The 105,036-nt window shown below is 31.8% G+C and overlaps 2 protein-coding genes across 2 annotated transcripts; both read right to left on the reverse strand.

The window, feature by feature from the left end:
* Nucleotides 1–5,776: 5,776 nt before the first annotated feature.
* Mctp (multiple C2 domain and transmembrane region protein) lies at nt 5,777–86,686 on the reverse strand. Its single transcript, XM_088240063.1, has 17 exons — nt 86,614–86,686; nt 82,928–83,013; nt 80,020–80,134; nt 65,948–66,102; nt 61,262–61,459; nt 20,241–20,392; nt 19,552–19,710; nt 18,637–18,823; nt 17,467–17,675; nt 16,592–16,805; nt 15,631–15,776; nt 14,324–14,469; nt 13,356–13,438; nt 12,084–12,190; nt 8,920–9,029; nt 7,096–7,193; nt 5,777–6,749 (listed from the first exon to the last, which is right to left on the reverse strand). The coding sequence occupies exons 1-17, from the start codon at nt 86,684–86,686 to the stop codon at nt 6,672–6,674; spliced, it is 2,316 nt and encodes a 771-aa protein (XP_088096189.1). The 3' UTR covers nt 5,777–6,671.
* LOC148284439 (uncharacterized) lies at nt 26,373–51,322 on the reverse strand. The gene is made up of 3 exons (XM_088240317.1): nt 51,161–51,322; nt 28,653–29,405; nt 26,373–26,702 (listed from the first exon to the last, which is right to left on the reverse strand). Exons 2-3 carry the CDS (start codon nt 29,249–29,251, stop codon nt 26,468–26,470), a joined length of 834 nt encoding a protein of 277 aa, XP_088096443.1. The 5' UTR covers nt 29,252–29,405; nt 51,161–51,322; the 3' UTR covers nt 26,373–26,467.
* Nucleotides 86,687–105,036: the final 18,350 nt, after the last annotated feature.

Consider the following 105,036-nt stretch of genomic DNA (forward strand, 5'->3'; position numbering starts at 1 on the left):
GTTTATTTCAGTTATTACTGGAGTGGATAACCATCAGGTATCTCCATCCGATATTTCTGCTAGTTAAAAAACCGTTTCGGGTGGATTCCGAAACATCCCGAACCTGAGAGTGATACCGAAGCATCCCAAATAGATAGTTATCGGATATTGACAAATACGCTTCCGGTACAATACAACAGTTGGTATGATAAATTCTCGATTGTTAAGTGCTTTTTATAAAAATTAAATAAACATTGATCGTAAAAAACCATTAGACTAGATTGTCAATATGTTATTTAATTTGAAATGAAAGGAGACTTCTGATTTACCGGAACAAGTAATAAATCAAATTACTTGCGGATGAATATGTAGGTAATACGAGGATAGTTGAGGCAAACACAAAACTAACACAGAAGCATTGATAACAGTGTTTCAAACTTCTGTTTTTATAATATTGAAACTTCACTGTTTTAAATCTATAAAAATAACAAAATAAGTTACTGAATTAAATTAAAGTACGGATCTAAGAATATTCTATTTATTTATTTATTCACACTCTTCATCAAAATACAATTCCATGTTAACTTTTTCTATACATTGTCACTTTAGTTATTTTTTGTAAAACAGACCATTTTTAACAAAATTGAGTTAAGTGTACAGGAGTTATGAGAAAGCCTTTATTTATTATAGGCGGCCTCCGTGGTGTAGTGGTCAAGACGCTTGACTCACGCATGGAAGGTTCCGGGTTCGATTCCCGGTGAGAACACAAAAAAAATAAAATGTGATTTTTCTCAAGCCTGGTTGTTCTGTAATGTAATTCACCACTGTAATTGGGCCTCCTGGCCTGTTGTGGTGCAAAAAAAATGAGATGAAAAAAAAAAAGAAATAAAAATTTCAAATGAAAAAAATGTTTTTTTAAGGAGTTTTTTAACGAATTTTGTCTTAATTCGTGGTCATTATTTATACCTATTTTGTAAAAAAAACTCTAAAGCTCTATTTAAGTAGATTTGTATTTTGGTCTGTTTGACAACGAACTGAAGCGACAACATGTTATGCTGAAATCGTTCCTCGATTATTAGTTGATTCACGGTGAATCCGGTTTATTTAAAGAACACATTTATTGTTCTGCTTTCACTTAAAATATGACTAGGCGTAAACCAAAGAATTATAATTCTACGGCGTAAACTATTTAGATAAAAGTTTATTTTTCTGTGATATGTGGCAACGATGCATACGAATATTGTCGCCATAATTCAATACAGACACATCAATATTTAATATATGTGTTTATTTGCCTTAATTTGCACCACAAAACCTATTATGAATTATAGGATACAATTTTTTTTAAATCTATGATGAGCTTTTCACACACGTGTGTGAAAGGAGTGTCTAAAAGCGCACCTTTTCACAAATTCTTATTTGACAGTTTGTTTGTAAATCAGATATTTAATTTTTATTATCAGAATCAAACCGGTAAATCAAGTCTCCTGTATGTGTGTGAGGTAATTTTAAACTTAATATTATGAACATTACCCATTAGCATACATACATTATTTAAAAGTAACATGATATTTTTACAAATAATTGACAAATTTGCTAATAATATATGTTATGAAAAACATAAAATAATTGAGATTCATAACAATCACTTCAACAAACATTAGAAATAGCAATATTTACATTAAATATTCGATAAAATTCTTTGGAGAAAGAATAATTAACTAGAGAAAATTGACAATTCATAGGCAAAAGGGAAGAAATTTGAATATAAATCTAAGTATAATTTTTTCAATTAATTCTCTATCTACATAAAACTTAAGGTAAATGTATTATAATCTATGACTAAACGCTAATTTGAAGCAACACAACTCGACTTTTTATTGTAAGCATGTAAAGATTTATGTACTTCTTTTACAAATGGAATACATAGCTCCATATATTTGTTTTAATAATACACATATATTAAAATTAAAGCTGGTGAAAAAAATATATTCTAAAAAACATTTTTCAGTAGGAAGAGCTTGAGATGGAGAAAATAAGATCTTAAAGCTAAATGTTGGGAAAAATAAAAATTTATTGCTATTTTAACATATTACACGCATTTATTAATATTGTGATACATGCTTTATATTGTACGAGGTATATCCAAATTTAGGAAAGAAGTTCCGTTTGACACAAGATAAAGAAAACTAGTGCATATTCAGAAAAAGTGAAATTACGAATAAATATATCAATTTCAGTTTTTCTTTTAACATTTTTAAAGTAACAAAGGTAAAAATACTGTCCAGTTAAAAAAAAATGCTAAGCATTAGTAGCATAAAAAATATTTTTAAATTTGTAATTTTGAATTCGAGACCTTCATTGAATTGTCTCACCCATCTCCTTACCATTGAATCACTTATCGATCGAGGACTGTTTTAACAAAGAAAAATATCTACAAAACGTAATATTTTCAGAAGTTTTTTTATAGTAAAAAACTAACTACTGGGATTTTAACAAAAACAAAAGTAGAGTTTTATAGAAATTATACATCCTAACTCATATACTGGAAATCAATATTATAGAAGAAGTGGACCTATTAATTCAAAAGATCCAAACTTTCTGAATTTTAAATTTCACATATTTTGTGATATGAATGCATGGAAATGTTGATTTGTGTTAGGATATACATACAGAGTGACTGGAATTGAACCCGCAATAGCAAATTCGCATATAGAAAAGGTCTTTTTCTAATTATTGGATCTTACTTTTCTTAGCTAAAGTTTCATCGTTTGGGAGATATATAAATTTTTATACTTTATCGAGATTTTTCCAAAATTTGACCTTCAAGCATTCAGAACTTTTTTTTTTCATAATTTTAGTATTTTTTAATTATTTGTTGGTAGCCATAAACATTTGTGATTAAAATACGTCGGAACTTCCCTCAAACTAGGGTTAAAATAGATATTATGTTTTTTTTTTTTAAAAGTTGAGGAACTAGAGAACTAACTTAGAGTAAAATAAATTATTGAAACACCATTTTTCTTTTTTTAATTTCAGGTTGAATTTTATCATAAAGTTTTATTTTTAAATATTTTTTTTAAAAGCGTAATATCTAATTTTTAACCCCAGTTTGAGGAAAGTATCTACGTATTTTAATCAGAAATGTTTATGACTACCAACAAATAATAAAAACATACTAAAATAATGAAAAAACTTTATGTTTTGAATGCTTGAAAGTCAAATTTTGGAAAAATCTCAATAAAGTATAGAAACTGACATATCTCTCAAACTATAAAACTCTAGGGAAAGTGAAATTAGTAAATGACCTCTTCTATGTGCGAATTTGCTATGGCGGGTTCAGTTCCAGTCACCTGTATATAAATTTACTTTTACATGAAATCAAAATTAACTGTTTTTTTGTGATATTTTATAAGCCTACATAGACCTATGAATGGTATACTATTTCTGAAATATTTTCATATTATTTACAATTAAATGTAAATAATATGAAAATATTACTTATCCAACAACAACAACAACAATACTTATCCAAATCGACTTGTTACAACTTTGCACATACATATTTCGTTTTATCCTTCTTTGTATCTTCGTAAATATATAATTTATATATTTACGAAGAAATTTAACCAAGGTAAGAATCATTCGGATCTCTGAATCGAATCTAGATTGTTTGCTAGGTAACATGGTTTGCTGTTTTCTCACACATTTGATGCGCCATTACTAAACTCGAGACAAATATTGTAGATGAATGGAGGTTGATAAAGAGTGTAAATATTATTGAAATACTAATTTGCAAATATAAGATTTCGCATGCACGCTACGCTACAAGGAAGACAATGCAATACATAAGTATGTATTTTAAAAATTAACTAATTATTTTGTGCAAGAATGAAAAATATTGTTGTTAGACACTTAAATTTAAATTTTGGTCGAAGTAAATTAGATCTTCTGACATCAAACTAAACTTGCTTAGAATACCCAAAGTAATAGTTTTTTGTCATGTCATATAATTATATAAGTAAATAGATTATGAGGTTTTCTTGAATTTGTCAAAGTTATTGTTATATTAGGGCAGGCCGATATTTTTTTTACTCCGAATTTTGAAATGAAAGGGGTTCAAAAAGTTGTTCTTTGGATTACTCGGAATGCTAAAAATATTTGATACTTCTTTTGGCCCTCAACCAGAGCTTGAAGTTTTCGAAAAAGTCAATTTTTAATGAGCCATTGTTTTCATCAATATTCGCCAGGCGCTCAACGGAATCAGTTCCGCAGAGTGTAAACTTTTTGCATTTCGGTAGTTTTAAAACGCGTTCGAATTTGTAATGTGATTAAGTTATATCTTTAGCAACAATTTTTTTTATCAATATAGATAATTAACAAAATGTTCAGACAGTTATAAACTTCAAACCTCGGCTGATGGCCAAAAGTAGTATGGAATATTTTTTTAAATATTTTTTACATTCAATGTGATCCAAATTGAAATTTTTCAGACCCCTTTCACTTTGATGTCTAAAAAATAAAAAACTTCACATTTAAAATTTCATTGCTAAGCCGCTTACAACGTAATATTTATTTTTGTAAACATATTTGATTTTTTACATTTTTCCTCTATGGTGAAAAATGTATTTTTTTGTAATTAACATATTTCGTTCCATTATATACTAAGTTAATATTTGAATTGAACTAAACATTGGACTGGATCTATTTTTATCACTCAAAATATACTATATCTAAAACCTCCCGGTTCATTTGACTAATAAATCACTTTTTGCCACTTTACGCTTTTAATTTAATTATCTATGTACTGAAAAATGAATAACAGGGTAACATATTATGCTTATGGTAAACTTTGGTGTAGCGAATACATTGGTAGCCTTAAAAAGTATGTAAAAATACATATTTGATTGGGTAAAAATGCTAATAACATTTGTCGCCTAAGCAATAATTTCATGATTATAAAAGTTGGTTACTATCTCACTCTAAACGGGGAACAAGTTTTGTGGTCCCAGGATAAAAATGACTCTCTTAAGTCTATTTTCTGACTGCTTTTATTTAAATTCATTCGTGTTCTTTGACTCGTTTACTTAAATCGGAAGTGGAATGGGTATATCTGTCCTTTTCTAAACTGTACAGTACAAGTAAATAATTCCTTCTGTGAAATAGCTTAAAGTGTGAAAAGAACAAATGGGAATGAAGTTGTAGAGCAGTGTTTCCGCACCGCGCTTCAGAGATGAGACACGTCGGCGTTCCACATATAAAGGGGAATACTCATTGGTCATGCAAAAAAATGTCGGAGATGTACAAAATTGAAATATACGCCAAATTGTACTTAAAATAGAATGAAACCCGTTACAATTTCAATAATTATCTAAAAACACAGAAACTGTGCAGGATGTAGCTGTAGATGTTGCATTGGTAGGTACCGGTAATTTAAGTTATAATATATGTATTAAAATGGGTTTTATTTAAAAAATTTACCTGCTGTTTAATTAAAAAAGATGCCGGTGGGGCATCTGACTTTTGAAAAGACTACGGTGGGGCATGGCATAAAGAAGGCTGGGAAACACTGCTCTAGAGAGATATATTAAGGTATTAGAAGCAAATTTAGAAATCTCCATTGAAGGAGTTACTGAGATATTTGCGAAGAAACTTTGAAAAGAGATTTGTGAGATTTTAAATTATGCTCCACTAACTCAATGGAGAATGCAAAGTTTGCAGTATCAAGTATAATTGAAATCTGTTTTTGCGAGATTTAGAGACGGTTTTGAATTACGCTATTATTTAGGTTTTCATGTTTTTAGTTTATTTTGGTATCAATAATTAATTTTCCGTTTTTGGTGGAGATTTCAAAGTTTGCTTCTAATACACGCTCAGATTCACGTTCGGAATGAGGAACTTCAGCCCCACGGGAATTTAGATACAAAAATGTTTTTCTTGCGCGTGGTAAAAATTAAAGCATTAAATGGTATGGCAAAGTTTCTTAAAAATGTACGAAAAAAATAATAAAAACGCACTACTTTGATTGACGTCACTGGTTCACATGAACCAACCGATGATGTGACAGCTGTGAAGGATATCCGGTTAGCTTACCGTAAACGAACTAATGGGAAGAACTAATAGTGAACAACCTCTGACGTCACACGCGGGGTTATTTCAGAAATACAAAACTTTAAAAAATCATAGCGCTGATAATACGATATGTAAAAAAATAAATAATTCATTCACCTGTTCATGAGATTTCGATATAAAAAAAATCTTTAGTTGACTCTTGCGAAATTCACTTTATGGCACCTATGGAACATTTGACCTTTTTACCGTTGATATAAAAGATATGAATAGTTACTTTCATCGATTTGGCTGAGACCTTCCAAAGAAGTTTTTACCCTGAAACCACGGACTTGTTAACTTGACATATAAGAATATATTTTAAACTGTCTGTAACAGTATTTTCGGATCACCATGGGAAAATTCATAGATACAACTTTAAACTCCGCATAAACTTAACCAACGCTTATTTTTATATCCTATCTAAACATATAAAATAATTATAGTTCCATCTTTTTGATTCGGCAACGTAATTGATAAATCCTCTTCTTGAACTCCATGCTTCTTCTGCACACGCTGATTTTAGGCCCACGAAATGGGACCCGGGTACTGCTGTGAATATCCCCACCGTCTTCAAGCATTGGCTATGTGACTTTGTGCTTCTTCTTTGGTTCACGTCTCGGCTCGTTGTTGGTATGAGTCTTCAACTCTCGGAAGTCCAGCTGGGGATTAGAAATTAAATTAATTAGCTTTACCAGGCAAGCATATTATTATGCGTTTTCACTCAAAGATCATACAACAAGCTCATTATACAGGGAGTTTGCTAAACCCTGTCACATCCGAAACCGTGACGACCGGTATGGGCAAGAAGTCATATTGGCGTATTAAAAAAAAAAATATGTTCGAAAAAATTTAAAAGTCTATTTTGAAATTTGAAGCCTTTTGTATGTAAAAATCCAAATATAAAACAAGTGTTATTTCGAGTAAAAAAATTAAAGAATGTTAAAAATTAAATTGTGTTAATTTCAGTTTTTTTAAAATTATTTATTGCTTATATAAATATATTACCAATTCTTCATCGTCAGGTACTCTTGAGATAAGATCCAAAATTTCATTATTAGGTATTGTGAGGGGGCGTAAGATTTTACGAGCAAATTTATTGCAACCTGAAAAAATGAACGCACTTTAAAACATGTTTAAATAAATATGAAATAAAAAACCTAGGGAAGCGATCAGCAATCAGCAATCAGTAATTAAACCAATATTTAAAAATATTTCAATTTAGTTCAAGTTTCCAATGAAATTTGTGAGCAAAGAAAAATATCGCAGATTGATATTTTTCTTTTAAGATTTATTTAGATTATTTTTGTAAATTGATGAAGACTTATTTAAACAACTTAAGTAATTATTTGTTTTATTTATAAGAACATATTTTATTTCTCAATAAAAATAATTAACATGTATTTTCCACCCAATGATGGATGACAGTTATATGTATTTCATGATAAATTATTATGAATATTTTTGAATTTTGCCAATCAAAACCCTAGGTTTTAAAATACAAAAACCTGACATAGACCCAAACCCCTTTGTTACAAAGTAAATAAACTAATATTAATCGACAGTAGGGAGTGTAGATCTGATATATGTATGTATTATAAAACCGTTTTCAGAGCCCCTACCACAGGACCTATCACTGATCTAAATAACTCCCTAGGGAGAAAATCAACCCAGTCTGCAAACATTTGGATATACTCAAAACATTGTTGAACAAAAAATAGATTTGAATGCAGTTAAACCTAAATGACAATTTGTGAAAATAAGCTCAATTCTCTGTCATAAATCTGTTGGTTTTATAAACGGCGCGACGTACGAGGAGTTTTAATGTAAATGCCAAAATTTACGCCCGTTATCGATGGGTGTCGGCTCATACGACGCAATTTCAAATTCTGAGAAAAGTGGTATATGTAACTCAATTTCAGCTATAGATGCGGATAAGTCACTCACATTCATAATGATGATTAATTATTTGAAATGGTTTGAAAAGAAAATGTTCCGTTGATGATTTAATTTAATGACATATTTTCATAAGCCTTTTAATGGTTAATAAGGTAGATTATCATCTGTATCTAATAGTGCATAGGGCGCTGCATTGGTACACCGAATTCGGTGTATCTCGAGCATCTGTTTCTGAAAGTAAGATGATCAATCTTACTCTTCAGGTGCCAGTCCAGAGATTATGAAATATTACAATGTAAAAACACCTTAAATAAATATTTTATATCAGCTCTGTCGGGAAACGAACCTAAGATATCTTGAATGGTAGGAAAATCTATGGTGCATAGTTTAAAAAATATATATCCGCAGTACATTATTAAATCTAAAGATGTAAAATTTTAGGAAGGAATATGTATGTGCAACTGTAGACAAAATAGTAAATGTTACACAATGTGTAAAGCGATCAGTCAAACCAGTCTATGACAGGACATAAGCCCTTTAAATACCTAGACTTCAATAACTTCTTCTTAAAAAGGTTCTGCATCTCTATTGAAATTCATAAAAATATATTAATTGTGTATTTATGACGTGGATTTGAAAAATAAAGATTCAGCGTTGATTAAAAGTGCCGTTGTTTAAAAGATGTATTTTTGTTTAAAATTTACTTGTTTGTTTTGAAGAAAAAAATCACTCTGACGTTAGTTACGAGTTAGTTTGTTATATTTTGACACTAAAAAACAAACAAAAAAAAATATTCTAAAACATACCTACAATACCTGCAAAAAATATAAATGGGAAATTAAAATAGTACGAAGATTATACTTCAAATAAAGAAAAGTAATACAGCAAAAGATTAAAAATATATTTATTTGAATAATTTATAATGTAACTTACCCCATAGCATAAGTAGGAATCTTATGGGAATAAGGAAAAGGACAATGCTTCCTGCCAGGAGCAAAAGAATGGCCAGCCAACTGAGGTACGGAACTGTGAAGTTGAATAAGCTGTAAATAAATCAATAAATGTGGTCAAACGTTTTATTAAATGTTAGCGAATAATTCTCGGGCCTTACTTATAACCTGGTATAAAGTCACGCCTAGGGGTAGTGGTGTTATTCTATCTATCTATTCTACCTTATTCTATCACTATAATGAGGATGGTATTCCTTGTTGAGTTGATGATTTGGACGTAGTTATGCAGAAAGCAGTCAGTCCACAATTTCGAAAAATGAATATTGATATTATCGGGTGCAGTAAGATCAAAGTCAAGTTTTGCTAAAAACGGCCAGACCGCTTTCATACTTAAAACTGTATTTCACCTTCTGAAAATGGTTTCGATCACAAAAAATTTCTTAATTTGCAGAAAACACCCACATCACTAGAAAAATCTTTTAATATTTTAAAAGTCATTAAAACTGTTCAAATACACAATTAGATTCTTGTTTTTAATGTATAAAAAAACAATGTATTCATTGTTTGCCATTTCTTAAAGCCAAAACATTTTAACTATTGTGTAGACTTGATTTTTCCACTCTTTTCACAAAAGTGCTATTATCGCAGTTTCACTTTTCTATAGCTGGCTCCTTTCTGCATAACTACGTTCATTTTATGTACAGTCCTTTCATACAAAACCAACCAAACCATCAACATGTTGCAGAATACCAATTTTGAGAGCAAATCTAGGTGTTACACATATTTTTGTTCACCCACTGTTCAATTATTTAATAAAAAATAAAAAAAGGTTTAAGATATAAAATTGATATATAAAAATAATTGTTTGCTTCAAATATATAAAGAAAAAATAAATACTAGTGTTTCTACGTCACAAAACGTAAGTACGCAACCTAGAACAGGCGGTAATATCTTAATTCCCAAATTAACAACAACTACAAAACAACATCATTATACTTACAGAGGAATATTGCAAGAGGTCTCGGGTTCGATTCCCGACATGGTTGATATGAAATATTTATTAAAAAGGGTGTTTTCACACTAAAATATTTCGTAGTCCATGGACTGGTACCTGAAGCGTAAGACTGATCATCTTACCTTCATTTAACAAAAATAATCAAGATACGCTGCGATTGGTGTACCAATGCAGTGCCCTATGCACCATTAGGTGCGGAAAGGGAACGACGATGATTAAAACACCCTTTTTTTTGTAAATGACTAATCAGCAGAGTGAACAAAAAATTGTATTATGATACTACTACTACTACTACCATCACACCATTTCCCCTTAGTGGTAGGTAAAGAGAATAGACCGCCACACACGTCTATCCTGGAATACATTCCCAGCTTAACATTCATAGATTTTGTCATATATGCCCTTTGGTTCTGTCTGCTTTTGACATGACCGGACTTAAAATTTTGGTTTATCTGATCATACCACGTCTTCCTTGGTCGTCCTCTTTTCACCTTGCCGTTCATTTTCGCCATATGGACTTGTTTTACCATTCTTTCGTTGTTCATTTGTTCTACATGACCAAACCATCTCAGAGTTCTTAATCTTATCAATTATACTTGACTTGTATGTATGATAAAATGTATAAATAAATGTTCATTTTTAACGCTTCCCTTAACTAATCCTACCCCAGTGAGCTAAGAATTTATCAAAATTATTGAAATATTTTTCCGCTGAATTCTTTCAATGACAATTCACACAATAATCACATAAAAAAACTGCATTGATAAAATGATATAAAATCCAGTTAGGAGTTCTTACTTTTTGACCTCTTCACCTAATGAGGCCATATATCCTATGGAGTTTTGCACGCTTTGCGTTACTTCTTGTATAGCCTGTAATCTCTCTTTCATTTTTTAAAGCCAAAACATTTTAACTATTGTGTAGACTTGATTTTTCCACTCTTTTCACAAAAGTGCTATTATCGCAGTTTCACTTTTCTATAGCTGGCTCCTTTCTGCATAACTACGTTCATTTTATGTACAGTCCTTTCATACAAAACCAACCAAACCATCAACATGTTGCAGAATACCAATTTTGAGAGCAAATCTAGGTGTTACACATATTTTTGTTCACCCACTGTTCAATTATTTAATAAAAAATAAAAAAAGGTTTAAGATATAAAATTGATATATAAAAATAATTGTTTGCTTCAAATATATAAAGAAAAAATAAATACTAGTGTTTCTACGTCACAAAACGTAAGTACGCAACCTAGAACAGGCGGTAATATCTTAATTCCCAAATTAACAACAACTACAAAACAACATCATTATACTTACAGAGGAATATTGCAAGAGGTCTCGGGTTCGATTCCCGACATGGTTGATATGAAATATTTATTAAAAAGGGTGTTTTCACACTAAAATATTTCGTAGTCCATGGACTGGTACCTGAAGCGTAAGACTGATCATCTTACCTTCATTTAACAAAAATAATCAAGATACGCTGCGATTGGTGTACCAATGCAGTGCCCTATGCACCATTAGGTGCGGAAAGGGAACGACGATGATTAAAACACCCTTTTTTTTGTAAATGACTAATCAGCAGAGTGAACAAAAAATTGTATTATGATACTACTACTACTACTACCATCACACCATTTCCCCTTAGTGGTAGGTAAAGAGAATAGACCGCCACACACGTCTATCCTGGAATACATTCCCAGCTTAACATTCATAGATTTTGTCATATATGCCCTTTGGTTCTGTCTGCTTTTGACATGACCGGACTTAAAATTTTGGTTTATCTGATCATACCACGTCTTCCTTGGTCGTCCTCTTTTCACCTTGCCGTTCATTTTCGCCATATGGACTTGTTTTACCATTCTTTCGTTGTTCATTTGTTCTACATGACCAAACCATCTCAGAGTTCTTAATCTTATCAATTATACTTGACTTGTATGTATGATAAAATGTATAAATAAATGTTCATTTTTAACGCTTCCCTTAACTAATCCTACCCCAGTGAGCTAAGAATTTATCAAAATTATTGAAATATTTTTCCGCTGAATTCTTTCAATGACAATTCACACAATAATCACATAAAAAAACTGCATTGATAAAATGATATAAAATCCAGTTAGGAGTTCTTACTTTTTGACCTCTTCACCTAATGAGGCCATATATCCTATGGAGTTTTGCACGCTTTGCGTTACTTCTTGTATAGCCTGTAATCTCTCTTTCAGTGACTTCTTTTCCTCCTGAAAAAAAAAGAAAATAATTTTGTTATTCTGAAAAAGGGGGTCAGTGCTATATAAGGTCCTAACGTCACCACGACCTATATTGATTGTTGTGACAGGTCCCCGTTAATTAGTTTTCGCCCTCCAAGTCGAGTTTTTGAAGAGCCTGGCTACTATGTGGAGGGCGAGTGTTCTCATATTGCTAAATCTCCACATTGCATCGGAGTATCGGACTATTAAGCTAGGGGGCGAGCTTTCTAACAATCTCAGGGCAGCAATTATGATGGGAAGTTAAGGACATCATACCTTCGCCATGACAGTAAAGTTGAAGATGAATTCTCTCGAGCGATTACGAAGACATACTACCGACCCCCCACCATCAAGTTTTGATGTAAGTACATTGGTTAATACCGACGTGACGGATCTAGTAGTCCTCCATACGAATATCTACGCATTAAAAGTGACAAAACATTCGTTAAACCGAGAAATTTTTCTTTTAATTACGATTAATATCAATTTTGAATCGTTCTGAGGTTGGCACTTTTTTTTTAAAAGCCTATTTTTTAAGCTTATATGAGAGTGAAATTAGTAAATTTTGAAGTCGAATTGAATTCCTTCGATATGTGGGGGTCATAGTCTATTGATCGATGACGCACAGACGTGTTTAATGGGTTCGACTAAAATATAGAGCAACGATTGCAAGAAGCAGCGTTTTCCATCAGATGCAATACCAACGTTATTAGACATAAGACATCTGTTCACATAAGAGCGACGTCCTAGAGTACATTAACTTCGTTCACGCCATAAAGTCATGAAGAACAAAGCAACGCAGCCTATAGACCACAGGGCGTGATAATGCAAGTTAGCCCAATCAAGTCAACGCAATCAGTCAATTCTAACATTTAGTCCAAGTGCAGTTCAACTCATCCTCGCCGCTACGCTTACGATACACAACCATGGGCTGTATATTATTTAACATGTAATAAATACGTACTAAACCTTAACCTCATTTCTCTTGTCAATCTCCAACATAAGGTAAGAGCTCAAACACCCCACAACAATCAAAATCCTACAAATACCAGTATTACAAAATATCTAATATTTTGCTTAATTGATGGAACGTTAAACTGTTCGTAGTGGGAATTTTCAGCACACACTTTTAAGAACTAAGTACAATGTTAAATACCTTGTCTTGTTCTGGATCATCATCATCATCATCCCCCAATAGTTCATCGTCGTCTATGGATTGTTGTAAATGGGGAGTCCCACCTATTAAACAGGTACAATGTTATTTATAAGAACAATAATCTTATCAAATCATTCACTGGCCATTCAAGCACTTCTTTGTTTAATCACACATATTTATCTACTATAGTCCTTAAAATATAGCTTGATTAGAATGACAGCTGTCAAACTGATTTCATTAGTGATGGGAAATTACTGATCACTGATCAAATCGATTTTATCAGTTATTCCATGCAATCGCGAAACTCTGTTTCAGAAAATTGATTTAAAAAACGCAAAAACAAGCCTATTATAGTGTGTTTAACACAATTGAAAAAAAGGAGACGTTTATACCTTTTTCATGAACAACATCAAATGAATTATTTTTTTATTCAATCAATTTGTCCCATCTCTAACGTTTTTGCAAAATGATGTAACCTTGTAAGAACGTCGTTAATAATTAGGTTTACTTTAGTTATTTTATTGTTTTAAAGCTGATTTTATATATTAATGTTGATTTATGTGTCAAGCATTGTATTAAAAAAATAAATTAACACGCCAAATACAAATGATTTTTCGTGTGTCAATATAAATAACTCCTTTGACGTTACTACAAAGTTATGTCGTCACTTTCGCCTTGCGACAAATGCGTCTCTAACGCATTTGTTTACTCACTTGTTCATTCACACACCCATTCTTACTCCCACACATTTATTCCGTCACATTCATTTACCCAAATTACTCACTTGCTTACTTGCTTACTAACCCTTCCACTCATTTTCCTATTTACCCACTTAAAGACTTATTTACATTCCCACTCATCCATCCACTTACATACCTACGAACTCAATAAACCACTTAATCAATGACTCATGCACAAACCGTGAAGGTAATTATACAAATTTCCAGAAACAATACAAGAATACTAACCAGTTAACCACAAGACCAGCCAATTTCTGGCAAACACAAGTAATATGGAAATAGGGGCCATCCACGGCTCGAAGTAATGGCAAATTGCGATCCAACCTAATAAAGCTATAAATGACTGTATTCGTGATTCCCATTCAAAACAAGCTCTGAAAAACAAAAGTCAAAGAACCAAATAAGAATAAGAAAAAAATATTCATTTATTGTCAAAGAGGATTGGCCTACTACTCGGTCAAAGTGTACAATCTACTTCCATTATCCATAAGGACAATTAGTAAGTACTCACAATATAAAATTGCTATTAAGAAATGGATAGTAGAGGTGGGTTGCACATGGATCGATGAGTGGATCAAGCAAAATAGATAAAATGTGTGTACTGTTTATGAAATTTGGTCTACTTGTCTATTTGAATTGGATATGTTTTTTATGATTGTTTTAGTTCATATTGCTTATTATGTTAATGATCATTAGGTTAATTAGATTAATCACGTTTTTGTATTATTATTATGTTAACATTGTTAAATAACTAATTTAAGGCATGTTTCACTTTTTGTAAAATGTTACCCTCGGCACGGGAACTTTATTCTGTATAAAAAAAAGAATACAAAAAATGTAAAAGTATAAATAAATAAATATATTTGTTCTGTTACTTTATATACGAGGTAAGTAAGTACAAGTACCGACTTATTTATCAAGGAAACATTTATTGGGATAAAATTATATGACACTTTAAAAGTAGTCCCCCTGTGCTGATATGCCATATACTTCTCCCAAAGGTTCTGCCACTGCCGGAAGTATTGCTAGAAAGCCTCTTCTGGTATACGCTCAGGTGGTCCGTCACAATCTGCATTATATCTTTCCTGGTTTGAAATCTGATCCCTTTCAAAAGCATTTTCAGCTTGGGGAAAAGCCAGAAGTGGGGAGTGAGGTCAGGAAGTAGGAGGTTGGCGAGCCCAAAGGGTTGGGGTGTTGTGTTTCGCCAAGAAAATCTGTCTGGTTGTCTTACCTTATTTTCTATTCATTCTTCCTTCCCTATTTTTACATCAATTTTTTTTACTTCTGGTAAACTGTATGTTATGTTTTATTATTGTTCAACAACTCGCAATGGGTCTAGTTATTTGTATGTATTAATTAATTTTATGTTAGTGTGTTGGTTTCCAATAAATAAATAAAAATAAAATAAATCAAATGAAATAAAATGAGTTAAATATATATTTTTTTAAATTTATGTTTTTTAATGAACTATAAATTTACGAATCTCAAAAACTAAAAAATCCTAACAAATTTACTAAAAAGGCAAAATAACTTACTGTAATATTTTTCCTATTTCAATAAACCACATGATAATTGACTTCAGTCTTATAACATTTCGGAGAAACACTTGTCTTTTAAATTTAATTTCAGTATGCATGTATTTATTCTCCCTTGGATTTAATGCCCGCACTCCGGCTTTTATCTAAAACAGAAAAAATGATAATCTTTAATTTCTTTTACTGTTTGTGTACGAGCGAATAAGGAATACAAGTTCTCGATCTGAAATAGAACCGGTATTTTTAATTTGATTATTAGTCTCAGGTATAAATCCTGCAAATGAGTGGAGATACATAGTAGCTAATAATTGAGGATACTGAAATATGCTAGATTTCCAAACCGTAATTCAAGGTCATCACGTGTTTGCGATCTTTGACCCCAGGGGTTGTCAACTTGTACCATATTTATTATTTTGATTGTTAAAGCTTCGGCGGTCACCACCGTTCCGCATGGTGCATTAGGCAATGCATCGGTACGCTAATCGCAGATTGTTTTGATATTTTTTGTCATATGAAGGTAAGATGATCAGTCGTATGCTTCAGTTGCCAACCGTGGGAAATATTCTAATGTAAGTACAGTCTTTTTAAATAAATACTTAATGCCAACCATGTCGAGACCTTGCATGGTAGGCAAACGTTTTGACAATGAGGTCAACAACCATTTCTAACGTGTTTTTGTTTAAATGCAGTATTACACAGCATTATTTCAATGCACTTAGACTAGCACCTGAAACGTTTGTCAGTTGAGCTTACGACCATGTTATAGATGATCAAGATACACACAATTTGATGAGCCAGTGGAGTGTCATTTGCACCATCCGATGCGAATAGGGTATGATGATGAAAATGATTACTTTTTGGATTCATGATTTTGGCATTTGTTTCAAGGATGTTTCAGATATAGTTTTATAGTAAAAAAAGAACAGATAAAGAAATTTCTAGAAATAAATTATTTACTTACGGGATTCCAAATAACAGTCATTTCTAATAATATTTGTGGGCAACTTCCTTTCGCCCTGGCCCTCATTTTTTTGTCCTTTAGCGCGTACCATCGCTTGTCACCATTTTTGATATTCAACAAAGGTATGGCAAGCTTCCCCAAGAACTCCACTTTGTGATCATGATCTTCGTCGTATACAGTTATTTCGAGGACCGAAGTTATATCTTTAACATTACTGAAAACAGAAAATGTAAATTTATTTTGATATCGGCGATAATTATAAAAGTCGAAAACGAGGGTTGATTGATATGCAGATGAAGAGGATGAGAAAAATATTTTGTACAACTATTTTTTTACATAGTTCCCTTGGACTTATACGTACTTCTTTAAGCGATGCTCCAACATTTCTATAGATTCCTGGTAGAATATTTGTTCAAACCCTGGCAATCACTCGTCACCACCACTCTCCAGCACACAAAGCGTTAGTGTCAATGGCTGGTATTCATGAAACTGGATTTGAATTAGTTGAGTACCTGATCTCTAGCCCAGTGATTACTGGCTATTTCAAAAACTCAAGGGACATTTACGTGGAAATAAATTTTTGGACAACAATGAGGTCATGTGCTGTGTAGATGAGTGGTTGGCAAGGGTTGGACAAATGTTTTGCCAAGAAGCCATAGAAATGTTGGTGCATTGCTGGAGGAAGTGCACACAAGTCCAATGAGTCTACGTCTATAAATAAGGTACCTACATAAACTTTTTCTTTGCTGAGCATATCAATCAATCCTCGTACTATGCGAAAAATTTTGACTTCAAGGAACATATTGTTGCATAGTAGGGAAAAGAACTAAAACACAACGAGATAATTTGAGTTGACTAATTAACAAAAATCTTACAATGTGAATATTTTCATCCAATTAGGTTGCAGTGTTTTGTATTCTGTGTGTGTTTGCAGCCTCGAGTTAACCAGTTCCAACACGCAAAAGGGGTCTGATTTCCCACCCAGATCTGCAGCGGCCAAACCCTTCGCTCCGAACACTTTTACACAGAGCCAGCCGACTCCACCGGAACCTGCCTCGTTCCAGATGTCAAGACGATTCCACGCCTGTAAAAATAAATAGTACAATTTATTAATACATTTAAGAAACTTACAGTAACACAATAAAGTAAAACTTTGTTTGTTTCGGTAGAGCAAATGAGCTGGGAACAGGGTGCATTAAAATCAACCTTGGTAAATAAATGTTTGTCACAGGAGGCGAAATTATCATAGATAGATTTACCACACTTACCCAAGAGGCGACCAAAAGCAACAACTACTAAATCCTGAAAATGGAAATCTAGTAGGGATAAGTCCACCTTGTGACGTAGTGGCTGGTGTATTGGCTAACCGTGCCATGTCCCGGGTTCGATTCGTTGTATTTCAGAACGAATTAAAATTAATGTTTAATTTAAAATGTCTATCATGGGTATATATATTTATTAGCTGAAGAATGTAGCTACATACGAAATTGGAGAGTGTTGTGCATTGTTAGTATTGACTAAATAGTTGCCAACAGTTTTATTTATCTGATAAATCGATTCTGTCTTTTACGTAAAGATGGTAATACTCGAGAGAGTGAAAGAGAATCAAAACCCTTGACAAGTGCTTTAGACTCAATGGCCGCTCTCAGCTAAAAGTCTTGAAAAAGAAAATTGAACGGAGATAAATTCGCTTCATTTTATAGTAGTTGACGCGTTCGCCTACTATTCTTGAGGTTCTGGGTTCGATTTCTGGCCGGATGGATGTGAAATATTAATTTTAAAGGTTTTTTCTAAGTGCAATATTTCATTGTTTCTGGACTGGCACCTGAAGCGTAAGACTGAAGCTTCACGCAACACATGATCGAACTATGCTGCATTTGGTTTACCAATGCAGTACCCTATGTATCACTGGGGCGGAAAGGGGATGATATTGATGATGAATCCTCAAGAGTTCCCAAGAATCTAGTTCAGAGTATACAATTTATATTTTTAAAAAAGCAGTGAGAAATACGAGAAGAGGAAGAAAATAATATTTAAATTTTTACATATTTGTCTTCGATATTCTTCTTTTCTCTCGGATTATCTTGGTAGTTTGTTAGGTCGGTGATGGTTTCCGAAGATGTAGTTCCACTGATGGTGAGCAGCAGAAACACCTGTCCATTGTTGTCTTCCAAGTCTTGGGTGATGCTGTGAGTCTTTTCTCTTTCCAGCATTGACAGATCTATCACACATCTGCAAAATATAATAAGAATAATCTAGAAATGTATGTCAGGGTGTTCTTCAGAATCTTTTCTACCCTCAGAGAGTCATTTATTTGGTGATTTTTATTTTTTGCATGCGTTTACACTTTGCTTCATATATGGCCACACTAATGATTAAACGTCAAATAAATTTGAACACGCAAAATCAAACATGATGATTTTTTGACAACATTTGAGTTTGTCCAAATGTTTGTAGACAAAGGACTGGATTTCAAATATATAAACAAATTACAACAGGGATGGAGAATACCTTAAAGAAAGAAATATGGAAGTCAAGGCATTTACAGGGCTTATGACCTGTCATTGGCTGGTTTAAGGACCAACAGAAAAAGAAACAGTTTTTTGCATACAGCAATCAATTTTTAAATTCACTTTCTAATGACCAAAAAATATACAAAACATTTACGTAATTAAAAAACACCTAAATGAAACAGTTCTTACAGCCCGTGTGACGAGTGATATGTGATGTTATTTTATCAAATTTTTATTTAAACTATTGTGTTATTATATATAATATCCCCCTTTACCAGCACTTTTGCTGATTAAGAATAATTCGTACAAATAAAATATGTAATCTAATGTAATATGTAAAGTTTAAAAACCTTGTATTTTAAGGAGTTAAATTCGATTAAAATCGCAGTTTATAAAATGTAAAAAAAAGGTTCAATTTGAACATGTAGGAAATTAAAACCAACCAACCGTCCCAAGAAGTCGTCTTTGGATTGTTTATCTCTGTCCCACATGGAGATCTCCAGTAGTTGTTCCTGGTCATCGTAAAGATGAAGGTCGAACTGCTCCAGCCAACAAGGATTTAAGGACCTCCAAACCACTTTGCTTTTGTACTTCTCATTACCTAATCTGAAAACAAATATCTAATTATTTAAAAAAAAATAATATTTGAAGCACTAACCTTGTGGTTATTCATGATATGTCCACAGGCTGATAAAAAAATAAAATAATTACGAACAAAGTAAGAAGCTTACATCAAATTTGAATTAACCTTTTTCAAAGTACTTGGCTAGTGATGCTCTTATCCTTAATTCTATGATTGGAAAAGCTTCTAGAACGTTTTTCTCAAAGTTAATGTCAGAAATGGTGTCAAAGCGATTTCTTTTTAGTATGGCTTTTGTCGTGGCCCATGGCGGTCAGTCCATATCTGGGACTTCGGTCTCTTGTTCAACGTCTCGTGTCGCCCTGGGAAGGAGAGACACACTAGTTGTTACCTGAATTTGCAGTAAGGGTAACTGGACCTCGTGTCGTGGTCCATGGCGGTCAGCCCTTTAGCCTCCACTAGTACGATGGTCACCACGAAGCTTCATATCTGGCACTTCGGTCTCTTGTTCAACGTCTCGTGTCGCCCTGGGAAGGAGAGACACACTAGTTGTTACCTGAATTTGCAGTAAGGGTCACTGGACCTCGTGTCATGGTCCATGGCGGTCAGTCCTTTAGCCTCCACTAGCACAATGGTCACCACGGAGCTCCATATCTGGCACTTCAGTCTCTTGTTCACGTCACATAGCTTCGTGTTGCGTTGGAAATACTGCAAAGAGAATTTAACGTAAGTAAAGTATTATATCTTATTATTTAATAAATAAAATATGCCCCAATACTTTTGGCATGTCTAACTTTTTTAATTAAAAATATTGCGGTTTATTTTAGGGTGTTTCAACAATGTTTTGAGTTTGTCCAAATTTTTGTAGACAAGGACTGGATTCGACTCCTTGGGGAGCTGTGAATATTAACATATTACAACAGAGATGAAGAATGTTTTAGAGAAGGTAATATAAAAGTATAGGCATCTATTTATTTATTTATTTATTTAACTTTTTGTACATAATGTTATTTGTACATTGGCGGGCTTATTGCCAAATGGCAATTTCTTCCAATCTACAGGGCTTACGACCTGTCATTAGCTGGTTTACACACTTTACACACTGTAACATTCACTATTCTGCCCATATTTGAAAATATATATTCCTTCAGTTCTTTTATCTTTCATGTCAGTTAATATTATTTCAGAATTACCAAAAATCCAGTAAAAAGAAAAAATGGGAAGAAATTATAAGGAATGTAAAGAAAGAATCTGATTGGGGTCCATAAAAAGCGAATGTTGTATGTAAACATTCAAAAACAAACTTTTTGTAAACGCAAAAAAACAACATCCTTCCATTTTTTTTTGTATTCGCATTTTCTTCGAATGCAACCCTGGTAAGTCGATGAAAAAAAGATTTATGCTTCTAACTTTTTTTTACATATTCGATTGAAAATTTTAATATCTACGAACACGCGCAGTGCAAAGATCTACATTTCGCTGCAAACCACACGTAAATCGGTTAAGCCGTTTAGGAGTTCAGTGACATCACACGTACAGAAGTATTAGATATATAAAGATAAGCATTTTAACTTCATAAATTTATTCATTTAAAAACAATTGTAAAAAAAGATTCAATACAGTATGTCACAAGTAATATAATGTACAAGTTTGAATAAGGTTTTTGTCTGTTTTCTGCAAAATGCATATTTTAGGTTGTGTGGTCAGTCAGACGAAAAATCACCGAAATTCCTTTAACACATAAATATATATATTTTTTTCAATATAAAATGACATAACATTCATCGGAGTTTTACTAGGGCTGGCTGCATTCTGCAAAATGCACATCTAAGGTTGTGTGGTCAGTCACACTTTAAAAATCATTAAAACGAGTCAAATAAATAAAATAAAAAATTGTGAGTTATAGTATGCTTTTTTATCATTTGTCAAAGTAAAAAATATTCCAACTGTTGTGTAGATTTGATTATTTACTCTTTTCACAAAAGTACTATTATCTCAGTTTCACTTTTCTATGGCCGGCTGCTTTCTGCATTTTTACGTTCAATTATCGTTAGTAATATAGTAAAAAATGGTGAATAAAAACAAACAAAAAAACCATCACGTCATTTCCCCGTAAGGGTATGCAGAGAGGATATAACGCAACATCACTCTATCTTTGAATACATATATTGCTTCCTCTACATTCATACATCTTCTCATACACACGCGCTGATTATTCCAACTTTGGACATGTCCACCTTCAAGTATTTGCTGGATTCGGTCATGTCATGTCTTTGTCGGTCTTCCTCTATTTCTGTATCCATCAACATTCGCATTGTAAATATTCTTAGCCGTTCTATCGCTGTCCATTCGCTCTACATGTCCTAACCAGCGTATAGCTCCTTTCTTGATTTCGTCGATAATGCTCATCCCAGCCTTACATAGTGTACGGATCTCTACATTTGTGCATCTATTGTATATAGTTTTACCACACATTCGCCCGAGAGATCGCATTTCGACAGCATTCAGCCAATTTTTATCTTGGTTTTTCCAAGTCTATACTTTGCTCCCATACGTCAGAGTCGGGACCAGGACATTGTGAACGGCTAATTTTGCCTCTTGCGACAAATGTTTATTTGCTAAGGTTGATTTAAGCGCATCGTTAATAATAATAATAATTATTATGGATAACTTATATAGCGCCATTTTCGTAATATGATACTTCAAGGGCGCTTTACAAATTAATTATATAAAGATATAAATTTAATTTTAACTTTTTAATTTAAGAAAAATAATGTACTTTGTCACCACATGCTAAGTATTTATTCAAATGATTTAGAGAACAAGTGAAGATAGAAACATCACTTCACTCTCACAGTTTCGAACCTCTGCTGGGAGAACATTCCATGCCGTAGGGCCTGCGACCGCAAATGCGCGTTCGCCAAATTTAGTGCGCTGTTTGCGTAGAGGTATAATAACTTTTCTTTTCGACGTTGATGTAGCTGATCTAAGCGTAAGACGTCTGTCACCTAGTTTATTCTGGAGCAGAGTTGTGCAGTGACTTATACATAAGCCAACAGAGTTTGTATTCCACCCTTTGTGGTAAACGTAGCCAGTGTAATTCCCGAAGTAGTGGAGTAATGTGACTGAACTTAGAGATTCCAAAAATAGGTCTCGCTGCGGCATTCAATACAGACTAAGCGAGTCATTTTATTCATTGGTAGACCGTTCACTCTGTTCCCGGCACTCACCCTCCATTCAATATATTTCTGTCATTCCATCCCTAGTAAACATACTTCCTAGATACACAAATTCCTCTACTTATTTTAGTAAGACTCCATTCACAGTGATTTCACATTAAGTCATGCTTTCATTTCTTTCAACAACCATCACATTCGATTTATCGACATTCATCAGCAAATCGCTTCCCTTGCATACATCGTAGACCTTTGTTACCAAGAATTGCAGTTTCTCTTTGTTCTTAGCAAGAAACACGGCATCATCAAAGTCAATTTACATTTAAAATACCCATAAATGCTCCCGTTTTTAAGCCTTTCAGATGTTTCATGCGGTTATCGATATAACAGCAATAGTGACATCATACATCCCTGTTTGACTCCTTTATGAATGTCAAACCACGATGTGTATGATCCATTTACTCTTACACATGCTGTAAATGTAGGGAAAACCGCATTGAAATATTTAATATAGAAGACCTCACATCTTCAGAAAACATTGCGTTATAAAAATGAATCATTACTGAGTGCGTCATAATTCGATAGATATTATTTTATGAATATGTGCACATTGAAATTTAATAAAACGTTTTTAATAGGTGTATGGGAACGTTGTTGGTTCAACATTTTTTTTATTTTATTTATTTATTTATTTTTATTTGGGAAACAGTTTTTACATTGTATTGTATACAGAAAATAAGAATACATATGAACGAAAATTGTGAAAACAGTCAATAAAAATTTACCACAGTGGTGTAAGATATTGATTAAGTACATTATCGGTATCAAAATAAAAGCAATTAATTAATATTATTCAGATCAAATACTGATTTGAGTCAACAAAATTTTTGCTTTGTACAAATGTTTTTACCCCCTAAGGAGTTATTTAGATTAACATGTTTAAACAGATATGGAGAATATTTCGGCGAAGAAAATGTAGAAGTCTTGGCATTTACAGGGAGTACGACCTGCCATTGCCGGTTTATGTGGCACTTTATACACTGTGTAACATTCCCCATTTTACATCCATATTTCTTACTCTAAAATGAGCTCCATCTTTGTTGTAATATTTTGATCTGATTTGAGCATACTCTTTTTTTTTTTTCAAACAAATAATCAATTTTTTCGCTTTATTAGCACTTTAGAAAATATTAAGTAGACTGAAAGTCCTTGTATATAGTTATAAAAGTCAAGGTATGTAAATAGTAATTTAACGCATCATGCTTGGCGTGTACATAGTTTTCAATTATCGGAAAAACCAATAGTTAAGTGTAAGAACACAAGAGTACAATATACCAAAAATGTATGATATGCTCTCATTAAATATAAACAAACAAAAAAAACCTATTGGGCTCAAGAGAAATACGTATGCTGAAAATCTGGCTTTTAGAATGTGGTTTTTTAAATTGTTTTTTTTTTGTTTTTCTTTTTTATTTGGACAAATTATTATTTTTCTACGTGTAACATATTTTGAATGCACATGGGAATAAATATTTTCTTTTTTTTCCAAAGTAATGAGTTTTTAAATGTTATAGAATTGAAGAGATAAGATTACGTATACAGGGTGTTCATTAAACCCTGTCACATCCGAAACCACGATGATCAATATGAGCAAGAAGACATGTGGGCACATTAAAATAATTTTTTAGAACGAATAAAATTTAAAAATATAAAATATCAAAAAAAGCAAATGGTTGCTTACTTCTGCAGGGCAGAAACGAGGAGGGGGAAGGGGGAGTCTGATACTGTGCCGCGCTCCCCTCACTTCTCCCCTGCAGAAGTAAGCAACCATTTGTTTTTTTAATATTTTATTTTTGAAAGATTTCTTTGTCCTAAATATTTTTTTAATACGCTAATATGTCTTCTTGCCCTCACTGATCATTGTGGTTTCGGATGTGACAGGGTTTAAAGAACACCCTGTATATATTAGAACTTAATTATAAGCACCTGCTAACGAACTGCATTTTATGCAGATCAGTAGGACTTGATAATTTGTTTTTTAATTTTTGAAAAAAAAAAAGGTGGTTAAAGTATTTATATTTTTGTGTTTGGAAGAAATTGTTCTAAGACTTATAACTGTACTTAAGGACCTTCAATCTACAATGTCCACATAATCTTCACATTCGTTTGAAACTGCCTTTGTAAGGCGAAACAATGAAATGTTTAGTGCTACGGAAAATTAGATATAAAAAAAGTTTTCTTGCACGCGGTAAAAATGAGAGCATTTAACTGTCCGGCGAAGTATCTCGTAAATGTATAAAAAAAAACAATAAAAATGAACTACTTTGAACTAGGTACGTCACAAGTTCTTCCGAATAATTCGAATCTTTAAAAAAAACACGCACTATCCTGAATTCAAACTAAAAATATTAACTCTTTTTTTCTATGATATATTTTGTTGCCCTTTAATTATAAGGAATATTTTGTTTTTTTTATATTTTTTATTTCCCTTTTCAATTACTATAAAATAAAAAAGTATAAGCATAAAAAGTATATTAAACCTGTCTATTTATTATAGGAGAAAAAATTCATAAACATTTTTTGTATACCCACGAACAGGCCATGCGTTTGAGTGATTTTTTTGTTTACTATTTTTACTGTTAATATGTATTTCATTGCTTTGTAATTATCCTTTATTTTTTTAATACTCCGTTTTACCTCTTATGTATATTGTAAAAAACAAAAAAAATATGTAAAATATACAAAAATAACTCCCAGACTAGAACTTGTGGAGTAATTTAAAAGCTACAAAACTTTAAAAAATCTGGATATGATTTTGTACTTACCGAGTTGTGACATAAAGTGGTAAAAAAAATAATTAAACCGCTCTCATGTAAAGTTGAAGAATATCAAGTGCGTCATTGTTCAACGATCATAACGAGATGTCTTCTATAAAGGGTTTGCTGGGTTAGAAATAATACGAAAATTCCGATAAAGCATTAAAGCTATTTCGCTAGCGAAAATAACGATTAGTGGGAACATTTTTCAGATTTGCGCTGTGCGAATTATTCATAGTAATTTGATCATTCGCGATTTTTTTTATAAGTAATTTTTCCAACAGAGATGAAGCTAAACTTTATTATTATTGTGGATAATTTATAAAGAGCCATTTTTGTAAGAACCACCTCAAGAGCGCTGTACAATGAACGTCCCAACACGTCTTGCAGCTATATTGTGATCCAAGGTTCTCATTTCTAATTATTATTTATTATTATAACTAATGCAAAGTAAAATAGATACTTACTTAAATAGAACAAAATATATATGCTATGAATAAATTAATGTCGATACTAGTCTTCAATTTGTAAAAGGGAATAAAACAAGAAAAAAAAGGAAACGTTTCTTCAGACATGATTTAAGCAAGGATGCTGTCGAAACATATTAAATAGTGGATGCCCATGTCTTTGTCAGAAATTATGGATGGGAATTGAGGGTACTTCGAGAAAGTTCACGAAGAGGTTAGCCATTATCGGATAAGTCTAATAAAACGGTAGAATTATGGAGTAGAGTGAAAGTAAACCATTTGGTATTCAAAAACAAGATATGTAATACAATACTTTAAGTCTTCTTATGTATTACACAAGAAACACATCAGCACTAAACATAATAAAATATAAATAATAAAACTCATTACCCTGTGAACCATATCACTCTTTTCTTTTATCTTTGGGAACCTGTTTCCTAATTTTTCTAGCAGCTCACACGGCAGCGGTAGATGGCCTGTTGTTTGGCACGCAGAAACCAACTCGGAAGAGGAAGGACTTCCAGCAATTATTTCCCCCTTCTCTTGGTGACATTCCGATCTGGCCAACACCAAACTCAAAATTATTCCCAGCGACAAAAGAAATATAGCGTGATCGAGAATTAGATGGTGAATTTCTTGGCAGATCATAAAATTCTTTATTGAATTTGCGGTTGGCTTTTGTAATGATCGTAAAAGAACGGACCAATCCGCGTACAGCTACCACAAAATAATATATTATTTATCGGACATCAGTTTAGCTATTTATTGAATTTAAATGCGTTGTATGTAACGACTTTGGATCGTTTTCAAAATTTTTCCGTAGATCAAATAAAAACAAATAAATGCTAAAGTTCACGATGTGCTTCAAAAATCATGTTTGGCAGCATTTTATATCGAATATATTTGTTCCCTGTCAAATGTCTTTAAAGGGTTTATGATCGTTCAAATTTTAAACAAGTGCCACGACCTAACGTCTTTATAATGCAAAAATTGATAGATCGCGGAGTACGTAAATAATTTCAGGAGGGATTTTTCTCTGAGTCAACACAGTCGAACCTGGATATTAGACCAGGACGTTTTTATATTATAAAGAGATCTCTCTTATATCCATTATTTCTTTTACATAGGTATACAAACATAACCAGGGCTGGTATTCCGAACGCGTTTACAGCGCGCTATAATGCGTATTTAGTACGTAAAAACGCGCTATACCGCGCTATAATTTCGTTTGGAATACCAGCCCAGGGCTGGTATTCCGAATGCGTTTACAGCGCGCTATAATGTGTATTTAGTACGTAAAAACGCGCTATACCGCGCTATAACTTCGTTTGGAATACCAGCCCTGGTTTCCTATACCTATTATGTATGTGCTACTATGTATATATGTACAGGAGGTACAAAAAAACGAAAGTACATGACATACGCCTGTATTAGTGTAAAGTGGTGCATAAAGAGATACACATACATACATCATGTAAATTGTACTTAGGTTCTGTGAATTTGATAAAACAACCTGTCAGAACTTTTCAGTACGTGCACAAGCAGTGACGCTGCGGCTATATTTGCAAACCAAACACTCTTTTATAGTGGTCAGTTCAGATAGAATGACTCTCTTAAACCGTTTTTTTCCGCTCTCTTTTACAGAGGTTTTCGGGGGTAAAATGACGGGACCTTAAGCAAGCTCTCTTTTAAAGAGGTTTTTCTTTTGTTCAGGTCTTTTATATCCAGGTTCGACCGTAATTAAACAACCTCGCTCTATCAAATTACTGTTGACTTAAAAAGGATCTCTCAGCTAGTTATTGATTATCCTACCTCTATGTAATTATTTTAAACAGAAAAAAATGTGAAAAGATAGCAATTTTAAGATAATTATGCGCCAAATTGAAAAAGTACAACAAGAAGCGAGTTATGCAAAGAAAATAAGAGGTATGAACAAGAAAATGAGCAGAATAAGTAATTAAATCGTTTGTTAACAGCCTGATGAGGTCAGATTAGATTAGATGAAAATAACTTAATACCTGTTATTTATAAGCCTAAGTCTTGTCTTCAAATAACATAAATTAAATAAGATACACGGCAATTGGTTTATAAATGTAGTGATCTTATGAATCACATAGGAAAGATGATGAAGTATGGATAAAATATGTTGCTGACTTCCCGTACCTAGATTAAACTGTATTTTTGTTTGAAATCATAGTTAAAAATTTAACTCGAGAATTGCTTCCTAAAAAGTTCGTATGCATTCAAACCACAAATTAAAAGAAAACCAACAATATTTAGTTTATGAAATGTGATTCTGCCGCGGGTTTGCATGCAATTGGTCCAGAAAATATGTTTTTAAGATGGCTTATTAAATTTCAAAAGTTGAAGATGAAAAACAAAGACCTAAAATTTACGCCTACTTATAAATAATGTTTACATTTTGACATTTAGGCCGTGGCACAATCGTCTTAATAACCAGTCACATGTTGATTTAATTAACTTTAAATTAGTAACAAAAACAACTTACAACTTGCTGACTTCAGACGTATCAGAAATAATGGCATCATCTTCAGCTACAGCGCTTTTAGTTTCAAAATCAGAAGGCACCTCAGCTAAAGATTCGTCAGATCCAAACTCTTTACAGATAACATTCAACTTATCTTCTTCGTCTCTTTTCGCGAGTTCATCGTCATTTGAAAACAATTCCTTCTTCAACAGGCTGATCTCACTTTTGGATAACTTCATTACGTTGTCGCTTTCGTCTCCCAAGTGTGTGGGCCTTTTTAACATCTGTTTGAGAATTTTTATCTTGGCCGATAATCTGAGTTTTCTCCACGAGTCTTCGACAGGCAGACTCGGAATATACTCGAGGGAGGAACATCTTTCGACTATGACGTCAGGTTTGGTTGTATCTTTTGGGTGAATGGTTTCGATGCTTCCGGATTTTTTGAGGCTCTCGCTTTTGGTCAGATGTGACACAAATTTGTTGACTTTCGGTGAAGAGATATGTTCCACAGTTTCTTGTAGATCTTCGTAAATATCTTCTACTCTCGCTTGTATTTTGTCGTGGATTCTAGATATCTTGTTTTTGACTCGTTGCATTTTACTTTCGTCATTCTCCGCCATGTTTCGTGTTATGTTTTCTTCCGCTTCCAAGAAGGCGAAGCGTGGGAGGGAACATTCGAACAGCAAACACTACACTTTGCTTACATTTAGTTTGTTTAGGTAATTAGCACTTTGCGGATAACTTTTTTCGGATTAACAGTTCCGATAACAGACGCTATATACGAACAGCGAATAATAATATTATTTTTAAGATTCTTTGAAATGATTGCCTTAAAATTAGCATTAAAAATAATATACACTGGAACCTTGTTTTACACGGTTTCGAAATAACATGGTCCGGAAATTTTATTAAAAAAAAACAAAATTTAGCAATGCGTAATAGTAATATAATTATTATATTATTCGTTATTAGAATGCCCTACATCGATTTTCTACTTACTTGGCGCAGTGCCGTGCAATTCTAAACTGCCGTAACTCGAAAAATCCACTTTCGAGAAAAACGCGAAAAACTTTTCAAACAACTAAATTGCAAAGGTATTGATTAAAACTTTTTTTTTTTTAAATTTATAAGAAAGTTATGGATGATGACGATCAATTGAGAGAAAAAAGGACGTAATATAAGTCATTAAAAAAAAAAGGAACAGTTTTTTTAAATTTGCATCAGTTACTGCAGACAAAAAGTTGCCTAAAACTAGTTGCAATGCAATATTAAAAGTTTATATTGCAAAAAAGAAACAACTTTTGGTGACTTATTATGTTTACCGCTTTAAGTGGAGTATTTTATAAAGTTTACTGCGTTTTAGTTCATTTTTGGAAAAACCTGATAGCAAATACTTCTTCTGAGTATTAGCAGTTTGAATCAAAACTCACATTAAATAAAATAAAACATAGTTTATTTATCAAAATATGATGTAAAAAATATTTTTAAAAAAACACGATTTTTACAAATAAAAATATTTAACGTAATCGAGGTAAAAATATTTCAAAAACGCATTTTAGTTAGTATTTTTATCCAACAATATTTGAGTATGCCCAAATGCTTGCAGACTGGCTGGATTTCCTCCCTAGGGAGTTATTCATATTTAAATTTATTCTTCAGCCGGATGGATTTCACCCGCGTGATGGAGGTTTCAGCTCCTTTACTTCACAAAAGTCAACAGATGGAAGCGTTAAGGAAATGTGGATGTTCAAACAAAAGTTAAGAAAATGATTCAACGTCGAGATATCATGACAATTGATCAAAGAATCAAATTCAATGTTACTAATGAAATAAACAAAATTATTAAAGGAATAGTATCGAGATATTTTCAAAATAAACTAAAAAATAATGAGTTCTTTCATAGAAACTATGCAACAAGAGGTTCTAAAAATTTAAGACTGGAAAAGAAATCAAAAGCAATGTCCCAGAACTGCCTTATGTACAAGGGAATACAATTATTTGAGGAAATGCCAGAAAGCATAAAAAATTAAATAAATGTAAATATATTTAAAATTAAATGTAAAAAGTATATATGTGTAAAATATTAGGTGATATAAAGTGTAAATAGTGAATATAATTAATGAAAATGTACATATGAAACAGTGAATATTATAAATTAGGATATTAAGTGTATAATAGTGTATAATAGCGATAAATAATTTTAGATTAAGTATAGATGTAAATTTTTTGTTGTATATATATATTAGACTATGTTAATTATAGAACTAAATAAATAAAAAAAACATAGGCAGAATGGTATATGTTACACAGTGTGTAAAGTGGCCACTCAAACCAGCCAATGACAGGTCATAAGCGCTGTAAATGCCTAGACTTCCATATTCCCTACTCAAAAATGTTTTCCCTCTCTGTTGAAATAAATTAAAATATTTTTATCGTTTATGGAGTAAAAACTTGATGTTTCCACATGGGTAGGCATTTAATTTACAACCTTCCAGTTGCCGTAGCGAAAAAAGAGTTGTCTATAGTTATAGTAAATTAAATACTTATTACAAATCAATAAATTACTCAATAACCACAAAACATGAATTACGGCGGTTTAGGCTCTGCACGGCAATATATTTTTTAAATAATTTTGTTTTATTTAAATAAATATTTGTGTTCTTATGAGTACCCAAATATTTAGTTTTGAGTGACATTTTCAACGAGTTGTAAATTACTCACTACAAGAAGATGTAATCAAGTTGGGATATAGTGGGATTCGAACCACGGACCTTTGAGCTGTGAGTCCGAGACACTAGCCACGGGACCACAAACAGATATATATTGTAGAATTCAGTAATGAGCAATTTTTAAATTATTGATTCTTTAAATATTTCTTAAGCTAATAAATATGTAGATGCATTTTCTAATACGTTAAACGAGTTTACTAATAGATGGTCTTTCCATTTTAAGTTTTGGTCTATGTATACAACAAGATATTTAAATTTGTTGTATCAAGTACTGAAAATGGTAGATTCCAGTTACTTTTGTAGCATTTGCTTTGGTCGTTCATTATTTTTATTTCTTTATCTAAATATTTTCATTAATAAAAATGAGATACTTATATGTATGATACTCAGTGAATAATCTTTGTTACAATTTTTTTAAATACACCGATAACATGTGATATTCAAGAAAAAAAAAAAGATACAATAAACAGCAAACAATTAATTTATTTTAAATCCCGAATTTATTTTTATCCTAGGAGAAAGCATTGTTCTTTTTTTAGTATATTTTTTTACACGGTACTGTTTGAGGAACACATCCCCTATATTTAAAGTCTATGTTTTTCAGAGGATTTGTTTTTAAAATTCAATTAAATTATTAGGGTGAGTGAACAATAAAATGTTTGGAAAAAAAGTTTGAAATTGAATTAATTTTTACGTTTTGAAGGCCGTGTTTTCTGCGTGACCCGACCATTTTCTACGTGTATTTGTAGGACCGAGCATTGTTCCGAGACATTGTCACGGAGATAGACGGACAGGCTATCTCCACGGAATAATGATTACCCCCGCCATCAAACGCGGCCGCATTGTACGGAACGCACACGAACAGAACATTACGACAATAGCGAATCGTTCGACGTGTACGTATCGCTCCCGCGCATTTTTTCTCCTGAAAATGGCGGCATAAAAACAAGTTATTGAATCCGCCTTTTAACTATTCCAATACATCTTGGTGTAAAATAAATGATATTTTTCGTGAACTCGCTCGTAATAAACGCCGTCGTGTATTCATTTTCGCAGCGCTCACGCGGGAACTGCGACTGAATTTTCATATTGTCCCAGCGTTCAATCCTGCGCGGTCGAGCTATTCACGGAGCTGGGACAAGACAATATTATCATATTTATTGTATTTATTTATTTTAAAGAAACAAACAGTCGACAATGATATAAACTGATTTGGCTTTATTTTATGTTTTTTTTTTAATGTTTTGTATATTTTTTTGTATTGCTGTTGTTTTTCTGAATCAACAAAAAAAAATCATGAATCATATTTTTCTGCATAACAGAATTTATATGAAATAAAAAGCAACAGAATTTTGAGAAAAAAAATAATTGAGTAAGCAAGAAAAATAAACGCATTTAATTGATTTTCCTTGTGAAGATATTTGTGCTGGTTGAGTTAGCCGGCGACATTGTCTAACTAAATTTGAGTTGTATCAAATTCAACACTGTCTTCATCTTCAGATAAAGCATCTATCACATCAGCGGAAGTAGAAAGACTCTTATACCAATGATGGAATTCTTCGGGAATTACTCCTTTTTTGCATAACTTTAACAAGTCAGATATATTTACTTCAATGAAAACTGGCTAAACTCACAAAGTACTTGTTTTTACTTGCAATAAAAACTTTGGATGTGATATTGTTTTAGTAACGAAAACCAGACAAGACACTTAACCGTTTTTCCTTGTATATTCATTATTTAAAACATAAACTTTGATTGAAAAATAATCACTTAAAATCATTTGAGTGATTTCATTTGTAAAGATTTGAGAAGAAATGCTATATATACGTTTTTACTCGCCCTACAATTGTCTGAAACTCAGTTAATGGCGGTAATAGCATTTAATCGATTATACCTATAGATAGAGGATAAAAATTTAAAGTCAATGGTATTCATAACTCAAATATGCCAAAAACGTAGTTAACCGGTTTTCCTTGTATACCCACGATTTAATTTATGAGTTGTAAAACACATATTTCTTATCCTTCTGTTTGGATTTTATATTATTTAATAATATTTTTTAATCCATTTTTTTTTCTTTCTGTTTTTTTTTATGAATTAATAATATTATACAAAAATATCATCAAACTGTAAAATATTATTTGCTTATATTTAAGTACATTTAATTAATTACCATCGAATTTACGCAAGCGTGTGGGTTTTTTTATCAAAGTTATTGTAAGGCTTCGTTTTGTAATATTTGTTTAAATTTTCTTGTTTTGATAAAAATAATATGCTGCTATAGTTGATGTGCGGTTCGATTGTTATGTCTTAAACAATTTTGCATGAATCCACATAAACAAATTTATTTATTTATATATAAGCCCAATGGGAATTTTTTAGGACATACGTATACATAGAAAATGATTATATAAGCAATTAGAAAGACACAATGGTATATGGTAGATTTGGTGGGAGTGGAAGCGGGAGAGAGGTGTTATAATTTAATATGATTTAGTGATCGTTTGAAAGAAGAAAACTTGCCATCAAAGAAATCAAGACTGGTATGTTTGTTGGCAGACCTAAAAATTCTGGGCATAGGGGAATGAAAACTATAGTTAGTTCTATGGTTATCGGTCTGAAAAAGTAAATTTTGTCTGGGGTTTCTAGTTGGGATATTTAATTTGATTAAGTTCAGCAGTTCAGGCGCATCAAAAAGTGAGTTAAGAATTTTAAATAGGACTAGAAGGTAGGATTTATTTCGACGGTCTTCAAGAAAAAATATGCTTTATACAGATGTATTTAATCTAGTTTCTAACTCATTAAACGTATATTGGTTTCTGAATAAGCCCGACCTCCAGCCTATCTTTTTTTTTAAATCGACGTTGAACTCATTCAATATTTTTGATGTAAACATCATAATGTGGAGACCAGATAACATACGAATATTCTAGGTGCAAGCGAAATAGGGAACAGAGGAGAGTTTTAAGGGTATTGATATTTTTGAAGTCAGCTGTGCTTCTGTTAATACATCCAAGGAGTTTTAAGGATTTATTGAAAACATGTTCAATATGAATTGTAAAAGAAAGTTTAGTGTCAAGTATAATACCTAAATCTCGTATAGAAGACACAGATCCTAATATTTCACGTTCAGTGAGTAGTCGTATATGATTGGATTTTTCAGACGAAAAACTCTCATAGACTTGCACTTACTTAGATTGAGATGTAGATTATTGGATGAGCACCAGGTGCTAAAAGACAGTAAATTAGATCGTAATAAATAAAATTTTCTGATTCTTTTTAAAAAAGTTTTTTTTCAAAATTGAAAATATTAACTGTATTAAATTATATCGTTGCGCGGGCCAATATATTGCCATAAAAGTCTAAGGATTTTATGGATAAGAATATTTATAATATTTTTAAATATCCAAAAAATAGTTCAAAATAAAACATTCTATATTTCCCACAATACACGTTTCTAGAGACATACCAATCAGAAGAAGTGTTATGTTTCGTGAACTTAAAGTTTAAAGTATGAGGTTTTAATTTTCAAAGCAAAATTATTTGGCAAAGAAACGCGTAGTAGATACAGAGTATTTCTGACGTGTTTGTGAGATATCGAATTTACTTTGGCGTTACATTTGACGCATATGCCAATAAGTCGTTAAAATTTAATTCTCTAATTTTTGCCGCGCGCAAGAAAACATTTTTTGTATCCAATTTCCCGTAGGGCTGAAGTTCCTCATTCCATGATTTACTTTCATACTTAGGACTAAAACCCCTTTGTGCACTGCCAGTTTTGCTTCTGACATATTTTATCAGCAATTACTACTGTGCTTATTGCGGCGTTCATCTTGTTGCCCGCATTTAATTTCGTTTCAACATCTTTTTCTACTCTTCCATTTCTTGAAAACATACTTCCTAGGTACACAATTTTTTCTGTTTGTTCAAAACGTTCATTGTTCACATTTATTACTCAGTAACCTCACTTCCCCTTTCGAATACCATAACTTTTGACTAACGTTCGTTCATCACCGATTTGCTCTCCAGGCATACATCATACATTCTAGAGACTAATTGTTGCAAATTCCCCTTGCTGCTTGCTAAAAGAACTGTATCTTCAGTGTACAACAAACAGCTTACTGCAATTTTCCCATAAATCCCTACATTTTATCTCTTTCATTATCCATGTACAGATTAAACAACCATGGTGACATTACACATCCCTGTATTACGCCCATTGAGATCGCAATCCGCAAGGTTTTATATGATTTTATTATATTTAATATGCATTCAACAAATAAATAAATTTCAATTAAACAAGTTTTGAATCACTGTAAGTCTGCCGTAATTGCGAGTCAATTAAAATAGTGTTTATTATGTGTTCATATTTTTAGAAATTTATTGCTGATAGACGTATGAGAAATTCGTTTAATTAAACCTTGAAGCAATTCAAAGAATTGCATTGATTATTGAAAAATAAGGTCCTGTTTGTATCGTGAGACACGATAATACATACAAACATACTTGCCTAATTATGAAATAATATAAAAATTCAGCCGAAAGGTCTTTTTCATTGCACAATAAAAATCCACCCGGCACGATAAAAAAATAGATATTTATCGTATCATAATTAATTTATGAAATTATTATTTTTTTAATAGCAAGTAAACACACAAACCAGTACACTATAAAGCCGACTAATCTCCGCTCTTATTCTGTCGAGGTTGAGGAAATGCGGATGTTAATTAGTAAAATTGGAAAATAGGGAAATATATTTCCCTATTTTATTTATTGTTTTTCTAGGATTAGTACAGTTAATCAGGTTTTGAAATCCTCCAATTTATTTATATAAAAGCCCAAAGGGCATTTTGAAGGACATATTTATACATAGAAAATTATTATAGAAGAAAGTAGAAAGACACAATGGTATATTGTAGACTTGGTGGGAGTGGAAGCGGGAAAGAGGTGTTAATAATTGTATTTGATTCAGTGATCGCATGAAAGAAGACAACTTGTTATCAAAGAAATCAAGACTGGTATGTTTGTTGGCAGACCTATGAATTCTGGGCATGGGGGAATGAAAACCATAGTTAGTTCTATGGTTGTCGGTATGAAATAGTAAGTTTTGTCTGAGGTTTCTAGTTGGGATATTGAATTTTATTGAGCTCAGTAGTTCAGGAGCATCAGAGAGTGATTTAAGAATTTGAAATAGGACTAGAAGGTCGGATTTATTTTGACGGTTTTGAAGAGAAGATATATTTAAGCTAGTTTCTAACTTATTACACGTATTTTGGTCTCTGGATAAGCACAACCTCCAGCCTATCTTTCTCAAAAATCGATGTTGAACTGATTCGAAATTCTTTATGTGAACATCATAATACGGAGACCAGATAACAGAGAAATACTCTAGGTGCGGGGAACTCGGGAACAGAAGAAAGTTTTAAGGGTATTGATATTTTTGAAGTCAGTTGTGCTTCTGTCAGTAAATCCAAGGAGTTTTAAGGATTTATTGATAACATGTTCGATATGAATTGTAAAAGAAAGTTTAGTGTCAAGTATAATACCTAAATCTCGTATACTAGACACAGATACTAATATTTCATCGTTTTGTGAGTAGTCTTTTATGATTGGATTTTCCAGACGAAAAAATCTCATAACCTTGCACCAACTTAAGTTGAGATGTAGATTATTGGATGAGCACCAGGTGCTAAAAGACAGTAAATCAGATTGTAATAGTGGACAATCGGAAGGGTTGTCAATCTGTTTGAAAATCTTAGTGTCGCCAGCGAACAGCCAAATTGATGAAGTAAGAAAAACATTTTTTTAGATCATTGATGAATTGATTGAATAGCAAAGGAGCAAGATGAACACCCTGTGGTACACTTGAAGATATATTAATGCTGTTTGAGATGAAATTATTTACCCTTACAAACTGTTTCCTTTCACTGAGATATGACTTACTTGAAGAACGATAAAAATAGATTACGAATTCCAAACGTAGACAGTTTGGTCAACAGTATTTGATGATCGACCTTGTCAAAAGCTTTGGAAAAATTGGTATAAATCACATCAAATTGTTTATTTTTCTCCAGACCCCTTAATTTTTTTTTTTTTTTTTTTTGCACCACAACAGGCCAGGAGGCCTAATTACAGTGGTGAATTACATCACAGAGCACCCAGGCTTGAGAAAAATCACATTTTAATTTTTGTGTTCTCACCGGGAATCGAACCCAGAACCTTCCGGGCGTGAGTCAAGCGTCTTGACCACTACACCACGGAGGCCGCCATGGTATCGGTAAAAGACAAGAGATTTATCGTCATGTAACAAAAAAATGATCAAGATACGCTGCAATTGGTGTACTAATGCAGTGTCCTATGCACTACTAGGTCCGAAAAGGGAATGATGATGATGATGATGATGTATGAACTTTAATTAATTTATGTATATTTTTTGCACTGAATTATAAGGGTTTCTTTAAAATTCCTAAAGTTTCTCTAAATTGTTAATTATTCAACGATTACATTTTAATCTTCAGAAAATTTATGTATCAAGGTAATTTATTTGAAAAAAGCGTTGGATATTTAACCTTGTGTTACTTTTTATCATAGATAACCAACAGTTGTTACCTATGTAGGTAGTTTAGTAAAAATCGATAAACAAAGGTATGTACTAATGTAAACAATCAATTGTAAAAGCAAATTTTACCATCTCGTATGACACATTGTGTATTCTGTGGCATTTTATCTACTAAATGATATACACGAGTAAGGAATAAAGTCCTTCGTGTGAGAAAAAGTATAAAAATTGGAAAATTGTTTTCAGCCGTTGCCTAGTGGGTAAATTGGCGTGTTTTCCCTCTATGTTGCAACAAATTTAGACCATTTCAATGAGTTTATTTGTTAAAATATCACTTCAATTTTTATAGTCCATCGGCCGTCGGAATACATTATCATTATTTTAATTTAGTCCATCGTCCGTCGGCATATATTATTTATTTATACTTTTACATTGTTTGTATTCTTTTTTTGTACAAAAGAATGTTTCCTCACTGGGGTGTCCCGTGCCGAGGAAAACATTTTACAAAATGTAAAACATGCATAAGATTAGCTATTTAACAAAGTTAACATAATAATGACAATACAAAAACGTAATTAATAACCTAATTATCATTAACATAATAAGTAATATAAAACTAAAATAATCATCAAAAACATAACCAATTTATATCCAATTTATATAGACCAATAGAACAAATTTCATAAACAGTACACACATTCCTGTTTGGCTTGATCCACTCATCGATCCGTGCGCAACTCACCTCCACTATCCATTTCTTAATAGCAATTTTATATTGTGAGAACTAACTAATTGTCCTTATGGATAATGGAAGTAGATTGTACACTTTAACCGAGTAGTAGGTTATAATCCTCTTTGACAGAAGGTTGTATTTATTTTTTTGCAGCATCAGGGTGGAGTATCTAGTAACTCTTGTATTTGTAACGGAAGGTAGAGAATAATGTGTACGTGCGTATAGTAACAAAGCTTTTACATAAAATTGTTTTATAGATTTTACATGAAGATTTTCAAATATATCGAGGGAGCTAGTTTTGATTGGGACTCTTAAGATGATTTATTATTAGTCCTTTTAAATTCTACAACAATAGATCGTTTCTTTTATTTTTTATTAGATGATCCTGTTAAGGATTCTTTTGTGATAAAAATAATAGGTCGTGTGACTGTGGTATTTAGGAAGGTTTCAAAATGTGTCTCACTTCAGTCTCAAAACTCTGTATGCTTGTTGACTACTGTCTGGCGGTAGATTCACCGACTTAAAATATTGCAAAATTACTCGCCAATTGTTAGGCAAATATTAGTTATAGATTATGCAGATGCATGTTACCCAGATGCCAATTCTGAACAGCTTGATAAGTTGGAACGATTGAAGAATGTCTTTATACGTTATATCTTTAATCATCGCGAATTTTACCACATACCAAAATTCTCTTGAAAGAGTCCAAAAAAAATTCTTACGGTATATAAATTTTAAACTCACAAAAACTACAAATCAGTCATGAATTTCTAAATTACGATTTTTTACTAAAAACATTAAATTTGTTAAAACTTAACGATAGAAGAAAAATTATAGACCTTTTAAATGTATTCAAAATTGTAAATTGAATATGGAATTGCCCTGAACTATTATCTCTCATCAACTTCAGGGTGCCTGGAAAAACGACTAGACAGGTGCCACCGTTTTGTAGCAACAATTCACGGACAGTGTATACTTGTAATGCCGTATTAAACAGACTTCATGAACTCGGCAATAAATATTCACACGTTTCTGATATATTTTGTTTAGGGTATTGTTCGTATAGAACAAACCTTTTGAACTTTTTCAAAGATGGTGAATGGTAATTATATTTATTTATTCATGTATTTCATAATATATACAGTTTTTTGTTCACTTTGCCCAGCTGTATGAAACAGTACTTATGATTTTCTTGTTGTATTACTGTAAAATGTTTTATTATTTAATTTAGTTTTTTACATTTATTCTTGAATTGTTTAAACTTTCTACTGAATATGCTGTAAATTTTTTAGGTTAATTTTTGAAATATAAATCTTGTATAATTTTTATGTTGAATTTTTTTTTTAAATCTTGGGTATAAGGAAATTTATGTTTTAAAAAAAAAAAAAAAAAATAAGCCAAATATGTTTGTTTTATAAATTTTTCTAAAAGGCAGATTTGCCGTTTATGTTAATAAAATAAAATAACTAAATACCGCATGTAACTACATTTGTTCAGTATCAGGCATAGAAAAAACACTTACATTCTATGACTTCTTCACAGTATTTTTAATAATCCCACTTCACATGTTTATCTGAGAGAAATTTTCCAACCTCTATCACATGGACTATACCTTCGTTTTAATAACGAGAAAACCCTTTGAATACCCATTCGCCACTCTATTTTTTTGCCTCCTCTTTCACAGTAGCAGCTGCGCGATTGTGGAATAATCTAGCTACTAATGACATTTACATTTGAAATGTAACTTTACATTTTTCGTTTCTCCTTTATCTTTCCTTCCCATCACACCCCTCCTTTCTTCATAGTATTGTGTAAATTTTTAATTTGTTTTCGTTTCAAATTTTGTATGAAATTATAAGATTCTGTATTAATACCGAGAATAAATACACATGCTCTTATTTTTTTCCAACTAAATGGTTTGGGTAGGTAGGAAGAAATTGCCATATAGGCAACATTGTCAATAAAGGCGAGGGATGATGTTCCCTTTGCCGTGTGATACTGGACCTTCCTCACGTCACTTGCCACCTCCGTAGACACGGACCCGCGTCTGTCCCCCTCTTAGCCAAGTGGATGTCTTCCCACATATCAAATCTTAGTTTTATTTTTTGCGACGTCTACGTTAGTGCTAGACTTCAAGAACTAAATTCCACTCATCATTATTTTCGCCATTGATCGTGTTTCCAAAAATAATAAAATTGTGTAACACTAATAACAAAGTTTTATTTTTTGTTAATAATTTTATAACTGGTTACACAAATTTTATATTGTTTGTCTTTTTTAGACTTTCTAATTTGCAAATAAATCAACTTGTTTTAAATTCTATACAGGGTGTTCTTTAAACCCTGTCACATCCGAAACCACGATGATCAGTATGAGCAAGAAGACATATTGGCACATTAAAATATTTTTTTAGAACAAATAAAATTAAAAAAAAAAAAATATTAAAAAAAGCAAATGGTTGCTTACTTCTGCAGTTGCGAAACGAGGAGGGGGAAGGGGGGGAGTCAGATACTGCGCCGCGCTCCCCTCACTTCTCCCCTACAGAAGTAAGCAACCATTTGTTTGTTCAAATATTTTATTTTCAAAAATTTTCTTTGATCTATTTTTTTTTTTTTAAATGCTAATATGTCTTCTTGTCCATACTGATCATCGTGGTTTCGGATGTGACAGGGTTTAAAGAACACCCTGTATATTACTTACAATTCTACTAGTATGTATATTTAACTGTATTTTATACTAATATACAAAAGTTTATAAGTGCCGTTTTTAAATAATAGTAAAAAAAAAAAAAAAAGATTTTTAACTTATTTGAATAAGTTTCAGTTAAAACTAAAACTGAACTCAAAATTCAGTTTCCGTTTTCCGACAGTCGGTGACTAATTATTAGTATGGCCCACAATTTGAGAAGCTTTCCCATACAAAGTAAATGAACCTCAGGAGACCTACTTCCAAAAATAGAAAAATATCGAGCGCTTGGAAAATTGTGAATATTTTAAAATAGTTCAATATTCGGGTTATGTTCTAATTAGTTATTTATGCTTAACAAGATTACCTTTTGATTTAATCGGCAATAGATGCAACTCAACTTGGGTACAAAACCATTTTTTTTTATTATTTTTTATTTAACTTTTTTACATAATGTTATTTTACATTGGCGGGCTTATTGCCAAATGGCAATTTCTTCCAACCAACCAATAAAATAAAAGTTTTTTTTTTATAATTCAAGTTACAGAACATATTCAATAGAAAAAAAAGATTAAAAAGTTAAAAATACATAAAAATAGAAATAAACGCATTTGTTTATAAATTACTTTAAATTAAAACTATTACTCAATTCCTTCGCGGATTGAAATAATTTAATCAAATACCTTCCAAAATAAAAAGTAATAAAACTCTAATATAATTCAAAGCAAAAATAAAGGATTATATCGCCTCCTCTGTTAAGGGTGCCATAAGTAAATAAAACGTGTTTTAAAGTAAGCATGACATTTACAGAACACTAGAGTACAATATACCAAAAATGTATAATATGCTTCCATTAAATTTTTAAAAATCAAAAAAACTTATAAGGTTCAAGAGTATGCTGAAAATCTGGATTTTAGAACGTGTTTTTTTATATTGAAATTTTTTGTGTTTTTCTTTTTTATTTTGACAATTTTTTTTTACTTGTAACGTATTTTCGATGCACATGCGAAAACATTTTTTTTTTATAGTAATAAGAGTTTTTATGTGTTATAGAATTTAAGAGATAAGATTATGTATATATATTAGAACTTAACTATAAGCACTTGCTGACGAACTGTATTTTACGCAGTTCAGTAGGACTTGATAATTTGTATTTTAACTTATTTTTGTTTTTGATAAATAAATAAAATAAAATAAACTATGTCTCTTGGGTCTAAAGGGCCAATGCTGGATTTTTTTATTGTAGAGAGTTGATCACATACTACGATTACCGATAAAAATGTTATGTTAGGATTTTGTTATTTACATTGTGTTTTGTAATATAAATAATATAGATGTACATAAATACCTTGTTTTTAAAACTGTCTGAATATTTGTTAATTATGTTTGTTTTTTATGTTAGTCTTCTTTGTTTATTCTCAAATGTAATTTCAAATAACTAAATTGTTAAGTGTCCTCGGCACGGGAAACCCCAGTAAGGTCACATTATTTTTATTATTAATTATAGTTTGTAAGCGAAAAATATGAATTAATAAATAAATAAATAAATGGATTTAGAATTATAAATTGTATTTAAAAAATCCAAATGGATATTGTGGAGAAATGTTTTCATACATAAATATAAAAAAGAAATTCAATAAAAACACGTTCGTAGAAAAACGCGACGTGTTTAGCCTTGGTTGTTGTAACGTCAAGATTCGTGAAATTGTTCTACACAAATTTCAATGGCAGAAACAAATAAACATGAATCGTGACGTATTAGGGGCGTGGCCAATGGAATCACCGTTTTTGCGGCAATTCAAAATTTCAAATTTAAAAGTATTTTTTATGCTACTATTAATTAGCAAAAAAAAAATTTTTTTACTGAACAGTATTTCATAAACCTTTATTACTTTAAAAAGGTTTTTAAAAAAACGTGATATTTCCCTATTAAAAAATACACATGTTTTAAAGATTTGTTATATACACATTAATATGTGTTAGTGTTTTTTTTTATTGAAAATAGTTTTTAGCACCTCGAACAGTTTATTATAACGTCACAAAATAGCTGTAAAATGACAAGTTTTGTGATTTACGACGTTGGCCCTTTTAGACCCAAGGTACATAATTAATGGCTTATATCTAAAAGTGCCAATGTCGTAAATAGCAATATTAAAACAGAGACATTTTACAATCTTGAGTCGTTATAATGAACTTTTGGACGTGTTTGAAATGAGCAATTATAAAAAAAACATTACAACATATAATATGTATGTGTATGTAAAATAGTTATAAACGTATTTGAAAAAAATATTTATTTTTAAAAAATACAAAAAAACTTTGATTGGCTCTTCCGGAAAGTTTTTTTTTTATTTGAAAATTTATTTATAAACCCTTACGGATTATTACATTCATTTTACATAAAATAATATATACATTTTTCATTTATACTCTGTTGTTCAAAATAATATTTTTTACATCTTTTGAAAAGTTTGTCTGAGTCTTTTGTTTAGTTTTGTCCGGTAGTTTATTGTATAATTTCAGTCCCTGGTTCTTTAGTCTTGATTGTCCTAGTCTTGTTTTAGAAAGTTGTATATGGTATTTGTCTGATATTCTCGTATTATGTCCACGTTGACTACAATTTTTTACAAGTTTAAGTTCTTCGTTTACAATTACATTAGTGGCTAATTTATGGATAAATTTTAATGATTCTAGTTGAAAGAGTTCAGTTATATTTAATTGCTTAGTTTGTTTAAAAAGTTCTCTAGTTGCAGTTAAATAGGGAAGGTCATATACTAACTTTAATATTTTATTTTGTTGTATTTGTAGTCTGTTTATATCATTTTGATATACTGCTCCCCATAGTAGTTGCGTATAACATATTTGAGTTTTTACATAGGCTTCATACATTAGATTTTTTTCCGTTTTTGGAATAAAATTTTTGATTAAAAAAAAAGACTCGATAATGTCGCCACTTTGCTAATTAAATTGTTGATATGAATTGTCCATGTTAATTGTCTGTCTATTGTTAGTCCTAAGTATTTAACATGTTCAATTCCAGTAAGTCGTTCATTATTTATGTAAGCATCTACTTAATGACTTTTTTTTCTAGTTTCAAAATGGATAATATTGCATTTTTTTTCATTAAGTGTAAGTAAGTTTGTGTTTGTCCATTTAGTTAACATAGTTAGGTCTTTGTTTATGTCATTGTTTGTTAATACGTCGTTGTTACATGTCGCTTGATAACTTTCCTTTCCACCGTCGATATATTTATTAGTTTTACAAGTACAGATGGATTTTTTTTAAGCTGGCGCGTTCGCAATACTTACACAAACGCATTGTGTAGTATCTGTGAATAAGCTCATGGTATTACATCGCCCGGCATACGCATAATGAAAATAATCTCTGTCTCTCTCGCGCTCAGACGCGCTTATGAGCGCGACATAGAAACAACATTTTTTTAACATATAAAGACCAATTAAGTTTTCATAAATTAAAAAGATATAAACATTAAATGTGACAAAAAAATAAAAAATCAATAAGAATTTTAAGTGAGAAAAGAATAATTGTTGACATTTGCGTTTTCCACGGAGGTAATAAATTGAAATAAATAAAAATACCGAATGTACACGAATGTAGTTGCTAATGATTAGGTAATAAAATATATTTGTTTTGTTTATTTAACTTTTTGTACATAATGTTATTTGTACATTGGCGGGCTTATTGCCAGGTGCCAATTTCTTCCAACCAACCAATAAAATAAAAGTTTTATTCAATATTCGATAGAAAAAAAATAAATTAAAAAGCTAAAAATATATAAAAATAAACGTATTTTTTTATAAATTACCTTAAATCAAAACTATTACTCAATGGGAAAAAGGAAAAAAGAGGAAAGGGGAAAAAAGAAAGGAGGAGAGATTAAGGAAGAGAAAGGAGATGTTTCTTCAGACGTGATTTAAACAGAGATAATGTAGTAACATATTTGATGGTGGATGGAAGATGATTCCACAGTCGAGCCGCCTAGACACTATACGAGTTAGAGAAGAAAGAGGAATTGTGGGTGGGTATTAAGAGAGTGCCTTGAGAATTAGAACGAAGAGGTAAACCATGAACTGATAAGCGTTGAAATTTTTCACGCAGGTATATAGGAGCGTTAGGACTATGAAGTACATTCAACAGAAGTGAGAGGGAGTGGTAGTCTCTCCGCTGTTTAATTTTGAGCCATTTCAGTTGCCTACGATAATCAGAAATGTGGTCATATTTCCTATGACCAAAAATGTACCTTATGCATGTATTCTGAAGTCGTTCAAGTTTATCGAGTTGCTCACAGTTTAAATCAGTCATGGAAACATCAGCGTAATCTAGAATGGGTAGTTGTAATGCTTGTACGAGGGTGCATTTAGTATTAATGGGTAAGAATTTTTGCAACCTTCTAAGTGAGTGTAGACTGAAAAATATTTTGCGGCTTAATTCATTAGTATGATCTCGCCAGCAGAGATGTTCATCCATTTGTACTCCTAGATTTTTTACGAATTTCCTGTATTGAATATTGGTACCATTGACAATAAGAGGATTAAGTGAAGATACGTCTAGCTTACTAAGCAATCTTTGACTACCCGCAAACATAATTATATACAGAGGATGCTTCTGCGTTCGTCTGAATTTCACTGCGATTCTTAATAGTAAAAGTAAAATTGTATGTATTCGATGTATGTGTATTCATTGATGGATTAAAAACATTAGTTTATAAATACATATTTTCATTTAATCTAATCATGTATAGGTCGATTATCTAATGCTGGCGCTATCGCAAAACTTACACAAAAACCTTTTTAATCTACCGAATGTTGATTTTTAAAATCTTGATATTATTTGAAATGTTTTCAAACATATTTTTCGGATTAGAGCGAAAAAAACAATCACTTAAGAAACCGTCATATATTTATTTATTTTTAAACAAGCATGTTTTTAATTTAATATTTTTTGTCATTATAATAGTAATTAATACAGTGTAATAAAAATACACAGTAAAAATTACTTTGAATAAAATATGTACTCAAACTTATTGATAAACAATAAAGATAACGCAATTGGTTAAAATTTAATATAACCTTCTTTAAATCAACATTCTGTAGATTTAAAATGCGTTTGTGTGAGTTTTGCGAACGCGCCAGCTTTAGTTAAATAACCAGTCGGTAGGTACTGCTTATCGTCCAAATTCACACGGTACGGTAAAATTAGGGCAGATAGACATTACTTATTATTTACATTTATTTTTATTTATTCATATAAAGACGCATATTACATAAAAATAATAACGTATCTCTAACTATATGAGGCCAAGAGGCCGGTGTTGAGTTGGGATACAACAAAATAGAAAGTGAAAGCATGCATATTTTGAATTACATATACACACACCCTCACACAATATATATATATATATATTTATATATATATATATATATATATATATATATATATATACTAACCCTTGCTAACATGCACATTAAGAAAACTGATTCACTAAAGCAAGTAATTAGCATAAATATTATTATGTTACAATAAAAGTTATCATCAAATTGTATCGTAATTGAGACACATTTATTATACATATTTTTACCGACATATTGAAACGATCGTATAAATTCTATAATGTGTTTTGATTTTACGAGAAAATAAAATAAAATATGACATAAAAAAATTGTACGAGTATACCTACGTATTACCTACTAACATACATTTTTTTAAATAAAAAAAGCTGAACATTTTTTTTATATATTTATTTATTTTATTTGGGATTTTTACAGTTATTACATGGAAAACAAGTAGAAATATTACAATATTTGAGTTTGTCCAAATGTTCGTAGACAAAAAGACTGGATTTCACCCCCTCAGGAGTCATTAAGATTAACAAATTACAACAGGGACGGAGAATACATTAAATAAGGGAATATGAAAGTCTAGGCATTTACAGAGCTTATGACCTGTCATGTGTTATGTGGGTGTGAAATATTGGTTCTAAACATGGACATAATATGATAATATAAGAACGATATCACATACAGCATTCCAAAACGATACAAGGACAATCGAGACTAATAAATCAGAGACTGAAATTATACAATAAACTACCAGACAAAACTAAACAAAAGACTCAGACAAACTTTTCAAAAGATGTAAAAAATATAATTATCAACAACGGAGAGTAAATAAAACATTATGTATTATTTTTGTAACATGAATTTAATAATCCGTAAGGGTTAATAAATAAATTATCAAATAAAAAAAGGTGGTTCGACATTGCATTATTTTGCTATGGGAAGTTAAGTTAAGTTACAAAGTTCGAATCGGGTTGTGGTCTCGTGGTTAGTGTGTCGGACTAATGGCTCAAAGGTCCGTCCATGGTTCGCACCCCACTCAACCCTAACTTGATTCCCATTTTAAAATAGTGAGTTATTTACTACATCTCGTTTATTTACTAATTGGGTAAATGAACGTAAATATTTCTTTAACAAAAAGTATAATGGATACTTACTAAAATTAAACAAGCAATGTGTTGTAAATAATTTGATATTTATGTTAGTCTTCAATTTGAAAAGGGGAATATAAGTAGAGAAAAAAGGAAATGTTTCTTCAGAAGTGATTTAAACAAAGATGCTGTCGAAACATATTAAATAGTGGATAGCCATGTGTTTGCAAAGAGATAGAAATTATGGATTGGAATTGAGGGTGCTTTGAGATCGTAAACGAAGAGGCAAGCACGAACGTAAAGCAAATATTTATTATTATAGCTAAAAAATAAAATAAACAAAACAACTTTGTTTTTAACCACTAACTTTTTTTTTCCACCGACCGGTTTCAAAGCAAACAAGCAAATATTTATTTTTACTAAAAAAAATCATGTATCTTAAATTTTATCTGCATCGTAAAATTAAGTTTTCTGCATGAAAAATAGACTATGAATACAATTATAGGTTACCGACGAAGGTATAAATTAAATTTTCATATAAATATACACATTTTCGTACGTAAATATCGACTTTACTTTATATCGTAAAGATGGATAGTAAACTCTCCTATCATGAACACATTGATAATATTGTAAACCAATCTCTCAAACTTCTCGGTTTTATCAATAGAATGACGGCGGGCTTCAAAAATATGAATACCTTCAAAACTCTTTATTGCTCACTAGTTCGACCCCATCTAGAATACGCTTCTCCTATTTGGTCTCCATTCTAACGTAAAAATGGCATGTTTCAATAAAAAATTATAAAAGCGCCATCTGTAAATAATTAGTTTCATATTTTCGTTCAGAATCACCGTAAGAAGAAATATGTGTTAAACAACTTAAAAATTAAATATATGTAGGTACATTGTTATTATTAGAGCACACACAAGAATATGTTTTTGTGTGCCTTATTTCAAGATTTAAAATATAAGTAAATAAAATATGTAGTGTCAGCTTAGTTAGAATGTAATTTTAAGCTCAGAATTTTAAAGCGCCCTTGAGTTGATTCACAAAAATAACGCTATATAAATCAGCCAAATATAATTATTTCATTAGTGATGGCATCAAAAAGCTGCAGTGAAATTGAATGATGAATTGACATCGGATAAAAACATATGTCGAGGAGTCCGGCAAGGATGCATTCTGTCTCCTCTCTTTTTTAATATGTACTCGGAAGGCATTTTTAGAGATGCGCTAAATGAACTAACAAACGGCATTAGCATAAATGGACAAATTATAAACAATATCCGATACGCGGATGATACTGTCTTTCTAGCAGATAGTATGGAAAGCCTGCAGCTATTATTGGACAAAGTTCACACGGCAAGTTTGAATAAAGAGCTAGAGATGAATATTTCCCAGAATAAATGTGTGGTTATTCGGAAAAAGCCACAAACTTTCCCGATGACTTTAAAACTTAGAGCGCAGGGTATCGAGCAAGTTCATCAATATCAATATTTAGGATGCTGGCTGAATGATAAATGGGATCACTCGCGAGAGATCAAAGTCAGAATACAGATGGTGCGAGACTGCTTCTTCAGGATGCGTGACCGTCTTTGCAGTAGAGACTTTAATTTAGACCTCCGAATGCGCATTGCTCGATGTTACGTCGTCTCAGTACTTTTTTACGGCGTCGAAAAGTGGACACTCACGCAAAACACTTCAAAAAAGATCGAAGCCTTTGAAATGTGGTGCTACAGGAGGATATTTAAAATCTCCAGGGTGGATAGAGTCCGAAACGATGATGTTCTCCGACGGATGGAAAAAGATAAAGAGGTACTGAAGACCATAAAGAAAAGAACTTTTGAATAGGTACTCCTGAACGCCATCAAAACACAAACGTCAACTTATAAAAAAGGCAATTTGTATGTAAATTTTTAACTAAACAATATAGCGTTCATTAAAATTTAAACATTTGACCATCTAGAACATTACGGACGCTAAATTTTCCGACGCGACAAGTACAGTGGTATTGTTTAGAATTTAGAACTAACGCGGATGCTCGTACGACTTATATGTATGACACATGCAAAACATTAGGTATTATTTTCTACTGTAGATAAATATTATGTATTTAGTGAAGCGCATAACCGTTAAGGACAAACGATTTTTTATAATCGAATTATTCGGTAATATTCGGAATCATAAAAAATAACGAGATATTATTTGAATAAAAATTAAACATTTAATACAGATTCTTTAAAACAAGACTTTTCAGGTATGTTTTGAAAACGATTCATATATAATTAGTACATCAAAAAATAAATAAAGCTTAAGCTTAAGTAAAACAAATTAACCACTAAAATACAACAAATTAATATGAAATTCTAGTCATATTTAAAATTCTAAACTCACTCTTTGATGCGCCTGAACTACTGAGCACAATAAAATTAAATATCTAAACTAGAAACCTCAGACAAAATTTATTATTTCATAACGGTAACCATATAACCAACTACGGTTTTCATTCCCTTATGCCCAGAATTCTTAGGTCTGCCAACAAACATACCAGTCTTGATTTCTTTGATAATAAGTTGTCTTCTTTCAAACGATCACTGAATTAAATTTAATTATAAATACCTCTCCCCCGCTTCCACTCCCACCAAGCCTACCATTTACCAATGTGTCTTTCTACTTTCCTTAATAATAATTTTCTATGTATAAATATGTCCTTAAAATGCCCATTGGGCGTATATATAAATAAATAAACAAAAGCAGTGGTCCACTCGAACCGTTACGATATTCGATTAAGAGAAAATTCTTTCAGAAAAGTAGCTTTAATCTTTTAAATCTGATAAATCTCAAAAAAAGACCGTATAATTTTAGGTTATGCCACTTTAAGACTTTCAAAATGGAGTTTATAAAGTTGAAATAAAAGGAGGAATTTGAAAAAAAAAACATATTTGAAAGAAAAATTATGAATGAAGCGAGAGGAATAAAGATACAGAGAACTCAACAAATACCTAAAGATTTCATATTAATCTCTCAGAATACTTTTTTTTCTTGAGCAATAATAAAGTGATAATTATTTTGTGATTATTTTCATAAATAAGAATCTCGCAAAGGTTTAATATGGTCGTAGCAAATTATTAAATTTATCGAATAACATAAGCAGAGGTAAGGTAAGTTGAATTTAGTACCGAGGGGGTAATTGCGTTTCTTTTGTGATTCGATTATATCCGGCATTCGATAATGGGCATTCCTAGTACATACAAAGGTAACAAACACATCATCACGAATAACGCACAAAATGCACCGAACTGTCAGATCTAAACAACTTTTAGATCAGTTGTTGCGGGTAATAACTTTCGAAATTGCGTAATTTGCACACACGCCATACTTGCAAATGCGGTTTGCCGCAAAACTGTGAGATTATTCGTGAAGCAAACGCAGAAATAACAAATACAAAGGTAGGCAGCACAAAAAGAAAAGTGTTCGGGTTTCCCACGGACGCCGGACGAGACGTGAGACTCCGACGGAACGCGGCCGGTAACTAGCTGGTAGATTGCGAATGGAAATTGAAACATCTTGTTGATTGCTCACCGGATTAGCGGTTCTCAAATGTTTTTTTCCGAACAACACTATTATCTAAATTTATCGTAATAGAAAGTTAAAAGAAATTGAAAATGGAATATCATAAAATTCAAAATTAAAAAAATAATATATTAATTTCAAATGAATTGTTAAAATATTTTAAATATCATAAGCTTTTCTGCTCTCACAAATTTAAAATATTTATTTTTTTAACACTATACAGGAATATAGGAATTGTGGATAGGTATAAAGAGAGTGCCTTGAGAATTAAAACGAAGAGGTAAACCATGAACTGATAAGCGTTGAAATTTTTAACGCAGGTATATAGGAGAGTTAGGACTTAGTTTAGGTATTAGTAGTGGAAGTAGTAAAACTTTATTAGTTTATTGAATAAAAAAATCAGGAACACTAGTTTGATATTCGTTGTCTCAATACATAATAAATCGTTGACTAATTTGTCAAAATAATTATTGTAATAATATTGTGTTTCATGTTATATTAAAGAATGACTGTACGAGTATACCCACAATGATACATACATATAATATATAATGTAATATGCTAATGATGTTCTCAATATTGTAAGCTGATACCTATTCCGATTATTGATTCTAATTTGTATCAATTAATATGATTGAAATAAATATGTTTATTGACTTTGACACTGAAACGACACGCAGTTTAACCTTCCATGGAAAACGCTAACCATTTAAAAAGATAAATTTGCACATTTTTTTTATATATGGAAAAAATAAAACAAAAAACGTTTTTATGAATAACCCAAACATTTCGGCGTATGTATAGCCTGTGAGCTCGCCAATACATGACAGATGACATTAACATAACCATAGAAAAACATAGCAGTTAAGCTCTCAGAAGTAAAGCAACGTGAATGCAGCAATGCTTGAACTACATGTCAATAATATTCTAATAATAAATAATATTATTTGGCCATACGGAACTTTAAAGCACACCTTGGTTTAATTACTAATAGTATTTTATCGGTAAGGTAGGTGTATTTTAAAAAAATGTTGCGTACCTGAAAAAAGCACAAATAATTATGTTTTTGTAAATGATGTCAGTAGCGACACTCAGAGAGTGGCTTTGTGACGTTTTGACATTTTTTATAAGAAATTCATGGCGTAGCCGAAATACTGTTATAAAAACGAGGATATTTTTGTTGATTGACGTTAGCAGGCGCTACCCAGGGACGACTTTGTGACGTGAGAAATTATTTTAAAAAAGAGATTCATGGCGTAGCCGAAATATTGTAATTAAAACGAGGATGTTTTTGTTGATTGACGTTAGCAGGCGCTACCCAGGGGCGACTTTGTGACGTGAGAAATTATTTTAAAAAAGAGATTTATGGCGTAGCCGAAATATTGTAATTAAAACGAGGATGTTTTTGTTGATTGACGTTAGCAGGCGCTACCCAGGGGCGACTTCATGACGTGATGAAATTATTAATTTAAATATTTTTTTTCATTTTACATAGCGTAGCCGAGATAAGAAATTGCGTGGTGTTTCGAAATTTAACCGTGTAGGTAGCCGCCTAGTAACAATATTATTTTTGTATTTGTATAACTCCTGTTTTATAATGTTTATGTATTTATCGCTATAAGAATTAAACTAAAGATAGTTTTTACTTTTAATCGCTATCCGTTTTTTAAATTATGTTTGTAACACTCAGTAATATTTATTTTTCAAGTATTCAATGTTATTTTTGCATTTTAATTAATATTGTTAATATAAAGCGTATTTTTATTTATTCGAATTTACTAGACTGTTTTTATTACAAAAAATAAAAATGCATATTTCTCTATGTATTTTTCTGTTATAAACAATCTATTAAAATAATACACATCAAATTTCCATTGTCTGTTGATTTTATTTGCAATCTTCTTTTTTTTCGATGGTTAAAACTCTAGGAAATTCAAAGACAATAAAATTTTTACTGTCATATATTGGCGAGCTCACACGCTATACATAGCCCAACATTTCAATTTTGGGGGCCATTTTTAACGAGTTGTGAATAAATAACTATTAGAAAATAGAAATAAATATGTCATAGATCGGGCGCGAATCGCGGGGGTGCGATTATGGATGTAAAATTACGTAATTTTAACAAAAGGCGCGGGAATTTTTGGTAAAAAACGAACATGATGTACTAATTTTTATTTTGCGAAGATATACCAAATACGAGTAGCTTTGTGAACACGTTACATGACAGTGAAAACCAGGTTTAGATCCATCGGGTGATTGTCGAGATTTATTATTATGGGACGTTCAAGGTCATTCAGTATGTACTTTTTAAACTTTTATTGATAAAAAAGGTTATTATGTTTTGAAACTTAATAGGGTTCTTAGTAAAACCTTGAGTTTGTGACCTTGAGCGACCACGGCTCATGGCGCGATTTTGAAAAAAATGGTGCTTAAAATCAGGTTTTTGAGTACAATTACGTCCACGTAGATTTATAAAAAAATATATACGAATGTCTGAAAAAATAAATTTACTTGAAAACCGTAGGAACTTTTTTTTCGTAGGACCAATGCTTTCCACGATACACGTTTGAACGTCGAATAGGGTTTATCAAAATAGCGGAAAAGTGGTATTTGCACTTTAACCATTAATTGATAGTTGACCAACCTTAAGTCATTATCATCGTCATCATGCCATGTCTGCTACCTAGTTCGAGCATATGGTGTTCACAAAGATTCTCCGGGCATCTCGGTAGGCTGGACGCACTACGGCTAGTTGGACGTACTCAAACATTGTTATAACGAATTACATTAAAAATTATACGTTACCTATTACAATAAGCGAACAAAATTAAATTGGAAAACGAAAATAAATATAAACAGATGATACAAAATACACTTGTTTACGAAGAGATAACCAAATATATGTCTATATATTTTTGTATTTATTAAAATTTTATTTATACGAATACATACAAATTACAAAAAATAGAATAACTAACGTAAATTTTTAGTAAAAAGTGAGATTCTAGACACTATGAAGACTTGAAATCAATTAAAATCATACTGCAAACACAATATCTCGTAAAGCAATTAAATAAAAAAATATTTAAAAATAAAGTCAAATAAAATTTTAAAAAAATAATTAAAAATTAAAATAAAAGAAAACAAATTAAAATAAAATAAAACAAAATAAAGTCAAATAAAATAAAATAAAATAATCATCAGCTTTACCTTTCTGCACCTAATGGTGCATAGGGCACTGCATCGGAACGCCAATTGCAGCGTATCCGGATTATTTTTGTTACATTAAGGTAAGATGATCAGTCTTACGCTTCAGGTACCAGTCCAGGGACTATGAAATATTCTAGTGTGAAAACACCCTTTTAAATCAATATTTCATATCAACCATGTCGGGAATCGAACCCGAGACCCCTTGAGTGGTAGGCAGACGCGCTGACCATTACACCACGAGGCCGACAAAAAATAAATGAAATAAAATTAAATTACAGGATCAAATGAGAACGAAAATCGATAAAATTTCCCAATTGCCAAATGGTTTTGGGAAGGCAACTAAATGAGTATTTTGTCCATAGCAAAGGATTTTATTTAGAAAAGGATCAAATTATGGGAATTCGTTTCGTGATGTGAATACAAGTTTTAAACATGGGACGTGACGTGTTACTTATACTCATAGATACGAGTCGTCCAAATTTTTTTATGAAAAGTCGATTTACAGCTGAACTGAAATCGACATTTAATTAGGAGTTCATTTACGCACCACTTTCGTTATTATTTCCCTTTCGTTCCAGATGGCGTGGTTTACACTATTCGTAAAAGATAATGATAGTAAACCTCGTGTGATTGAAAAAACAAAGGTATTTCAAATTGTGAAAGTCCCCGTAAATACAGTTCTGTGTGTGAAATAAAACCAGAATCCTGAATGAGCATTTTTCACTACGGCTAGGTGAAAATCGTATTCTTAAATAGAGTGCACCCCTGTTGATAAGAAGAGCAGACCTACTCTCGGGCCATAATTTATTTTATTTTATTTGGGATTTTACAGCTATTACAGCTATTACAAGAAGTAAAAATACATTAACAATACTACAGCCAATTAAAAAAATCTTCTGAAAGTAAATTCAAGTGAAGATCCATCTTGTGGTTGGTAAGATCCGAACTAACAGTGCCTGAGTTCGAGTTCGGTTTCCGGCAAGGTTGAGATGAAATAAATAGGTATTTAAAAATAATATGTTCCATAGTAATATTTATCGGTCGAATGGTAAGACTGATCAACTTGCCTTCATGAATCAAATTTTTAAAGTACTCTGCAACTGGACTACCAATGCAGTTACCTTTGCGCTACAAGTAGCGCAAAGGTAACTGCATTATTATTTATTTATTAACGAAGTTATTTTTTATACGACTCAAGAGTCGTATAAAAAAACGGTGATTATGAAAAGGGCAACACGTTTATTTAAAAATGTAAAACATTCGGTGTTAACACAAGTTGTGCCCGTTTTTTTTCTAATCGGAAATTCGCGAGTTGGTTTAGTAGTTTTATTTTATCAATTGAACATGAACAAAAGGCGGTGTAGAAATGCTCTCATTCGTTTACTTGACATTCCATTTTAAAGGTTTTTAATCATATAATGAACTGTTATATCTTCTCTTAAAAGTTACTTAAAAGAACGTCAACATTTAGTGAAACTTATTAATACTTTAATTAACCTATCACAACACTCTATCGTTGGTTGATTTAGAAGAACTTGTGACGTCATTTGATTAATTTTTTTCGTCAATCATCTGCGTGACACGTTTGGCGACATTATTTTCAGAAATAATTTCGTTAATTATTGGCTTATAAAAATTATTGGCTTTTAAAAAATAGAGTTCAAACTGTCAGTAGGGTCGCAGTGAGTCATATTTTTCTGAAGGGTGTGATTCTATAAAATACTGAAAACACCCAGTTGCATTCCACCGGCAACACTACTGACTAGTCCAACTCGTTAACGTCCACGTCGCGAAATCCGGGCAGTGGAATTACACTCATAACGGTGTGATCACAGCGGATAACGAGAGGATGAAAGTCAAGTTTCTGGCGCCTCCAAACTAGAACCAACCAGCTAAGGGAAGGTAACCCCGACAGAAAAATCCACCAGAAAAAGCAACGGGAAACCACTCTGGTCATCTTTTCTCAGGAATCTCCACGACAAGTACAACCAATAAGCAGTTGTCCTGGCTGCGGAACATAAGAGTAGCGCAAGACCGAGATGCTTTCGCTATAGTGATCGCCAACGTCGGGGAGACCTGACAAGGCACCGCAAAAAGAAGATTGGCCATCACAATTCTGTGAGTTGAAGCCATTGGATAATTGCTTATGTGGCATATTTATTCCATGGTCTGTGGAAATAATTTGACAACTCTTCAAGCATTTGAAACCAATATAATACCATCATTCCGAAAATAACGCTTGATTTGTTGGAAAAAGTGGTAAATTGGACTACCAGAATGCGCTAGGTAACTGCCGGTCGCGAAGGATGTTTGTATCAGAAATAATTTTAAAAAAAAAGTAAATTCCTCAGAGTAATAATGCGTAACCTAGAGAGAAGTCCTAACACTATGTTTCATAGAAAGCAAGCGATGTTGGTTTGTTGGTTAGCAACCAATTGATGGCCATTTTGTTTTATTTCACAACATAAACATAACGGTTCGATCGAATGCTTTTGTAGCTGTGCTTGGCTTTGTTTGTAACTTGGATATTTACGTTATAATAAATAAAAATCGACTATGGTGAATTGCAGTATGTTTGGTTGCAGCAGTAGGAGCGTCAAAGGTGTTAAATAAGTCAGTTTTCACAGGTAATTGATTCCAAATATTTTCCCAGGATTAACAATGATTTTTGGCATTTATTGTCCCGACACGTGTATGATGTTGCTTAAAAACTTTCCTTCTATCCACATATTTACTTCAGATACTATTTTTTCTCAATTTAGGAGATAAATTTGTGAACCAAAGTATGTTAACTGTTGATAATGACAGTTGATTATGGGCAATATGTCAGGGCTGCACTAGGCATCCATATAAAGTTTGAGTTTTTATCGAGAAGTGGTCAATTAAAATTTTACTCGAAAATAGCAACGTTAACATTGAAATCATGTGTCCAAATTTCAGGCCACTACGACTCGCCATTTCGGAGATGTGACGGACAAACAAACAAACTCAACACAGGACTTTGGTTCAATGGAGTTGGGATTTATGTATCAATAAATATAATATAAATATATTATAAATAAAATGAATAAATAAATCAAAAAATTAACACAAACATGTATTTTCAGTTTTATAAAATAAATATAGGCGAATTATAGAAAAATAGATTGGAATAACCCTGCAATGATAAATACACAGGTACATATTTAAAAGTAATTACAATGCAAATTAAAATCAATTTGGCAATTCTCATGAGAACGGCCTATTGTTTTGCTGCGAACTGTAGCTAACTTAATACCCAATAGTCATAGAATGGTTTTCCTACGTTTGGGCTCCTCTCTAGGTTACGCATTATTACTCTGAGGTATATTCACTATTTTGAACAAAATAAAAACAAACTCATTCCATCTAATGTTTGCTTCTTAATTTCAATTTAAACGCTTCAAAATCGCGCTTAAAAAAACTTTCGGGACAGTGAAAATCTCGTTTGATGAATGGGGTGCAATACTTTAAATCACTAGTCTAATAAAAGTCAACCCTTTCTACGGAAGATCTCACTCGTTTTACGCCTTCTCAATTTATTCCTCGACAGTTTTATATTAAAGTTTAAGACAAACTTGTATTATATTGCGACTACGGAAGGAGGTCCCAACAGAATGCCCGTACGAGGTTTTCGCGTAACCTAAACTACTTAATACCGAGAACGCGTACGATGTTTGCTTGGAGACACTTTTCATATATAGCTCCAAGAGTGTTCAACGTCTTGGATGAACATATTAAGTTCTCCAAAACAACGTCTATATTTAAGATGAAGATCCATAACTGGATTGTATCGAGGGGTAGAGACCACTGTATGAGATTGCTTCGGGAATAAATGCATAACATCGCTGCTGTTTTCATTATTATCCATATACGTATATCGTATATGTGTATGTCATCACTGTCATACGTATTATTATATAACTTTTGATTCCATTTTCGACATGCATTATAAATTTGTATTATTTTTATTTTTCTATTATTATTTGTATATTTTGTATATTGTTTTAATATGTAAATAAATATTTTTGATTCTTGATTTATATATCGAAGAGTCCCGACTTAACACGGAATTTTCTAACAAGTCGGGACATAAAAAAACATATAATTGTGGCTATGTAAAATTGTGTATTTTGTGCATTAAATAAAAAAAAAAATAATAGTAAAAAAAATGATAGTGTTGTAGTAAAAATGCTCTCTAGGGATTGAGTACGTTCTAACACGAAACGTGTACTTACATATTTATGAATTGAAAATGCCTAGATATTATCACTAAACTCACAATATAACGCACGTGTTGACATTTTATCGGGTATTTTTAAGCTTTAGAGTTGGAAGCAAACAGTAGTTAGAATGAAATAGTTTTTATTGTGTTTAAAATACTGACACATATTAAAAAAAAAATGATACCCCACAAAAATGTCTTTTGCGACTAGCTTTTATATAACGCATTTTGTAGGTCCAATTTTTGCCCGTTTTTTAAAGGCAATTATGTGTTAACGTAAGTAAATCTTAGTACCGACTTTTTGTGTCTACCCGTTTCAAGACTTGCCCGTCTCTTCGTCAGGACACTCACTACACCAACATGGATATACTAATATACACTTTCATCTTTACCGTCACCGTTGTATACTAGTAAATAGTATTTACGAAAAAAATCATAAATTACATGCATAGTTAAAAATAATGCAAACACCACCATATCCAAACATGCACTAAAATTAAGATAAAGATTATATTTTTGAATTCCGAAAGTAAATTGAATTTTTTGGTTGATAAATTTTAGAAAAGAGTTTAACTGGCGTTTTGTCCCAGTCCAAATGCAAAAAATGTCATCGACATATCTCTTCCAAAGTTATGAAGAATATCTGAAGATTTTTAAACAAGACAAATTTGGATTCTATAAATTTATATTTAGATGTCATTTTCTGTATTTGGATTGTGACAGAATGCAAGTTAACGCGTTTTAAAAAAAAAATATCAATACTTTCAACGAAAAAATAAAATTTACTTGAGAAATTCAAAAGGATAATCATTTAAACATCATTAACCTAATTTCAATGCATGTTCGGACATGGTGGTGTTTGCATCCCCTTTAACTCTCCATGTTATTTATGTATTTTTTCGTAAATGCGATGTACACTACGGTGCTGGTAAAGTTGAAAGCGGATTTTAGTATTTTCATGTTGGTGTAGTGAGTTTCCTGACGAAGAGACGGGTACGTGTTGAAACCAGTAGACATGAAAAGTCAGTAAATGGTTAAATAATAATAATTACTAATATTAATTAAAATGTTTGACTACAAAGTTAATGCTTTGAAAAAAAATATTAAGCGTGTTTCATGAGCTTTAAATGTTTTTAAAGTTATTGGTTTGTTAAAGTTTGACTGCTGCAATACGACAGTTATTGAAAAAAGAATAGTCAAAAACAATTTTTTTGGAATTAAAAAAGAATATTAAATAAAAATTGGTGTTTATAATATAAAGTATAAACAGGCAAGAAAAACAATTTGACATGTAAAATTGTAAGGAAATATGTATTCATAGCAGCTGTTTCCCTAGACCATGGACTTAACGCAGCAACATCGAAAATAATCTAATCTCGTCATATTATAGGATGGTAAAGTCTCATTAACATAATTATTCATTTTTAGAAATAATGTTGCTGGCAAACTTGTCACGCGCAGTAAATTCATGATTTCATGAAGAGCTTTGTACGTTTGAGAAATTGAATTATTTTTAGGGTAAATTTTCACAATTTGCAAGCGTTCGAGTGCAAGTCGTATCACGATTGATTATAGTATTGTAACAAAACACAAATGTAAAAAAAAACTGCCATCATTAGTTTGACAGGAGACAGTATTATCAAGTGAAAGTTTAATCGCGATAAAAAACACCCCTTGTATAGCATGTCGCTATGCTAAGCCGACATTTTTAATGAAATAGAACGAACCCATTCCCAAATGAATAAAAAACTTCTTTCCGACTTTAGGACTAGTGATGAATTGAATTTAAATAAGAAATGAGCAACAAACGACTCATATTTAATTAATTTCTGCTCCTTTTTAAATAAACCATGCGTGGTAAGCTTTCTCGAGTCCGGGCGAAATAAAAAAATACAATTCTGAGTTAAAAATAGAACAAAAATACTGGGCGAGAGATTTCAACTAAAATGCGGCAATCCTTAAAAAGGAAATCGGGTCGTGGTCCCGTAGCGCTAGTCTCGGATTCACAAATCAAAGGTCGGTGGTTCGAATTCCATTCTACTCCAACTTGATTTCTATTTTCTAATAGGGAGTTATTTACAACTCGTTGAAAATAGCCCTCAAAATTGAATATTTGGGTAAATTATAAAAACGCAAATAATAAAAAAAAGATATTTAAAGCATATGTTTACTATACCCGAGGTTATGGATTGGATTACCGGCAAGATCAACGTAAAATATTGGTTTAATAGGTGATTTTAAAACATTAAATTATGAATCTCATGTTCCTGACTGAATTCTATTGTACCTAAATAAACGTATGAAAATATAGATGTATGAAAAAAAAGAAAGAAAATGTATTCCTCGGCACCCAATTCTTCAGTGAGGAATACATTTTAACCAAATTGGGTACATTTTTATCAAAGAAATACTTGATAAATATTTTTTTAAACACAGGTACTCACCGCTTCCTTGTCCTCTTGAGTTCGCGGCCATAACGTCGCCGTGAGAATAATCTCCCCCATATCCTGCGTCTGTCCTTGCTTGTTGGGGTCCTGTAGACACAGCACAAGGTCTTGGGGTCTTCCTAGATCTAGCGCCGTTAAGTCCAGGTAGCAGGATCCCATGAAGTCGTCTTGGAGACCCCAGTCATAGTCGAAAACCTAAATAGTGGTAAAAGATTAGCCAGAGCAAGTGAGTGTCGTTTATTTCCAAGTTACTTAAGATGTAAAAGTAATTACAGATTAAGTTGGGAAGACTTTTAGATTATATCAAAGGATATTTCTTAAAATAAACTAAGCTTTTTTTACGAATGCGAAATAATGACAAAATTCCAATTATGACAAAATTCCATTTCTAAACCCATAAATAGCTAAATGTAGATATGCAAAGCACTAGGAATGACTTTATTCGTAGAATAAGGAAGAGAAAAGACTTGGTAAAGGAATACAATATTCTAAAATAGTCTTTTAAATGCCTCTTGAAAGATAAACTGAATCCGAACACCCCGAAGGCTAAGTTTTTCTGAATAATTCCATGTCAATTTCTGAAAAACTTCCTTTACAGCAGAGTGATTTCAGAATATAATAACTTGCCAAATATGGTTGTTTATTCTACTATAGTAACCTAACTTAAATCGCTATGATCGATTCATTAAGAAAATGTACAATAGAAATATTAATATTTGCTAGATGTAGGCACACCAACAAAGGTTGCTTACTTTTATTCCAATAATAATGATTTTTTATGATTCTTAAAAAAGAAAGTATGAAGACATGCATAGAAAAAATACTAAAACTTAGTCACACGTCTGGAAGAGACAACATACCACTCTGAAATTTAAAGGAACGATAAAAAAAACAGCGTGGAAAAGGACTGAATTGAGATAACAAATATTATCCCAGGACATACGAGTACAAGAGAAGTAGACTTACTATGAGAAAGGAGATTGAAGCAGGGTTAAAGAGAGCAGAAACTAGAAAATAACGGTAAGATAGGTGATAATTGAAAACGAGAACCAATCAAATCCTGGGACATACAAGAGAGGAAGTAATACAGTGTGGAAGATGACTGGAGTAAAGGGACGCCTGAAGGAGAACAAATCCTGCCGTGGTACTACAGAAAAGTGGTTCGGATCGGAAGTTGAAAAATATGGTTGGAGACAGGAGCCGATGAAGTGCACGCCTGGAGAGGGACAAACCCACACAGAGATTCAACGTCGAGGAGAAGAAAAATGATTCCATGGGCAGGAAATGATTAAATATTCTAGCTGCTGTCTTCAATAATATAATTTAATTGCAGATCTTTAGAATTAGATAGGTTACGAGTATTAAATGATATGTATGTATTATTAACTCTTAAAAGACTGTGCTAAAAAATCCCCGCGGAAACGGTACTGTAACATTGTGTGAGATTAAAAAAATACGGTATATTTTGAAATGAAGGTATTTAAAAATAAAAGTTGAACATATGGGTATTAGAAGCAAACTTAAAAATCTCCATTGAAGGAGTTACTGAGATATTATTTGCTAAAGACTTTGAAAAAAGAATTGTGAGATTTCTAATTATGCTCACCAACTCAATGGAAAATGCTAAGTTTGCGATGTCAAGAAGAATAACTAACATCTGTTTTGGCAAGATTTGGAGACGGTTTCAAATTACGCTATTATTTAGGTAGGTAGGTTTTTATGTATAGTTTAGTTTGGAATTAATAACTAATTTTCCGTTTTTGGTAGAGATTTATAAATCTTATAAGTTTGCTTCTAACATCCTCATATGTACTACTATATGTTGCCGCCAAATAGTTAAACCAGTAATTCAATTGGACAGCTAGGCTATTCATTAAATGCCAGAATTCAATTGAATGGCTGAACGTAGCTTAGACTCTGTAATTTTAAAACAACAATAAAAATTGTTTCTAGTTTAATTTATTTTGTTATCTAAAGTTAGGTTAGGCAAGGTTAGGAGGTTGGGTTAGATTAAATAATATTTTATTTTTATTTTAGCTGATTCAATCCAACGCATCCTTACATAACACGGCGGCTTTTGGTTCAGCCGTTTGCAAAGGGATAGCTTTTAACCAGCCAACACGTTGAATGTTGAGCTATCTTAATTCATTCAGCGAAAGGCGTAACCATTCAATTGAATGCCGGCATTAAATGAACAGCCTAGCCGTTCGATTGAGTGGCTGATTGAACGATTTAAAGGTGACATATAAACATTCTAAAGTCCAAAAACAAAAAAAAATTAGGCCTGTTAAAGCAAAATAAAACTTCATTATTAAAAAAAAAGAAATATATTTTTTTTATTAAATAAATATTATATTTTAGGGCCTTTTTCAACAAGTTGTAAATAACTCTGTATTAGAAAATGGAAATAAGGTTGGCGTAGAGTGGGATTCGAACCACGGACCATTGGTCCGTGAGTCCGAGACACTGGCCACAGGACCATAACCCGATTTTAAACAAATATATATATATGAAGTCTTTTATTCAATGTGGACTTCAGAGTAAAAATAAATAGAAATTTTAAACCTCAATAAAAACGGCATTCTAATTTGATTAGTATTATTATTTTCAGTTTTTTTCTTTATTTCGTATTATTTTTTTTTCTCATGTATTTTCGAAATCATAAAATTAATATATAACTATGAAAATGCTCAAATGCTAAGCATATTTTTAAGCATGTCGATAGTAATATGTGATTGAGCTAAAAGCCGCTTTCATACAAAAAACTGTAATAATCACCTTCTGAAAATTTAATGATGTCAATATGTCATGAAAATGAATGTCACCTCATTCATTTAGAGTATTTATATTAGATTTAACTGTCAAAAAAACATTTAATCTGGTCAAATATATAAGAAAGCCCTTTAGGTACTCCAGCGTCAAGTTATTTGAGGAGTTTGAGATCTTAGATATAGAGCAATTATATATATTTTTAGAATAATAATATTTGTGGAAGTAAATTGTTCTATCAAATCCCAAAAGGAACACTCCCACACTACCAGAAGTCAGACTGGAGGATGGGTCATGGGGTCTGTCACAAACTCTAAATTCGGGCAACGAAATTTCTGGTTTCTGGGCCACAAAATATTTAATATGTTACCCAAAGATTGCAAAACCATCACCCGGATTCAATTTAATAAATTTGTAGAAGAATGGTTACTGGGGTTAGGTCGAGAAAAAGCGGAAAATTTACTCAAAATACATTCCTAAATAATAAATTAATATTGTACAACTGTTTAGTAAATTAACAAGTAGGTAGTAATGTAATTGATTATTTTTTGCATAAAAATGTCTGCCTTAAAACAGGTTGTACCTAGTTAGGCAGACTAGACATGATCCAGAGAAATCTATTACCTAAGTGTGTATGTAGTAGATAAAGTAATTGTTATTTTTGTTAATAAACTATGATTATTATTATTATCATTAAATTTTTTTTTGTATTATAAAAAAATGAATGCATGCATTATTTATCATTTGGCAAAGTAAAAAACATTTCAACTATTGGGTAGATTTGATTATTCACTCGTTTCACAAAAGTGCTAATATTTCAGTTTCACTTTTCTATGGCTGGCTGCTTTCTGAATAACTACGTTTAATTCACAATCAAGAGCCCTAGAGATTAACTCTTGTGTGGCTGTGATGTCACACTGGTCGACATAGGACACAAGACTGGATATATCTCTCTAATTTAAAAAAATGATAAATTCGTTTTTTTTTCAATCTGCAAATGGACATTTTCATATCCGATTTGGAAAGTAAAATTTGCATAACTATGCTAAATGTCAATACAAAAAATATTTATCCGTGCTACGCGAAGAATGAATGTCCGCTAATTCAGCAGCACATCTATACAGATACCGTATACAAGAGAGAGCATGGAGATAGAAGTCATAATAATGAAGACAGAGACGCTGTTCTGCGGCGGGTATTGTCTAAAACAGAATCAGTCTTCAGTCAGTTGATGACAGTGATGGGGGACGCATGCGCGTAACATGAGCGGCGTATTTGTGATTTTTAATTTATGTTGCTATAACAGGGCAAAATTAAATGTTTATTCGCATAAATGAGGAACTTCAGCCCTACGGGAAATTAGATACAAAAAATGTTTTCTTGCGCGTGGTAAAAATTAGAGCATGAAATTGTACAGTAAAATTTCTTAAAAATGTACGAAAAAAAATCAAAATATTTTAATAAAAACGCACTACTTTGAATGACGTCACTGGTTCATATGAAGCATCCAATGATATGAGAGCATTGAAGGATATCCGGTTTGGTCACCGTAAACGAACCAATCGGAAGAGCTGTCATAGAACAACCTCTGACGTCGCACACGGAGTTATTTCAGAAACACAAAACTTTAAAAAATCATATCGCTGATAATACGATATATAAAAATAATTTTTAAAAAAACTGGCTTAGTTTAATATTCTATTAACAAATAAAAAAATTAAAAAAGAAACTGAACTTCCTCATTATGGAAAAGGAATTATTAAATATTATGTCTCCATTTTTTTTTTTTAATGTCTGAACTTTAGAATATTCCATCTTTTACTAGTGGTAACACGATGTTACATCACCGCGCGCAAAGGGATTATTTAGCACAGTCTTTTAAGAGTTAAACAAATTATAATAAACAATAATTACCTTGATATGAATCGGTTGGAAGGGGTCTTCAATAGGCACCATGAAGCTCTCGTCCCACACAGGGTTGAGGTCTCTGTACACCGTCTTGGACTTGTGGAGCATCCGCCCCGCCGCCTTGAACTTCACGTAAGGGTCGCTCGTACCTGCCGATAGGGCTGAACATTGCATCGGACACGCGACGGCCGTGCAACAAGCCATTAATATTTTGGTGTGGTTAGTCTGGTCTGGATGTTGGTGTAATGATGATGAGGGATGTTGTGTGATATAAAGCAGATCTCAGTGATTATTTTTGGTCATAAATTCTATAAATGCCCAGATTTTAATAACTTCCCTAACAAAACTTTCATATCTTTCCAGTGCCTCGATTATGAAATTTATCTGTATATATCGAGACGGTGTACTTAACTTCTGTACTATCTATATCTTACCTCGGTATGTTCTACTTACTTGACATATCGACATCATATGATCGAAACAAGCTAATGGAATGACCGCAAACGATTAGTCCGCGATCCTTAGCCCATTAACATTAAAAATAGTTCTCATTTAAAGTTTAAATAGGCTTCTGTAATGAAAAGTGCTCACTTCAAAGCGATTATAAACTCCAATAAATTCCAATTCAAGCAAAAAATGCTCGCTTGAACATGAATTTTGTATGACTTTTAGAAATCACCTAGACGGTAAGCGTAACGATCGTCTGTTTGTATCTATCGATCGACTACAAAACCGGCTCCTTTAACGTCTCGATATAACACTCGAAAAGATAGTATAGCATGGAAAAAATTAAATAACTAATTATTTTTTTTTGGGTCGTAACTTTCTAACGTCTAGATACTCTTATTTGTTAATAGGACAGAATCTAGCGACATTATTTTCACATCTAGGCGTTCGTTTTATTAAAGTGACAGTTATGTCGGAATTTAATTCGACTTTAAAATTTACTTATTTCTATCTCATATTTTTAATATGCTTTTAAGAAACAAAGTGCCAACCTCGAAACGACTAAAAATTTTAATAAATCATAATTAAAACTTGATGGTGGGGGGATCGGTAGTGTATCTTTGTAGTCGGTCGGGAGGATTTTATCTTCAACTATGACGTCATACTGAAGCTATGTAATTTTAGAGCGTAGATATGTGTACCGTGACGTACGCTTCCCCTTGTTTCATATCGATGTACCTACCGATGTTTATAATCGCTAGAGGGAATTTATCTTCAACTAAACCGTCAAGGTGAAGGTATGACGTCTTTTCTTCCCATCATAATCGAGGCCCGGATCTCTTTATATTCAGATGAATGTACTGACTATGAGTATTTGATTGATCACAAATTAACAACAATGCTGAAAAGGGTACAATAAAAGCTTGTACGTGTTAAAGCCCTCTGAGTCGAAAAAAATACGTGGGTGGCAGTGGTAGGTCAAATTAGACTCACTTTTTATAAAGTGCCTCTTAGGCTCTTCGGTATTTAATTAAAAAAAAAAAAAAATTATAAATTGATCTCTGATTTAACAAGAGACGAGTCGTAGAAATTTTTTAGATTTTTTGCGATTTTGTCAAATTATGTTCCAAAATACCCAAGCGCAAAGATCAATACACATAATCAATATTTATTAATATTTCTGGGTCAAATCTGATCCCTTTCCGGAAGGCATAAGTTAATGTTCCTTAGTTATTGGTTTAATTCGTTATTTATTGGAAACTGTTTCTCGGTTTGATTGTAAAAAAGGTATTTATTTTCGCGTTTTTTTAAAAATGTGTACTAAACCGGCCGAACCCAGCAATGCTTTGCAATTGCTAGGTTTGAGTTAAAACTCGTACACAGATTAAATGTATCGTATTTAGTTAAAATAAGATATGTACATTAGGGTGGGTCGATATTTTTTTTTTCCGAATTTTGAAATGAAAGGGGTCTAAAAAGTTGCCTCTTGGATTACTCGGGATGCAAAAAATATATAAAAAAATATTTGATACTACTTTTGGCCCTCAACTAGAGCTTGAAGTTTTCGAAAAAGTCGTTTTTTTGCTCTAAGCCGGCTGTCATTTCGAATTTGAGTAAATAAATCAGTCCAATTAAAATTTATAATGTACATTAAACCTTATTAAATAAGCATCTAAAGACGTGAGTTGCACTTTGTTTCGTAATAAATAGGTGGCATTGTTTTAATGGGCCATTGTTTTCGTCAACATTATTCAGGCGCTCGACGGAATCAGTTCCGCGGAGTGTAAACTTTTTGCATTCCAGTAGTTTTAAAGCGTGTTTGAATTTGTAATGTAATTAAGTTATTTATTTACTGACAAAAAATAATTTTATCAATATAGATAATTAACAAAATGTTCAGACAGTGACAAACTTCAAACCTCGGTTGAGGGCCAAAAGTAGTATGGAATATTTTTTTTAATAATTTTTACGTTCAATGTGATTTAAAATGCAACTTTTTAGACCCCTTTCACTTTGATGTCTAAAAAAATGAAAAACCTGATACATCATCAGCCCACTCTAATGTACATATTATACATTATTCTTTTTGTGTTCCGGATTACATTAATTGTGAGCATATGCGGTGACAGGGATTTTCGATAAATATACTGAGTATTTGAAGATTGTTTTTACGTTACTGTCTTAAAGATAACTCCCAGATACTAAGCGAAAAGACTACTGCACACCGGATTGATAATGCATAGCTAAAATCAACACAATCGAGGTCTCGAATACCCGATTTCGGCACCCTAAAACTGAACAAATTTTGTTTAAAAAACATATTTTCGTTCTTACGATTGACCCAAATATTTCAATTTTGGGGCAATTTTCATCGAATTGAAAATAACTTACTTCTAAATGAGAATCGATTCGGGGTCGAGTGGGGTTCGAACCTCGGACCTCTGATCCCTGAGATTGCAACACTAGTCACGACCCGATTCTTCAGAAAGTTTCCGACTTTTTAAAGTTGAACCCTGCACAAATTACTCCAACTCGCTTACACGGTAAACGTTGAAAAACAGAGCTACCCCGGAAACTGTTGCCGGTTGCCACAATAACATAACAACCTTTGAGTAATAATACGTCACCGGCTAATAAAGTCTCCCTTACGGACATAAACCATTTTATGATTATCAACTACGAAGTTAACCACGTTTTACAGAAATAAAATGGGCAGTATGTACTCAAGTCGAGAATTGCAAGCGCAAACCGAAACCGTTTGTTAAACGTTTGTTGTTCAACGAAAAACCAAACCGAAAATTTGGAACGCTTTTGTCCTATGCAATAGACCTAAATGGCTTTTCTTTAAGCGGGAGCGAGTTACAACTCTTGGAAAACCACGCTTTAATTTGTTGGCTATCGCAAATAAGTGGTCACATAAACCTGTGACGTTGCAAAGCAGTTAATTAAAAAAAACAAATTGTAATTTTGCTAAATGCTTTAATTATTACCACGTGTAAAAAAAGATTTTTTATACACTATTTCTCGTAGTACTGATGTTCTTCATTACAGTATTTTATTATCATAGTATTGTCAATTTGTAGTAGTTTTGCGTCTACATTTAGTAAATAATTTGATTGCAATTTTAAGAGATAGAAGTAAAGGAACATTTGATATTGAAAAACGGATTAAAACCATCTCGGAAACATAAACCCTTTATGTTTTAAAACATCTGTTGTCTTGAGAGTAATAAATTTTACCAAAGACATACGAGAATAAAGAGCCTTTCGCATACTAAAGAGTTTACGCCATCGTCAAACGTACAATAAAATGAAAGGCATAAAACTGTGTACCTTAACTTGAAATTTATTATTTTATTTTTTACTTTCTAGTCTTTTGTAACACTTTGAGAATAGGAGAAAACGCAAGAGGTAAAAAAAATGTTAAAATGGAGATGAACACATAATATAGACAGGATACATAATAATATACAGGTGACTGCAACTGAACCTGCCACAGCAATTTCGCACATAGAAAAGGTCATTTGCTAATTATTGGATCTTACTTTCCCTAGCTAAAGTTTTATAGTTTAGGAGATATATCAATTTTTACACTTTATTGAGATTTTTCAAAAATTTGACCTTCAAACATTCAGAACTTTATTTATTATTTTAGAAATTTTTTATTATTTGTTGGTAGTCATAAACATTTGTGATCATATTACGTAGGAACTTCCCTCAAACTAGGGTTAAAAAATAAAATATTACGCTTTTTAAAAAAATACTTAAAAGGTAAAATTATGATAAAATTCCACCAAAAATAAAAAAAAAACTACGGTGTATATATTAATATTAATATCAATAATTTATTCTACTCTAAGTTAGTTCTCTAAATTATCACCCTTTTTTTAAAAAAGGGTAGTTATTTTTTAACCCTAGTTTCAGGGAAGTTTCGACGTATTTTAATCACAAATGTTTATGACTAGGTACCAACAAATAATAAAAAAATACTAAAATAATGGAAAAAAAACTTTCTGAATGCCTGAAGGTCAAATTTTGAAAAAATCTCAATAAAGTGTAAAAATTGACATACGAGTATCTCTCAAACCATAAAACTTTGGCTAAGGAAAGCGAGGTCCAATAATTAGCAAATGACCTCTTCTATATGCAATTTGCTATGGCGGGTTCGGTTCCGGTCACCTTGTATATATATATATGTATATATATAATGGAAAATGGAAAAACAAAATTGACCTTTTTTTATAAAACACTTTGTCACGAGACCACTAGAATTTATTTTGGAGTACTACTATATTGTTTCGGAAATCACAGATCTTTCCATCCACAGAAGTGCTATTCTTAATCTTCTCTCGGAGGAGAGAAGAAAGAAGTTTGGAGATTTATTTTTTGCATGCGACTACACTTTGCTTCCACACTAAAGGTTAAACGTCAAATAAATACGAACCAGTGAAATCAAACATAATGATTTTCATTAGGAACGTTATTGCGACATTAAGCACTTCCTAAATCAATTAATTAAGTTGAATTGACCAAACCGTATTCGTTTTTTCAGTTTTTTAAATAGTTTTATAATGTCGATGTAATATCAATTATAAAACTGTTTGTTTTAAGTCATTTGACGTTTAATCATCACTGTAGCCACATCTGAAGCAACGTGTAGTCACACGCAAAAAAAAAACAAATTATTTACTCTCTATTCCTTGGATAGTAATTAATTTGAAAATTTATATGCGTTTACATATTGCTCCATATATGGCCACACTTAATCAAACTTTTATTTCACGAACCCATATGATATGTCCATAGTAGTGCTCCAAAATAAATTTAAGCTCTCACAAAACAAAAAATTTCATTCAATATTTTTTTTCTGTGTAGTTTGGAATAATAACCCTTTACTATGGTTATATAAATTGTGAAATATAAAAAATGATGCGAGTGAATTATTTGTGATAGTACTGTGAATTATTAATTATATAAATAATGAAATCGGTGAAGTTTGTTTGTGTAAAAATTCATTACATACAATTTGAAGAATCTAATAACAAACATGTCTTTATAATTCAGATACCGCTAACATTCATAATACAATTCTCAATTTTACGTTTCGCTAATGTTAAATACACGTATTTTTTCAACACCGTAACATCATGCATTTAACATCAAATACTAGTTCATAAAGTAAAATAAAAAAATAAAAAATAACGTCACGCATTTTATTGTCAGATATGTATTTTTACAACTTGCTTTTGAAGTTCCTATCTATCTTCACTGAGAGAAAAAAGTTAATTACATTTTTAAAATATTAAGTAACTTATAAAATAAGAATGTATGTCTATGAGAAGCTAAATTTTAAGACATGCATTTGATGTTGCAATGTTTACTAATCTTACACGGTTCAAAAAATATTTTTGTTTAACGTGGATTAATTTAATGTTCTACTGATCTATAACATGACCATAAAAAGTTCTAATCAAACAACAGAGGTTTGTTATGTGATTTTTAATATATACTTTTAGATATATAACTTTGAGAGTATTTCGGGTGTATAGGGTTTGATTTTAAAAAAAACATTTTTCATCAACTACATGAGTTTTATGTTATGTGAACAAACCTTAAAAGGTTCTGATAAAAAATATGTAACGCAATTTTCTACCAAACATAATTACAATACACCGTTTATCAAACGACCTTTATTTATTGATATATTACCCACTAGTTAGATGTGGTCCTATAGAAGACTACTAGGAATTTCCTGGAGAGACCACATTACAAATGAGGAGGTTCTCCAAAGAATCGAAGGTGGAAGGCACCTGCTCAGGACCTTGTCCGAAAGGCGAGCGAGATGGATCGGCCATGTGATACGTCAAGAAGGCCTCCTGCATGTCATATTGGAGGGGATGACCGAGGGGACAAATTCTAGGGGACGCCCACGCCGAGAGTGCCTGGAGGACCTATTACAGGACGTGCGCTGCTCATCATATGCTGACTTTAAAAGAGCCGCACAAGACAGGGAGGAATGGAGGAGAAGAATGAATGTAATTGCTGCCAGCCAATCCCAGGATTGACACCAGAGAAGAAAAAGTTTCAGTAACATTACATTTACTCCATTAAAATATGTATTTAATAAGTTATCCTTAATCAGCCTTTAATATAGGTAGCGAAATCAGTTAAACATTCTGTGCTTCCTTTTATTTTTTTACATCCACTCTTAGGAGCATGTTGACATCATCAGATGCCTCCAGGAGACCCTATCGCCAGCCAGCACTTTCACCTCCTCCCACGTCAATACCGCGTCCCTTAGTTCCGCCGAATAAGGTCGAAAGATCGTCATCGACGGTTGTTAAGAAGAGGCTCTCCTGAGGCACCCGCACTACGGGTCCAAGCCAGGTTCCCTGCTGCACCCTCAAATAAAAACTATTTAAAAAAAAAAAAATTTTAGGTTCATTTATCTCGGTTTTACTAATACTAAAACCAGTATTCTAATTTCTCCTGTTTAATAATACATGTATTTGATGTTTGAACCTTTGTCAATTTAATTTGTGTTTCAAAATGACGTTACCTTACTACTTAAAATTGGAACAGAGCGCGCGTATGCCGCTACGCGTTGTTAAAAATCTAAAAATGGTAAAATACATGCAATTGATGTTTGACTTTTAAATCATTTCTACCACTAGCGTTACGTTTTACGAATGTTTAACAAAAATCGCATTCTTGTGTTCCTCAGTAATACCGAAAATGAACAACTAAGTCTTTAACGAAAAAATACAATTGACCAAATGTGTATTTATGATGTTGCTTGACATCATGCGGATGATGTTTCAAAAAAGTACCATGAATTTGAGGTTAGTTTATTAAATTCTTCAACATGCATTATAATGAGTGTGTGTTAAGCATACTAATGGCCTTTTGCAGTGGGTACAAAATACAGATATGATAATACAACAATCGTGCACCTAATATTATACAATCATTTTACAACATATAAGAACATTATTTTTCGCAAAAAAATATTTAAAAAATATGTTTACACCACAGAATTATTGCTGCACGTCTAACCGTTTGGCCGAATTTACAATTGTTGCACAAATCCACACGACACGATAAAATCAGGGTGGATTGATTTATTATTTGTATATACGCATTTTACTTCATCCTAATGAAGTCAATTCCTCTAGATCGAGGAATATCCATCTTCTCCTCCCAAAAACTCTGCGACATATATGCGTATGCCGATGATGGGACTATAATAATTAAACGTAGTTATGCAGAAAGCAGCCAGCCATAGAAAAGTGAAACTGAGATAATAGCACCTTAGTGAGAAGAATAAAGAATCAAATCTACACAACAGTTGGAATGTTTTTGACTTTGACAAATGATAAACAATGAATACATTAGTTTTTTTGGTATTACAAACAAGAATCTTATTATGTATTTGAACAGTGTTCATGAATTTTAAAGTACCGTAAGATTTTTCTAGTTCTGTGGGTGTTTTCTGCAAATTGAGAAATTCAGTTTTTGTGATTGACACTATTTTCAGAAGGTGATTATTACAGTTTTTTGTATAAAAGCGGTCTGGCTGTTTTTAACAAAACATAGAATTGATCTTACTGCACCCGATAACACCAATATCTATTTTTTTTTAAATTGTGGACTGGCTGCTTTTTGCATAACTACGTTCAATTGGCGATTCGCTAAAAGCAGATAAGCTAATAGGTACTCTGCATCCATGGGTTTAAAAATTAATATTGCAAAAACCCATGTACTTTGTAACACTTTGTCGGCCTCGTCAACACTTTGTCGGCCTCGTAGTGTAATGGTCAGCGCGTTTGCTTACTATATAAGAGTTCTCGGGTTCGATTCCCGACATGATTGAAATGAAATATTTATTTGAAATGGTGTTTTTACACCAGAATATTTCATAGACCCTGGACTGGTATCTGAAGCATACGACTGATCATTTTACTTTCTTGTTATAATTCAAAGATCAAGATACGCTGCGATTGGTGTACCAATGCAGTGCCCTATGCACCATTAGGTGCGGAAAGGGAATGATGATGATGATTGTAACACTTTGTGCCTTGATGCTCAAAATCCTCTGAGTCTGTCAAACCAAATCATCGAAAGGGTCAAGAGTTTCAAATGCCTGGGAGTGTGACAGAAAATGGCAGCTTTCAAAAAGAAGTACAAAAGAAGCAGGCATTCAACATTCAACAGTATGAAGGTTGTCTAAAGATCGGATATTTACTTTATTTTTGACACTTTTAATGCGTAGATATGCACATCGAGGAGTACTAGACCCGTCAGTGCAAACATAAAAAACTTGAAGGTGGACGGATCGGTAGTGTATCTTCGTAATCGCTCGGGGGAATTTATCTTCAACTATGACGTCATAATAAAGCTATGTCACTTTGGTGCGTAGATATGTGTACCGTGACGTACGCTTTCCCTTGTTACATATTGATGTACCTGTAGGGTCCATAGTTCATGGTCGATGACACACACGTGTTAAATTAGTTCACCCGAAGTAGACCGATGACCGACGATGCAATGTCATAATTTTCTATAGAATCAAATACATTCGTATAATGCAACTCTCATTTTATTGCTCGTTACAACGGGAACATCGTTCTGCAGTGCATTCACATCGTTCCTACCATGAAGAAATGAACTACAAAGGAACGTGGTCTATAAAAAGACCAGAAAACGCAGCCAACATCAATCAACTCGTTCAGTCAGTCAGCCCAACAAGATCAGTGCAGTTCGCTCAGCTACTACAGCATGCAATTCCAGAGCAGTTACTTCAACTCATCATCGACGTAATACGTAACAGCAACCTCGTGTCTTCTATGTCAATCTCTAACTGGGGTAGGAACTCCAACCAACACTCAGCAACCTTATTCCTACATACCTACCCGAAATTTGAAGGTCGGTAGTGTATCTTCGTAACCGCTCTAGATAATTTATCTACAACTATAGATAGCCTCACGGTGAAGGTATGACGTTCTTAGCTTCCCTCCATAATCGCGGCCCAGACTTGGTCGAGAACGGCAAGAATTTTAGATTATCCGCTGTTTGTTAGCTCTCGGGTTGAGAAATGGGATATTTTCAGGGGTGCCCCGTAATATGGTGACAGATAAACGCGGAATTTTCGACTTATGCGTAAACTGGTTGGTAAATTATATTTTGACAAAGGATCCCAATGTCTCTGGGACATTGGGCTAGGCTGAACAACTGAACAAATATTTTGTGCTCTCCTTTACCGTCAAGGGGGAGTAGTTTGCCGATCTAACCCTCGGTGCTGTAATAATGATCAAATGTAGTACTCACTAACATTCCTTTCACTGTGACACGATTAAATTGAAATAACAATGTTTGAGAATGTCCAAATACTTGCAGGCTGGCTGGATTTCCTCCCTAAGGAGTTATTCATATTTAAAATTATTGCAACAGAGAGAAAAAACATTATTAAGAAGGGAATATGGGAGTCTAGGCATTCACAGGGCTTATGACCTGTCATTGGCTGGTTTAAGTGGCCACTTTACACAGTGTGTAACATTCACCATTCTGCCCATGTTTAAACATCAACTTTTTCCCAACCTATTATTTTTATTTTTTTAACTTTTTGTACATAATGTTATTTGTACATTGACGGGCTTATTGCCAAATGACAATTTCTTCCAACCAACCAATAAAATAAAAGTTTTATTTTTATACTTCACGTTACAGAACATATTCAATAGAAAATAAAGATTAAAAATCAAAAGATAAACATATAAATAAACGTATTTGTTTATAAATTACCTTAAATAAAAACAATTACTCGATGGGAAAAAGGAAAAAAGAGGAAAAAGGAAAGGAGGAGAGATTAAGGAAGAGAAAGGAGATGTTTCTTCAGACGTGATCTAAAGAGAGATAATGTAGTAATATCTTTGATGGTGGATGGGAGATGATTCCACAGTCGAGCCGCATGGACACTATATTTGGAGTTAGAGAAGAAAGAGGAATTGTGGATGGGTATCAATAGAATGCCTTGAGAATTAGAACGAAGAGGTAAACCATGAACTGATAAGTGTTGAAATTTTTCACGCAGGTATATAGGAGCGTTGGGACTATGAAGTACATTGAACAGAAGTGAGAGGGAGTGATAGTCTCTCCGCTGTCTAATTTTGAGCCATTTCAGTTGCCTACGATAATCAGATTATTTGATACGAGCGAAACCGATAGGAAGACCCTTGGTATTTGAAGCGGTTTTCGGGTATTAGAAGGAGTGCTTTGAGTTGCTACTCTCATGCAATAATCCCGCCAAAAGAAATCGAATGAAGATAATTCGGCCTCGTTGAGTGTTGGTTAATGCGTTTGCTAGTCATCAAATTATTCAAAATAATTAAAAAATATATACAACTCAATAATAATCAATCCTCCCCATGTAATTTAATTGTCCTTTCACCCTGTGGATTTTTACGACCGTCTGGTATTGGCGATTCTGGATTATTATAGTATCTACTAGTCTAAAAAAACGATTCAAAAGTGGTGTAAACCATTTTTTTCAAATTATCAATATTTATGTATTTTATATCACATTGACGGTGACTTTATTGTTGACTTAATTTTAACTACCAATTAAAAGATAATTGTATTGACCTAAACACAGTGAATACATATAATGAACATATCGTTGACGGAAACTTGAAAGGCTGTAAGGGAAAAAAGTGTAAATTTACTAACAATATTTCGAGTTTGTCTAAATTTTTCTAGATAAGGACTACAATGAAAGCATTCACCCCTTTCCCGAAACTGTTCATAAAGACTTGAGTCTTTCTTCAGTTTCGCATATCAATATCAATTTTTTTAAAACTAATTAAGCGACAATTTAATATTTCTTTACAATCAAACCGCGGAATTAACAAATCAAAGAAACTTAAAAGCTTTCATTGTACCCCTAACTGCAGTATTGTCAATTTGTGATCAATCAATAAGAAAAGGACTGGATTCAACTCTCCGGGGAGCTGTTAATATTAACCCATTACGATAGAGATGAAAAACTATTATTAAATTATAGAAGTCTAGGCATCCACAGGGCTTATGACCTGTCATTGGCTGGTTTAAGTGGCCACTTTACACACTCACCCGTATAAATAAAGGTTTTAGCTCTTTTACTTCACAAACATAAACAGATGAAATAATTGAAGGGATACAGATGTTCAAATATGGATAAAACGGTGAATGTTACACAGTGTTTAAAGTGGACACTTAAACCAGCCAATGACAGGTCATAAGCCCTGTGGATACCTAAACTTATATATTGCCTTCTCTAAAATGTTCTTAAATTCTGTTGTAATATGTAAATTTATTGTTCAAGAAAGGAGAAGTAAAAATGAAAAAATATATAATTATTTGGTCAATGCTACCAACTTTAACGGGTAAAATACGGTAGTATAAAAGTAAAATAACTAAAATTGATATTTTCGTGTAAATAAAAACAAATATTTTTTACACACAACAACAAAGATGAAGAACACTTTAGAGAAGGAAATATGGAAATTCCAACAGATAAAAAATATACTTGAAAAAATAGGGGGTCTAAGAAGGAGTATCCATAAAAAATATTTTTGGGCATTGCCTAGTATGAAAGTTAAATAATTCAGTCTAATCAACCTTACCCGTACCAAAAAGGGTTCAGCTCTTTAAATTCACAAAAAAAAAAACAGCGGATGACGGAATGTAAGAAATATGGGTGTTTAAACATAGGTAGAACGATGAATGTTACACAATGTGTAAAGTGACAACTTAAACCAGCAAATTACAGGTCATAAGCTTTGTGAAATTCCCCTCTAAAGTGTTCTTCATCTCTGTTGCAATATGTCCATAAAAATAAGGGGGTGAAATCTAATCCTTCTCTACCGAAATTCGACAAAATAAAATTATTAAAAGTTTTCATATTTAATTTACATGCCTTAACAATTCGCACTTTCTACCTTAAAGAATTTTAAGTTTCCGCCGACGGAGGTATTATAATATTAATATAACCTATTTATAAGATTATTGTAATTATATTTTATTTGAGTAGTGATTATACATTGACGATTAAAATATTGTTAGGATGAGTTTCTCTGAAAAAAAAATGTGCATGTACACTGTGTTTAAGGGCCAGACGGCAAAACTTCAGAGCAACATTCCTCATGGTTTTATTTATTTTTTATATCCTTATAAATCTTTTCCAAAAGCATTTTTTTTAAATGATTTTTTTTCTTGTAATTTAAAAAAGGAGTAAATTTCTTGGACTAGAATCCCTTACACAAATCCCTACCACTTTCCTACAAAAAAAATTCAGATAAAAAACGTATTTGACCAACGAAGTGATACGCACTGGACGTAAAAAAGGGGGCAGGGATTGTGGAAGAGATAAAAAAATTAAGGATTTACTCCATTTTCAGATTTAAAAAAAAACTTTTTGAAAATATATTTTTAAAAGTTTACCACGAAGAATGTTCCTCTGAAGTTTAGCGGTCTGGCCCTGAAACACCGTGTATAATTAATTAAGTGTGTAAAAATGCTGGTCCGATAAGGATTATTGCTGGAAAAAAATATTTTTATTTTACCTACTGTGCTAGCGCTTGGTAAAATGATATTCGCCTGTTGAGTTTTGTGCTGGTGCTGTAAATTTGTTTTTAGTTTTGTTAGCAAATTACAGCAAAATATGTTTAGGGCTAGAATAAAAAATGTATTTTGTGCTGAGCTTGCAGCTAGTTTGTGAAGAAAACGGCAGTATATTATGATTTATGCTGTAATTGTAATACTGTGCTAAGCTAGCTCTCGGTAAAATAATGCTGTAGCTCTGTCACAAATGACTCGACGTGCTAATAAGCGACGTGATAACAATATCTCAACATGGTTGTTTATCGTTCTAGCGAACACAGCGTGAAAGTTACCGATCGGGATTATTATATTGTTTAATATTGTCACCATGCTGGTGTTTAAAACTTTTATTTTGTGACGAGCCTTTTTCTCATATTTATTTTTAAATTTGTATAAACCTCTTTAACTTAAGAGCTAAAAGTCAACCGGTTTCCAGGTTACTTCCATATCATCAGGACTTCAACTAACTTATAAAAACTCGCGTTGCATTTTGTATTGTAAAATATTGTTCGAAAGAAACAAAAGAATTAAAGGAGAGAGAAAGGCAATAATATGAATGATAACAGAATCAAAGTAACCTCGAAACCGGTCAACGTATAACTCTAAAGTTAAAATGGTTTGTAGAAATTTATGAACAAATAATTACAAAATGTCATATCACAAACTAAAAAATGTTTTTGTTTTAAAAAAATATAATTTTATCGTTCTTTTAATATTTCTAGTCTGTTACGTTTTATGCTAGTGTTTTAAATTTGTGTTTAGTGCTGTGCCAGTTTTTTGTTCTTAAAAAAATATGGTCTGTTACGTTCTATGCTAGTGTTTTAAATTTGTGTTTTGTGCTGTGCCAGTTTTATTTCTTTAAACATTTCTAGTCTTTTACGCTCTATGCTGGTGTTTTAAATTTGTATTAAGTGTTTGGCTAGCACTTTGTTCTCTATATGTTGCTAGTATTTTACGCTCTGTGCTGGTGTTGGGAGCGACAGAGGCTCCACTAACCGTTCTTGTCCATTGCCACCAAGTTCTGTCCTCTCTTGAGATGAATCCTCAGCTGGAAGAAAGAGTATTGCCTCAGCTGAGTTTCTCTTCTCTGAGTTACTTCATCGTCCATAACCTGGAAATAAATAAATAAAATATTATTGCAATGAGTCGCGACCAAACTTAATCGTAACAACGCTACTACGGCGTAAAGGAAGTCAAATTAACGTCATTAACACAAGGTCATCAATAAATGAGACGCTTCATAAAACTAGGGTTTCCTAGAACAGCGGTGCCCGTATCTTAACGGCTGTAGTGCACGGTGATGCGGTGGTCAGCCGTCGTAACGGTGACTAGAGAGTGTTTCCTAGGAAAACAGTGTTAAACGTGTTAAACCGTTTTCCTAGGAGACTACTCTCCATAGTTTTTAAAATGTAACATGATTAGAATGACAGTTGTCAGAAAAAGTGACGACATAACTTTGTAGTAACGTCAAAGAAATTATTTATATTTTCTCCAAACTATCAGAGCTCCCCCAGGAAATGTTTCCAAAGAACTACAGGATTCTTTTTTCGCACATGGATGTAAGTCTTTCTCTCGTTTCTATAGTCCTTAAAATGTAACATGATTAGAATGACAGTTGTCAGAAAAAGTGACAGTATAACTTTGTAGTAACGTCAAAGGAGTCATTTATATTGACACACGAAAAATCATTTGTATCTGGCGTGTTAATTTATTTTTTTAATACAATTCTTGAAACATAAACAAACATTAATATATAAAATCAGATTTAAAACTAAAAGAAAACTAAAATGAACCAAACAAATTACAACAGGGATGGAGAATACCTAACATAAGGGAATCTGGAAGTCTAGGCATTTACAGGGCTTATGACCTGTCATTGTCTGGTTTAAGTGGCCACTTTACACACTGTGTAACATTCACCATTTTGCCTATGTTTAAACATCCATATTTCTTCAATTCTTCCATCTGTTGATTTTAGTGAAGTTAAAGAGCTGAAACCTTTTTCCTGTTGTAATTTGTTAATCATAAAGACTCCCGAAGGGGTAAAATCTTGGACAAACTCAAAACTTGTATAAAATAAACCTTATTATTGACGACGTTCTTACAAGGTTACATCATTTTGCAAAAACGTTTGAGATGGGACAAATTGATCAATGTAAATTGATCAAAAAAAAAAATCATTTGATGTTGTTCATGCAAAAAGTATAAATGTCTCATTTTTTGGTGAACAATCATGTTAAACACACTATAATAGGCTTATTTTTTCGTTTTTATATCAATTTTCGGAAACAGAGTTTCATGATTGCATGAAATAACTGATAAAATCGATTTGATCAGTGATGAAATTAGTTTGACAGCTGTTTTCTAATCAAGCTATATTTTAAGGACTATAGTCAACGTTACGACGGCTGTTCAACGCATCACCGTTCACTACGGCCGTTAAGATATGGGTACCGCTGTCCTAGGAAACCCTAGCTTAAGGGTCAGAAGCAATATTACTTATGATCGAACTGTTAATTCTATACGGGTAATTAGCTAAATATCTAAAATGTATAATTTATAAAAAACTTTCTTTTTATACCATTTGAGTTTATTCAGAAGCACTACTGGTTTCAGAAGATTCAATACCTTCCATCTAGAGATGTTATTATAAACTAGACATAAACTTACAGAAATAAAAAACAATAGGTACTGACAAGAGTGGGTGAAGAGCTTATAATCTAGAAATACAAAAAAAAATAATCGGAAAAACATAAATAAATAATATGATATAAAGTTTATATTTGAAGCACTAACTTTGTGGTTATTCATTAAAATATAATAAATAAAAAAACTTTGTTTTTAACCACTAATTTTTACTTTCCACCGACCGGTTTCAAAGCAAACAAGCTTCTTCGTCAAGGTTTACGTAACCAATGAATTGATTCCTTTTTTTATTTTTATCATGTTCACTAATTACTGCACGTGGACCCAATAAATCAAGTCGTTTTTTCCTTACACGGGTGGTAATTTGATATCATTATTTTCGACGTTAGACAGGAGAGGACTAAATAAAAGTAGTATTTAGTGTAGTATTTAGTGAACATGATAAAAATTTAAAAAGAAATTAATTCATTAGTTACGTAAACCTTGACGAAGAAGCTTGTTTGCTTTGAAACCGGTCGGTGGAAAATAAAAATTAGTGGTTTGAAACAAAGTTGTTTTATTTATTTTATTATATTTAGAATTATATCATGTTTAAAAATCCCTCCTCATTACTTACAATATTTCCGTTATATAAACCCCTCTCTCCTTTATTAGCTCTTCCTACCCTTGTCAGTATCTAGATTTTTAATTTATGTTTAGTTTATAATAATACCCGTAGTTGGAAGGTACTGAGTCTTTCGAAACTAGTAGTGCTTCAAAATAAGCTCAAGTGGTCTAAAAATTAAGTTTTTAATCAATTATATATTTTAATTATGGCATTCCACAAAGTTAATTCCGATTCAATTAAAAAAGATATTTATAGATATTTATCTAGTGATTGAAATGTCGAATTGAAATCTTTAAAATCCCGTGAGTAATAAATGCCTTTTCTGTTATGTTCCGTGTCCCTGTTACAGACATCTAATTTAAAAAATCCTTTAATAATTCCTGATAAACATGCATTGATACTACTTAAAATAATTCAACTTTCACTGTAATTCAATTAAACTTTCAAAATATTTCGAGCCGCTTGAGTTGCCTGTCACCACACAAATTTGTATTGACTCAACAGGCGCGGCGGCAGCGCGCCAAAACATTTCTAACAATACATAAATTTATTTGTCAGCTTGGAGAAACGCTTTGAGCTGGACGCACGTCAATTTTATGTTTTTGTCTTGGGCCTTAATGATCGTCTCTTTTCTGAATAAGAAACACTTACAGCCATGAGGTCTAGGGATCCTGGTGCAGGCAGAGGAGTGGGGGGTCTTTCCACCGTCTCGGGGTGTGGTCTTGCGAGCGGAGAATCTAGAAAGAAAAAAAAATGGATCAGGTACTGTTACCAATGAAGTTTAATTATAAAGATACGTTACTATCCGGGAGAAATGGCATTTCAAATCATAGGTTATATGACAATATCACATTCTACGAATACTGATAAAAATATGTGAAATTAACTTTTTATTTTATTTTATTTTTTAATTCCAGTAAAATGGCTACACAGTGCAGAGCCAATTCTACCACATAAACATAAACATGAACATGAACATGAACATGAACATCCACGAGAACATGAACATGAACATAAACATGAACATGAACATGAACATGAACGTGAACATGAACGTGAACATGAACGTGAACATGAACATGAACATGAACATGAACATGAACATGAACATGAACATGAACATGAACATGAACATGAACATGAACATGAACATGAACATGAACATGAACATGAACGTAAACATAAACACAAAACAAATTTTTATATTTGCAGCATTTACGGTTGTCTTAGCATATCCATTTTAAATCATTGTATTTAAGTCATTGTGTTTTTAAATTCAATCTGGATATTATGGAAAAATGTTTTCAGAAATAATTTTTGAAATAACATTGGTAAAAATATATCCACAAAAATATGACATGTTGGTCTTGACAACTGTGACGTCAAGATTTGTGACGATGTTCTATTTAAATTTAATCGGTCACAAACAAATTTCCGAATTCAACCGAATCATGACGTACAAGGGGCGTGACCAATGCAATGAAACGTTTTGGGGGAATTCAAAAAGATTTTTCATGCTACTAATAAGTACAAAAATATTTTTTTTACTTTACAGTATTTGATAGACCCTTTTAGTTTTTTTAAAGTGATATTTCCTGATTGCCTACATTCTCTAATGGACTTTTATCATGATCAAACTAGACGCTGCGCAGAAATATGTCGTCGTGTGTGATGAAAATGCTTTGATTGCACAGCAGCTGTAAAAAAACAATTATATTTATGTGACGTTTCATTCGTAAATACAATGTAATTTTTGGAATAAGTAGATGTAGGATGAAGTTGTTGAGGGTTGGTGGAGTTTCTACTACAGTTGGAGATTAACAGAAGACAGGAGGTTGCTGTTCAATGCGTATTTATTACATGGCAGATAAGATATAGCACGTGATGATAGGTTGAAGAGACTGCATTTGAACTACATGCTGGAACTGAGTAACTGTATGGACCAGCTGAGCTGGCCCAACTAGGGCCGAGTGATGCTGAACTGAAGTGCCGGGCGTTACCACGCCCTGTGGTCTCTCTATAGGCCACGTTCCTTTGTTGTTCATATCTCCATGGTAGGGACAATGTTAATGTTCTGCAGAACGTTGATCTCGTGTTTCGCAGAATGTTATGAATTGAACTCAATAGAAAATGCTGACTTGACTTTAGAGTAACAATTTATATTTTTAGTGACACTGTTGCAGTTGTTTCGGAAAAATAACTGCTTAATTATTTTTTCCACCATTAGTTTCAAAGACACAAATGTATTTTTCATCGGTTAGGACCATATTATTTTCTTTGAAGGTTCAACATTGTCCATTTTTCGATAAAAACAATGGCGAATTGTTTCTATTTAGTTTCGTTTTTTTTATTTTCTTAAGAAGCTAAATTGCAAAGAACTGTCTATAATCGAAAAACTTAAAAACTTTTCAATTTAAAATGTTAAAACTCAACAACTATTTTCTCCTCACGTAAAACATTACTTTTTGCAGCTTTTACTAGAAAGAAATTGAGTTTATAGTAGTTCTCGGCCTTGTAAAAGAGAGATTGTACCAAAAAGTATTAACAATTAAATCTACAAAATCGAAAAAATTAATATATACTTTTATTAAATAAATTCCTTGATCTGAACATTTTGTGTTGCTTGTAGCATACTGTTTGAAAGGGCATAGTTGATACAAGCCTTAGATTTTTAAAAATTAAATGCACAAGACTAAAATCTGAGAAAACGACAGCAAAAACATAATAATAAATTTGTGATATTTGGGGACGGGCCACTATAGCAAATTTGTTCAAAATGCCCCCCTCTTTCATTTTTTTCTTCCACTCTCTACCAAACACCCTGCATAAAACATATTCATAGTTTTTTTTAGCTAAACAAAAATAAAAAAATGGTGCTTTCGATTTTACAATGTAATTGAAAAGAAAATTTTTTATACTCTAAAGAAACTGAATAAAAATGTTTCTACGTTTTAAGAGTGATTGATTTACTCTTATTTCAACAATGTTTTGATTTTGTCCAAATTTTTGTAGAGAAGGACTGGATTCAACCCCCTAGGGAGCTGTTGATATTGACATATTACAACAGAGGTGAAGAACTCTTTAGAGAAGGGAATATAGAAAACTAGGCATTTACAGGGCATATGATCTGTAATTGAATGGTTTAAGCGGCTATTTTACACACTGTGTAACATTCACCATACTGCCTATATTTAAACATCTTGACATTTGTGAAGTTAGAGAGCTAAACCTTTATTGTTGCGGGTTCCATATTCCCTTCTTTAAAGAGTTCTTCATCTCTGTTGTAATATGTTAATATTAACAGCTCCCTAGGGGGTTGAATCCAGTAATGTCTTGTCTACAAAAATTTGAACAAATTCAAAACATTGTTGATAAATCCACCTGGTCCAAGAAGAAGTATAAAAATGTTAAAATTTTCAGGCGTTGCCTAGTACGTGGGTAAAATAATTCAATCAAATGAATCTCACCCGCGGCAATAAAAGTTTCAGCTCTCTAACATCACAAATGTCAACAGATGGAAGAATCGAAGGAATATAGATGTTCAAATAGGCAGAATGGTGAATGTTACACAGTGTGTAAAATGGCCACTTAAACTAGCCAGTGACAGGTCATAAGACCCGCAAATGCCTAGTCTTCTATATTTCCTTTTCTAAAGAGTTCTTCATCTACGTTGTAATATGTTAACACTTTTTGTCCCGGAGCCGTGTAAACACGTGATTATATAATCACGCGTTGTGTCCCGGTCCCGTGTTTTTACGTGATTTACCAGCTGTTCAAAAAAGTGCATTCGATTGAAATCTAGTGACTTTTATTAGTAATTTTTTGCTGCTGGTAAGATACGTAAAAACACGGGACCGGGACACAACGCGTGATTATTATAATCACGTGTTTACACTGCTCCGGGATATAAAGCTCAAAAAGACGAGTGAGACGCTGTAGGTATATGTGCGAACATTGCAATGTGGCTCTCCATAAAGGCCAATGTTGGCAAAACTATCATACAAAAATGACGTATTAAATTGTTTCAAATAAATATGAGAAGTGAACATTGATTTAATCTAGTATTTTCATAATTATGACACGTTTAAGAAACCCTTCACAAAGCATGAAATTTCACAAAAATGGGCCGGGCACAGGGATGTGTATTTGTCCGGCGCTCAAAGTGTTAATATTCTTATTTCGTCAATAGCGAATCAGTTTATTTTTATATTCCTCAATTCAACCCTTAATCTAATATATTTTTTGTTAACAGCCTTCTATTGAAATCTTGGCACGACAAAAAACGTTTAAGTCTACAAAAAATAAATATAAAGCGAATGAATCCTTCTGAAACTCACCTTTTGCGAACATTTTCTTGAACTTTTTGTAAGCAACGATCACTCTTTTATTCACGGAACATTTTACATCCATTTCTACATAGTTTTAGAATCACCTAACGTCACTTTTTTTTAACTTTGTTTTCACTTGAACTTTTCAAATATTTTTATAATATTTTTTTTTTGTTTATTAACGCCCAAGGGGGATTAAAAACAAAAGATGCTGACGCACCCACTTAACAATAAAACAAGTAAAATTAAAGAAAAAGATGTGAAGTTATATTATTTTAACAGGTACCTACGAGAAAAAAGTCTAATAAAGTAAAAATGATGTAGATAAATAAAAAAATAGGTCAGTTTAATTTTTTTTAAATGCAAATATATAACAATGAAATGGGTTCTGTAAAGCAAACGAAGTAAATAAATAAAGTTGTTAAAAATGTTTCGGTAAGCAAAAAAGATAAGTGTGAGTGAACTAAATGATTAAACAAACAAAATGGATATTTTTTCTTTCATGAAGATAAGATGATCAGTCTTACGCTTTAGGTTCCAGTCCAAGGACTATAAAATATTCAGTGTTTAAACACCCTCATATTTAAATACATTATTTCAATTTTATTTTTTATTTGTTTAATTTTAAAATACGGGGGGTATAATTTTATATAATCATTTTAAAATAATAAAAAAGGGGCATTTACAAAAAAATATGCACGTAAGTACAAACATAGTGAGATATAATTTTTAAAATAAAACATTTTTTGTTTGTTTAAAAATGATAATAAAAGTATTTCAATAAATACGAATGACTTTTTTACGACGTCACTTCATTCATATGAATCGACCGATAATAAGAGAGTTGTAAAGGATTTCCGGTTTACGAAAGCCAACAGACCAATCAGCAGAACTGACCGAGACGAAGTGGAAGAAAACTTGAGACGTCACACGCGGAGTAATTTCAGGAATACAAAACCTTAAAAATCATAACGCTGATAATATGATACATAAATAAAATAAAAAATGCCGTAGTTAAATAGTCTATTAAAATTTTATCTTTTTTAAACCACTAAACTTTCTCATTCCACTGCCTGAAATTTTATGAAATTTCATGAAAATTAGTATGAGCCGTAAAACGTCCCCTGAAAACATTATGTCATTATCCATTTCTCCATGTCATCAGTCATAGTAGACGCAAATTGAAGTTTTTGCGGCTTTAAGTAATATATTTTTAAAAAATAACAAAAGATAATGTTTTACTCTGATATTGTATTATTCATAATTACTGTTTGGCTTTGGAATCACACACATCTACATGTTATAAAAAATATTTAATACTCGTAATGGATTTTAAAAACATTTCATTTGAGATAGGGTCAAAGCACCCCCAGTAAATGTCCATTGGTTAATAAACACAATATAATAAGAATTGCTTCATTTGTCCAGTCAAAAAACTTTTAACACTAGAAACTATGACGAAAGCAGTAGGCGGACACATCTTTTGGTAAGAAACAAATCTATCAGTTTTGAACTGTGAGTTGTCAAAAGGTAATAGTGCATCTTCCCGTTATTGTTCTGAGATTTAAAGTGTTTTTAAAAGGAAAAGTGTTTTATTTGATGTTATTTCTTATGCAATTATTTGAATATATCCATATTCTAATGTGTTAGGGTGTTTTATAATGTTTTTATGTAACTAAATCTGAGAATTATGTTGACTTGGGTAGTAGTGGTCATTCACTGGTGATTCTGCTATTTTTTTTAGAGTAATATAATACTCGTATTTCAATAAAAAAGTAAAAGTACTGAGAAAAAGTTGTATTTTTTATTGTTTTCTTTTATTTTGTACGCTGAAATAATGAAATTTATACATCTAATGTGGATTTCCCTACAAGCCTTAAACGGTCATTCGTTGGTGCTTTGACCCTATATCTCAAATGCGTATTTTTTTTTTAATTTTTTTTTTTTTAATATATTTTTTTGTTTTTTTTTTTTACAATATACACAAGAGGTAAAACAAAGTATTGAAAATAAAGGATAATTACATAGCAATGAAATACATAGTAACAGTAAAAACAGTAAACTAAAAATCTCACATGGGCATGGCCTGTTTGTGGGTATACAAGAAATGTTTACAAATTTTTGTTCCTATAATAAATAAATAGACAATATTTTGAGTTTGTCCAAATTTTGTAGACAAGAATTGGATTCCATTACCTGGTCCATGTAGAAGTATAGAAAATGAAAAAAATAACATTTTCAGGCGTTGCCTCGTATGCAGGTGAAATAATTGAATTAGATGAATCTCACTCGCATAAATAAAGGTTTCAGCTCTTTAACTTCACAAACATCAACAGATGAAAGAATTGAAGGAATATAGATGTTCAAATATAGGCAGAATGGTGAATGTTACACAGTGTGTAAAGTGGCCACTTAAGCCAGCCATTGACAGGTCATAAGCCCTGTAGATGCCTAGACTTCTATATTACCTTCTCCTAAATGTTCTTCATCTCTGTTGTAATATGTTAATAAATAGAAAGGTTTATTTTTTTTTGTAATAAAAGAAAGAGAAAAAAAATATTTTGTAAAAGATTAAAAAGTACTATTTTATTTTAAATTAATCAAAAAGGAAATAAAAAATAAAAAAAACACCAAAAAATCCTTATTATTAAAGGGCAACGAAATATATCATAGAAAAAAGAGTTTCTATCTTTAGTTTGGATCCAGGACTGCGTGTTTTTTAAAAGAAGGAAAATTTTGAAAGTTTTTTATTCCGACAAAGGTGTCGGAATATAATCTGGTTTTTCGATTACCCCCAATATAATATTAATTAATTGTAGTTATTTAGAATTATGTTGGTCATAATCATAATATTTATTATATTTATATTGTAGACGCACGAAAGTAAAGAAAATGAGTCAACTTCTAGATATTATGACAATTGATCAAATAATCAAACTCAATGTTGCCAATGAAATTAGAACAACAAAGAAAGAAACGTTAAACACATGTGTCTTAACTGAAAGTCTGAATTTTGATATGATATAAATAAACTTTTGCCTAATTTATTACTTTACATTTGATTCAAATTTATAATGGTTCATTTTTTTTTTATTTACATTTGTTATTTTTAATTATGTATTAATTTGACTTCCTTTTGATTTTTTATTATTATTATTGGCAATTCGTCATATGAATAATGATATCTCTTTATAAATATTGATTATAAAAAGGGAAAAATAACGAAAGGATAAAAAAACATGAAGCAGATAATATTTATGATAAAAATAAGAGATTTAAAAAATATATACTTACTGTCTTAAAACTGGGAAGCTATCCCTAGTAAAGCAGTTCAGATGTTCAATATAGATGACATTGTTAAAGAGCTCAAACACTCATCTTTATTACTATATGCTGATGACGCCAAAATATTTTAACCGATAAAATTACCAAACGATTGTGTGTATCTATCTGCAAGAAGATCTGAACCGCCTTTCTCTATACTGTGCTCGTAATAAATTATATTTAAACATATCCAAATGCTTTCATATCTCCTTTACTCGAAACATTAATATAATTCATCATCAATATAACCTTATTACCAAATCTATTAAGAATGTTCACAAAACTCATATATTCATAATTCATTGGACAAGTCATTAGAATGTATTGGTATATTTATTTACTTAAATAAAGCATTTGATAGTGTATCACACAATAAACTTATTTCAAAACTAAAAGATGTGGGAATGGGTGGGAAAACCATTGAATAGCCAACAAGTTATCTATTCCAACGACCACAAATAGCAAAAATAAAATATGCGTACAGTCAAATTGAGACTTGCGATTTTGGAATACCTCAGGGTACGGTGATAGGTCCGCTTTTATTTATTCTTTACGTCAATGACATATATTGTCGAGATTTAAACTAAAAAATAATATCATATGCCAACGATACGGTTGTTTTAGTTGAGGGAGTTAACTAAAACTCAATATATTTAGTAGCTAATGACGTTATAAATAAATTGAAATTATGGTTTGACAAAAATATATTATCTTTAAATACGGAAAAGACAAAAATAATCCCATTTTTTATTAACAAAACAAATTTAGATTCAGTAGTAAAAGTAATTATTCACCAAAGCAATTGTAACAAAACTAACTGCGATCTCACATGTTCAGTACTTGATACAACAAATAAAATTAAATATCTTGGTGTATTCATAGACCAAAACTTAAAATGGAAAGACTATATCAGTGAACTAGTCAAAAGAATTAGAAAATGTAAGCACATATTTATTAGATTAAGGAATATTTTAAAAATCAATAATTTAAAAATAGCTTATTACTCAATTGTACAATATTTGTTACAATATGGTATTGTAGGAGGGGGTGGTGCATATGCCAATAAATTAAACCCTCTTAAAATAGTACAATGATTAATTATTAAAGTAATTTTAAAGAAACCCTCAGCATTCAATACGGAAAGTCTATACAAAATATTTAAGGTTCATACAGTAGACACTCTTTATAAAATAAATTATACTATACAGATATATAAAAACGAAAATAATTTGAAATGAATAAGTCACTCAGATACCAACAAAATATTAAAATTCTTAAACTCCATACAAGTCATGATAAAAATAGCTTTGTATTCAAAGGTGTAAAAAAATATAATAATCTTCCTAATGAACTAAAAACTATTGAAAATAATATATCAATAAATAAATTTAAAGTTAATCTAAAGAAATTTTTTGTACTCGTGTAAAAACAAAATTAAATTTTAAATAGTATGAATGTATTATTGTTTTATGTTTTTTCTTTATACATCCTACGTTTTTTTTTTCTTTATATGTACTCGTATTTAAAATTATATAAACTCTTATAAATAAACAACTAAAACAGTGTAAGTCACTCTCCAAGCACAAGAGTTAGTTTCTTTTTTTGGAAAGTTACAGTGATAACACTTACTAGACGTGTTAAAGTAGATATGTTTAGAATTTTACAAAAACATGTACTTTTTATGAAATTTATGAATAAAAAAATAAATTAAAAAAACTCGGGACCTCGGTGTTCTTTTAAATAGTAAACTCGACTATATCGAACATGTCAGGCATATTAGGGGTGATGTATTCAAATTGTTAGGTTTTGTCACTAGAGTCACTAAAATGTTTGAAGATATAAATACCCTGGAAATTTTGTATTACGCATTTGTCAGAAGTCGGCTTGAACATGCAACTTTAATCTGGTCCCCATACTATGAAAACCACAAATAAAAAATAGAAAAAGTCCAAACTAAAATAATTCAATGTCTATCATACAGAAGTAATTACCAATTTAATAATTATAATGAAGCGAGAGTACATTTTAACATAAACTCTTTGGATAATAGACGACAGATTGCTGACTTAATGTTTCTATTCAAACTTTTAAATGGTGTAACTGACTGCTCCCAATTTACTGAATTTAATTAATTTCCATGTACCTCTTAAACGTACCCGTCAAACCAAATTATTTTACTGCCCCGATGTAAACACTGATGCAGCAAAAATTCGTGCATTTATAGAATATGCAACTTATATAATAATATTATTGGAGCCAATGCGAGTGATATCTAAAATTTGAATAATAATAAAACAAAAGGGAAATCAGCGACAGCATGCAGGCATCTTCACCGTGGGTGAGTAGTGATGAGTATATACATTTTTTTTTAATTTACAATGGTAAATATGTACAAACATTTTATTTAAAGTTTTCCAAATTATATTCTTCTGTAATATAAATTTACTTTTGTCACATTTCGTATATTGATAATTGAACGTAGTTATGCTGAAAGCAGCCAGTCCACAATTTTGGAAAAATGAGATGTTGATGTTATTGGGTGCAGTAAGGTCAATTCCATGTTCTGCTAAAAACAGCCAGACCGCTTTCACACAAAAACTGTATTAATCACCTTCGGAAAAAGGTGTCGATCACAAAAACAGCATTTCTCAATTTGCAGAAAACACCCACAAAACTAGAAAAATCTTATCGTACTTTAAAAATCTTTTAAACTGGTAAAATACATAATAAGATTCTTGTTTGTAATATTTAAAAAAACTTATGTATTCATTGTTAATCGTTTGCCAAAGCCAAAAAAATTCCAATTTTTGTTTGGATTTGATAATTCACTCATTTCACAAAAGTGCTATTATCTCAGTTTCACTTTTCTATGGCTGGCTGCTTTCTGTATAACTACGTTCAACCGTAAGTTTGAGATCATTTTGAGTCTTGTTTTATGTAACTATTACATTATAACCATATTATTGTATATGACTGAAGATTTCAATAAATAAATTTTAAAAAAATAAAAGAAGATGTATCAAAAGCAAAAAGCAAAAAGTATGTATGTATATTTTTATTACTCATTAAGGCTATCGTATATATAATTAAATGTAAATTTCTGTAATAAATATGTTAATACGTATCCATACCGTAACATTAAATAAATAAATGAATAATTCATGATGGTAATAATAATTCCTTAATATTTTGTGATCCGATAGCTGTTTCAATTTCTGGTTTATATATTTCATTAACTGAAAAGACAAATTTGAAGGCTTATGCCTTCACTTCACCAATTTTATCCCGCTTGTAATATTGAAGTTAAAAATATAATTATATGTCATCCGCTTTTTCTTTTTAACACGTTCCTGAAAGTTATTCAAGCTTCTTATTAGCATGACTTAATGAGATTCTAAAGTTGTTCAATTAGAAATACAATTTCCACAAAGTTACCGCCTGCTACGCGAAACATCCCTTATACAAAATATATACGTAGGTCATTAAAACTAAGCTTTCCAAGACCATGCCAACAGTTATAATATTCTAAAAGTCGGTAAGCTGAGTTAGTGTGTAAAATTATATTATTTTGAAATAAAAAGATACACATTTGGAGATACTCGATTCTTAGTTGATTAAATTAACTGGTATAAGTAATATAAAAGTTGAAAAAATGTTTTCATGCGTTGTCTAGTAAGTGAATTGGTTCAGCAGGGTGAATTTTACCCACGTATTAAAGGTTCCAGCTCTTTTACTTCACAAAAGTCAACAGATGGAAGAGTTGAGAAGTGCAATTTGGGATAATAGGAAAATATTTTTCTAATGTATTCATAACAACAACAACAACAACAAACCATCACGCCGTTTCCCTGTAAAAATAGGCAGAGAGGATAGAACACCACATCACTCTATCTTTGCATACTGATTTCGCTTTCTCTACATTCAAACATCTTATCATGCACGCGCACCGATTATTCCGACTTTTGACATGTTTATCTTCAAGTATTTGTTAGATTTGGTCATGCCACGTCTTTCTCGGTCTTCCTCTATTTCTGCATCAATCAACATTCACATTGTTAATATTCTTAGCTGTTCTTTTGCTGTCCATTCGCTCTACATGTCCAAACCAGCGCAGAGCTCCTTTCTTGATAACATGTACGATAGGTGCACGGATCTATATATTTGTGCATCTACCGTACAAGTTTTACTACACATTCGCCTGAGATATCGCATTTCGACAGCATTCAGCCTACTTTCATCCCTGTTTTTCCAAGTCCATATTTTGCTCTCATACATCAGGACCAGGACTCCACTATCTAATTTTGCCTCTTGCGACAAACATTTGTGATTTGAAAAAAAAAGTGATTTTGAAAAAAAAAGCTAAATAAAGATATTATTATTATTGCACATAAATAAAGATGAAATATTACAAAAAAGCAGGTAGGTACATGAGTAAAGGTTTTTGAAAAATTACAACAGTTTTAGGCAAAAAGTTAACGTTTACAGTAGGTATTATTTAAATGTAGGTACGCAAAATAAGATATAGATTTAAAGTAAAATATTTTGATTTTGTCGCCGCCAATTTTTAATCTAAAAAGTGATAATGGGAAACAAAGCATATCAATTTGTCCATACTCGTTTCCAGCTGGTGTAGTCTGACGATTTGAGAATTTAGAAAATAATTCCGTCCACAGGACGCTCAAATTAATTGAATAGTAACATATTACGCTCGATTGTGGAATAATCTACCCACTTATGTAAGAGACGCCTCTTCTCTATTTACATTTAAGTCAAGATTGAAATGTCACTATCTAAATATTTGAATTGTTCCTTAATCCTTCTTCTTTCCTTCCCATCCCCTCTCCTCTCTTCATAGTATAGTGTTTATTTATTTTTTTTATTTTTTATTTATTTATATATTTTTCTTAATCTTTGCTTTTAATTTTTGTATAAAATTGTAAGATTCAATATGTCCATGTATTTATAATGTTCTCAAACTGAACAATATGCCCGCCCTTATATGTATATTTATTGTATATGTATATAAAGTGTCAAATAAATAAATAAATAATAGATGAAGAACATTTAAGAGAAGGTTATATAGAAGTCTAGGCATCTACAGGACTTATGACCTTTCAATGGATGGAGGCAAGTGGTTACTTAAACCAGCCTTTGACAGGTTACAACAGGGATAAAGAACATTTAAGAAAAGGTAATATAGAAGTCTAGGCATCTACAGGGCTTATGACCTGTCAATGGCTGATTTAAGTGGCCACTTGCCTCCATCCATTGACTGGTCATAAGCCCTGTAGATGCCTAGACTTCTATTTTACCTTCTCTTAAATGTTCTTTATCTCTGTTGTAATGTGTTAATATAAACAGCTCTCCAGGGAGTTAAATCCAGTCCTTGTCTACAAAAATTTGGACAAACTCAGAATATTGTTAATTAAATAGTAGTTTTGACCGTCCTGGATTACTTTTTGTTTTTTATGTGGTGGTGTAGTTGATGTAGTGAAAAAAATACAGATGGTCCCTCTGCCATCTGACTGCTGAAGTATTTTATGTCAAACTGGCGTATTTTTTTCCACATCTAAGTCGTAGGGGTAAAGTAGGGTAAGATGCTTATTAGTTTCATGATTGTATTCTGTTGCCTCCGAATCCCTGTAATGTCTATCTTTCTACCGGTTTCCTAGAAGGCAATCGAGTAGTTCAATTTACTTAAAAATATTACTAATTACGTTGTTTGTGAACGGCTTAAATCTGCTTAAATGTTTTGTTTTCACTTCTAGACATTTAATAAAATTATAAATGTAACCATATTAAGCTTTTCCAAGAGAGTTTTAGCTGAATAACGAAATATATTTGACAGTTAGCTTTGTAATTTCAGAGAAGGAATAAGTTTTCAAAAAGACGCGTTCGTGCGAATTACAAGTTAAACTAAAACGTCTTAGAAGCTTTTGTGAATAACGAAAACCTTTTTAAGGCAAGACGTTTTGTATTGTGATATAAACATCATAGTTGGTGCTTTATTGTAAAAATAGACTATCTTTTTTGGGTGATCACGTTTCAATTGGATTCGTTCCATTAAGAGATTTTCGTAATATTGTAATGTATTATTAGTAAAAAGGCTAAGTGGCTGATGTTTTACACATCAAAAATTTCTAAGAATTTTAAGCGGCATCGTATGAGCCGTCACCGAATAGGACGTTGAACTGGATTAATATACACCCAGATACAGATCACGAAAATATTAATGTATAATAATAAAATTTCAATGAATTAGGTGTCAACATGAGTAAGTTGTGTCCTTTCTTTTCAAAATTAAAATTGAGCACCAAAAGTAAAAAAAAAAAGGTAAAAATTATACGTCATCCGAAAGAAAATTTTCTGTTTTACAAGACAGGCGCCGTGGAAAAGTTTGTTTATTTATTTAATTTTTATTTGTTTATTTTTCCATACATATATAAACATAGAGTTTTCATTACAAAAATACACTTTAAAAAATAGATCTTAAAATTAAGCTTTACCGTAATTTGAAAAAATGCCCACAAATACTTAAGCGTCTGAGCGTGAGCCATTCCTTTTCTAATAATTTATAAGTTTATCGTACATAAATATGGCATGATATAGCCATGAAAAAAAAACTATGCTATTACAAAAACAGGATATATTTTATTTTTAATGTGTATATATTTTTTTTAAGTGTCTTGTCTGTTCCTTCCATACTATTCCAAGACCTCAAACCTACTTTAAACTGTAGAATAGATTTAATGTTTTGTAATTCCTTAGGTTGGAGATTAAAGGATCTTGAACCAACATGTAAAGAGTGTCTCTGTGCGAACTTAGTTCTGCATCTTAGAACTGACAGTACACTATCGAATCTATCGTTAAAGGGCAAACTGTGAAACTATCGTCGCGGGTTTGATTCCTGCCAGTTGCAAAAGGAAATCCTAGAAAGGTTTTTTTTAAAAATTAGTCTGGGTTTTGTGGCGTATTTTTCATAATTTTCTTCCATATCTTTACTTTTCCACCTGCTGACAAGCCTCTAAAATAGAGGCTTAGCGGGTTATTCCTTAAACATTTTTTTTATGCGTTTGCTTTTACGCTACACGTAATATTTTATTATTATTTCAAGCCTTTAAAGTGGATTGTCAATTAGACGAAAGTGAACATTACTGACTCCTCCTTTTATTCGCGTTTAATCGAGGGAATAACGCTGCTCGCGATATTTGCGCAGTTTTTGGTGAAGATGCTATGAATCGTTAACTTTACGAGGCAAGAGTTCTGAGGATATATAAAAAAAACAGGCATTTATTAAAAGATGCAAAGGAAGGTGAAATTTTTTACATAAAAAAAGAGTTCATTTCAAAGTCTGGCAACTTGAACAGAAATGCAATAAGAAAAAAAAAGACCTTGTCCTTTCATTTAATTTCTGGATCGACATTTTAAACGAAACGTTTATCGCAAAAACTAGCTGACTTCAAAAATATCAATACGCTTAAAACTCTCTTCTGTTCCCTAGTTCACCCGCACCTAGAGTATTCCACTGTTATCTGGTCTCCGTATTATGATGTTCACATCAAGAATATTGAATCAGTTCAACATCGATTTTTGAAACTGTCGAAATAAATCCGACCGTCTAGTCCTATTTAAAATTCTCAACTCACTCTTTGATGTGCCTAACTACTGAGTTCAATAAAATTAAATATTCCAACTAGAAACCTCAGACAAAACTTACTCTTCCATACCGGTAACCATAGAACTAACTATGGTTTTCATTCCCCTATGCCCAGAATTAGGTCTGCCAACAAACATACCAGTCTTGATTTCTTTGAGAAAAAGTTATCTACTTTCAAACGATCCCTGAATCAAATTAATTATAAACACCTCTCTCCCACTTCCACTCCCACCAAGTCTACTATATACCATTGTGTCTTTCTTAATGTTTGATTATGTCCAAATGCTTGCAGACTGGCTGGATTTCCTCCCTAGGGAGTTGTTCATATTTAAATTTATTTCAACAGAGAGGGAAAAAGTTTTCGAGGAGAAATAAAGTAAATAAAATATAATAAAATATAAATAAAATATCACCCACGTGATAAAGGTTTCAGTTCTTTCACTTCACAAAAGTCAACAGATGGAAGAGTTGAGGAAATGTGGATGTTCAAACATGGGCAGAATGGTGAATGTTACACAGTGTGTAAAGTGGCCACTTAAACCAGCCAATGACAGGTCATAAGCCCTGTAAATGCCTAGACTTCCAAATTTCTCCTCGAAAACTTTTTCCCTCTCTGTTGAAATAAATTTAAATGTGTCTTTCTTATTTCTTTTATGATAATTTTCTATGTATAAATATGTCCTTAAAAACTCCCATTGAGCGTATATATAGATAAATAACCCATTTTCTTTGAACACGTTTCAAGAAAAGGCAGCCCTCTTTAACAGTCACAAGGTATCGAAGGAGTTAACGAAATTTGATGTATATGTCATAATTTATTATTATTTAGTTTATATGTGCAAGTTTTATTTGCTCATTTAAAAACTGCTGTTAATTTTTATTAATTAGGGTTATTAATGAATTATTTCCGGTGTTCGTTTGGCACAAATTTTAACTAATTCTTCTTTTGACAATAGTCTGGTTTTTTAGATGGCTGAAAAATATTACTTTTTAGCAATAAATCTGCCTCGGAACTTTTATTTTTCACTTGAAAACTTAAAATAAGCCAATTAAATAGAAAGTCAATAGAAAAATATACGAAAATGAATAAAATAAAGAGAAAATAATAAAGAAAATAAAATTCTCCTTGGACTTAGTGTCTGCATATTTTTAAAACTTTCATATCCGTGAAGGCATTAAGAAACTAAGTTCTTAAGACAGGAAGTATTCGGGAAATGTTTTTCCGGCTGCTAAGAATTCTTATAAACTTTTCTATTTCAAAGAGAGATTATTTATACTAGTTATTGCCATATGAAAAAATACCTTTTGAATGTTGTTTGCCAAAAAATACTTAGAAATCTTAGCAATAATTTTTTATGCAAAAAATAACCATGAAATTTATTGAATTTACATTTTTCTCAAGCACGAAAGGTTCCGGGCTGGATCCCGGTGAGAACAATGCGATGTGATTTTTCTCAAGCCTGAGTGTTATATGCTGTAAATAACCAATGTAATTGGGAATCCTTGCCTGTTGTGGGGCAAAAAAAAGGTTAATTAACCCAAAACCTCAACTGTGAAAAAAAAATGTGTCCCACCGAATGGCAACTAAATATTTTAATGAATAAACGCTGTATTGCAGCGCTCAAAGATAAAATTTGTATTTACACATACATATGTAAATAACCTCTTGGAGAAGGTAATATGGAAGTCTAGGCATCTACAGTGCTTATGATTTGTCATTGGCCACTTTACACACTGTGTAACATCCACCGTTCTGCCGATATTTGAACATCTATATTCCTTCAATCCTTTTATTAGTTAATGTTTGTGAAGGTAAAGAGCTGAAACTTGTATTTATGCGGGTGAGATTCATCTTATTGAATTATATCACCTGCATACTAGGCAACGCCTGAAAAAATATTTTTTTCAGATCAGTACAGGTCATAAGCCCTGTTGATGCCTAGACATACATATTGCCTTTTGTAAAATGTTATTCATCTCTCTTGTAATTTGTCAAATTGATTTTTTTTTAGGTGTTGCCAAGTATGTAGGTGATATAATGTAATAAGACGAATATCACCCGCATAAATAAAGGTTTCAGCTCTTTAACTTCACAAACATCAACAGATGAAAGGATTGAAGGAATATGGATGTTAAAATATGGGCAGAATGGTGATTGTTAAACAGTGTGTAAAGTGGCTACTTAAACCAGCCAATGACAGATCATAAGCCCTGTAGATGCCTAGACTTCTATATTACCTTCTCTAAAATGTACTTCATCTCTGTTGTAATATGTTAACACCATATGTCATTTTTTATTGACAAATAATAAGTTCGATTAATTTATTATTCAGAAACCAAACAGTCACAATATATTCCGTGTAGAAATAAATTCTTTTCAATTTCACACCAGTAAATGTTAATAAAAATTTGATAAATAACATTGTGAAATTGAAGTTGACATAATGTTTTCAGGGCGCGTTTTATTGCTCGTAATATTTTCAGGATGTTTCAGTAAAATTTCAGGCGCCTAATTTGTTTACTGAAGTAAGCTGAGGGGAGTGTCGAATGTGCGTTCTAGCGTACTCGTTGAATTTTAAGGAAGTTACAAACTAGTTTTTAGTATTTCAGAAAAAAAAATATTGCAACAAAGAAGGAAAACATTTCCAAGAAGAGAACATGAAAGTCTAAGCATTTGCAGGGCTAATGACCTGGCATTGGCTGGTTTAAGTGGTTTGTATATATTTGTACGATAATTTATAGTAGTGGGGGGACCAGAGAGACTTGAGAGACCCGAGAGACGAGGATGTGTTTTTGTCCATGGCCGCAGTGCCCAATGGACCTATATAAGGGCGCGTAATATGTAACTCGCCCTTCTTTGTTTTCACCAGTATTCAAATTCACTTTAAAGTATTCTTTGTTTAATCTCTGTATTTTCGTGTGTAATTAACCAAAAAGTGTAATTATGTTTAATTTGTTTAATTTTGTTTATTCAGAAAAACAACATCTATACAAAAAAATATACACAACAATAAAAAAAAACATAAAATAAAGCCTAATCAGTTTTCCATATAAATACAATTATAAAAATCCAGTTCAGTTAGATATTAATTCATAGAAGTGCATATGTGCGAGTTTTTTTTTTGTGTGAGGATGTGTGTGTAAAAAAGTGGAGTGTGGGTTTTGGTTGGTATGTGAATATGTGTGTGATTGTATATGGGTGTGAGGGTAGGTTTATGGACAGGATGAGTGTGTGTTTGATATGAGTGAATAGAAACAACTTAAATTTAAAATGTAAAAATATAGTTTTTTTTATAAAGAAACATAATTATTTTCATCTGATAGTTTTTTTATTTTGGTTTTAAAAGTGAGTTTACTGCAGTTAAATATGTCTATGTTATTGAAAAATACATTATAATTACGCGTCAAGCGAATCAGAGGAGAGTTCTGTGCATAGTTGGTGCGAACTGTAGGTACATGGAAAAGAGATAGATTCGTGTGACGGGTGCGGTAGCCAGGTACATTTAGGGTCAACTCAGAAACCAGAACAGGACTATTAAGACTTTCATTAAGAATATCATGCAAAATCCCCATATCTTATACCAAACGACGATCCTCAAGATTAAGTATATTATGTTTATGACAAGAAGTTTTATGGTTAAGGTCCGTAAATCTGGATTTCCAATTGAGATGTCTCAAAAATGTTTTCTGAATATTTTCAAGCCTTATCTTGTGTATGGAATACTGAGGAGACCACACAGAGGAGGCATATTCAAGGAGACTGCGAACGTAAGTAACTTAAATTATTTTATTTATTTATTCCTCGATGTTAAATCCAATAAATTAATTCAATCATACGTTTTACATGAACTAACAAAAATCTACTATCTAGCAGAGTATAATAATATACCCCTGCAGTATCTTTATTCTTTGTCGGTAATCTTTGAATGAAAATGTTATGAGAAAAACATGTGTACGTCTTTTATTTTTCAAATAAAAAACGTAATTTTACTTTGCAGATAAAATTGAAGATAAATGTTAACTTTTCATTAAAATACGGGCAAAGGATGATTTTAATCTTATTCCATCATCTCTGTTTGTATTGTCGGGATGTTTGTAAATCTCCATCGTCTCTTACTAACCGAGTTTGGTGACTCTTTGAATCCCCTTTAAATATAAGATAAAAGGTCAAAAGGAAAATTTCTATCAACAACCACAATAAATCAACATCCAGATTAAAGTTTTTCGTGGATAGAAATGTCTAGAAAGGAAGTTGAGGAATATGTCTCATACGTCAGAGTATAAGAATATGCATTAAGAGTATTTCCTTTCATTCTCGTAGAAATGTACAGTTATGTATTGAAGAAAAACAATACACTCAAAACTCCGGAACTTGCCCATGGATCAATGGAGTGACTACATCCACAAAAAAGTGATTTATATATAATACGAGCTTGCCAGATTTCAGTACTTATATAAAGTTGTTATTCGTATATATCAATTCTAATAAATTTAACCATCTTTTTGATATATTTAATACTTCGCATGCTTTGATTAAATAAAAAATTATGTAATGTAAAATGTAATAACTTACCAATTAAATTAATGTTTTAAGTCACTCCCTTGCTTCTAAATAATTTTAGTGATGAAATATTTTTTCTATATTTGTTATTATAAATATGTGTATATGCTTTTAATTCCTTTTTTTTTTTTACTTTTTCAGAAATATTAAATTACACATTATTACAAGTAAATTACGAACTTTAGAATTATTTCTACTATAAATTCTTAAAAAATGTTTTTATCAAGTTAATTTTTTAACCTCTGTTCTTGTATAACTGCTACCTATTTTTGTTTATAAACTTTATTATGTATTTTGTTTTATATAAGCAAAATTGCATTGTAAAAGTCCTTTGGGCATTTAATGTACAAAAAAAATAAATATACATATACTAGCGGACCCGTCAGACGTTGTCCTGCCCCAGCATTGCGCGTTGGCTTGCCTGCTATTAGCTTGGAAAAATATTTTTAATTGATAAGTAGGTACCTAGGTACTTGTTTGTGATTAAATTCCAAAACTAAAAATTGAGAATTATGAATTTAAGTAGGTACTTGTTTATGGTTGAATTCCAAAGCATAAAGAAAATATTTTTTCAAATATGGCATTCTTTTTGCAAACGTCGTACTCCGGTCGTCTCACCAACAAAAAGGTGTACTTATGTAGGAATACGATTTTTAAAAATGTATTGAATTTAATATTATTTTAGAGTAACCAAAAATCCAGTAAAAAGAAAAAAATGGGTAGAAATTTTAACGAATTTAAGGAAAGAATCTGATTGAGATCCACAAAAACAAATGCTGTTTGTAAACATTCAAAAATAAACTTTTTTATAGACACAATAACAACATCTTTCCATTTTTTTTGTAAATGCATTCTCCTCGAATGCAACCCTGGTAGATCTATGAATAACATATTTATGCTCCTTACTTCTCTTTTACATATATGATTGAAGATTTTAATATCTACGATCACGCACAGGGCAAAGATCTATATTTTTCTGAAAACCGCACGTAAATCGGTTGAGCCGTTTAGGAGGAGTTCGGTGACATCCTACGTATAGAGGAATTATATATGTAAAGATTAAATTAACACAATCGAATGTTTGATATCAATTACTGTACTTGGTTAAAATGAGGTATGTACATATACATTCGCGAATTGTCCTCCCGTCTTCCACTGTTCATTTTAATTAGTCGTACACGGTGTCCTACGGTACGTACATACTGCACTAATGTACAGCACTTGTAACTACGCTTAACATGTAAAAGTGTTGCCTTTTCGTTCAAATTATGAAATTCTCTTTTGCTTAAAAACTGATTTTTCATCCATTTTCAACATACATACCATAACTAATTAAAATAGGTAAACGGAAAAAAATCAACTATCCGTTTTTTTAATTTAACTATCCGATTAGGGTCCGGTTCCAATTGATTCGGATAATTTGAGTTCTACTTTACTATGATATATTAAATAAAGCAGGATAAAAAAAAGTGTTTTTCTTTTACAGTTTAAAAAACATAATGAAGGTGTGGCATAATCCACCCCAATCTAGGTATTACATATTTATGTCAGGTTACCACCCCTGTAATAGTAAAAATATCACTAGGAGGGTTGGTGTTTTAATTTGTGTAGACTTAATTGAATGACTCATTGTAATGTTTACGCAATGTCTAAAATTAAACTTTTTATCTGTATAATGTGTCTGCCTCGTAGTCTCATATAACTGTGCATTTGCCTACCATGCAAAAGGTTTCGGGTTAGATTCCCGACATGGTTCAACAAACAAGTAAATATTTCAATCGATTTTAGTAAATCTAAGATGTGGTGGAATCATCTCCCATCCACCATCGAAGATGTTGCTACATTATCTCTGTTTAAATCACGTCTGAAAAAACATCTTCTTTCTCTTCCTTAATCTCTCCTCCTTTCCTTTTTCCTCTTTTTACCCTTTTTTCATTAAGTAATAGTTTTAATTTAAGGTAATTTATAAACAAATACGTTTATTTCTTTTTTGAAATATCTTTAGCTTTTGAATCTTTATTTTCTATTGAATATGTTCTGTAACTTAAATATTAAAAATAAAACTTTTATTTTATTGGTTGGTTAAATGAAATTGTCATTTGGCAATAAGCCCGCTAATGTACAAATAAAGTTATGTACAAAAAGTTAAATAAATAAATTAAAATAAATATTTTTATATGTATATTTGGCGGCCTCCGTGGTGTAGTGGTCAAGACGCTTGACTCACACATGGAAGGTTCCGGGTTCGATTCCCGGTGAGAACACAAAAATTAAATGTGATTTTTCTTAAGCCTGGGTGTTCTGTGATGTAATTCACCACTGTAATTGGGCTTCCTGGCCTGTTGTGGTGCAAAAAAAAATACAAAAATATGTTAGTCAGGATACTATAAGTCTGTTAGTCAGGATACTAATGTAATAAATGGGCAAAGGTGAATATATAGAATTTTGTGAAATCCTGCCGGTAAAAACATTCTGTAACTACAAATTGATTGTATATATTTTTTTGACATGGATTATAAAAAAAAGAGTTTCCCACACTCACAACACTAGTTTTAAAACTACGGGGTTACTGGGTGTTCCCCAAATTAAAAATGAATTTGGAGAGCGAACATTATATTGCGTTATTCCAGAGTTATTCAATAATCTCCCAAAAAACTATTAGGAACATAGAAAATCATTTTTACCGGACACGCAGTTATGAGAAGTTACCTATATAGATTTAAATTAAGGAATGATGACTATTGTCCATGCGATGATATTTCTCCAGAGTATCGAACATCTGTTATTTCAGGGTCCATTTTTTTAGTTGACAACGCTTTAATCTTAAAACAGAATGCAGGAAAGATGGAATATCCTTAACAAATATCCACACTGTAGTTAAGAGTAGTTA

The sequence above is a fragment of the Micrasema longulum genome, unplaced genomic scaffold, assembly GCF_059751315.1.
Source record: "Micrasema longulum isolate JH-2025_06_02 unplaced genomic scaffold, ASM5975131v1 h1tg000120l, whole genome shotgun sequence".
NCBI lineage: Eukaryota > Metazoa > Arthropoda > Insecta > Trichoptera > Brachycentridae > Micrasema > Micrasema longulum.

Coding starts and splice junctions, on each gene's coding strand:
- LOC148284439 (XM_088240317.1), bottom strand. CDS start 29,251: ATGGCGGAGAATGACGAAAGTAAAATGCAACGAGTCAAAAACAAGATA. Junction 26,703..28,652: donor ACGTCTGAAGTCAGCAAGTT/GTAAGTTGTTTT, acceptor GGTGTTGGCCAG/ATCGGAATGTCACCAAGAGA.
- Mctp (XM_088240063.1), bottom strand. CDS start 86,686: ATGGATGTAAAATGTTCCGTGAATAAAAGAGTGATCGTTGCTTACAAA. Junction 61,460..65,947: donor TCCAACCGATTCATATCAAG/GTAATTATTGTT, acceptor ACCACTATTTAG/GTTTTCGACTATGACTGGGG. Junction 14,470..15,630: donor GAAATAGGAAAAATATTACA/GTAAGTTATTTT, acceptor TTTGTTTTTCAG/AGCTTGTTTTGAATGGGAAT.